The following is a 111,130-nucleotide window of genomic DNA, read 5'->3' on the forward strand; positions in this document are numbered from 1 at the left end:
CACTCAAAATGTTCAGCTCCATGAGATACACATGCATGCCAAATATCAAGTTGCTATCTTCAATAGTGAAAAAGTTATGTCCAATGTTAAAGTTTTGGGACGGACGGACAGACGCCATATATTGGACATTTGATCTTGAAGGATGACCTTGACCTTCACCTTTCACCACTCAAAATGTGCAGCTCCGTGAGATGCACATGCATGCCAAATATCAAGTTGCTATCTTCAATATTGAAAAAGTTATGGCCAATGATAAAGTTTTCGGATGGACAGACGCCATATATTTGACATTTGACCTTGAAGGATGACCTTGACCTTCACCTTTCACCACTCAAAATGTTCAGCTCCATGAGATACACATGCATGCCAAACATCAAGTTGCTATCTTCAATAGTGAAAATGTTATGGCCAATGTTAAAGTTTTTTTCGAACGGACGGACAGACTGACTGACATACTGGCATACTGACTGATGGACAGTTCAACTGCTATATGCCACCCTACGGGGGGCATAAAAAGCTGAACTCATTTACTAACTATATGCAACACATTTTTAACCATACAAGGTCCCTGTACTTGGAAGTGCATGTATTTTAATATTGCATACAATAAAAAGTGCAGACATCTGTACTCAATTACCAGTAATAAATTAAACCAATTTAAGCATACTTAAAGTAAATAAATTGAAACATAAATATTTACAGTGTCTTTTTTTTCAATTGTATGATAAACAAATGCTTTTTAAAGTAAAGCAAAAGAATTGTATCCGAAGAAAATACCAATGTCAAATTTTGTTCAGGTCTTGTGATACTGATACATTCCACATGTGACTTTCAAATGTCATACAGAGCATGATAAATAATGATATTTGTGGGTAACTGATATGTGTAACATAATTGTGAAATTAATGTAAAAGTTTTCTACATACCATGTGACAAGTTTACCAAACTAAACAAAGTGAAAGTTCACATCTACAGAAAATGTTCTAAGCATTCAGGCAAAAATTACTAAACAAGAGGGCCATGATGGCCCTGAATCGCTCACCTGACTAACCAAATACAATCCCAACCCAGATTTCATCAAGATAAACATTCTGACCAAATTTCATAAAGATTAGATGAAAACTGTGACCTCTATTGTCTACACAAGGTTTTTCTATTATTTGACCTAGTGACCTAGTTTTTGACCCCAGGTGACCCAAATACAATCCCAATCCAGATTTCATCAAGATAAAACATTCTGGTCAAATTTTATAAAGATTGGATGAAAACTGTGACCTCTATTGTCTACACAAGGTTGTTTTTTTTATTTGACCTAGTGACCTAGTTTTTGACCCCAGATGACCCAAATACAATCCCAACCCAGATTTCATCAAGATAAACATTCTGACCAAATTTCATAAAAATTGGATGAAAACTGTGACCTTTATTGTCTATACAAGGTTTTTCTATTACTTGACCTAGTGACCTAGTTTTTGACCTCGTGACCTAGTTTTTTACCTAGTGACCTAGTTTTTGACCCCAGATGACCCAAATACAATCCCAACCCAGATTTCCTAAAGATAAACATTCTGACCAAATTTCATAAAGATTGGATGAAAACTGTGACCTCTACTGTCTACACAAACAAATTGTTGACGTTTTTTCTATTATTTGACCTAGTGACCTAGTTTTTTACCTCAGATGACCCAAATACAATCCCAACCCAGATTTCATCAAGATAAACATTCTAACCAAATTTCATAAAGATTGGATGAAAACTGCGACTTCTAATGTCTACACAAGGTTTTTCTATTATTTGACCTAGTTTTTGACCTAGTGACCTAGTTTTTGACCCAAGATGACCCAAATACTTTCCCAACCCAGATTACATCGAGATAAACATTCTGACCAAATTTCATAAAGATTGGATGAAAACTGCGACCTCTATTGTCTACACAAGGTTTTTCTATTATTTGACCAATTATGTGACCTAGTTTTTGACCTAGTGACCTAGTTTTTTACCCTAGATGACCCAAATATAATCCCAACCCAGATTTCATCAAGATAAACATTCTGACCAAATTTCATAAAGATTGGATGAAAACTGTGACCTCTATTGTCTACACAAACAAATTGTTGACGTACGCACGCACACACATACGGATGCCGGACATCACAAGGTCACATAAGCTCACCATGTCACTTCGTGACAGGTGAGCTAAAAAAATAATATCCACAAAGATGTTAAATTAATGTAATCTTATGAGTCAGACTTTTTAAGGTAATTTTTTAAATGCGTAAGTCATAATATGAAGTTTGAAATAATACTAACTTAAGAATCACCGAAGAATCATCATCAGAAGACTAGTCCCAGGCAAAATAAATTCTAATTAAAATAGAAACACCAATGGGAAATTTTAAACAAGGAGACATTCATGGTTTTCACTGTAAAACTGTACAGATAAGATTTCTACTTAGTGTCTGTAGTATTTCAGGAAGGACTTCATTGCAAGAGGCAGAGGTAAGGTGTCAATATCTTCCCTCATGAAGTCCGTCAGAGAGGCGCGTATCGGCTCACTGACATCTTCTTCTTGACCGTCTTCCTCTAGATCTTCCTCGATATCCATGTTACCACGGCGACGTTGCCTCGAACTGTGAGGCTCTTCTACTGGGCTAAACAAGCAGGAGGTCTTTTCCCCAAAGGACCTACCCCCCATTTCCAAGTCAAAATGTTCTTCAACAAATGAACCAATCCCACTAGTAGTGGAAGTATCCACACTGGTTGTAGAGGAATACCTTTGCTTAGGAGCTGTAGATCTGGCTCCCTGTTTTATGAATTCCTCCACGTTGTATTGTCTGTCTTCTCCTTCATCACTGTTATCGGACCAATCAGCGTCAGGTGGGGTTACATCTTCACTTGGTCCTGGCATGCAATTATTGGAGGAAGATACCACATTTGATATGAAGTCATTTATCCTAAACATTTTGGCATCAGTGTGTCCATTTTGTTCATTGTTCTTGCTAGCAACTCTGTTTGCCTCTTTTACTTCCTGTATCACATCATTATCAACATTATCATGCTCCTCATCACTTGCATAATCACTGTGCTTTTCATCATCCTTCTCCGAACCATCATCTTTTGCATCTTTAGGTCCATTATCCAACATTTGTTTCCCATTTGTTTCATTCACCTCTCCAGATGCTATATCATCCACAGTCTTGTGTTCTTGTCCCCAATGTTTATCATCATTATCACAGGCAGCATTCTTATCCCGAACATCACCCTCATCATCTGTAGAAAATGTAGCATCTTGTGCTATATCCCTAGCCTCCTCTTCCTCAACATCACTTTCAATCTCTACAGGTTCACCTCCAGAGTCCCTGTCAAGATCCCTACTATGATCAGGACTTTCATCTCCCTCTTCTTCCAACAAGTAATGCTCCTGCATGCTGTTATCGCTGTCACTGTCCCTGTCCAGCTGATGCAAGATCATCATTCCCATGCTGAACGGCATGATGCTCATGTTGGACATGGCCCCATGTGACCTCTTCTCTGGCTTCTGCTTCTTCCTCCTCTTGTGAACTTTGGTCAGGTCTGGATGCCTCTTGTAGATGTTACTTCTGAGAACTCTGCGTACTGTGCAACGGCAGAGCTCCTGAAGGTTTGGCTGAAGTGCCTCAGCTAAATGCAGAACAAATTTTGGGGATGATTTTGATATTCAATACATAGCACATACTAACAAAAACGTGAAATTGCATGCTGTTTAAAGGCATGAGTTGTAAAACTAAAAAATAAGTGTTTTGGATTTAATCCCTAATTATCATCTTCAGTATTTTAATCATCAAGCTACTATATGCTAACTTAAACTCCAGGATTTTTTATAAAAGGAGGTGGAAGATGCCTTTTTTCCAATGTACCTTGTTTTTGGCACCATTTTGTTTTAAGGCACATTGAACAAACAATTAACTGAACATAAAATTCATGACAACATGTAAAATTGCCACAGTACATGGCAATAAAATGGTGAAAGTATTGTTCATTTTAAGCCAATTTCATCACTAGATTCAATTGAGGCATGCTATATTAAAGAAATTAGAGAATCAAAATTGACTGTGACATAACAGTTTTCCCTATAAATGTGATAAAAACAAATCTGTTGCTACGGAATGTGTATATATGACTGAAAACATGCAAGCTTAAAAAGCGTAGGGCATTATTCCTTCCAAGTAGGTTTATATCTGGACTACTTATGTGTGCTACATGTATGCTGGTCAAATCAGTTTTGCTTCACCTTTTCTAGTAGAAGTATTTACATCACAACAATTATTGAAGCTCCCAATCTACACCAATTTGACACTCAAACCCAGAACACTTCAATGAAAAGAGGTCCCTGGTTTAAGCATTTGAATAAACTTTGCAGAACTGCAAATAGTGGAAACATATATGAGGTTTATAAGTCGTAGACACCTACATAATTAAAATATTTGTTAAGAACATAATTTTGAAGTGGAAGAACAAAATACAGATCCTAGTGAAACAGTAATCAGTCGCCATACTATACCAAATGCATTTCAAAAAGAATCAAGTTTGTTGTATAGTGAAACCAAGAAACTTGCTACTCTTTCCCAAGGACAACAAAATGTTCATACGGAGGTCAATCAGATCAGGCAGGGGCTCCAACGGAGGGGAAGCAAGTGTGGCAAAGGACACAGGTAACTTGTTGGTTACACTCCACTCTGTTTCATTTTCTCTTTTAGCCTGGATCAACTGGAATAAAAAACACGTTCCTAAAAACTTAAAAAAAAATAAGTTTATTAAAATTGCTTTTAGTATTTTATTTATTTCAGATAGTAATATCAATCCATGATCTTAAATCACATCTTATTAGAAAAAAGCATTACCAGTGATATAAATACATTCACTGGTGTTCTGATTATTAAGGTTATTGAAGATTTTGAAGGGTTTTGTATGAACAGGTTTTACTCTATATCGCTACTGTATGTTCTTGTATAATATGCAGAGCAATTTTTTTTCAATTTTCCCACACTTACCCATTTATTTTTCTTTTAATGTTAGTCATTAGGTAGGCAAGCTGTAAACTTAAATACAATAATAAATTAGACTAGCTCTAGAAAAGGGAGGACACTTTCCAGTTTTATAGAATTTTTTTGTTTAAAGGATATCTCTTTGTTGAGAAAATCCAGTTTATGCGTAAAGTGTCATCCGTGATTAGCCTGTGCAGACAGCAAAGAATAATCTGTGACAACACTTTATGCAACATGCATTAAACCCAATTTTTCCAGAGCGAGGTGGTTCAAATACAAACGTACCCTGTCATTCAGTGGCATCACCAAGATGCCTCCAACTTTCAACAAATTCTTCATGTAGTTCTCATGCTCTGGAGGACAACCGGCCCCTACATACACACGGTCATACAGGTGCCCGGGGTTCAGATTGAGGCAGTTTCCAACGATGAACTTCGGCATACAGAACTCAAACTTATCAACTGCTGGACTCCTCTTCAAGAATTCTGAAAGCCGCTCCTCTGCGTACTGAACAACATCCTCAAACTGCTCAACTCCATGGTTTACTCCATATGGGCCTATAATGAGATATTTATTATATGGTAAATCAATCATGAGAACCAAAACTTCAAATTAAGTACTTTTAGCTGGTAAGACGGTTAATTTGTTTAATTTTAGAAGTAAAAGAAGTGATATATGTTTACTCTTTTCATAAAAAAGGTTTGATTTTCCCTCTTTCAGGGCTAAGAAAGAAAGAATTTGTATCTTAGATTTGAATGCAATTTCAAGGATGCTTGAAAATGCCAATTATAAAAATGAATACATCGAATCTACATCACAACATCAACATATTCACACCTAGAATCAGCCCAACCATGGTGCTCAGATAGCCAAGACCGCTACCCAAGTTTAGAAATGATAAACCAGGCTTCAACTGTAAGGCTTCCATGACTTCTGAGTATATACAAGGAGCGGACAAGTGCAAGTGGTCATGTCTCCAAGCCAGGTCTTTGTAAGCGGCCTCTTTATGTCCCGGGAGATAGTAGTCTGCCCGGTCTACTGCCCGGAATACATCCTCCACTAATTGTGATTTTATATATTCGGCATCTTTGAGGTTATCCACCAGTTCATCATTGTCCCTGCCAGTAGACACTGCACCTCCCATTTTGGTAAAGTGTTATTGCTGGTGCAAAGGAAGTGACTTGTGTAGCTTATTCAGCTACTGTTTTTATGTTGTCATTCTGAAATAAATGTTAAATTAATTTATAGCTTAGATATTATGTGTATAAATATATGTTCACTTCCTTGTGTAAATGTTTGTGACCACTTTCTTTAATATCTTCAAACCTTTAAAATATGAGATATTTAACAGAATTGTTAAAGAAGGAATGTATTTGCATATATTGAAATACTTAATTAATGATATCCATAGATGCTATGCAAAATAAACAGAATGTTCTAAAAAATTCAATTTTCACCCTCAAACAAAAGATTTTTTTATGGTTCACATGAACTATTGACCTTAAAAGAATGTTTAAGCCTGCTCCAAGTGACAGATATAACAAGACTATTGCCAGGCAATATATGTCCCCTACCGGCTCCATCATTGCCAGATATTTGTGTGTGTTTAAACTTTATATAAATTTGTTGCCATGGCAACCAGAATTTTTGACGTAGGAAGAAAATGGACTGACGAGCATAATGTCCATATTGCCATCTAACCATGTTTCAAGTTTCATGAAAAATTATGAAGAACTTTTAAAGTTATCGCAGGATGCAAAAAAAGTGTCCAGGATCCACCATTTTCAGCAGATTTCTAGTCTATATGTTGCCATAGCAATCATAATTCTTGACATAGGAACAAAATGAAATGATGTGCATAATCTCCATATAGCCATCTGTCCATGTTTCAAGTTTCATGAAAAAATATGAAGAACTTTTTAAGTTATCGCAGGATCCAGAAAAGTGTGACAGACTGACGTACTCAATGACACACAGAGCGCAAACCATAAGTACCCTCCTGTGAAACTGGTAGGGGACTACAATGTGTTGGTTATCTAGATAGGTCAGCTGATCAATATTTACATTTTGTTTCTTGATCATTGATGGGTTTAAACAGATGTTTAAATTAGTTTCTTGGCATATTTGGTACTTCTAAACTAAAAAGCAGAAACCGTCGTAAGGCCTTGCAATGCGCTTCCTTGGAGGCTTTAGTATATAAAATAAGTAATAGTCATAAATACCAAAGAGAGAATCTGCAATGAAAGTCGCATTTGGAAATGTCCAACAATAACAATATAAATTGAGGTCATGACGTCATTACATAAAATTTACAAACTGTTATACTTTTTAGCATTAAGTAGCACGCAATATCCAAGTTGTGCTACTTCTCAGAGCTGTTATGTGTGACACAGCTTTTATAAGAAATTTGCGTTTGTGTTTATTTTGACAGATCTCGCAAACCAAAACAAAGTTTTATGACGGAAATAACAAAACGATTCCGAATTATGACCTACCGGAAAACGTCAAACTATTTACTTCCGCTGTTCCAATAACCTCCCCAATAAATTGCAAATGGCGCACGTCACCTTACCGATGACAATATAGAATTATTGTCTTTTGCAAGTGTTCGATATCGTTTTTTAATCGAAATCACGCTTTAAAGGTAATGGCTATAATTGTTTTAAATATTTAAACCGTTTTAATTCGATTTTTTAGCATATAAATAAGAAAACTAAGAGTTATTTTCGTTTCGTTAACGGCAGGTTTGACCGATTAACCAAGGCGTCAATGAATTAACGGAATTTTAACTGCTAATTTCTGACATTTCTGTTAAGAATGCCTTAATCAACTAGCAATTGTTAGCTAATAAATAACATGTTTTGAACAAATGGAATACGTGATTTACGTGTCGCTTTAATTTTACGAAGGAAAATAAATAAAATTTGAAGTTGATCTCCAAGAAAAACAACAAATGTGCGATTCAAGACGAGGCTGTTTGAACGCACGTACATATGTAAATAAAAATACATCAAAATGTTACCAATATGAATGCATTGTTCTTTTTAATAAAATTTAAATTATTTATTGTGTCTAAACTGTTTTACTAACATGTATCATGAAGCATTGATGCTTTTACATGCTCGAGTAACAGTTGGACGCCATGTTTGAGGCCCTACACGGGGCATAACACATGCAGTTGGAAACACTTGTAAAAAGCTAACTTAGTACAAGCCAACCGTTATACAATATGCATATCCAATTGTAACTGATGTACATTTATTTGTAAATTATTCATTGCAGAATTAAATTTAATGAAAGTTAGATGGTTAATGATGGTTTAATGTTATTTTATTTTGATGGTATTTTAATATAAAAGTTTAAGACGAAAAAATTTCTCTGATTAAATGTGTTTGTCCCTAGAAGTCAAGATGAGTGACACAGGTAGCGTTGGTGATGAACCCCCAGCAAAGAGATTAAAAACTGACAGCGATGGCACAGCACCCCCCAGCCTGGCCTCAATCCCAGTTCCTGTGACTGGTCTAAATCTAGGACCCCAGTTTTCTGTAGAGACTGACTCTACTGGTGAGAAATTCTTTACCAATGATTCCCTTCTTGCAAAAGCAATAATTATTGTCATAGAAGAGCACTGTAATAAAATGAAAGTAATAAAAAATATAAATAACACTGTTACATGACAACTACATTTTGTGCAATTAACCTTAAAACTACTGTACCAATGCTGGTGGCAAAACATAATTGGCAGTGTAATACTAATTGATAACCAAACCTTCGAAAAAAACTATGCTAGTTATAAGATTTGATTCAACAAAGTTTATTTATGTATAAACACTTTTTTGTGGTATAAATATTGCTCGCATACTTTTTGAATGATCTCAAACTGAACTTTATTTGACACACATATTTTATTGCAACAGTAAGTCATTTGTTGTTTCAAATAAAAAATTAATTATTGGTAAAAACATTTATGTAGATTATATGTATTATTTATTATACAATAATGCATAGAGCTTATTTATGCCTTATGGCATAATTACTTTATTATCATATGTTCAAGTTTTTATAAAATGTCAATAAATGTATTTACATAAAACAACCTTGAATATTGGAATAACTGTAATAATAATTAAATCATCGGTTGGTGATACATGTATTGTTCATGTAACGGATGAAAATCATTTTTAATGCAATAAATGTAACAATCATTAAATTTGTCCATTTTGATTGATGGTGATCCAAACAGATGACTATTGTTGAGTTATGAAATGAAGTAAGCTTCTTACTCTTAAGTATAATTTTGCTTGTTTGAACATCAGATTAAATTTCCTTTATCTTTAAATCTTTGACACAAATTTTGACAATAGGTCTGTTTAATTAAAAACAAATGATTACATGACTTTTAAACCATGTTCTTGTACACATTTATATGTTAAAAACTTTACTTCCAACAAATACAAGGTGCTCAAGTAAAAGTTCAGTCTCACCAGAAACCAGTAGCCGTGGTAACTTCTGGCAATATACGACCCACCTTGCTGATTCCGAACTCACAGAGCGATACTACAAAGGTACTTGTAAATAATCAAATGACAAAATGGTTTAATTAACCTATCTTATGAGAATTTACAATGCTTTTTTAATTGTCCCATTTTAAATACCGGACGGTACTATCATGTACTTAATCTAAGTAAGTCATTCTTGATTAAATAACGGTATAACGTTGTTCGACATTAGTTATTTAGCCATTTATCATTTAATGGTATCTCAATCTCAATAAGTTTTAATGTGCACTGAAGTAAATAACTTCAAAAAGACAATATATTGACCTGCTAATTTTTGCTACAAATTACAATTTTTAACGTGTTTTAATGCTTAAAAATATATTTTAAAGTATTGGCATTAATCTTTGGGAAATTGGCCCCTTAATTTTTTTCAGCATCTATCTAGTGTTTGGACAACCACAGATGGGAAAGCAGTGACTTTACAGTTTGCAGCTCCTACTCTCATCCCATCCAAGTCCCCAGGTGGGCAGTCCCCAGCCTCCTCCCCAAGGTTTCCAGTTCCTCAGGTCATCACTTTACCTGCAAAGACCAGTCCTGCCCCAACAACAGCTAAACCAGTCTCTCTTGTTAACCCCAGTGCAGGCCAAAAGCCTTTTTCTATAGTGACGTCAGTGGGTGAGCCAATCAAAGGGGTACCTGTCACAACTCAAATCAGCTTTACTATGCCTGCATGGAACACGCCTGGGAAATCATTATTGGACACGTCCAAAGTGTCCCTTGTGAATGTGAATATCAGTTTACCTGAGACGACCACAAGGTCCTTACTTAATAGTACCAGTAATATAAATGATAATGGCGGGGCTGCACAGTTGTCAAGTACTTCTAAAATAGTTCCATCAGTTGGCAATGAAAGTGCTGTAAAGGTTTCAAACACTCATAAAGCTAGTCTGCCTGTTACATCAACCATTCCACCAAAAGTGATTTTTACTACAATGGGTTCTAACGTGGCAAGTGTTCAAAAAACGATATATTCTGGTCCTTCCACTGTTACATCAAAGACATATATTACTGGAAATAAAATGTTTGGGAACCTAGCAGGTGGACAGGTCATAACTACACCAACTGGGGTTGTGGTTACTAGACCGGCTGCAAAAATAAATAAAGGCAATGTTTTAATCAGCAACAAACAGTTTACTATAGTTCCAGGTGTGCCTGGCTCCAACCCAGTAATGACACAGCTGGTAAAAACAGACACCAAAATTAACAAGGGCCAGGTCACAATGGCCGAGGCTCAAATAATGTTGCCTTCTGGTCCTGCTAAAATCTCATGGCCAGTTCCATCGCAAATGAATACAACACAGGCCTCATCAGATACCAAACAGATCTTAATCAAAACGCATGCACAACCGTTACTGAAAGGTAAGACCTTGATAACAACAACTCGGCCAAATTCATCTGTTCAGTCAGTAACCATAGCAGCAACGTCTGGGTCACCTGCGGCAACAGCTAAGCTAATTGGTGCGAGTCCTTCCAAAGGCAATGGAAAAACAAGTGTGCTTCCAGCACAGAAAAGCTGGGAACTTGTTAAACAGTCACCACAATTAAATCCAAATTTTAAAAATACTCCTGTAGCTAATCCTAAAGATTCTAAGAATTCTAACGGTAAAACTGCAGAAAAGGTTGCTGCAGAATCAAAGAATGAAAGTGCTGAAATTAAAGCTAAATCATTGAATGGAAAAACACCACAAAAGAACAATGGTAATAGCCAAAGTAGTGATGCAAGTAGTAATGGAAAACAAGCACCTCAGCCAGTGCAGAAAGCTAATGTAACTGAGAAAGAGAAAAACGATGGAACAGAAAAGGTCAATGAGGTCGACGATATTGATGGGGGGCATGATAATATTAATGCCAATACAAGACCAGAGGCAGCTTCAAACAAAACAGATGCAGAAAATGAACATTCCAACGATAGTATTACAGATAAAGATGATGGTAAAAACCATCAACAAGAGGAGACTGATGCAGATCCTGAAAACTGCTTTGTAAATGTAAGCCAATTACACCCTTTTCATTGTATCATCAGGGCTATAGATAACTTTTGGGGTATATCGAGTTATTCACCCCCTGTTTTTGACAACAATAGGGTTTTTGTAAATTCAATAGAGTTTTGGCAAAAAATTTCACCCCCTACTTTTGAGCTTAATTGGGTTTTTCAACCCCGGTTTTTTTAACTCAATTGGGTAATTTAGGGAATGACATATATAATATAATAAAATTCTACTAAGGTTACTATATTATTTATACAAATGGAATTCAAAAAGGTACCTGTACATAACAACAAACAATTACTGAGTTCATGATCAAAGTTCATTCATTTTTGCGTTGAATAAGACCGAGTTCGTGAAAATTGCTGCACAATTAATGAAGTTATGGCTGTTCAAAGCGATGCACCCCGTTTTCGGGTCATTTTGAGTTGATTACCTTGAAAATGAAAGTAGAAATCGGACGGGTTAATTGCAATAATACCCCAAAGATTGATAACCGCTGAAAAGACTGCCTTTTTTCTTCATAGGACGGCATATAAACTATCCGGTACATTTTGTACGGAAAATAACCATTCTAAAAAATATGCCCGGTGTTTGTAAGAATTGTGTTTCGTGATTCAAGGTTTTTTAAGGGAATTACGTTATTAAATTTGTATTTGCGTGTTTGTACGCTTTATTTTGAATTTAATTATGTTTTTGGTTATTTTAATTGCGTAATAACGCAAATACGCTTGTTATCTATAGCCCTGCATCATAATTTTTAATGCTCAGGCAATTGTTTTTAAATGTTCAAGCCAAAGATAAAATCTTGGATCCTTGGTCCCATCCCTTACCTCTGAAAAAATTATAAACCTATAATAAACCTATTTTAAGTTTTTTCCTGTTTGGTAATTGTTAGTTATCATGTAAATTTTAGTTCTTTGCAATTTCATAAAGTGTTACTTCTTATGATAAATTGAAACTAAGAAAATGCTAGAAGCTGACCTGTATGAAACCTAGGTCTACAATTACTGGATATATAGGTTGAGGTTCACGATGAGGTGACAGACTCGCTGGAGTGTGATGAGACATTGGACACCAGTGAGGAACAGGAGTCCATGGAGACCTCAAACATGGAGATCTCTCGCACAGAGACTAAGGAGGAGCACATTGTGCCCAAGGGAAAACACACAGCTGGTAGCACACCAGGTAAGGCATTGTTGTAAATGGTCAACTATGGTCAAAATTCCCAATAAATGTTTTATGTGTGCAAAACACATATGCAATTGTAAATTGTCTGAAATGTACACTCTTTGAATGTTTCTTTTTGCAGATGATAATTTTAAATGTAAAAACATGGTCCAAAATTGACCAGTACTTGAGTCAATGTTTCTGTTTGCAACTTGAAATGTAAATTTTTATCCCCACGCTTTTTCGGAGAAAAAGTTTGGATAATGTGGTTATCTCCGCCGTCCGTCCATCCTTGCCACTATCTTCTACACTATTAGCACTAGAACCTTGAAACTTACACACATGGTAGCTATGAGCATATGTGCGAAGGTGCACTATTTGGAATTTTTATCTGACCCCTGAGTCTAAAGTTATTGGGGTTGGGCCAGGTCAGAGATTTTCCTGCGACTGCGATTCGAGAAAGGCTCATAACTACTGTGTCTCTTTTCGGATATTGCATGTGCATACACTTTTTTTACCCCTGTGACCTTGAACTTGAGGGCAGCATTCAGGTTTAAAAATCTGTGATGGCGATTTAGAAAAGGCTCATAACTACCATGCCCCTTCAAATATTGCTTTTATATTTGGTATGCATGTGTATCTGGACAACATCTTTCAATGCGCATACAATTTTTGACCGCTGTGACCTTAAACTTGAGGTCAGGGTTCAGGTTTTGAAATCTGCGATCGCGATTTGAAATAGGCTCATATACCTACTGAGTCCCTTGTATTGCTTAAATAATTGGTACGCATGTGTATCTGGACAACACCTATCAATGCGCATACAATTTTTGAACTTTGGGTCCGTGTTCAGGTTTTGAAATCTGCGACCGCGATTCAAAAAAAGCTCATAACGTCTGTGTCCCTTCAGATATTGCTTTCATATTTGGTACGCATGTGTATCTGGACAAGACCTTTCCATGAGCATACAATTTTTATGCCCCCTTTTGAAGATTAGGGGGTATATAGTTTTCGCACTGTCCGTCGGTCTGTCACGCTTTTCGTGTCCGCTTTCTAATTCAAATAGTTTTCATCCAATCTTTACCAAACTTGGTCAGAAGTTTTATCAAGACAATATCTAGGTCAGGTTCGAATATGGGTCATGCCGGGTCAAAAACTAGGTCACGGGCTCACTTAGTGCATTTCAATAACTTCTATCAAAGTGTTTATTGGGGGCATATGTCATCCTATGGAGACAGCTCTGGTTGACCCCTGTGACCTTGAACTTAGGGTCCGCATTTAGATTTTAAAATCTATTATGTGGTTATCTCCATCGTCTGTCCGTCTGTCCGTCTTGGCCACATTCTCTACACTATTAGCACGAGAACCTGGAAACTTACACACATGGTAGCTATGGGCATATGTGCAACAGTGCACTATTAGGAATTTTGATCTGACCCCAGGGTCAAAGGTTATATGGGGTGGGGCCGGGTCAGAGATTTTCACTTATTTTTATTGTCCCCTACCGGTTTCACCGGAGGGGACTTATGGTTTGCGCTCTGTGTGTCAGTCAGTCCGTCCGTCCGTGAGTCTCACACTTTTCTGGATCCTGCGATAATTTTTAAAGTTCTTAATATTTTTTCATGAAACTTGAAAAATGGATAGATGGCTATATGGACATTATGCATGTCATTTAATTTTGTTCCAGCGTCAAAAATTATGTCTGCTATGGACACAAATATAAAATCAAAGCGCTGAAGGCACTGAAGATGTTCGCTATTGCATAATTTAACACGCAATTCATTTTTCAAAATCAATCGCAAGTTTGAAATGAACACACGCCATTCAACTTTATAAAGTGTGTGTCATAGCGCACGGGTCGAGTTTTTTTTGCACTTTTTATCATCCTTATTATTTCATAGAAATAACTTAGATAAAATAAAAACAACATGCTTTTTGGACGTTCTGAAAGCATACGGCTTAAACACGGTATTGGTGCTCATAGTAGTCTCACTCACCTAAAAAATTGAAATTGTAGATACAGCATTTCCTTGGTGTTATTTTTAAAGCTCAAGGCATCCCCTACTCAAATCAAGTTGAATTTTATTTGATCATGCATGCATTATTTTTTTATCTAACATTTTCAGCCTATGGTATAATACAAGTTACAGACACTACACTAGTCATATAACATGCAAGAAAAACATAGCAGAACTTCAAAACTTCAGATATTTTCACTTTAACATCAACTACAGGTTATAAACTGTTGAAATAAAGCAAAAAACCAAAAGTGATTACTAAATCAAAGCATTTATTAATCAGGTATCAGACCAAAAGAGAACCAAGCAAGAAACTTTTCTATAACTTTTATTATAGACCCACAAGATAGCTAATTAGGCATTTGTCTGAAACCAGGAAGTATATTCAAACAAAATAAATCGAAACAATTGGTTTGAAAAAGCATAAGTTTTCATAAAAGGTAGAATTGCATGCTCATAAGTTTGATTACAGACACTACCAAAATATATGATTCCAAAAACAGTTGCAGAATGGCATAAAGCATTAAAAAATGCACTATAAAAGCAAGTTTACATAAAAACAGTGACTTGAACATTATATCGAATGATTTTTGATCTGTTAGAATTTTAGTTAAAACACATTTTTTGTGTACATGATCTGAGTTGGTTACAGACACTACACATGGGGTAACAATAGCTGTCCAGGAGACGTGTAGCTTGACAATTCTCAGTGCTGGGCACATACAAGTCAAAGAAGACTAATCTGACATTATGAGTTTGGCATCTCATATGAATTGGCACACCTGTATAGAGTTTCAAATTAATATAATCTAGAATTTCATTATGCAGTAATAAGCATTACCAAATAATGTGCAGAAAACTTTCCAAACATTTCAGTGTAAAAAAAAAGTAATTTCGCAAGCAGCAAATCAGTGATGTATTTATAACCCTTTGTTACTCTAGCTATCAAGATAATCACAGAGAAGTTTAAGCTTTAAGTAATGTTTGCACTGAATTTGAATTTGCGAAGTCCACTTTCAATAATATCTCCGGATCTTGTGCGCTATAAACAAGATGACATCTATTGATTCCTGTAAACAGTCATCTCTTCCAGGCCAAATTTGCTTAACTTTCAAAATAAATGTATTTCAATCTGATTTCTGTTCCAAAGCAAACACTAAAATGTCCTTTGATTCCATTCTTTTGCTCTAGCCTAGCAGCTACGAAGGCATCATAGTTGTATTTTAGCTTCTCATATTTTTGTTTGTTCTCCCAATGCTTAACCTTCAAGCAGCCAAACCTAGTGTTATTTTTTATTTTATGCTTTCCGGTGGTTTATAGAGAAATATCAGTGAATTAAAACTGATCATTCCACTGTTTCAAACAGTGAAAATTATCAGTGAAAATTATCGATAATTTTCACTGTTTCCTGTGAAATGACGTCATTGTTTTACGAAATGACGTCATAATCGCAGCATAATTCTTTAGTTAAACTCTTTAAAAATGTATATAAACTGTAAAAAAAAGCATAAAATAAAAAGAAAATTTGTTGGATTCGGTGGAATATCTATTTTAATTCACTCGTGATCATAGAAAAAATATATTTTCACTCGTGGCGAAAATATTATTTTATATGATCACTCGTGAATTAAAATCGATAATCCACCGAATCCAACAAATATCTTCTATATCTTTTCTTTTTTGCTTGATTTATCTTTGCTTCCTGAAACAAGAACGGAAACAAAATTCATTTTCCTTTCTTCAAAGTTTCTGCTACTAATTAAAGTATAAGAATGTAAATTTATATACATGTAGTGTACAGCATACAGTGCGCATGTCTTCATTGATCCATTCATAAGCAAAGGAAATGATTAAATGCAGCCATTTGGATCAAAGTAAAAAACAGAAGTTACTTCAAACATGGTTAAAACTCATCACCTTAGCTTTAAAAATGATTTCATATGCTCTTTGATAGCATGAACAATAATAAGTTAAATGTGTAGGCATTGTAGAGTCTCTAACCATATGACCATCAAAACAAACTGTTTGATATTGTGTCTGATCTCAGTAAATTCTCAAATGGTTTTGTTTGGATTAACTGTTCTCATGATATTTAATGCAAAAAACTATGTTTCCAATTGCATATTCTAGGAGATAATTGAAAAAATGCCAGTTTATAGAAAGCTACACTATGAAGACAATTTATTTACATTATAATGATAAATATTTCAAATTTCAGACAGAAAATGTCTAAATAATGCACCTTAGACATCAGCAATGTAATACAAAATATAATTTTGTTTCATTTTACTCACATATAACAAAAAAGGTTTAAGGCTTACAGAAGGAAGTTAGTGGTTACAGACACTACGAATTATAGCGTAGCATAATCAAAATGGTAGATACATACCTGAGTCATTACAAGAGGTTTGCTCTTGTCTTCTCTCCATATTAAAGGGTTGTATCATCGTAAAGAACACAGACATATTTAGATAAATCATTTTAGAAAAAGAAAATCAGGTTATATTGTTCCTAAATAAATTGTTCATAAAATAATTCCACAAGAATGCTTATAATATTTCATCCCAAGAGGTCTTGCTTTACCTTTTTTTGCACATTAATCTATTGCACAATGTATGATGTAACATTCCAACATAAAAGATAGAAGTTTCTCATGAGTAAAACAAAATATTTATGAGAAATAGAACAGGGATTGTTTTCCTTCATTTTTTACACATTTTTGTAGTGTCTGTAACTTTTTTTATTGAGTTGCTGTTTTTTAATGGTACAATACAGCACCACCAATTTTGGCCAACTTGGACATCACATGGAGACACATGAGCCAATGTAGGATTTATACTTTTCCATAATGAAACAACAAAATTATTGCCATATAAACTTGTAAAGGTTACAGACACTACAAAATTTAGAACTGGAAAGTTTGACAAAGAACAAGCTCTCATTCGAATATCTTTGCTAGAAATGTGATTTAAATGGTTTAACTACTTATTATAATATACAGTCGAGTTCTAGATGTCAATAAAAGTTATAATTAATGTCATTTTGTACACAATATTGGCATATAACAACAGATTAATGTTTGAATTTCAGTGTTGAAACAAACCTTCTACTGAGGGTATTTTGCTTATAAAATCCATAATATTTTACCGATTTCTTTAATTCAAGAAGCAACATTTGCAGGATAGAATTCTGAATAAAACCAGACCAATAAATGCACAATTTCAGTATGATATTTCGAGAATTCTCTATTTTATATTCAAGCTTTTTTCGAGTGAGACTGCATAACGCTCAAAAATGGCCATTTTTAGAGCTTGTTTCCATGCATATCTCAAGAATGGGCTACACAAATCTCTTGAAATTTTCAGGAAAGTAAGAGAGGTATATGCCAGGCTTACCAATCTTTAATATTTATTCTTATCGTGTTTACTTTTTCTTTTTCATGCATATAACATGAAAATTCCCTTATGAGCACCAATACCGTGTTTTAGCCGATAGAAAGTATGATGAAAATGGTAATGAGAACATAATATAAAGAAAATTTGCAGTCACCATCATATTAAAGGAATATTTTTTCTAATATCAAATAACTATCTCACCAAGAATATAAATTCATAATGAAAGTTCCGTGTACAAAACTTTTGATTTTTGACACCATATACAAATTCAAAATATACAATAATCTTCGTATCTTGTATATGGAGGAATTAAAGTATATAAACATTGCTGTTTATGCTTTACTTGTTACCCGAGCAGTTCACACAGTGTCAACAACGCTGACATAAACATAGGTATAGAGCACTAATGCGCTTTTACGCGTAGCTGTTTTACTCAGTTTTCATCTTAGTTACTTTTACATAACGCCAACAGACACGCATGAATATTTTCGAATATTTAATAAGCTGATTCGAGATACAACGTCTGAATTTTTGCTACATCACTGCGTATGTGCTCAATTCAAAGGATGTAGCACTGTTCAGTGTAAGGAATTCCGGACTCAGGGCTTCCGCTGCCGTTCGCCAGATTCGCCAATGGCGAAAATTTAGCAAATTCGGCGAATAAAATAATCGTTTGGCGAAAACGTACGGCGAACGATTTTTGTCAGGAAAAAAATTGTTCGCTGGACGTTTTTGCCAAACAATTATTTTCCTGACAAATGCCATTCCAGATAGTAAACTCTTTCAGCTTTAGACTGTGCTTCAATACATCGCCGTATTATTGACCCGCAAAATTGATTCGCAATCTGCATTAACACCTGTCAGAAACCGGATATCGAGACAAAGGAAACTGACTGGTGTAACCGTCGATCTTATCAGCTTAAATAAACAATAACATCTGATTAAAAATTGCTGCCGATTTCAATCAATTTGAGTAGAGCCGTTAGCGGATTATCAACTTAGTCACACAATGAACGTAAGTAAAGAAGTTAATAATTGATTTTAATTTCGAGAAGTTCGTAATGTTTGTAATGATTAAAGGCTTAATGCGTTACAATTGTGAATGACGATAGATGAAGGGGTATAAAACCCTTGACATTTACGGCGAAGGTGTCGGAAATTGTGACTGCCATAATGGCGACCATAGGCAATAAGCGTCCTTTGGACTCTGACGAATCTAATGACCCGGTCTCAAAAAAAACCAAATCTGATAATAGATCAATTAAAGATGTTTGGCTTTAGGAATTCATGTGGTTAGATTATAGTGCAAAATCAAAAACGATGTATTGCAAAATATGCATACAGTTTCAAAAATCAAATTCATTCACTTCTGGGTGTAGTATGTTGAAAAAAAGACAACATTTCAAAACACGAAAAATCTAAATGTAATAAAAAAGAATGACAATCATTAATATTAAAATGTATAAACATGAATATTTTTTATATTATTAATAATATATTAAAAATAACAATAATAATTCATGTTCATAATAAATATATATTGACACTTTTCAAAATGAGCTTTTTGTTTTGAAATTTAGCATATTTGATTTTGTTTATTTCAGATCACAAAGAGGCCTCACAAGCGTCTAGTCTGAAAACATCCATGACAAATGCGCAGGCTGCAGCAATATCCAAAAGTGAAGCGGCTGTAGTGTCGGCTATGACTAATGTGTACTTTGATGCACAACTGTGTTTCTTTTGTTATGCACACATGATGATTATAGTAATAAACATATTAAAGCTTCTTTGTTTAGTTTCTTCTTTTACACTACTGTAGCCTATACTTACAACAGGCGGTTCCGAATGCTTTGCTAATACTTTGGCTACAGTTTCTAAAATTTGGCTACACAAAAATCCATTTGGCTAAAATGTTGGCTACAGAAATTTTTGGGCCAGGGGGAGCCCTGCGGACTATTCTCTGTATGCTCAAATGACACAAATTGTGGCCCTGTTGCAATTACGCGTTACAATCCATCTCGCAGAATTTCACATTTCGCCTCCAAGATGAGAAAACTATCATTAGCGAAATAGTATAGTGTCACGATAAGAGAAAATCGTTTAATTATCATACCCCAATGTTTGCCATACTTGGTCAGCACGTCTGGAAATCATTCCTTAATGTGTGGATAGGCTGCCATTATTAACAAGTTTGCTATTTTGAATTCAATTTTGTATCAAAAAGCATTGTTCTTAAATGTGGCATTTTCAATTTGCAATGAGATTTGTAATGACCCTCGTCATGCGAAAATGGGCCCATCATATAAATAGCCCACTCAGCTATCTCTCCTTCTGGTAAGGAGAAACATAACATATTGAGTGATTTTATAGCGAACAGCATGGCCTATGGCCTGTCTGCGCAAAAGCACATGTTAGGTTTAACAAATGCTTGCCGAAACGCATAAGACCCATTTTCGCATGACGGCGCTATTGACGTGTGATATAAATGTGTCGAAAGAAAACTGTGTTTAAATCAAATATCAACATACGATATATTTCGATAGTGAAGAAAGATACTCATAACAAGGCATATGAGGACACATATGAAGTGCTCTCCCGTAGTATATTTTTTATCTACTCACACTAATGTGTGGTTTGACAATGCTAACACACATTTCATGCGGTGAATATGCAACTTACAAGTGAAAAACACAACACAATAGTTTAACTTTTGTTTAATAGTATTTATTTATTTAGAAAAGTAAATTGCAAACTTTATTTCAAAGTCAGCGTATACGCCGACTTCATTTTTAAATGATATTTATTGTTATAAATATATTTAATATAATATATTTAGTTGTTTTCGGTTTTAGCGATTATAAAGCATTTTCGAGGTTGCCTATAGTATGCCTGTAGTAATTGATGAACTCATATCCAACTGTCTATGTATTGAGAACTGTGAATAAAAACAAGCTAAACCTTCTACTAACCTTCTACTATTGCGTTGCTAGCACCCGTAAATACAAAAGATCGCCGCTATCTGTTGAGAACCAAAGAACGTTTTCCAGAAATACCGGCTGTAGTAGCATGAACAAGGTTACAAAACAGGTCATTCGTATTATTATTATAAATTGTTTGTTATATTCGGGTAAAGCGATTATGAAACATTTTTTTGTTTTTGTCTATCGTATCGCTGAAGTTATTGTTGAACTTATGTTCAATGTTTTATAAATTGAGAATATAAATAAGCGTTAACTTTTTCCCGAATCTATTAATAGCCTCAATTTACGAATACTACGTCATTGAGGTGTATGTGAGAGCGTAACCTATTGCATTGTTATCGCCCGTGGACTTTCCTTTGTTTATCGACAGGCACATCTATTAATAGCCTCATATTATGAATGGACTGAGCAAAAATACTACGTCATGAAGACGCTGCAGAAAGTGGACTATTTTATTCATTCATAAACAATCTCCTCCGCGACACGTACAATACGATCATTGTTTATTGATTCTTATCTATAAAAGCACCGTTCGAAACTATTGCATTTAACACGATATTAATATCATGTTTCCATTTGTGAATGAATATAATTGGAGAACTCAAACCTCTTGCATAAATTATACAACACTTTCTCGCCCTGATACGCGTAGGAAGCGGGTATTGGGCTCCTAGTAGCTAAGGCATATCGACCTGAATTTTAGACTATCCACCTTAGATGGTCGCTAAGCGACCATCTAAAAATAATATATTTCTGACAATGATGGAGCCTGTAGGGAACATAATTATATTGCTTGGCAATAGTCTTGTTTTTAGGTTATATTTAGCTTGACTATTTTGTATGAAATATATAAAGTGGAGCTATCCTACTCACCCCGGCGGGTGTAGCGTTACCGTTAGCGTCTGCGTTAGCGTGCAAATGTTAAAGTTTTCGTACTACCCCAAATATTTTCATTGTCCATTGACATATTGCTTTCATATTTTGCATACTTGTTTACCAACATGACCCCAACCTATAAACAAGAGCAGACAACTCTATCAAGCATTTTGTCATAATTATGGCCCCTTTTCCACTTAGAATATGCAGCAAATGTTAAAGTTTGCGTACTACCCCAACTATTTTCTTTGTCCCTTGACATATTGCTTTCATATTTGCATACTTGTTAACCAACATTACCCCAACCTATAAACAAGAGCAGACAACTCTATCAAGCATTTTGTCATAATTATTGCCCCTTTTATACTTAGAATATGCATATTATTGATAAATCTTTGTTAAAGTTTGCGTACTACCCCAAATATTTCCTATATCCTTTGACATATTGCTTTTATATGTTGCATACTTGTTTACCAACATGACCCCAACCTATAAACAAGAGCAGACCACTGTATCAAGCATTTTGACATAATTATGGCCCCTTAGATAATCGAACATTTTGCTTAAATTGCCATAACTTCTTTATTTATGATCACATTTTATTATTACTTTGACAAAACAACACTTACCTGAATACCACAATGGATTCCACCCAAACAATACCCCACGCCCCTTCCCAGAATCTCTCCCCCCCCACCACCTCCCCCCCCCCCCAATTTTTTTTTTAAACATCTAATAAATTACCACACCCCACATTATACCCCCCTCTCACCCCCTACCCCCCCCCCATTTATTTTAAACATCATCTAATAAATTACCCCACCCCACATTTTCCCCCCCTCTCATCCCCCCCCCCCCCAAAAAAAGAGTATTTTTTTTCCTTTTTTTTTTTTGAAAGATTGTCTAATAAATTATTGAATATGAACAATTTCCCCATGATGGCTTACGTTATACTGTCAAGCACTCGAATAGTCAAGCGCGCTTCTCTGACAGCTCTTGTTCATTAACTTCTTGATTTCTACACCGATTTACTTCAAATTGATACTGAACATCTCTTATGACAATATGGTCAATCTCAACTATGCATGGCCCCATAACCAACCCTGGGGCGCCCCTGGGTCAAACATGCGGCGTGGGGATACGCGTTGGCCTCTGCCGCACCATTTCTAGTTCTGGTTAATTTAAACATTTCATTTATTATAAATTTCTTGTATAGGGAAATTTGAAGTCCTTATATTATGTTTTATATAATGCAATAACGTATGAGTAAATATTGTAATTTTATTTGTGACTATTTATCTGTCCCTGGCCGCTTTTGACAAGTGTTAGTTCGAATGTGTCAATTTTTTATTGTTCATTGAAGCTTTTATGCAAGCTAATATATATTAGTATTTTACAAATTCTTACGTAGTTCACTAGTTTTATTTTTATGCCCCCCTTCGAAGAAAAGGGGGTATATTGTTTTGCACATGTCGGTCGGTCAGTCGGTTGGTCGGTCCGTCCACCAGATGGTTTCCAGATGATAACTCAAGAACGCTTAGGCCTAGGATCATGAAACTTCATAGGTACATTGATTATGACTGGCAGATGACCCCTAAAGATTTTCAGGTCAAAGGTCAAGGTCACAGTGACTCGAACTAGTAAAATGGTTTCCGGATGATAACTCAAGAATGCGTAGGTCTAGGATCATGAAACTTCATAGGTACATTGATCATGACTGGCAGATGACCCCTATTGATTTTCAGGTCACTAGGTCAAAGGTTAAGTTCACAGTGACTCGAAATAGTAAAATAGTTTCCGGATGATAACTCAAGAATGCTTCACCTAGGATCATGAAACTTCATAGGTTCATTGATCATGACTGGCAGATGACCCCTATTGATTTTCAGGTCACTAGGTCAAAGGTCAAGGTCACAGTGACTCGAAATAGTAAAATGGTTTTCGGATGATAACTCAAGAATGCTTACGCCTAGGATCATGAAACTTCATAGGTTCGTTGATCATGACTGGCAGATGACCCCTATTGATTTTCAGGTCACTAGGTCAAAGGTCAAGGTCACAGTGACAAAAAACGTTTTCACACAATGGCTGCCACTACAACTGACAGCCCATATAGGGGGCATGCATGTTTTACAAACAGCCCTTGGTTTAATAGTTCATTATTATTATTATATTAATAGAAATTACCATTTTGAAGACACGTTTTGATATGCATGTTTACATATTGCTTACTGAAGAAATAACATACCTTTATGTTTTAATTACTTCAGTGAAATCAGAAGTTAGCAACAAAGATGAGATTGTGCAGTGTGAGAATTGCGGAGATTATGGATTTATTACTGACTTTGTAAAGGGAGGAAAGTTCTGTAATCAGACATGCCTCGATGCATTTGATGGAAGGTAATCTCAAATATTTTTATGAATTGTGGAACAGAAGCTCAGTGCTTTTCACAGAAATTTTTACAGATGGCCCTACATGCTGCATAATTTTCGTGCCCTTTTGATTGAGACAAAGAATCAACATTTTATAAATAAGCACTGTTTATTTGAAGCTAGAATTTGTCAACGACATGTTAATATTTACATTCGTAAGTGTGTTTTTGATAACAATTGATTTAACCCTTTCCCACTCAGAAGCAAAGTGAAAATGGCTATATGCAAAAAGCATAAACCAGAACAGCCTGCAAGTAACTCGCAGTCCGTTCAGGTTTTATGCTGTTCGCCGCTCATCAGTATCTACAGGTTAAAAAAGAAGCTTTTAAAACTTGAATTTTTTAAGAAAGGTCTTAAATTAAATTTAACTTTCTAAGGGACAACAAATTTGTAAAAATTAGTAAAAGTGGTAAAGGGTTAACAGTAACACTCTGGAGTGGGTTTACAAGTTTATTAATGCTCATTGGAGATTTCAACAAACATTAAAAACTGCATAATGAATTCAACAATAATTTATTAAAATGCTTTAAGAGTCGAAACAATGTTTTCTCAGTATAATGCATGAAATACACAATTTCCACGAGGATTACAGCCTGTTGCCATTCATTCTTCTAAGTAACTGGCCAAATTTCTGTGGAAATTACATGTATGTCACGAGTCGTCTTCATGATTTAGCTACCGGTATTGCATGCCTACGAGTGCTGTCGCTCATAAAGCGTGTGCTCTGATTGGTCAATATTGATTGTCCAATACAATGACGCTCTGCCTTTAGGCAGGCTCAATATGGGTAAAGCAATACAGGTTATTGACAGAGGATCATAAATATTTTATTTTTTATAATTTCGGCGAAGTCATTATTGCTTAGATCTTTAGAATGGCTAGCTGCAGAAACTGCAAACTCTGATAAGTATTCCTAACAAAGTTCCATACATTTATTAAATGGGTAAAATGAAATTTTATTTTGGCAGGAAAAACAGATTAGAGCCCTTATCAGTCACATGTTCTTGCGAATGGTATTTTAATTTATGTTGTGTATTTAACAGACACATGCGCGATGTAAAGAAACCAGGAAATATGTCTAAGGTCATACTTGGTATTAAAAAGGGGCGCAAGAAACATTTGATAATGAAGGAGGATAAAGAAAAGGAAGAAAAGAAAGAAAATGATCAACAAGACAAACAGCAAGATCACAACAGCTATGGTAAAATTTGGTGTTCTAGTATAGACCTTCTTCACCACTTTTTAAAGTTTTGACACTTTAATTTCACATCAACTTTATAATACAATCTAGATGAACTTTTTATTAGCTCACCTGATTGCTCAGGTGAGCTTTTGTGACCGGTCTTTGTCTGTCCTCCGTCCGTCCACATTTGTTCGTAAACACTCTAGAGGCCACATTTATTGTCGGATCTTTATGAAACTTGGTCAGAAGATTTTTCCCAATGGTATCTGGATCGAGTTCGAAACTGGGATATGCTGGGTCAAAAACTAGGTCACTAGGTAAAAAAAAAAGAAAAACCTTGTAAGCACTGTAGAAGTCACATTTCATGCCCAATCTTCATGTAACTTTGTCAAAATGTTGGCCTTAATGAAATGTTGTTGAGTTCAAAAGTGGTTCTTGTCCGTTAAAAAACATGGCCACCAGTGGGCGGGTCAGTTTTCCTTATTTGGCTATAGAGAAACCTTGTAAACACTCTAGAAGTCACAATTTTTGCCCAATCATCATGAAAGTTGGTCAAAACATTAGTTTTATTGATATCTCGGACGAGTTCAAAAATGGTCCAGATCGGTGAAAAAACATGGCCGCCAGTGGTTGGGGCTTTTTTCTCTATATGTATATAGTGAAAACATTTGACCTTTCTAGAAGTCACATTTTTGGCCCAATTTTCATGAAATTTGGTCAAAATGTTTGCCTTAATGATATGTTGGTTGAGTTCAAAAGTGATTCCGGTCGGATGAAAAACATCGCCGCCAGCGGGCGGGTCAGTTTTCTTTATTTGGCTATAGAGAAACCTTGTAAACACTCTAAAAGTCACAATTTTTGCCCAATCATCATGAAAGTTGGTCAAAACATAGGTTTTATTGATATCTCGGACGAGTTCGAAAATGGTCTAGATCAGTGAAAAATCATGGCCGCCAGTGGGCGGGGCATTTTTCTCTATATGTACATAGTGAAAACATGTGAACACTCTAGAAGTCACATTTTTGGCCCAATTTTCATGAAATTTGGTCAGAACATTTGTTTCCTTGTTACGAGAGTTGAGTTCAAAAATGGTTCTGGTCAATTGAATAACATGGCTGCGGGGGGGCAGTTTTCTTATATTTATACAGTACAGCCAACGCGGAACAAACATATTTCGAGATCCGCAGCGGCAAGGCGCAATGAGTCGATGCCGAGTCGGCCATTGAAGCCGCGTCAGTATGCGGCAGTGAAGCTTCGCATCTGTCCGCCGAGGCAAGCCGCTATCCGCGACATGACGCCGAGTCGATGCGCATCTTCAAATCAAAATCTTTTTAAAATGATTAGTTAGTCAAAGAAATTTAATAGAACAATTATAATAATATTTCAAATCATAATTAATTTAATGTGCGTGGATTCAAAAAAGATAAACTAATTAATAAAAAAGTATGCTGTTCTTTTGTTTTTAGCTCATCTATTTTTTGAAAAAAAATTATGAGCTATTGTCATCACCTTGGCGTTGGCGTTGGAATCCAGTTAAGTTTTGTGTTTAGGTCCACTTTTCTCAGAAAGTATCAATGCTATTGCATTCAAACTTGGTACACTTACTTACTATCATGAGGGGACTGGGCAGGCAAAGTTAGATAACTCTGGCATGCATTTTGACAGAATTATGTGCCCTTTTTATACTTAGAAAATTGAAAATTTTGGTTAAGTTTTGTGTTTAGGTCCATTTTATTCCTTAAGCATCAAAGGTATTGCTTTCATACTTGCAACACTTACTAACTATCATAAGGGGACTGTGCAGGCAAAGTAATGTAACTCTGACTGGCATTTTGACAGAATTATGTGCCCTTTTTATACTTAGAAAATTGAAAATTTGATTAAGTTTTGTGTTTAGGTCCACTTTATTCCTACAGTATCAAAGCTATTGCTTTCATACTTGCAACACTTATTAACTATCATAAGGGGACCGTGCAGGCAAAGTTATGTAACTCTGACTGGCATTTGGATGGAATTATGGGCCCTTTATACTTAGAAAATTGAAAATTTGGTTAAGATTTATGTTTTGGTCCACTTTACCCCTAAAGTATCATAGATATTGCTTTCATACTTGGAACACTCAAAAACTATCATAAGGGTACAGTAAAAGGACAAGTTGCATAACTCTGGTTGTCATTGTTACGGAATTATGGCCCTTTTTTGACTTAGTAACTTTTAATATATGGTTAAATTTTGTGTTTCGATCCACTTTACTTCTTAAGTATCAAGGCTATTGCTTTCAAACTTCAAATACTTTCATGCTATCATGAGGTTACTATAACTGGCAAGTTGAATTTTACCTTGACCTTTGAATGACCTTGACTCTCAAGGTCAAATTATTAAATTTTGCTAAAATTGCCATAACTTCTTTATTTATGATTAGATTTGATTGATACTTTGACGAAACTACTCTTACCTGACATACCACAATAGACTCCACCCAAACCGTCCCCCGTGCCCTCCCCCCCCCCCTCCCCCCCCCTCCCCCCCCACCTCCCCCCTCCCCCCCCCCATTTTTTTTTTTTTTTTTAAGATCATCTCACAAATGACCACCACACCCTCACACTATACCCCCACCCCCCCACCCCACCCCTACCCCCAATTATTTTTTTTTAATTTTTTTTTTTTTTTTTTTTTGTAAGATCATCTCACAAATTACCACCACACCCTCACACTATACCGCCCCCCCCCCCCCCCCAATTTTTTTTTTAAACGGTTATGTTTGAAATATCGTCCAACCATCGCACCCAAAAAATCCCCCCCCCCCCACCCCCCATCGCCCTCCCCCCCACCAACCCCCCCCCACCCCCCCCCCCCCCCCCCCCGCCCCGATTTTTTTTTTTTTTTTTTTTTTCGCTTTTTTTGGAAGATAATGTAATAAATGTCCACAACCCCACACTATACACCCCTCTTCACTCCACCCCTCCCTCCTTTGTGATTGAAAATGAGAGTCCCTTCACCTTTAAAAAGAAAATAGATGAGCGGTCTGCACCCGCAAGGCGGTGCTCTTGTTAGTGATTGCATTCCCGTTTCTAAAGAAATTGCTGTCATCCGGATAGAAATAATTATTATTTTAAAAGAATGCAAATACAAAAAATCAAATTTATAAAAACAAAAATTACGATTATCACGGGCATGTATTAATAAAATTCCAATAATCATTTGCCATTGTCATTTTTAGAATCGGCTAAAGTACTTAAAGTTACTTTGTGTGCGTTTATTGCGCCGTATAATTATTGTCTTTATATTAAACGATCAACAAACATATTTGCTTTGGGTTTAATTTTTACGACAACATGTATTAGCATATAAACAATGTCACGTAATTATGTTTTGGCACATACGAGTGGTCAAGACTCCAGCAGGTGGTGGATTTATAATTGCTTGTTGTTTTTGCTATTATATTTTAGCTGAGACAATAAGCAGTTTGAAGCCACATCAATAACCAACACTTAATTGTTGTTTTGTTAATTATCAGCTTATTATAACTATTGTTTGACTATGCGTATATAAAGTAGTTTCATTTTGTTTATATTATACAGTTGATATCGCTAATCATTACCTGATAATCCCGTATATTCCAGTTTTAAAGCAAATTCCGGTAAATATTTACGATAAAAGTGCTCAAGACACACACACTTTCGCAATCATTCTTAAGTATTAAATACATTTTGGCATTTGTTACTATTTAAAGATGTAATGAAATAACGTCCAATCGGGGCAGTTTTTTTCCGCATAAATCGCCTGACATGATGTTCATGTTTTTTATACAACACAAAATACATCCAAACTTTCCATGCGACGTTGTACATGTCTGCATAATTTTCGCGCGCTTTTTATGGAGACAAAGGATATTTTTAGCACTGTTTATTTGACGCTAGAATTTGTTAATGTCGCATTTGCATTAAAATTCGGAAGCGTGTTTCGGTGTGTTTCGGATTACAAATTTAATAAAAATCATATCAGAATAGAACGAAACATTAACATTGTGCGTAATTTATTCAACAATAATTTGTTAAAGCGCATTACGTGCCATATCGCTTATTAAAATGTGAAAATAATAAGTATGAAAGTAGCGTAAATCTAGGTTTCTATGCTACACAAATGTACATGTAGGTGTATATCTTTTCACTCAATCCGCCGCGTACGTATGCGGCGGATTTACTCCGCAAAGTACGCGAGTTAAAACAGACTCGGCGTTGTTGCGCGTATCAATGCCGAGTGCCTAGGCGATACGCTGCGTGAACACTCGACACGGCCGCCGCATACTAAATTTCTGGTCGTGGCATAGCCGCGGATTATGTTTGTACCGCGTTGGCTGTACTGTATAGTAAAAAAAAGCTTGTGAACACTCTCTAGAAGTCACATTATTTGCCCAATCATCATGAAACTTGGTGAAAAGATTGTTTTTATATATATATCTCAGATGAGTTCATGAAGTAAGTGGTCCCGATCGGTAAAAAAACATGGCTGCCAGTGGGGTGGGGCAGTTTTCCTCATGTGACTAGAGAGAAACCTTGTGATCGAACACTATAGAAGTCACATTTTTTGCCTAATCATCGTGAAACCTAGTAAATACATTTGTTTTATTGATTTCTCGGACAAGTTGGCTCAGATCGGTGAAACACACTTTTTAGCTCACCTGATCGCTCAGGTGAGGTTTAGGATTGGTCTTTGCCCGCCGTCTATCCGTCCAGATTTGGTTTGGAAACACTCTAGCATTCACATTTCTCAAGCATTCTTTATCAAAGTTGCTAATAGATCTCAGTCAAGTTCGACAATGAGCAATATCACATAATTAATGCCATAATAATTGCTCTTAGATTGTCCAAATTTGCATTATATTATACAAAAGCCTTGTAAACACTCTAGAGGTCACAATTTTGTTTCAGATTTTATGAATCTTGGTCATAATATTTATTTTTGTAAGCAAAGTTTGATGTTTGGTAAGGGGGGTTAACTCAAAATATAGGTAACCAGGTCAAATCTTACAAAAAACAAAAACATTCCATACGCCAGAGTTTTGGTTCAATAATGATGAAACTTGACCAGGATGTTTGTCTGGACAATACATGTATCTAGGTCAAGTTTGACATTTGGTAAAGATTGAACGCACCGACTCCTCTCAGGTGAGCGAACTAGGGCCATCTTGGCCCTCTTGTTGGTTATCAAATGAGTCAACTAGAAACTGGTCCAAAAATATTTAAATATTTGGTGGCAATATATTTGACAATTATAATTTTTTTAGTAAGCTTAAAAAGGTTGTTCTGGATAGTGTGTCTCTGAGAATTGTCAACAATTTGTGAGCTAAACTTTAATTCTCTACGGATGGAGTTCTCCATTTCTGGAAATACTTACATCTAAGTACATCATGTTATATTGATGGTTTGACTGCCAGTATGAACTTTACACAATATCGCTGCTGTGTGCTGAAAATTGAAATGTACTATTGCAAAGTCCACCATCGTTAACTTATGTTAATTTAACAAATGTCATTTGTGTCTACATTTTGTGTGTCTTCATGACTCTAGGTAGTTTATTTATTGACAAAATGTTAAAGTGATATTATGTGCATCTAACAGTATATGCTATGTTTATAGGTGTCTATCGCAACCGTTGGTTATTTTTGGTGTTTTCACTTCATATACACGTATATTTGTTAATGCAGCATCAACATAATAAAACAAGATCACGGAAAGAGAAAAATAATGCATTTGAATATCAACGGTACTTTCGTTTGACAACTGATCGTGCATGTACGATGTGAATCTTAATTTAGTTTTAGTGCAGATTCGTTCATATGACACAAGAACACTAACTCTGATCCTAATAAAAAGACAGTTTCACTCGGCTTAGAGGACTGTACAGTCAAGTAAAATATCAAATATACATGTAATATATATTTTTTATAAACAATTGGTAGCAAGATGAGTTGCAGATAATTGGTTAGTTACCACATTTTAACTAAGTACATGTATTTTGACCTGTTAATTCTTTTAAGCTCAATTCAACAGTGAAAAATGCGCATAATATCACTTTAATATTTTACCATCAAGCTCATATGATGGAGACATTTCTATCACAGGCAAAAAGTCAAAGTCGTTTGTATGGACGCGATACCTTCTTCAAGAAAAGGCTGTCGAGGCCCCAGCGAGACTATTCAAGAACCCTTTCCCATCAGCCAAAAACCTCTTCCGAGTCGGACTAAAACTTGAAGGAGTCGATCCCAACCATCAGTCAAAATTCTGTGTTCTCAGCGTGGCAGAAGTGTGTGGCTACCGAGTGCGATTGCACTTTGACGGATATTCTGAATGCTATGATTTTTGGACTGATATCGACTCGCCATATATATTTCCTATTGGGTTTTCGGAAAAGAATGGGAAGGTATTGCAGCCTCCAAAAGGGATTTCAATGGAACAGTTCTCCTGGGTGCCATATTTGAAAATGACCAAGTCACAGCCAGCTCCTAAATCTTTATTTTCTAACCAACCAGTGACTGTAAGTAATGTTTATGAGACAATTTTCATTTTAATTTAAGAAATGATGTATGAAATATTGCATGTAAATTCAGACAAGTATATATATTATGGAATATCAAAGTTTAAAGGGAAATTAATTCTCTTATACAATATAATCTGTTCCATGCAAAATTGGTCTGACTCGAACGTAGTGCAAGACCAGCCTGCACATCCAAGCAGTCTGGGCTGGAGCTACCTGTACACTAATGAGACCTCGAAACATACTGTGACTTGACAATGGACAGCGTAGCTCCTGAATAGGAAGGCAGGCAAATATTGAAAGACTTACCAAATGTCTGATAAAATTCAAACACAATCTTGACAGATCTGTCCAATGTTTCATTAAGTCTGTGCTGTTATTCTGTTGTTTCACTGTTACACTGTTATTTTACTGTTACACTGATATTTCACTGTTACACTGATATTTTACTGTTACACTGTTATTTCTCTGTTGCAATGATATTTCACTTGTACACTGATATTTCACTGTTACACTGATATTTCACTGTTGCACTGGTATTTCACTGTTGCACTGGTATTTCACTGTTACACTGATATTTGGCCGTTACACTGATATTTCACTGTAACACTAATATTTCACTTTTATTTAACTGTTACACTGATAGTTCACTATTACACTGTTATTTCAATGTTATTTCACTGTTAAGTGATATTTAATTATTACACTGTTATTATCCCCACGTTTTTCGGAGAAAAAGTGGGGATATTGTGGTGATGTGCGTCTGTCCGTCCGTCCTGGCCACCTGCTCCTCCTTACACTATTAGCACTAGAACCTTGAAACTTACATATTGTGAAACCATTATTATTCGTCCGACATTAATTTTCGCCTTTTTCGTCCTTCGACCGATGGACGAATTCAAGATCCTAACGAACAATCATGTCCCATATTTGAAACAAATAAGACTGAATTACCGTAGGCATGAGGCATTAAAATCCAGCGTAATCCACACATATACACAGGGCTCGAAATTAACACTCGCACACTCGCAAAATGCAAGAAAAAAAGATTGCAAGGTAAGTTATAAGCCACTAGTATTTTTTTCAAATAAAGAAATAGTGAAAAAAAAAGAGTTATATTGCTTAATGCGTTTGACGGCGTAACCGCTAAACCGTAGGTAAATTTTTTTAACGTTCGAATACCCATATGCGGAAGCGCGCACCTTGTTTGTTGACTGGTTTACTTATAATACAGATACACAGATGATATTGATACAAAGAACATGAAACAGTCGACTATTCACACTCAAGTTAAATCCGGTTTTGACACAAAGGGGTGTTCATTATACAGTGTACTGACAACTGACATTTCCTGTAAAACGCGAATGCAATAAGGCTGTATCGAATGCGTCGACTTCGTTTAGGTATAATAGTGTTGATTAGCGCTAATTGTTAACAACTTTATTACCCATTGTGTGTATTGTTTTTTTCAGGGGTGTTGCAGATTATACAGCCTACACGCGGCGAATCCGGATTAAAGACAATACTATTTAACGCAATTAAAATATGACGATGTGTTATCAACACCTGACTGAAATATATTCTGCGCTTTGTTACAAATTAATAAAGAACATTTTGATTTGTGTTTGGTTGTTTGGTTTTAACTGCATCTACTATTTTACCGATAAAGGTAAGATTGTTATCAGTTTGACCGTGATAGTAAGGGAAAAAGACCAATCGGCAATTGGCTTCGTTGTTTAAAACACTCGTTAACGATTATTCAGTCCCACTTATACGCTAATCATAACAAAGAACGTGTCAATGACATGAAATAATAAGGGACAGTTACTATCACCTAAAATAACAGACTTGTTAATTGGCATATGCCAAACAAGGCCCACCTCCTGCAAGTGACTACCAAGTGTCACCTCTCTTTCCCCAGCACGATTTTTTCGCAACCGCGTATTACATGTATTACAAACAAATCGGACGTTTGTTTTTTTTTCAAAACAAGAAATGGACGAATTTAAGAGCGAACGAAATAGTCATTTTTATGAAAAGGGCGAAATTTTGGGCCGACGAAAATAAATGGTTTCACAGTACATGGTAGCTATGAGCATATGTGCGGCGGTGACAGTGACGGAATTTTGATCTGACCCCTGGGTCAAAAGTTATGGGGGGTTTGGGCGGGGCCTGGTCAGAGATTTTCACTTATTTTTATGCCACCGGTAAATGGCGGTATGGTGCATTGGCCATAACTTTTGCAATATTGATGATAGCAACTTGATATTTGGCATGCATGTGTATCTCATGGAGCTGCACATTTTGAGTGGTAAATGGTTAAGGTCAAGGTCATCCTTCAAGGTCAAAGGTAAAAAAAAACAAATCCAAGGGAAGTAATAAGCTTTAAAGGAAGGTAAGTAAATAACCTGCCAAATGATATAAAAAAATAAAATAAATTAAAGTGGCGCGAAGAGTTACACAGTAGTGGCGCAGAGATGTATTTAGTATTCAATTGTTTGTGTTAACTCATCTGTGAAATGGTTTAGCTCATCCATCTAATGTTTATACAAGGGATTATAAAATATTGGCGCAAAGGGACACCTGTATATGAGAGAAGAGATAGAATGCAGTCAAGCGTAAAAGCATGAGAAACTAAAAGAATCTATAAAAGGGCTGAAACTTTCAATTTGTGCAATTACAATTTTAGACTCATAACTGAAAATCTGTCAAAATGTTCAAATGGGAAAAATGTGAGAAACAATTTAAAGCAAGATGGACTTTGAACAGGCACATCAAAGAGAGACGTGAAATTCAACATATTCATTATTGTGTACAAGATTGCGATAGAAAATTTCTGAGACGCTACTATTTAGTCAACCATTTAACCTCAAAATATAACTTTTCCAAAACAGGAGCAAGAAGATTGGCTATAAGAGAGCATGTTCAGCCATCTCATAAGTCATTCCAATTAGGATGACATGTACATAATTGACTACAGTGAAGTTGATTCAAGATTAGATTTGTTAGGAGAGCAGGATGAGGAGGAGAAATTAGGGTATAGATTTTCACTCATTTTTTAGGTTATGTTACATGAACTTCTTCATTTCTATGTTGAATTGCTTCAAATATATACTGAACATCTCTTATGACAATACGGTCAATTTCAACTATGCATGGCCCCATTACCAACCCTGGGGCACCCCTGTGTCAAACATGTGGCGTGGGGATACGAGTCGGCCTCTGCCGCGCCATTTCTAGTTTCATTGTTACACTGATATTTCACTGTTACTTTGTTATTTCACTGTTACACTGTTATTTTACTGTTACAATGGCATTTCACTGTTGCACCGATATTTCACTGTTGCACTGATATTTCACTGTTGCACTGATATTTCACTGTTACACTGTTATTTCACTGTTACAGTGATATTTCATTGTTACAATGTTATTTAATTGTTACACTTATATTTCACTGTAACACTGATATTTCACTGTTACACTGTTATTTCACTGTTACACTGATATTTCCTGTAAACCACCAGAAACCTTTCAAGTATTCCGAGTGTAAGTGAGAGGCTCTTCATACCAAAAATCCAGTTTGGACAGAAAGTGTCGTCTTTACACTTAAGGCACATGCATTACGCCCATTGTCCACAAAATGTGGATTATATTCTAGTCTCATTGATACCTTGCTATTTCCCTGTAAACAATTAGAAAATACTAAGAGCCTTCCAAAAGAGTAGTATAAATTTGTAGGCTGTAACCCCAAACATATTCCGAGTGGGCAGCAAGCTTGAGGCTGTTGACAAAAAGAACTCTTCACTGATCTGTGTAGCAAGTGTGGCCGACATCATGGGAGACAAGGTGCTCATCCACTTTGACAGCTGGGCGGACAACTACGACTATTGGTGTGATATGTCCTCACCCATGATACACCCCATAGGTTACTGTGAAGAGAATGGACTGGTCCTCTCACCTCCCCAAGGTATAAACTGGTTTCGGTCATCATATTGTGCTGTTTTTTGGCTTAATACATTAATACACCTTACACTAGATTAATATATCTTATCATTTTTTATTATCTTCACCAATTTGAATTTAACTTGGATGTAAGAAAGTGCAAGACTTTCGCAAAAACTTTCATTAATTCAGTAGCACCTACTTGTATTTATCTACATGTACTTACGTTATCCTAAAAGATGTTTTTGTTTTGTTTAAAACTATGTACATGTACTTATCCTTAATGATGTTCTTGTTTTGTTTAAAACTCAATCAAGTGTATTTATAGGCTTTACGATTACTGACTGTTTGCAGACTGGACTGATGTCAGTGGGTGGACATGGGAGCAGTATCTCACCAAGACCAAGTCTCAGGCTGTACCACCCCGGGCATTCAAACCTGTAAGTTTAAAGGAACCAGGACTATTAGTCACAAATATGTGCGCCTCAGTCTGGGAAAACAGGGCTAAATGCATGTGTCTAAGCGTCATCCAAGATAGTTTGGACAGACAAATAAGAGACAACACTTTCTGCTTTGTTTTGTTATTTTTTAGTTTAAAGGAAGTCTCTTCTTAGGTTAAATTCAGTATAGGCAGAAAGTGTCCTCCCTTATCTGGCATGTTTTTTTAAGCACATGCATTAAGCCCAGTTTTCCCAGAATGGGGCATATTAATAATTTATTTCTTAGTCCTTTTTACCCCCCGCCTGACTTTTCCCTAGCGTACTGCATTGATGACATGTACAGGTGAAGAGACAAATATGACGGATGGGATTTCAAGATGTGTTGGGTGCAACAACCATGTCACTTGCATCATGGTTGAGTGCCATTTTTATGCTCCCCTTCAAAGAAGAGGGGGTATATTGCTTTGCTCATGTCGGTCTGTCGGTCGGTCGGTCTGTCCGTCCACCAGGTGGTTGTCATACGATAACTCAAGAATGCTTGGGCCTAGGATCATGAAACTTCATAGGTACATTGATCATGACTCGCAGATGACCCCTATTGATTTTGAGGTCACTAGGTCAAAGGTCAAGGTCACGGTTACTCGAAATAGTAAAGTGGTTTTTTGAATGATAATTCAAGAATGCATACGCTGCCAACATGGCACACTCTGAACAATATTACTGAGGCAACTGGTCTGTAATCCTAAATCTATAATTATCAGTCCAATGAAACATCATCCTTTTAGTAAAATACAGTGGATCAGTAAAAATATTATCAGAATATGAGATTTTTTTGTATATTTTGTATATTAAATATTGTGTTAATGTTTAATTTTGTTGATTAATATAAATATAAGCAGGACAGGGGAGGTAATACACTACAGGGGAAACAAATGCAATAAGTTTAAATTTATTGTTACAGATTTGCCTCCCTTGTAAAAATTTTTAATTTTACCAAATGTAAGGCTAACTGCATTTTTGTAATGCATACTACTACTTCTACTACTACTACTACTACTACTACTACTACTACTACTACTACTACTACTACTACTACTACTACTACTACTTCTACTTCTACTGCTACTTCTACTACTAATACTACTTCTACTACTACTACTCTACTACTACTACTACTACTACTACTACTACTACTACTACTACTACTACTACTACTACTACTACTACTTCTACTACTGCTCTACTACTACTACTACTACTACTACTACTACTACTACTAATACTACTACTATTTATTCTGCTACCACCACCACCACCTACTTCTACTACTACTCTACTACTACTACTACTACTACTACTACTACTACTACTACTACTACTACTACTACTACTACTACTACTACTACTTCTACTACTACTACTACTTCTACTACTACTTCTACTACTACTTCTACTACTACTACTACTTTTTTTCCACCACCACCACCACCACCACCACCAGGGACAAAAAACGTATTCACACAATGGCTGCTACTACAACTTATAGCCCATATAGGGGGGCATGCATGTTTTACAAACAGCCCTTGTTGATGCTTGAAATCACTACTTCAATTTGTTTTCTGCCATGCAATGTTGTTTTTATTTCACTGAATGAAAAAATGCCCTAGTTTTTAAGGAGGAAATTTTATTCTTGTCAGAATTCTTTGCAGTTAATATTTTATATTTAAAAGCAATTTGTTTTGTTTCTACAAATTATGTTATTTTTATGTTGAAAAATCAAATGGTGTTGTTAAAATACAAAGATTACTAACCTTTTTTACAAAATGACAAAATAGAACACTTTAAGATCTATCAACCAGGCATATGGATAGATAAACATGTAGCACAGCAAATATATACAATCGGTTGGAATGTATGCCTGCAACAGAGGCCCAAATAAAAGCTCTGCAAAAATAGTGATTACACAGTGTACTTAAATGAATGTTTGGTACACTCTTCTTCAAACAATAGTATTTAACAGGGATGGCAACGAATGCTGAAAAAGAAATTAGAATATTGCTTTTTTATTCATATAGTGATCGGACTGTCCGTCTGTCTGTCATGCTTTGCGTTTAGGTTTCGAAAAATGCTCATAATTTCTATGTCCCTTGAGATATAACCTTCATATATGGTATGCATGTGTATATGAATAAGGCCTTTCCATACACACAAAATTTTGTACCCCTGTGACCTTGACCTTGAACTTGGGGTCTGTGTAAAGGTTTCGAAATCTGCGTTTTGGTTTCGAAAAAATGCTCATAACTTCTATGTCCCTTGAGATATAACCTTCATATTTGGTATGCATGTGTATATAGACAAGGCCTTTCCATAAGCACACATTTTTATACCCCTGTGACCTTGACCTTGAACTTGGGGTCAGTGTAAAGGTTTCGAAATCTGCGTTTAGGTTTTGAAAAATGCTCATAACTGCTATGTCCCTTGAGATATAACCTTCATATTTGGTATGCATGTGTATATGGACAAGGCCTTTCCATACGCACAAAAATTTTGACCCCTGTGACCTTGACCTTGAAATTAGGGTCTGCGTTTAGGTTTAGAAATCTGCGTTTAGGTTTCGAAAAATGCTCATTACTTCTATCAAGCGTTTATAGGGGGCATTAGTCATCCTATGGTGACAGCTCTTGTTTTTTAGCTCACCTGAGCACAACGTGCTCATGATGAGCTATTGTGATCGCCTTTTGTCCGTCGTGCGTGCATCATGCGTGCGTCGTCAACATTTGCCTTGTGAACACTCTAGAGGCCACATTTATTGTCCGATCTTCATGAAACTTGGTCAGAACATTTGTCCCAATGATACCTCGACCGAGTTCGAAACTGGGTCATTCTGGGTCAAAAACTAGGTCACTAGGTCAAAAAAAGAAAAACACAGGTCGCAGTGGTGTAATGGATATGGTGTCCGCCTAGCGACCGGGAGGTCACGGGTTCGATCCCCACCGTGGGAGCGTTCTTTAGATTTCCCCCAAAGACACCAAGTACTGGTTCTAGGCCCAGGAAACGGACTCGAGAGCATTTATATAAGCCTAAGGCTTTCGATGCAATCGAGCTAAAATAAATAGGTTTAAACTAAACTAAAAAAAGAAAAACCTTGTGAACACTGTAGAAGTCACATTTGATGCCCAATCTTCATGTAACTTCATGTCAAAATGTTTGTCTTAATGATATGTTGGTTGAGTTCAAAAATGGTTTCTGTCCATTGAAAAACATGGCCACCAGGGGGCGGGGCAGTATTCCTTATATGGCTTTAAAGAAACCTTGTGAACACTCTAGAGGTCACAATTTTTGCCCAAACATCATGAAACTTTGTCAAAACATTGGTTTCATTGATATCTCGGACGAGTTCGAAAATGGTCCAGATCGGTGAAAAAACATGGCCACCAGGGGGCGGGGCAATTTTCTCTATTTTTATATAGTGAAAACATGTGAACGCTCTAGAAGTCACATTTATGGTCCAATCTTCATGAAATATGGTCAGAACATTTGTTTCCTGGATACGACAGTTGAGTTTGAAAATGGTTTGGATCGGTAAAAAAACATGGACGCCAGGGGGCAGGGCAGTTTTGCTTATATGGCTATAGTTAAACCTTATTAACACTCTAGGAGTCACATTTATAGTCCAATCTTCATGAAACTTGGTCTGAACATTTGTTTTTATGATAGCTAGGCTGAGTTTGAAATGGTTTCGGTCTGTTGAAAAATTTGGCCGCCAAGGGGCGGGGCAGCTTTGCTTATATGGCTATAGTGAAACCTTGTTAACACTATAGAAGTAACATTTATAGCCCAATCTTCATGGAACTTGGTCCGAAGATTTGTTGTATTGATAGCTTGGCTGAGTTCGAAAATGGTAACGGTTTGTTGAAAAACATGGCCGCCAGGGTAGCGGCCATTTTCATAATATGACTATATTAAAACCAAACTCTAGTTGTAATGTGGATGTTGGTGCACAATGATGATGATGATGATGATGATGATGATGATGATGATGATGATGATGATGATGATTATGATGATTATGATGATTATGATGATACTGGTAATGGATTCAGAAACATTAACCACAACCCAAATATCTAATTATAATTATTGCATTATACAAATTAATTATTGCCATTACTTATGATTGTTATCTATATCTTTGCAGAAATTTAACATAGTGGTAAAACCAATAAAACAACAATTAGTGTTGCATATGAATCTTATTTGACTTTTTATTCACTTCTCTTAGGCTACTTTCTATAAAACTGATTTAAACCTGTGCCTGCATTGTTGCCAGGTGGTAATTGTGTAACACTCCTGGAAATTGACCCCAATTAACTGGGCACTTTAATCAAAGACCTTTGTGTTGATGTTAGATGGAAACCATTCATAAGATGTTACAACTTGAAATGTTTTACCCCTACACTTTTCAGTTAGTCAGTAGTGTGTGTGTGATTATGAAAGATTTGTGATTTTAGCAGGTTTTATTGTTGTTTCAATTGGAAATATCAATGCAAGGTGAGTCCTAAAATTGTTCCAGTTGTTTAAAAACACTTTGTAAAAAATGTGAAAAATTTGGTAGTAAAAAACAACAACTTATCACATCTTTTAAGAAGCACAAACAACTGTTTGAAGAAAAGTTGATTTGCATTTGTTTTTGCAAGAATAATGTATTCATGCTTCAGATTTGTTGTGCATTTAAATTACAAATAGTTTGGTAGTTGTTTTGATATGATACATTTTCAAATGTCTTGTGTGTGTTAACTTCTATATTTGCACATATTTATAACTATAAGAAAGATCAAGTGATGTTTTGTACTATAAAAGAAGATCAATATTGAATTTCTAGTAGCTGTACATATTCTCGTACTCATTTACTTTTTTATAACTGACTTTGATATATGATAACAATTCAACATATTTTATTTAATTATGCAAAAACTTTTTTATAAAAGCACAATCTCTTGAACAAATACGGTTGTTTTCAGTATCTAAAAGTGTTTTTGCTTAACAGATTGTAAACAGTCATCCCCTTTAAGATGCTGAGATGCTTATCTAATGATCTCAAATTTGGACAACAATTTGTTGAAAAATGTACTTCCATTTTCTTTTGCTGATGCTCATTATTAAATTACTGTCCTCATATTACTTTTATCCAAAATAATAGCTTTGTCGCAACGGGTAACAAATGTCTATTTAATTTTTTTTAGACACACACACACAAAACTACTGATAACGCATAATATATATATCTGCCGAAACAGCAAACCTTTTCTTTTCACAAAACAACGTTAACAATCCTTGTTTCCTGGATATGATGGTTGAGTTAAAAAATGGTTTTGATCCATCTAGTAACATGACCGCTGGGGTGGGGGGGGGTCATTTTCCTGATATTTATGTACTGAAAAAGCCTGTGAACGCTCTAAAAGTCACATTTTTTGGCCAATCATCTTGAAACTTGGTAAAAACATTGGTTTTATTGATATGTCGGATGAATTTGAAAAATGGTCGTGATCGGTGGAAAAACATTGCCTCCAGGGGATGGGTCAGTTTTCTCAATATGTTTGTAAAAAGCATTTTCCTTATATATATATATATTTAAAAAATCTGGTATTAAAAACATGGCCACCAGGGTGGGTGGGGTAATTTTCTATATAGGCCTATTATGAATACTTTGGAACACCTTATCAGTCAGTCTTGTCATACCAATAATTTGAAATATTTGCTGAAGAGTTTTAATCTTTGTTTCTTTCCATCTAAGTCTCTCAGGTGAGCGACCCAGGGCCCTTTGGGGCCTCTTGTTTTTTTGTTGTTTTTTTTCCATTTATTTATTTATTCGCCAATATGCATTGTACATTTAAATGCAAACATCTCTGGAAAAGTAATAAATTGAATTACAGTACAGTCAGTCATGTTACAATAATGTATGCCAATTCTATAAAAATACAACACAAAAATACTAATAATTATGATGGTAAATTAGTATTACAAAGAGATTCGACCAATTCCCATGAACTTTTATAACTATTGGCTAAATGCGTGATTTGTATGACTGCAGAGGCTATTTTGCAGCTACTTCGGAGACCATGAATTGTAGGGGTTACCATTCTACGTCTACAGTTATAAATAAAGCGTTTTATTTCGAGACATAGAACGTTATACTTTTCAGATTGGTTACCAACTGATCCCAGTATAAAAGTTTTGCAATCAAAACTAAAATTGTTATCAATGTTTTTAATAGCAGATGTAATGTGATGTAAAAACATTTGTATGACATTACAACTCCTTTTTTATTCAATATAATCGAATATTTTATTTTTAAACCTTAGATTTATATGTCCAAACATATGACAGTCCAAAACAAATAACTTTTTCGAAGTGCCACAAATATCACTGTAAATCGTATCCATTGTGTGTCACATGATGCAGACAAATGATCACTCTATCCTGATTGTCAAAGCTGCATATAAGATAAGATAGAACTGAAATTCCGTTTTTGTGTTATGTTGCTATAGAAACAACTATTTAAAAAAGATAACGCTGAAATTCCAATTCTGTATTTCCTCTAGAGACAGCCTGTAGCGTTTGAGGCAGGCATGAAGGTGGAGGTGGTGGACAAGCGCAACCCGTTGCTGGTGAGGGTTGCCACGGTGACAGAGACGGACGAGTTCCAGGTGAAGATCCACTTTGACGGCTGGGCGGACCAGTATGACTATTGGCTGGAGGACGACTCCCCAGATATACACCCACCAGGCTGGTGTGCCAAAACTGGACATCCTCTTGTGCCTCCCATCAGTATGTATTCTGTGAAGTCAGACTTTTGACCCTACATTTTCTGTGTAGAACAAGTAGTTGTCCTACGCCAAAGGTTGAGATATTTGGTGTTGGCATTGTCTTTCCGTCAGTCCCAGAATTTTCAGAGCTGTAACTATTATAGTATATAATATTTTAACATGAGCCTTAACCCTATACTTTCTTGAATAATATTGCGATTTGTTGTTTTTTGTATGCTTTAACTTTAGAGTTCTATGTCTCAGATACTATCAAAGATTCCAACATGAAACTTAATGGGAGTAAAGCTAGCAATAAGGATACTAGCTTCACCCTTCAAATAATCTTTTATTTCTGCTCCCATCAATAAACACTATTTATCAGTTTTTATACAGTTTTGGTTCCTGATTATATCTAGAGGGCACTTGTATCATGTGAATTAGTCTTCAGAAAAGGAAGATGCCTATAATATGACTGTTTAGATCATGAAATACAAATTCAAGGTCTCAGGAGGCATACCTTTCTTAAAAAAATATGTTAACAAATGCACATAGTGATGACTTGGCTGCAGATAGGTAGGCATGATACATGTTTACAAAAAAACACTTTTGTGTCAAAATATTACCAGTAGGTGCACTATGACAGCAGTCTTCAAGTCACGTACTGTAGTAAATAATTTGTTCTGACTTCAATAGCTCCCAGTGACCTAGTTGTGAACTCCGGCCCTGGCATCTGCCCTACCTCTGGCTGTAAAGGCATCGGTCATATCAAGGGACCAAAGTACTCCGGGCACCATAGGTAAGAAATAAGCACCATAATCTTAGGATTATAAGAACACTTTTGTACCCAAAATATTTTATAATAGGTAGATGCATGTTATACTTGATAGTAAAGTTATCATGAAAATTTTAATCAAAATATTAAACAAACTCTTGCTGCTGAAGATATGTATTGCATATGAGTGTGTTTTATGTAACTTTGACTTCAGTAAATATTTGTTGAAAATGTAATAGTTTTCTGAAATTTGTAGACTGGATTGAAAAGATCCTGTTTTGATAAATCAAGCATTGTTTCTGTTAGCTTCCAAAATTGATATGGGATAGTTATTCCAATTATTGTCTTAAATGGTTGGAAGTCACACAAACAGATGCTAAATGATATCACAATAAACAGCAAAGTGAAGTTATGCTTTCTTCTTCCATAAAAAACAACAACATATGAGCGGTGCCGTCCCTGATTGGCCTGTCTGGACTGCAAGGCTCATCTTGGACTACACTTAATGCACATTAATTAAGTCCCTATGCCTATTTATCATGTAGCACATTTGGCTGCCCGTATTCTGAGCTGAACATGCACAAGGAGGTTGCAGTCAGCGACAGACTGGGAACCCCAGGGAAAGAGGACATGACCTCCGTTTCCAGGCCACATGACCTCACAGGCTCACCAGAGACAGGGTGAGGCTCAAATGCTCTAGATTCTTAACCCTTTCAGTGCTGGAACCAAATTTTGAAGGCCTTTGCAAACATTTTGGATCCAGATGAGACGCCACAGAACGTGGCGTCTCATCAGGATCCAAACTGTTTGCTATTTTGATAGTATTCTTTGAAAAAAAATCGAAGAAAATGCTAATTTTAGAAATTCAGCAGAAGACATTTTAGCAGACGACAAATTTCCCAGCATGCAAAGGGTTAAGAGGGTTGAGTGTGAAACAGGTACATCTGCTTTACAGTTTTATATCAGCTACACTGGTTTCATGCTCAACCATTGATTTGGATTATAAAAATATACTTTTTATGTCCCCCAATCCATACTTGGGGACATATTGTTTTTACCCTGTCTGTTTGTTTGTTGGTTTGTTTGCGTCAAACTTTAACATTGGCCATAACTTTTGTTATATTGAAGATAGAAACTTGATATTTGGCATGCATGTGCATCTCTCATGGAGCTGCACATTTTGAGTGATGAAAGGTAAAGGTCATTCTTCAAGGTCAAAAGTCAAATATATGGGGGGACATTGTGTTTCACAAACACATATTTTTGTAGCTATTTTTATGCCCGCTTCTTCAAAGAAGAGGGGGTATATTGTTTTTGGTCTGTCTGTCATTCTGTCCCAAAACTTTAACCTTGGTTAAAGTTTGATAACTTTTGCAATATTGATGATCGCAACTTCATATTTGGCATTCATGTGTATCCCATGGAGCTGCACATTTAAAATGGTGAAAAGTCAAGGTCAAGGTCATCCTTCAAGGTCAAAGGTCAAATAACATTGTATTTTTTTCCTAAAACTTTACTCTTCATTAAAGTTTGGCCATAGCTTTTTGAATATTGAAGATAGCAACTTGGTATTTGTCATGCATGAGTATCTCATGAAGCTGCACATTTTGAGTGGTGAAAGGTCAAGGTCATCCTTTAAGGATCCAAAAGTAAAAAAAATACAATCTAAGGGAAGTAATAAGCTTTAAAAGGGAGATTATTTCTAAACCTGCCAAATGATACATTGAAATTTAATTTAAAGCGACGCAATAGGGGGCATTGTGTTTCTGACAAACACATCTCTTGATATATATTCAAATGAAGGTTTTATACAGGATTTAAATTGTCTATAACATATACTGCGGTGGCTGTAGTGTGAACCACTTAGCAGTTAACTTACATTATTTGTTTGAACATTAAGACAACACTTCAATTATGTGTACATGTAGGATGCCTTTAAGTTGAAAAAACTAAGTGATTTGTTTCCACACAATCTAGAAAAATAAGGTAGGTAGGTCAGATTAATTTGTATGTGCCCCACATTCTATTTAATATCCGCATAATTGTTCTGTTTGTGTGTGTGTGTGTTTTTAGTGCAAAACTTAAGTTATTGCAAATGTTTAGCTCACCTGAACATGAAGTGTTATGGTTGAGCTATGTTTGGTAGTACCTGAACATGAAGTGTTATGGGTGAGCTATGTTTGGTAGTCTATTTCCGATGTAATGTTTAGTATTTCGTGTTGTCAACTTTAAGCTTGTTATCGCACTTGATGCATTTTTTCATGCAGCAAGAGACTGGGAGGCATTTAGTTTTGCATTTGTCCATACCTATGTATGTATGTCTTGAACTCCTGTTTAAAAACTTGGTGGATCATGCTCAAACTTTCACAGCTTTAGCATTTAGATGGGCCCTTTTCTACCCATTCTTCGATCTCTCCCATAATTGTGTTTCATTTGTAATTAAAAATGTATTGCTGTAAGTAGACTGAAACTTAACAAACAGATACTTAGCAGAAATTTTAACAATAAATGTATTCTAACCTGTGATTAATATTTATTTTGCAGTGGCTACAAAGTAACTGTTAAATCTCCACATATGAAAACTGAAAAGAGGGGCAGGAAGCCAAAGTATGTTTATCAGTTTGTTAAATTATGTAGATAATTATACAGCGTAATGATTGTAATGATTTTTCTTAAGTAATTTCCTGATACAAAGTAAAGCGGTGTACACTTGAATCACCATGGGATTCTGTCAGTACTTGCCTCACCCAGGGGTCAAATTATTTATGTAGACACATATAGCAATATAATATTTATAATCTCAAAGGTTTAATATGTGGTTCTGGTTTGTTAATTTGCACTGTGATTTTTGCAAACTTTGTAAAAAAAATGCCAAAAATGGGTTCGGTCAAAGATGCCTGCACCCCAAGGGCCAAATTTTTAGCTCGGCTGTTTTCGGAGGAAACCCGAGCTATTGTCATAGCCAGCTCGTCGTCCGCCGTAGGCGTCGTGCTAAAACCTTAACATTGGCCATAACTTTTTAAATATTGAAGATAGCAACTTGATATTTAGCATGCATGTGTATCTCATGGAGCTGTACATTTTGAGTGGTAAAAGTTCAAGGTGAACATCATCCTTCAAGGTCTAGGGTCGAAAAAACAAAGTCAAGGGAAGTAATAAGCTTTAAATGGACATAGTTATCTGACCTGCCCACGTATATATTTTTGTTAAATAAATCAAAGCGGCGCAGTAGGCGGCATTGTGTTTCTGACAAACACATTGTGGTAAAATGTCAACGTCAAGGTCATCCTTCAAGGTCTACGGTAAAAAATACACATTTAAGGGAAGTAATAAGCTTTAAAGGGAGATAATTATTCAATATTGAACATAGCCACATAATATATTTGGCATGCATGTGTATCTCATGGAGCTGCACATTTTGAGTGGTGAATCTACAGTCACGGTAGTGGCTTTTAATTATTTGATACTAAAAATAGAGATTTGTTAGAGACAATTATTTTAAAGGGAAGTAATTTATATAATTATAAATCTCATATTATATATTTCCTTACCAAGAATTGAAGTTCTTTTCAAAGTTACTGTACATATTTATTATTTTGATTATTTATAACTCAAATGATTGATTTGTCAAAGTTTTTTTAAAATGATATAATTATCATTTCTTTCATGTACTTAGTTCGTATTGTTCATTACATACCTGTGGACTTATGTCGATAGATACATGATGAACTCTGGCTATGATCTCTTTGATAAACCACAGTCCTTGGTTGTCAGTGATGTATGACTTGGTCATTTTTGACTTTCTACAGACCCCCCCCCCTCCCCGATTGGGTTAGACAATATCCAAGGGAAGTAATAAGCTTTTAAGGGAGATGATTTCTATACCTGCCAAATGATAAATAGAAATTTTATTTCAAAATGGCGCAGTAGGGGGCATTGTGTTTCTGACGAACACATCTCTTGTTGGGTCCCTAGGTTAAAGGTCAAGGTTACTGTGGCCTCTTAAAAAAAAAAAATCTGACAAGCTTTCGCAGCCGAGCGTGGCACCCGTTATGCGGTGCTCTTGTTCATTTTCACAACATTCTGAAGATAACAACATTGTGAGTGGGGTTTTTGTCACTACTGTGACAAGTTCTAGTTTGATACTTGTATAATTACATACAAAACAGTTTTCACACCTACTATTTCACATAATAGTTTGAAATGATTAAGTATTGCCAATGTCTCTAATTTGAATTTTCATTATAATTCCTATGAACTGATGCATTTATTAAAAATATTACATGTTCTGTCATGAAAAGGTGCAAGCATTCTTTGTGTATCCTCTCAGGAGTTATTACCAGGCCTTGGAGGATCAGAAACAGGCCTCAGAGCGTCAACAAATGGAATGTGGTGTGTAGACAAACATTTACTCAACTTGTTTTCAACATTTTTCCTTACCAGGCCCAGTATTCACAAATATTTTTTATTCCTTAACAAAAACATCATATACAGTCAATCTTGTGGATGGGACCTCTTGAATAAAGCGACCTTTGACATATGCAACCACTTTGAATTCCCCCTGAGTGTTTTCACTCTATTTTTATATTGTATTAAGTGACTTTTGTCTTAGTTTTGTCTTAGGAGACCAGCGACTACTGATTTTCTTGTAAATCTTGTATTAAGCGACCACTTGGGGTTAAACTTGGAAAATCTGTTGTCCATGAATGGACTAACTTGATTGACAATTTATTGTCAGTTTGAGGTCATCAAAGGAAAGCCGCTTCCTGTCAAGAAGCCATAAAACATCACTTGATGAATTCCTGACTCTTTTCAATTTTTTGTGACCTAAGGAAATCTTTACATCATGTGTACTTGAGTTTATTTTTTAGATCAATTTTCTTTGTGAAATGTATTTTTTCTGCTTACAAAAGGTGTCCTTTTAGCAATATTTACTTATTTCAAAGATTTAAGTATACACATATGTATACTCAAACCAGAAAGAGACTTAAAGAATTGTATTATTATTTGAGGAATTTCTATTAGTTGTCCCTAAGGAGTATTGTGAGTTGAGATGTCGTAGTGTATTTGGATATGCCTAGTTATCCCGTCGCCCATGGATTGAACCCAACATACTTAAGTGGTTGGTTAAATAAGCTAATTTTAATTAAATTAATAGGTTTCTACTAAAACTCAACTGAATATATATGTGTATGTATTCTTTAGTCTGTGACATGTACAAGTAGTTATACCCTCAAGAAGTAGAGCCATTTAAAATTTGTAAACACTTTCCATTCAAATTCAACAATGAGCAGACAACTGTAAAGCAGTCGACAGTTTTAAGATCAATCTGACAAATATATCTTAATCATGATATAAATGTCATTTTTTTACACATTTGAACCTTTTCTTCTCAAAATTTACTGATATGCGTACAAAGATCCATAGGTATTTCTGTCTGTCAAAGTTAAGTGTGTTCCAAAGATATGAAGTTTATTGAGTTGCTTATGAATATCCCTGTGATAGATTATTTTCCACTAAAATACAAACCAATAATTGGTCAATTCATACTTGATTGACAAGTATCTACTAGGGAGCCTTGCTGTGGGGCAGCCTTAGGTGAATTTCCCCCCCCCCCAAAAAAAAAAAATCCTTAAAAAATAGACATAAAAGTGGAAAGTGTCGTCCCAGATTAGACTGTATAGACCCTGTTTTTCCAGAGCAAAGCTCATATATTTTCTTCCCTCCTCCACAGAAAACAATCTGCGGCAAGGTATCCACAACTCTGTGTTCTCATCCTCCATGATTTCTGCTCCGAAACCAGACGTGCCATTGTGCTGGGAACAACACTGCAAGCTGTTGCCGGGGGTGACCAACATCAGTGGAAACGATGTCAACAAGTGGACTATAGAGCAAGTGGCTGCCTTCATTAACACACTACCTGGCTGCGAAGAGCAAGCTAAACTCTTCAAAGAGGAGGTAATTTTAATCCTAAATCTTCAATGAAGAGAGTAATTTTAAGTATACTTTGTAAAGAAGAGGTTGTTTTAAATCAGTTCAATGAAGTGGTAATTTTAATCTTTTGTTTTCAAAGAAGTTGTAACTTTTATCTTGACTGTTCATATAGAAGAAAATTTAAATACCGTACTAATTCTTCAAAGAGTTAAAGTTAAATGAAAAATCTGTATTATCAAAACAATTTTGTATGCCCCCGGTAGGGTGGCATATAGCAGTCACACTGTTCGTCAGATATTCTGTTTTCTAGAGGGTTTTTTACGCAAGGCTTTTAGATATTGAGCAAATTTTTGGTATGCGAGTCTACCAACATGACCTACAGATGAAGTGTGAACTTTGTTCCAGTCTTTTGATTTGTGAGAAGAAATGGATCTTAGATTTAAGACATTTTTTCTATAACAACTGTATTGAGCTGATTTTTAGTATATGGGTCTACCTTCATGACCTTTAGATAAAGTGAAAATCTTGTTCCCATCCTCTAATTTTTGGCGAAGTTATGGTACTTGGCCTTGGAAGTTTTTAACGCAACGCTTTCAGATATTGAGCTGATTTTTGTTATGTGCTTCTACTGACATGACTTACAGAGTGTGTGTTTTGTTTTAGTCCATTGGTTTTTGAAAAAGTCATGTGCCTTGGACTTATAAAAATTCTCTTCAATAGCTGCTGTGTGGGTTCAAAGCGCAGTAGGGGGCATTGTGCTTCACAAACGCACCTTGTTTGCAATTTATGAAGTTAACCCAAGATAAGCGGGATTTAAAGTTGGTACATTTTGTGCATAGAACAAAATAGTCAGTCTGTTAATTGTTCAAATTGTTTTAAGCATTTTGATTACTCTTGTATAGAACATTATCAATATTAAAACATGTTAGAATATTACTATAGTTAGCCTTAATTGCAGATTGGTGTTCTATTTCTGTTACATTATTTTCCACAAAAAAACAACAACTAGATAGCGCTAAATATACCAAAAAAGATTAAGTAGATTAGTTGCTTTGTTCAAGTTTGTGACTTACGTTAATCAATGTAACAGTGTGACTTTAAGTAAACTGTTGCTCAATTACCTAAATTGTATTTCTTTCTCTTTACAGCAAATTGACGGTGAAGCATTTCTGTTACTCACCCAAACGGACATTGTTAAAATCATGAACATCAAGTTGGGCCCGGCATTGAAGATATTCAACAGCATCATCATGTTCAAGAACTCCATTCAAGTGTAAATTTCCAGAAATCCTCTATAACTGTGGTGATATGTTGCAAAATGTGTGCTTTATTCTCATGCCATGTGATTTTAGTATGTGATTGTGTTACCAGAAATTTCTGGCATTGATGTACAATTTTAATCATTAATTGTTAAAGTGACTGTCGCATCGTTAAGATGACTAAATGTGCTGAACTTTGTTTTCTGATAGATTTTTTACTTAAATTGTATTTAGCATTTCCGAAATGTTGGGCCTATCTGGAATGTTAAAATAATTCCTAACTAATACCAGGCTGTCAACTGATAACAATATATCTATAAGTCTGTATATTTGATAAAAATCCTTCTCCTCAAACTCCTCCTATCTTTCCGACATGTTCCTATATTTCTGAAAAAAGATATGTATTTTTGCCATAATTGGTGCTTAACCTATCAACAATTCTATGAGAATGCGAAGAATCTGTATGCTAAAAATATTCTTCCTTGCTTCTCTGGCATCAACCTAAGATTCAGTGTTTGGTTAGGCAACACAATTTACAGGAATCCAAATTTATTTAACAGAATCCACTTAATATATTTTACGGAATCCACTTATATTTACAGGAATCAACTTCATTTTGACAGAGTATTTATGAGTTCATGTTCAGCAACACTTTTGTTTATTGAAATATAAGCTGTATAAGGTTTATTAAATAGGATAGTATATCAAACTTGAAATAGTATATTTACTGTAACATTTTTATAGGTTGCCTTTACTGCTGACTTGAAATGACCTACTGGTACAAATACAAATATTTCAAAACTGTATCTGTATTTTCTATGGAACTGGAAAAACTAAAGTACTGTTCAGCATATTTATTCACTATACTTACATTTAATTAAAAATAATACAAATCTAACTTTTATGGTTGAGGTAAATAATTGACAAGTTTTATTAGAAATGTACTGTCTTAAGAAAATAAAACCTCTATTTCAACAGCTTTATCTGTTTTAATGGGGTAAAAGTTCAGCATTCATCATTTATTATCCAGGTGGTCTATGTTCAACATTTTTGCCTAATTTTTTAGATTTTTTTTTATTTAAAACAAATGTTTTGGCATCTTTATTCTTGCTGAATTGTAAATGCTTTTAGGTGTTTGAAGTAAAAAAAAAAAGTTCTACTTTATGAGGAGTGATGTTTCCTGCAAAAGTTCTTATGGGAATGTATAGGTACATTTTAATGTCAAACTTCCAAAATCAGATTCACAGGCATGTTAATTCCACTTCAGTGTTCAAGTGTTTATGAAAGCTCCAACTTTGCTGGAGGCTGAGTATAAGCTACATATTGTCAATAATGTTACAAATTAAATCGCATGAATTGCAAATATTTCCTCGATAAACATTCTACAAACATTTCCAGTTAGAGAAAAAATGATGTCCCTAAAATCATGAAGTCTAATGTGGTTTTTTATTGATCATTAATATGTGTTATTAAAAAAAGAAATGTTTGTTAAGTTTATTAATCTTCTATTAATTATTTATGGTTAGCACATTTGGACTGCAGGTATTCTGTTTACAGGAACAGTTTGTGCATGACAATTGGGACTGGTTTGTAACATTCAAGCATGCAGTCCGATTTAAATTTATGCCATACCACAGCTGCATGCTTCTCTGCTCATATATCTTGCATATCATGGAGATGTGTAAATGTAAGAGGTTCACTGATTCTAAACCAGAAGTTTATAATGTGTGTCAAACAAAAGCAGTCAGTTGCTTGGTTCTTGTTAGTACCCTACCAGTGTACAAGTAACCAGAGGGTTACTATAGCCTTACCCCTCGTCTGTCCTGTTTCCTTTTTGAGCCAGAATCTGGATGCTGTGATTACTTAAAGAGTAGGTAAGCTAGGTTGATGTAACTTAGTGCAATGTATGGGGATATATTGCAAACTGGTAAATATGCACGTTACCAGTTTTCCCTTGTGTTTTTTTCATCAGAAAAAAAAAATAGGTTGCTATGATGACAGAAATAATTGAAAGATAAAATGTGCATCCTGCACAAATAATCAGTACTTTAGTAAAGTTACTGAAACTGATGAAGATTCTGTTCTTACTCATAACATGAATCCAGTGGGACTGATGTTTTGTCTATTAAATCTAGCTGTAAAAGGTCGACTGGCTTTTGTTACTGTTTTTGTTAGATGTTTTGATTTGATTCATAGTGCAATGACTATAAATAAACGGTAAAAAGATGTGTTTTATTTTTCTTACTCAATTCTCACAATGGTATAGACGCGTCAGTCTTTCTCACAATAATTACTGTGGACTGTTGCCGTTTTTTGCATGCTTTCGTTCAGATCAAGCAAAAGAACTAGAGCACAAAAAAGGTGCGGCCAATATCAGAAATTTTCTTCTGAGCATTCATTAATACATAGAGTAAAGTAGTACTCTACTAGCGAAATTCTAGCGCGAAATAAACTTTCTTTACTTAATAGAGTGAAATAAAATTGATATTTAAAATATTTTAAAAATTCATGTGGTGATATATACTAAACCACAATTAATAAATCTTTTATATTGATAGTCACTGCATACGAAAAGGTAAAAAAGAGAAGTCTGTTGTAAAGCAAAGGGAGAATCATGACTTTCCTGTCACTATAATATATTATGTCTCTTGCTCCTGGCTGACTCCGGCGCCGTATGAAAAAATGGTATGTGCTTTCTATTATTCCTTTGGACATTTTACAGGTTAATTATAACTTCAATGAAAGAACAACATGGGACGAAATGAAAAATTGTCCGAACGCTACGGGTGACCGTAGACCTATATGTGCGATCCCTTGCACGGCGGTTACATTTCATTTTTATTATTTTAGAGCATGGAACAACTCTGCGTGGAGATTGCTTTATGTGGACTTGAACGTTAACATTCGCGTTGACACTTTTAACGCCTTAAGCGTGATAAGAACTGAGTCGACGTTTTCGGATGCAGTATTTCCGACTGTCCTGAGCAGCCCATCAATAATTTATATGCAGTTCCAATGAAACATCACTTCGTCACATCGGTGCTCTTGTCGCTAACGACTGCATCAGTTGATCTAATGGTGTTATACTGTAAATCGCGGAAAAGGTTATCAAAGGCTGTTCAAACGAATTCCCGTAAGTCAGCACACAGTGACGTTCTTGCTGTTTAATCTGGCGTCTTTTGCGTTCTCACTTAAACCCCACGACGTGCATAAAAATGCTCCGCGTCACTAGAAATCATATCCACACATGCATTGAAATGAAAATATACGGTTATTGTCTACTAAGAATAGATAAGTTTTATTTAAAGTCGGTTCAAAAGCTCACATGCGCTTATGTTTGTATTGTGTTGCTGTCTTGCCGACTTAAAATAAAACTTATCTTTTTAACGTGCCTCTAGCTACGTCACTGTGTATCGAGTACTGCATTTCTCAAGTGTGTAGACATCTTCACGGGTGGTTAGCGTGTGAATTATCATTTTGAATGATAAAGATATTTGATAGTGAAATTATTTTTTTCAGAAAAGTTGATTGTTCGTAATAGATCTAATATGATAATCTATCATTCAACATGATGTTTTCATTAATTAATATCATAGCCACACGCTAACCACCTGTGGGCATCTCATTGAGCGCCATCATGTTTCCCGTGCATTGGCATTCCACAAGTCGTACTTCAAAGAGATCTTCGATGAACAGCAGATTAATTAAAAGTTTAAGGTTACTGGAACTGACGCTTTTTTATTGCACATAATACGGATACGAAAGAAATTCAGTATTCATGAAAATTGAAATAGATATTAAGTCGGCTTATAGATCTAGAATCTTAAGTTTTGTCACGTACTCTTGGGTATTTCTTCACGCAACAACATGTGTTTTTGTTTTTGCAATTATCATTTAATCCTGTCAATAAATTATTAAAAAAATCATCAGCATCATCTTATCTTTCAATGACGTAAGCGGCTCGTTTATTTACGATGGTTGCTACACTTCGTCACGTGACTCGTTTACGGAGCAAATAGCAACAACTGTCATGGCGGAGGTATGAGTTTTCTTGAAAAAAATGTGGCATAATGTATTTTTCTTAATGGTTTTTACAATGAAGTAAGTGACCATTTAACAAGCATATTTATCGGAAGGAACTGGTGTTGTAACAGTCGTTGAACTAGTCCGTTTCAATTATTAGATATGCAAAATTATACTTTAAAAATGAAAGAAACTTCACGGATTGTGGTTTAAATTAAAATTCGATACTTAGCAGTCATCTATAAGTAATTGTCACTCACTCACTAACAGTTCTTTGAAAGGAAAGTACCACAGTTGGGTTCTTTTGTTTTTATACCACAAATTCAACCAATACGAAAATCGAAGTTAATTCACGTACTAAATTGAAAAATAATACTTTTAATGAAATGTGTATTTTAAATGATTAAGAAATAGTCACCCTGGTTTTCATAAATCATAAAGTGCTCATTTAGCAGTCTGGCAGTTGTGGGTTCTACGACAACACTAGTCGATATAAACGGACTGCCAGAGCCTTTGATAATTTTTGCTATGGCGGCTCTGGCAGTCCATATGCACGCTTTCATAAACATGGGTGCAGTTCAGCGCACAGAATCTGTGCGCTTCACTAAACAGACGTCGTTCAAAACAAATTGAGGAAAATAATGAATAAACTTGGCACCCTACGGATGTTATCCTTTGCATGCACCCTAAAAAAACACGACGATGTTTCAACACACTTTTCTCGCTGACAATCACATGTTTATGTTTAAATTTGAAACAGTGTGTTCCATATCAAATACCACATCATTATCGACTTTATAGGCTCGAGCACATAACCCCACATGCAAAATATTGGTGTACAGCGACCTAACCAATATTGGGTCAATTTTCCGATATGGCGGAAACAGCGTACAAAACAAAACCAAAGTCAATAAAAATCAATTATTTCTTGCTTTAATGGTACCATTTGGATGAGTTTGTGGTTTAAATAGGTAAACTTTAATAAGTAGTTGCAGTTTCAGTGTTTCTTAACCCTTGCATTGTTGATAACATTTTGCACCCATGGACAAGAGAGAGCGCATTGCAACTCTAAGCAGCCCATTGGGCTATAAAGCTTAGAGTTGAATTATTGCAACTACGACAACACTGGCATGTTTACGATCATTGGTTTTGGAAGTGTATGATCTTGTTTATCAAGCAGTCAAGGACAAAAGTAAAATAATGTCTTTATTTAATATTGCCTGACTTGATGTACCCGCACTGCACTGACTTATGCTAGAATCTGCTATGATTTCATGCAATATTTTCTGCAAATTGAGAGAAAGTGAAAGTAATTGTTTTGAAGTGTTGTGTTACTACTACAGAAGTGTAGTTGTCAGCTTTATTTATGTGGACATTTACCGGTAATGCAAAGGACAAATAAAATGTTTGGAGTATGGATACATTTGGATTATTTTATTGAAGTCAGATTATGAAGTGCAATTTTACCTTATTTCCTTGTTTAACAATATTGTGACATCAATGATAATGTTATTTAATACATGTATATTTTATTTCAGATGTAAACCCAAGTCGTCAATGTCCATGGGATAAAAGAAGATGTTGCCTTTTAATTTGAACATTTTAAAGTTGACTTTATGAAATTTTTATTGTGAGCGTTCTGTACCCAGTGAGACAGATCTTCAGGTGCAACTGGAAGAAATATTATAAAATTGTTTGTTAGAAAAAAAGTGAAAAAGACATAAATTATGAATCGATATGCAGTTACAAAACAGCTTGGAGATGGGACATATGGCAGCGTCCTCTTGGCTACGTGCATTGAGACAAATGAGAAAGTGGCCATTAAAAAGTAAGTTTGTTTAAAAAAGATCTATAATACAGTCAAAACTGAGAACTGCAGAAATCTACAACTTAAGCAACGATATTATTGTTGTTTATATGTTGATACCACATCCGAACAAGTATAAATAGCGGATTCACTTTCCAAAACCAATTATACAATATATAACAGACAAACTGAATTATTCTCAGTTTTGACTGTATTTGTCAGGGATTTTTCAGCACTGTCTGCGCCTCAGGGAAACGGAGGCATTCCCAAAGCAAACGGACCCATTCCCAATCGAATTTTGATTGCATTTTTCCCAATTCCAAAAAATAAAATCTTCCAAAATTGTAAAAAGTAAACATAATTTATATCAAAAGAGTGACTTCCCTTCATTCGCGACGTAATAAAGCCTTTAGTGACACAGATTTTTTGGTGTATTTGCCGGATGCATTACTCTCAGCGATGACGTTCGAACTGTTCCGCATTATACAAGAGTATATAGAGCCGCACAATACACATTCTATACCATATCTGTAGACGCTTATTTTCAATCATGACTTCGCACAATAGTAAATATTACATTAAAAAAACACAAAAAATAGACGCTAAAGGATGTGTAACGATATCATCGATGTTTTCGAAACGCTCAGAATCTTCGGAAATTACTGCCGCGAGTAACCCTGAACAGACAGGCTCGGACGATACGCAGCAAAATGTAACAGCAACAGAAGTAATGCCAGGGCCGTCAATCACGAAATCGGCAACTGAATGCTCAGAGCCTTGTAAGAAAGTTGTAGTTCAATCGTCATTTAATACATTTAAGTATGAAATGAAACACCCATGGCTCTATTTTAGCTCGGCCAAAAATGTTGCTGTAACTTGTGTTTGGGCAGTGTTTGTTTTGCATGTGTTTATATAAAGAAAATTGTTAAACCACAGACTTATTTAAGCATGATTAATTCATTTTTTTTCCCCAAAATGAGCCTTTTCACGAAACAAAAATTCCCAAAATGGGCAATTTTGTCGATAAAAAATTCCCGATTTGGTCAGACTCCTTTTCCCAAAGTAGGCAGAAAAAACCCTGATTTTTTTTCCTTTTTATGCTCTCCCCCAAAAAAATTTGGGGGGGAGCATATAGTCGCCGCTTCGTCTGTCCTTCCGTCCATCCGTCCGTGCACAATTTCTCAGCAACTAATGACCGGAATTCAATGAAACTTTATGGGAAGCTTCACTACCAAGAGGAGATGTGCATTATTATCAGCGGGTTCTGGTCGGATGATTTTTCACAGAGTTATGGCCCTTTGAAAATTTCCATTTACTGTACATATACAGTCAAACCTGAATTCAGCGGTCAGTCAAGGGAAATGATCAAAGTGACCGTTGTCCACAGGTGACCGTTGAATTCGGATCACAATTTTAAGAAGGTTGGTCAGTTGGTAGTATTACTACGTCGTTACCCCACACGTTTGCACACAGTGTAAAACAAATGCTCATTGCATTAACAAATCATAATAACAGCATTAACTAACGCGTGTACATTGAATAATAGAGAATAATATCTTTTAGATTGATTTAATTTCATATTGTTAAATTAAACAATTACTTTATCAACGCTGGTATAATTGTTTTCTCATGCATCTCATTCATTCAGTAAATAAAGCTTGTCACGTTCCGTTGACGTCACGTCCGTAAAAGTCTTAAAAGCGGATTCGGTGTCATAAACCGATAGTACGGTGTATTTGTACCGTTCTAATTCAAAGAAATAGCGGTCATTTACTTTCAACAAGTCATAAACTCCTGCAGCCAATTGTATAAATCTGGATAACTCTTATCCATTGGATAAAGTTTGGTTATCTTCATTTTTTTTATAAGAAAACCAAAAGATATCCGCTGGATAAGAGTTATCCAGATTTATACAAATGGCTGCAGGGTTTTTTTTTAGAGAAAGGGGAAGACGCTGGACGCTGGGTGAAAGGGGAAAAAGAGTGTGGAAGAGACATATTAGGGGAAAAAATAAAAACTGTTCATTTCAATGTCTATAACTCATCAAAAGAGGCTTGTCTCTGTCCTTTTTGTTCTCAAACACATTTAACACGTATTAAAGTCAAAGTCCTTAATAAAGTTGCAGGTGTAGATCTAGATAATGGGAAATGTTTTCAACTATATTTCTGTACTGGGGCCGGGGGACGATGTCAATTTTGTGATTTCAATTTCATGATGAATGGGTTGACGATCTTGATCTGCTACAGTATTGGAAGGGAAAGGAGCGGCAGCTGCCGATTGTCTACTTTCACTTTCACAATGTTCGATGTTGATTACCACAGAATACTGCTGGGTTATAACGTTTTTCGATTATTCTTTCTTAAAAAATGCCTCGATGCGTTCAGTATCTTCCGAGTCCGAATGTTTTATTTTGTTTGTGTAAGAACGCCAATTGTGAGACATTTTTCTTTTTTCACGTTTATATCTTATATCCCCGGAAAAGAAACCTTCTCAACACCTTATAATTTGTTTACTCGCAGCGGGCCGCTTTTTTAAATATCATAGACAATTACCGCTTTCAGACGCTTTAATTGCAAAATAGACGGACAAATAATGTGCTGTGTTTTTAATTTTCGCGACTCGAGACGACTGACGCGTGACCGTTGATTTCAGGTCAAACATGAATTTCGGAGTGGAATATAGTGGCCGTTGGCCGTTATGGTCAGGTGGCCGTTAAATTCAAGTGAAATATAGAGTGTTATTCGTCGGGGGGATTCCAGACTGACCGTTGTCTGCAGGTGACCGGTAAATTCAGGTGGCCGTTAGGTCAGTTTCGACTGTAGTGCAATTCTTGTCCGGGCTATTTCTCAGCAACTAACCTGAACTTCCCACATATATATTTTTGTTAAATTAATCAAAGTGGCGCAGTAGGCGGCATTGTGTTTCTGACAAACACATTGTGGTAAAAGGTCAACGTCAAGGTCATCCTTTACGGTCTATGGTAATAAATCCAGATTTAAGGGAAGTAATAAGTTTTAAAAAGGGAGAAAATTATTCAATATTGAACATAGCCACTTTATATATTTGGCATGCATGTGTATTTCATGGAGCTGCACATTTTGAGTGGTGAATCTACAGTCACGGTAGTGGCTTTTAATAATTGACTGTGAGACCCTCCCCCACCCCCACCCCCCCCCCCCCCCCCCCCCCCCCACCCCCCTGGTTGGATTGGACAAAATTCAAGGGAAGTAATAACCTTTAAAGGAAGATGATTTCTATACCTGCCAAATGATTTATAGAAATGTTATTTCAATGCGGTGCAGTAGGGGGCATTGTGTTTCTGACAAACTCTGACACACACATCTCTTGTTGGATCACTAGGTCAAAGGTCAAGGTCACTGTGACCTCTAAAAAAAATAAAATCTGACAAGCTTTTGCAACCGAGCGTGGCACCCGTTATGCGGTTCTCTTGTTTGAACATTTTCCCCTTGTTGAAGTTAAAATTTAACCAAATCAGAACAAAAGTATCCATATAAAAGGACCTTTAATGATCAGCAGCATGCTTTATAAAATATAGTTATTTATCAAAGTGTCTGCTGCAATTCAGTAACTGTTAACAGCTAGGGTCATACACATGTAGCATGTTTTTAATGGTGCTGTTAAAAAATTCCATTACAATTCGTTTATTTCTTAAAACATTGAACTACACATGAAAATTGGAACAAACGGAGTTGCATAGTGTTTTTGTGAAGCAGACATGGCAAATGATTGCCACAATTTACAATTAACTGTGCAGTCTGCACAGGCTTATCAGGGACAACACTTTCCGCTTGTATAATATTTTGCGTTTCAATAAAGTCTCTTCTTATCAAAAATCAAGTTCAGGCGGAAAGTGAAGTCTCTGATTAGCCTGTGCAGACTGCACAGGCTTATCAGGGACGACATTTTACGCACATAAACGCTCTTTTCACAGAGCGCGGCTCAATAATATTGATAAAAGATGCACTTGAAAGCCTGTACCTATCTCTGCGTAAGTCATATTAAGCATCCACATTGAGCATTTGGCTACAGATAAAAAAAGGGTTTAAACTTCAATGTCCCCAGACCTTTAATTATACCAAGCTGAACAATCACTTATGCTTGAAGATTTTGAAAAGGTTATATCTTTATAATGAAGAATGCACTGTGTGGACTGCACAGGCTAATCTGGGATGACACTTTATACACAGGCATTAACCCTTTGCATGCTGGGAAATTTGTCGTCTGCTAAAATGTTGTCTGCTGAATTTCTATAATTAGCATTTTCTTCGATTTTTTTCAAAGAATATTATCAGAATTGCAAACAGTTTGGATCCTGATGAGATGCCCCGTTCTGTGGCGTCTCATCTGGATCCAAACTGTTTGCAAAGGCCTTCAAAATTTGGTTCCCGCACTGAAAGGGTTAACCCCAAGTATTCCAACATCAAGGCTCATAATAATTGGATTGTGTTTTTTGTTCAGGATGAAGAAGAAGTACTACTCATGGGATGAGTGCTTAAATCTCAGGGAAGTCAAGGTAAGGAACAGATTGGTTTTCGTGTTGTAAAATTAGGTTCATAAGATAATGTCCAATTATATTATACACGTAGTGGTATATTGAGCCATTTTCAATTTTTTTCTTGTAGTGCATATAACATGTGTCTAAATGTTGAAATGAATGTGTTATAATAAAAATATTTCATGCAGTTAAGAGCTGTAATGCTTAGTTGTAATCAGGATACCCATTGCGTTATACAAGTTTGTAAGGGCTGTAAAACTGTTGACAACAAAGTATTCTTGCATAATTGTAGTCTTTCAAGAAACGACACTATGTTAAAATCTTCTTAAACCACATCTTTGCATTCCATTTTTGGTATCCCCGCCAAAGGCGGAGGGATATGATATGGAATTGTCTGTCAGTCCGTATGTCCGTCTGTCACAAATTTGCATCCTTCAATAAACAAAATTTATTTGGCAGAGGATATTAATACAACAAATTTGCTTGTTTCCATTACAGTCTTTGCGAAAACTAAACCATGCAAACATTGTGAAGCTGAAGGAAGTGATACGGGAGAATGACCAGCTCTTCTTTGTGTTTGAGTTCATGAAGGAAAACCTCTACCAGATGATGAAAGACAGGTTAGACCTTTTGTGTTGTTTTGAGGTTTGCTCCTCCAAATTTATGACGATGAGGAAGGTGTTGTTCAATTGTTCAAAGACTCCTGGCGCAAGTTTTCCATGTTTTCCAGAAAGACCTATTGAACAGTCTTCACTGTATAAATGTTATAATAATTGTTTAGATTTAATTCGAGTCATTCACAAATTGTGCGCATTCCGAGCAACTGAATTCAAAATTTAAAAAAAAGATGTGCCTGTGATGTCATTAAAATGATCAAAATATGGTTTCTTTGCTTACCGTATTTTGTTCATTTGGCAACTGTTTAAAATTTTCTATTGGTGTTGCCGAAATTTTCTAATTAGAATAATATTTCTCTACTGTAAACAAAAAACTTGCACAGCGGGTTTTACTCATTTTACTGATGCAGCATTCTACTCAACTCAAATTCCAGTAGACGAGTGGATTTTTCAATACCTGCTTTCATGTGCTTCACTTGCAGACATTGAGGTTTCGTGTTATTATGCTACTATCTATTAATAGCAATAATCACCCTTTTGTTTATGATCCAGTAGTAAGAAGCATTATATACATGTAACTACAGTAATAGGGGAAATGTTCATTACCGGTACCCTGTCGATCTATGACACTCATTTAAACTTAAATTGATGACAAGAAATAGATCCTACTGAAAACAATATCAAACAATGAAAATCATTGCTTTTATTCTATATCAACAGGTTTATTTTTTGTTATGTATATGACATATGTATAGTTGTTGTATAATTGAAACATTGATTACTCTTCATACATGCACTTGAGTGCCCTTGCCCAAACACATTTATTCTCTCAAATTAGAATGATACAGTAAGTAAATATTCGTTCACATCTAACTAGGCCAAGTAGCTGAGAGATTGTCGCTATATATATATGGTTCTCTAGTGACATAGTCCATTAATTTTGTCAGAGTTATTTTGCCCTTATGGTTCTTGCACTGGTTTTGTGCCAATCTAGCATAGAAGTAGACAGGCTTTTAGTAAACTGCTATATGTATTAATTTTATTAACTGTATAAACTTAAAGTTTAAATGAGTGAATAGTTGCATCTGGATGCCCTTTGCCAATTGAGCCCGTTTTTTCCGTCCAGCACTTTTTGGTAACATCCCAAAAAAACATGTAAAATATAAATTTCATGAATGTATTTGAAAATGTTGTGGCCATATTTGATAAGAATAATATACAGCTTGTTGATAAATATCATAAAACTACCAAGTTCTACCCTGTCAGTACAAAAATGTGTAACAAATACATGCGGATTTTGGGCAAAAAAGGTATACCTTTTATAGTGCCCATGAGTTCCTGTTTCCATCACTCTACCAAAAAAACTTGGGCAACTTACCTTTATTTCAATATTATCAATAAAGGTTATTTCTTGAATATAAAATTTAAAAAAGGCACAAACCTATACAATTTTCAGTCAGACAATCATTATTTTTTATGAATGGTGATGTAACAGTTCGTCTTGAAGTCAGATCTTAAACTGTTTTTACATAACTTGTGTAGCGTCTACAAATGTTTTGATAGGAACAAGGATGAGGTCAAAAAGCCGTGATGAGGAATTAATGCCGTTTATTTCAACGAGAATATTTTAAGATTTTGTATACAAATCATGTTTGCTAAGTGGTGTCCAATCTGTTACATCATCTGTTTTTGCAAAATGGCTTAACATATTTTTTTTCAATTTATTAAATCGTAGGACTTTTCACAAACTCAGCACTAAAATAAAATTTTGTGGTTAACACACAAGCTTAAAATTCACAAAATGTTGGACGTTAAGCTATTTATGATGTAACCAAAAAGTGCTGGATGGAAAAACCGGGCTCAAATAAGTTAATGGCTTAGCAGGTTCACATTTCTTGCTAAACTAATGTCTACAGCTTTGTCTTTATGAAACTTGAAAAAAAACGATTGTTTTTTATTAAATAGCATGATAAGAATAGAACACACTTCATTTGAATATTTCTTTGTTATGATGCATAAGTAGAGCTTGTATAATTGTTTTGTGTTCAAGTAAATTTGTGATGGGCGATGCATTTCAAAATAACAATAAGGAATGCATAAGCCTTTATGATATATTTGATTAATGTAGAATGTTTTCATATGCAAATTCACCAAATTGCCTTAATAAGCGTCAGGCAATGATCAAAGTTCTTTAATATTGCAATAGTTTGGCTTAATTCCCCACTGCTTGCTGGTGATCAGTACCTATTATTTTTAGGGACAGGTATTGGTCATGAAATCCAAAAAATGACGACACCATCTGCATGCAAATTGGCTACCTGTCTACATAATCATCCTGTTTCATGTAGTGTTACCCTTATCCATGTGATTTAGTGAGTCTTATTGTTGAAGATATCATATCTTATTTCTCATAAAAAGTGCAGGGGAAAATTGGAAACTCACGTTTTTGTTTGTCGATTCTCTCAAACAAATCATTAATAATCTAACGTTCTTTCATCAATGTTTATCTGTTAAGTGTTTTTGAAGAGGTAATAGTTCTTTAAAAGTGTAGAGTGTGTCCTTTTGCTAAAGGATTTCAAATCCTACACTCAATATTTTTTGAAGTTCCTCTTAGAGGACTTTATTTGATTTCTTAGTACTGAAATATGTACATTACTTTAACTCAATAACTGTTCTTAGGGCTGTAAGCAGAAGTTTTTATTTGCAGGAATCTTGGTTTAACAGTGCATTATTAACAATAGCTGGTTTAGCTATGCACTGAACAATTATTGAATACTTCTGATCAATTAAGTGTAAATATCAAGTGGCTGTAAATATATTTTTAATTCTTTCTTTGTCAATTGATCTCTGCTTACATTAATGGTATCAGATGGATGCATGGAAAAAACAGTACATGTCTTATCTATAAATTGCTTGTAAATTACTCAGGACTAGCTGGCTGATATTATTTAGGGTGTTGACTTGTTTTTCGTAAGTAGACTAGTTATAAGTAAGTATATGATGCATGAATGACAGTCATTCTACATTGACAATGTCCGCTGCCTTCCTTCACTCATGGGCGATTATATTAAATGATCTTCAATAGTTGACACCTCCCTGATCAGATTATTCTAATTTTAAGTTTATCTAGATTTGTGGTAATTACATTTTGTATTGTATCGAAAATATATAATAATGGATATTCGTTGAATTGTGAGTCATTCAGTCTGTACCCACTGATAATTATTGTGTGATTTAAAGGAAGCATTGAGGGAGCGCTGAATTGCAAACATTTACTCTGTTCTTATTTTCCATTGATTATACATTTTTTGTCTGCATTTTAAGTATTCAGTATGACATTTATGACAAACTTCACCAATGTTCAATTTAAAATCTTACAGTATTTCAAAATCAGGATGTTTCATGAGATAATGCAGGTGTATGTTCATGTATGAACTGATTGCATACAGACATTTTGATAAAGCATGCATTCAGTAATTTACCGTGCAAGAACATGTTCAGTTTGGTCCAATTTTGAACTAATGTTTAGCACTGAGTGCCTTCATTTTTCTGCTGTTTTAAGTTGAATGTTTGGCAATCATTTAACATCTTATTTCCATTAATAAATGCATTAGTTTTGTCCCAAAGAAAGAATGTAAATTTAAATATTTTTCTCTGGTAATTTATACTTTGTTTTATTGTTTACAAATAAAAAGTAATGAGTTGTGTTCACATAAAATAATCTAGACATTGTGCCTCCTGCTTATACCCATAGGAATGTTTTTGATGCCCCCCTTCGAAGAAGAGGGGGTATATTGTTTTGCACATGTCGGTCTATCGGTCTGTCGGTCCGTCCATCCACCAGATGATAACTCAAGAACGCTTAGGCCTAGGATCATGAAACTTCATAGGTACATTGATCATGACTGTCAGATGACCCCTATTGATTTTCATGTCACTAGGTCAAAGGTCAAGGTCACAGTGACGCGAAATAGTAAAATGGTTTCCAGATGATAACTCAAGAATGCTTAGGCCTAGGATCATGAAACTTCATATGTACATTGGTCATGACTGGCAGATGGCCCCTATTGATTTTCAGGTCACTAGGTCAAAGGTCAAGGACACAGTGACTCAAAATAGTAAAATGGTTTCCGGATGATAACTTAAGAATGCTTAGGCCTAGTTTTTAGGAATTTTCTAAAATAATCATTTAAAACAGCTCACTCCCCGCCTTAGTATTTATCAAATGTTTTATATAGTATAGCTATGGCATGTACATTTATATTCTACTAGTACTTGCATACCGGTATGCTTACTGATCACTCTTGTGCCAAATACCAGTGTTCTCCGGAAGCACAGGCAGCCTGTGATTTCACCGGTTACATTCAATCTAGATGCCGGCTACTTTCCCCAACAATATCAATTGAAATGGTGCAAATACACCAGTTTTATTGCTTAGTCGCCTGTTCAACTACTTTAAAATTATAACTGGCTTCTGATATTTTTCTGGAGAACACTGCAAATACCCTTGTTATATTGCCGGTATAATTACGCTATAAATCATATACAATGTAACAATTGTGTGTGTTTCAGAGACAAGTTGTTTCCAGAGTCAGTGATCAGGAACGTTATCTACCAGGTGCTACAGGGGCTAGCCTTCATGCACAAACATGGTCAGTGGGCATGCTTTTTATCCACTTTAACCCTTTGCTTGCTGGGAAATTTGTCGTCTGCTAAAATGTTGTCTGCTGAATTTATAAAATTAGCATTTTCTTCGATTTTTTTTCAAAGAATACTATCAGAATAGCAAACAGTTTGGATCCTGATGAGACGCCACGTTATGTGGCGTGTGGCGTCTCATCTGGATCCAAACTGTTTGCAAAGGCCTTCAAAATTCTGTTCCAGCACTGAAAGTCTTGTTAAAGAAACTTAAATGATATTATATCATGACACTTACAAATATGTGTTAAGCTGTGTTAATTTGTCAAATTTACTAATCTGAAAAATTACCTCCAAAACTAAAATGTTGTTTTCCCTTGTTCTTTTACAAGTTAAGATAGATAAAAAAAAAAGAGCTTTTATGGTTGTTTTTCTTCATGCCTTGTCTGAAGATCAAGTCAGACTTTCCAAGTTATCAAATATTGAACTTGTTGACTTTTAAAACACACCTAGTCATCCAGTTCTTTGTGTTGCAGGTTACATGGTTCTGTATAACATCAATTGTGATTGTATTGAGCACAATATTCAGAAGTAAATTTCATTAGGCTACCAGTTTAAAATTATGTGAACTTATTGTTAACTTGATATATCTGTTAGTGTGGGAAAGATAATTTTAATTTAGTCTAGCTCTGAATTGTGTCAATCTGCCGTTCTATTCATTTTTGTAATAAATAATGCTATTATTGGATCACCTACAAAGAATAGAGGAATTATTCCAGTTGAATTAATAAAGATTAAAAGTAACAATGGAAAATAAATGCTTTACAAGTGTTATATTGACAGTTAAGTTCATAAAATGTATATGCTTATAAAAAGGATAAGAGAAATAAAAGTCTAAATACAAGCCTAATACCTGATGACCTGATGACCTCCTATTGACTGTCCATGATGTGTTTTTTTTTAACTCTTCCAGTGCTGGAACCGAATTTTGAAGGCCTTTGCAAACGGTCTGGATCCAGATGAGATGCCACAAAATGTGGCGTCTCCTCAGGATCCAAACTTTTTGCTATTCTGATAGTATTCTTTGAAAAGATATCGAAGAAAATGTTAATTTAGAAATTCAGCAGACGACATTTTAGCAGACCACAAATTTCCCAGCAAGCAAAGGGTTAAATGAGTGGTGTTGCCAGACACTGTAGTAATGAGTGTTTTTGGGTGCTGCTTTGTGTCTCTGTTCTTCAAAAGCTTAATTTTTAATCAATACTTTGGGTCCAATGAGTCGGTCACATATACAGTCATGTATTCCATTGTTGATCATTGAAACTTGGAAGAAGTATTTTTTATCACACAAATGTTTGTAGTTTAAGCTCATGTCAATTAAAATTCAATGAACTTATGAAAACGTTGTAATTCAACACATCTTAAAGTAAAAGATAAAAAAACATGTTAATAAGATATTGCAGTTGTTGGTTTTAACATGTACCCGCATTTGAACAATAACCTAGTTATTATTGTGTCCACATGACTTTTGTTTCATAACCTCATCAAGGTTGTGGTTTTATGGAACTAAATGAGCCATGCTCTGGCAAAACCAGGCTTAATGCATGCATGTCAATTGTTGTCTCAGATAAGCCTGTGCAGTCTGCATAGGCTAACCTTGGAGACACTTAACAAACATGCTACATGTATAAACCCAGTTTTCTCAGAGCGCAGCTGATATGTTAACAGTTATTAAAACCAGATAATGGTATATTCTTTAAGTTATTATTGTCAAATTTGTTATTTTGCTTCAAATGTTTATGTTCAGTAATTATTAGGTAGAATGTTTGAACTTTGACTTTCACCTGGTTACGTATGAATATTTGATACAATTTTAAATTAAAGAAAACAGGTTACGTAAGGTTACTGTTTATTAAAAAAGTATGAGCATATTTGCTAACCAATGGTGTATTTTCATCATATATACGCCTTTAAAAAAACTCACTGAGATTGTCTCATAGTGTTGACATTAAAAATGCTTCAAGTAGAAAGTATGTGAAACACGCCAAATACATTGTATGGTCTTTTTCTCATATCATTTGAAATTGTTTGTTTTTACCCACTATCAAAGGTATTTCAAAATCTTTATATGCAGTCTCCATAAAGAACTTTTTAACCAGGTTTTCCGAAGGAAAAAACTGGTTATTAGATTGGCGAATGCTGGCGGGCTGGCTGGCTGGCGGGCGGGCGGAACAAGCTTGTCCGGGCCATAACTATGTCGTTCATTGTCAGATTTTAAAATCATTTGGCACATTTGTTCACCATCATTGGACGGTGTGTCGCGCGAAATAATTACGTCGATATCTCCAAGGTCAAGGTCACACTTTGAGTTCAAAGGTCAAAAATGGCCATAAATGAGCTTGTCCTGGCCATAACTATGTCATTCATTGTGAGATTTTAAAATCATTTGGCACATTTGTTCACCATCATGGGACGGTGTGTCGCACGAAAGAATCACATCAATATCTCCAATGTCAAGGTCGCCACGACTAAAAATAGATTTTAAAAAAAAAATTTACAAAGGGGGTTAATTTTGTTTGTTCATTTAAAAAGTTCAGTTTGAGTTTTTTCCCTTTATCAGATTTTTTTTCACAATGAAAACCTGGTTTTGTGACAATTTTGTCCCTTGTTAGTTGCTGCACCTGTACCATCTCTTAATTGTAGTCCATATAAATAGACTCCCAAAGCCTTTGATAATTTTTGTTATGGCGGCTCTGGGAGTCCATATTCACTCGTTCATAAAGACAAGAGCAAATCTGCGCACAGATTTTGTGCGCATAACTAAACAGACATCGTTCGAGACAAATTGAGGAAAATAATGAATAAACTTTATAAACATGTTAAATTTACCTGAATGGCAACCTACGGATGTTATCCTTTGCATGCACCCTATAAAAACAAGACGATGTTTCAACACACTTTTCGCGCTGACATGTTTATGTTTAAATTTAAATCAGTGTATTCTGTATGGAATACCACATCGTTATCGACTTTAATAGGCTCCAACACACCTGACGTGCAAAATATTGGTGTACTGCAACCTAACCAATATTGGGTCAATTTTCCAATATGGCGGATACAGCGTACGAAAGAAAAACTAAGTCAATAAAAAACAATTATTTCTTGCTTTAATGGTACCGTGTTCCTTAACCCTTGCATTGTTGATACATTTTGCACCCATGGACAAGAGGGAGCGGATTGCAACTCTCAGCAGCCCATTGGGCTATAAAGCTGAGAGTTGAACTATTGCAACTACTCTTAATTGATAATTAAACTCAAGAAACTGTGCAATACCTTAAACTCCTGTGTGATTGTTGTATCAGTATTATTGAGCTGGCTGTTCTTTCTTCAAAGCCCAGGGATCATTGAGGAATGTATTGATCATGCCCATTGAGTGAAAAGGCATTTTGCCAAAAAGTTGACATTATCTTTACTTTGGAATCAATTATCGTATAAATCATGTACAATTATGGTATAAGTTGTAATATGATTATGTTGATTTATTGTAAACAAATAGAGCATTCAGTTAAGTTGGGTGTAGTCATTATTAAAAGGAAGTAAATCACTACTTTGTTATTATACCTTACAAATGCAAATAACAATTCAGCACTCTGCTTATCTTACATAAAGTTTGTATTGGCTTTACATGTGTCCATATTTATTATACAATTCTATTCTTTCCTGCTATAAAACTTTTTGAACAAATACATGACGATGGGTCTTATATGCCATATGCAGCCATGGTAGCCCCAGACCAGCCTGCACAATTACCACTTATATACCATATGCAGCCATGGTACAGTGTAGCCCCAAACCAGCCTGCACAATTACCAAGTCTGTTCAAAAGCTTCACTTTCTGCTAATAAGACCACGAAACCTTGCATGAGTTTATAGCGGACAGGGAGGTCCTGACAAGCCTGCGCATATGGCATAAGACCTATTTTGGCATGGTGCTGTTCATTTAATGGTGTTTTTTACCCACACTCATTAACAGTATTGTTTTATTATTAAACTATTTCAAATGAACACGGAAATCCCAAATCAGTTTGTATAGTAAAACAACAGTAATGTAAAATGCTAATAAAAGAACACTTTGTTCTTTTGAGTTTTTGCAAACATCACTTTAAAATAACGCAGATTGTGAAATATATATAATTACAAAAAATCTGGTATACATGTGACTTTAATTTACCATTCATAAACATATTTACACCTTCATTTCTCTACTTTTCTGCTGCATTTTCCATCATAATCTAGTTAGTTATTAGAAAATTATCTTCATCTTAATTTTTTCTTGAAGGTTTCTTTCATCGTGACCTGAAACCTGAAAACTTGTTGTGTTCAGGGCCAGACTGTGTCAAGATTGCAGATTTCGGTCTGGCACGAGAAATACGATCTCGGCCACCTTACACAGACTATGTCTCTACAAGATGGTAATGCTGCTCTTCTCTCAACAATTTCAGCCTTGTTCTCGGAAAAATAAATATACTTGTTTCAGAATGTGCTTGTTTTGTAAAATCCCATTAACCTTTTCTCTCTCAGAAGCAAAGTGAAAATCCCTATGTGCAAACTGCATAAAACCAGAACAGCCGAGAGTAACTCGCAGTCTGTTCAGGTTTTAAGCTGTCTGCTGCTCTTCAGTATTTAATGGTTGGAATCGAAGCCATTAAAACTTTAATCTAATAAGAAAGATCAATAATTAAATATAACTGTCTATGGGACTACAAACGCGTAAAAATACGTATCTAAGTGGAAAAGAGTTTATCTTGGGGTACAGACCAAGCTGACGAGTATGTCATATTTTCAGTTGTGAGATAATGATTTCAACTTCTTATCAACCTCAATGACCATTACCTTAATGAAATGTAAAGTTAACTGCTTCTTCCAAATGAACTATTACGAAGCTACATGTATTCAAATTGTGTCTTTGAATGACAAAAAAATGAAGTTTTTATGTTCTACTGTTGTTGTATCTTTGCCTTTTTTTCCTGAAAAAATTCAGAAGGAAGAAAGTCTTTTTGAGTATTTTTATAATCATGATATTGTTGACAGTTGTGGGAGGGATTGAACAAAAAAAAAAAACGAGTTAAACATCTAAATGTATTTTTTTAGAGTGTGACTGACATCTGTGTTTAATATTTCAGGTATAGGGCTCCAGAAGTTTTATTACGGTCAACAAATTACAACAGTCCAATAGACATATGGGCAGTGGGGTGTATAATGGCAGAAATGTACACATTACGTCCGCTGTTCCCAGGCAGTTCAGAGATAGATGAAATATTTAAAGTGTGCACAGTCCTTGGTACCCCCCAAGCAGGTATGTAACTGTCACATGACTTGCGCTAGATTGCTGGTCTACCCCTTGGGAAGAACATTTTCCATCCTCAAATCATTAATTGAGGTTCATCGGTCATGCCATCTTTTTGTCTAGAAAAACATAAATATGGTCATGGCAGCACAAGCACGGCTTGATGTTTATCCATGACCGAGGTTTGGTACAAATGGTTGGTAAAGGTAGCCTACAAGTTATCTAATTTTGGATCTCATAAGGCTTTTAGATAAAATTGTAGTGATTAATGTCTAAAGATAAATGTAAATTATAGTGTATTGTCACTAATTGCTATAAAATTATTTATTTGCGTTGGCATATACTTTGGTTGTAAAAAAAAGACAATTTTATGGACACATAAACTTATGGATTTCTGGTTTTGGGAAAAAACAACAACAGAACATGCCTTGGTAATTAGCCTATGTTTTATAATTTATATGTCTTATCACATGACAATGAACTCCTAAATTGTCATAAAGTGATAGTAAACAGGTAAGCAGTCATTAATGATGGTTGCTGAGTGTTTGAAGCGAAACCGATTTCAGATGAGTGTTATTGAATAACAATCATGGCAAAATTGACAAAATCTTACATCAATCAGCGCCAATTAGAAAAGGTGTGATTATTGTTTTCATTCAAAGAACATTTATTACTCGTTATTGAAGAATTTGTTTCCATAAGACCCATTTTTGCATGACTTTGCTCATATTTACTTGCATGGCTATTTACAAAGCACAATGCTTGCTTGTTCTCTACCTTTCAACCCCTAACATCAGTCATGCCCTTGATATGCACAGGAGGACTGGGACGAGGGCTATCGCCTAGCAACCGCAATGAACTTCCGTTGGCCCCAATGTGTTCCCCAGAACCTGAAGTCACTGATCCCCAATGCCAGTAACGAGGCCATACAGCTCATGAAGGACATGATGCACTGGAACCCACAGAAGAGACCCACATCCAGTCAGGTACCTCCAACTGCTGGTTCTGTAGGTCGTGGGAAAAGGCCTAGTTTAATACTTAATCTTGAAGCTTGCTAATTTGATGAAAGGCCTATTTATATAATCATATTCAATGGTGTTGTACAAAACATATAAATATACATACAATTGATAAAAATAAGAGTGATTGATACTTTTATGCAGCATTAATTAAAGGATTAATAATCTATAAATGTGTGATATAAATAAAAATGCTGTAAGAAACTTAAGCAATAAAACAATACAGGATACGATATTAAAACACAGGAAAAATAAAATATTATGTAATAAATTGATATAACTAGGGTTAAGACAATAATTATAATGATATTATGAGCAAAGTTTTGGCAACATAAACTAAAGATACTGTTTTTCATTTACTTTTCATTTTCCTTTACTTAAGTTTTTGGTAGGGATATCAACAGATAGCATATTTAGTAGTATCCTGATATATATTTTTGATATCCAAATACTATCCAGATAATGTATATATCAGCAATATCAAAGGTATTTTTATCGAGGCTGTTTGCTTGGAAAAACCGAAATATTGTCATAGCCAGCTCGTCGTCCGGCATCCGCCGTAGGCGTTGTGCTAAAACCTTAACATTGGCCATAACTTTTTAAATATTGAAGATAGCACCTTGATATTTGGCATGCATGTTTATCTCATGGAGCTGCACATTTTGAGTGGTAAAATTTCAAGGTGAACATCATCCTTCAAGGTCTAGGGTGCAAAAAACAAAGTAAAGGGAAGTAATAAGCTTTAAATTGACATAGTTATCTGACCTGCCCACGTATATATTTTTAACCAGGTTTTCAGAAGGAAAAAACTGGTTATTAGATTGGCGAATGCGGGCTGGCTGGCTGGCTGGCGGGCGGGCGGAACAAGCTTGTCCGGGCCATAACTATGTCGTTCATTGTCATATTTTAAAATCATTTGGCACATTTGTTCACCATCATTGGACGGTGTGTAGCGCGAAATAATTACGTCGATATCTCCAAGGTCAAGGTCACACTTTGAGTTCAAAGGTCAAAATTGGCAATAAATGAGCTTGTCTGGGCCATAACTATGTCATTCATTGTGAGATTTTACAATTATTTGCCACATTTGTTCACCATCATGGGACGGTGTGTCGCACGAAAGAATCACGTCAATATCTCCAATGTCAAGGTCACCACAACTTAAAGTAGATTTATTTTGAAACAAACTTACAAAGGGGGTTAATTTTGTTTGTTCATTTCAAAAGTTCAGTTTGAGTTGTCTCCCTTAATCAGATTTTTTTTCACAATGAAAACCTGGTTTTGTGACAATTTTGTCCCTTGTTGTTAAATAAATCAAAGCGGCGCAGTAGGCGGCATTGTGTTTCTGACAAACACATTGTGGTAAAAGGTCAAGGTCAAGGTCATCCTTTACGGTCTACGGTAAAAAATACAGATTTAAGGGAAGTAAGAAGCTTTAAAAAGGGAGAAAATTATTCAATATTGAACATAACCACTTTATATATTTGGCATGCATGTGTATCTCTTGGAGCTTGACCTCTAAAAAAAAAAAAAAAAAAAAAAAAAAGGTTGTCAATATCCCACAGGTACTATTCATTTCTGAATTTTTAGCTCGATCGTTTTCGTCCGCTGTCCGCCATGATGAAACCTTAACATTGGCTCTAAAATCAAAGTGCTTCCACCTACAACTTTGAAACTTCAAATGTAGATGCACTTTGATGAGTTCTACATGCCACACTCATTTTTGGATCACAAGGTCAAAGGTCAAGGTCACCTCTAAAAAAAAATAATAAAAAATAATAATCTGACAAGCTTTCATTTATTCAAAACTGCATCCGCAGCCGAGTGTTGGCACCTGTAATGCAGTGCTCTTGTTTAATAATAAGTAGAGTTTTAAAAAAATAAAACCTGTTATCTTTTATATATACTTAATACAGTTGGAAATTAATTTTAAGTTGATATCTTCACAAAATGGATTAACGCATGGCCTAGAAAGAAACATTAATGACCTGCACTTCAAATGTTCTTCGTATTGAGAATATGATAAATTAACATTCCAGTGTTTGCGGTATCCATACTTCCAAGTTGGTCAGAATCTCGGGACAACCCAGCCGGCCCCATCACGACCTCCAGTCCAGAACACCACACTGGCCCAGCCGGCCTATCGACAATCGCCCGAGAAACCAAGTGTAGCGTCACCGCAGCAACCCAGTGTGGGGCGAATGTTCCACGAGAAACCCACCGTACCCAACGTGCAACAGCCTGTTGTGCCTAACTACAGTCAGAAGCCAGCCAATCAAGACTTGGATGTGAGTGCAAGCTCTAAAGAAGAATGACGCCTTTTTGAAGGCAAAAGCATAGTTTGAAGATCTCCCTTTCAAATAGCTCAATCAGAAGTTTTTGAAACAAATGACACATGACTGCTATACACAGGTGAAAAATGGCTTTGAGAGTCAAATACACAAGCTATTGGCCGTTATATTCGGTATCCGGAGAAGAGCCCCCCCGGAGAACTGCCCCCCGGAGAACTGCCCCCTTATTTTAAAGGTGGCGGAGAAGTGCCCCCCCATCAAATTGGTAGGGGCGGAGAACTGCCCCCCTGTCAGAATTTAGTAGGCGGATATCTGCCCCCCATCAAATCTGTAGGGGCGGAGAACTGTGATTACTCATATGAGTTATTAGTCACGTAGTGAAAACAATACTTACGGGTAATTTTACGTTATCGCCGTACACATTTTATCCGGTAACAATTTAATTTCAGTACAAGTATATTATCATTTATCGAACTGAATAACACAAATTGTCTAGAGGCATGTGATAATACTGTTTAAGGCCCTTGGTACGCATCTGCACCACTCACTATACATGAATGCTATGTAAAAGTCGTGTTTTAATAAGAGCGCGAAACATAGTCGAGATCCACACAGGAAACGCATGCGTGTTAATAACTGGCCATGTGTCGCAACTAAATATAGTCCTGCAACTCAGTACTTATGGAGGAAAAGTTACATCGGAATTAAGTTACATTATAAAGATAGTATTGACCCATGGAAAAAAAAACACGTAAATTTACGTATAAAAAAGTAAATTAATAGGCAAAGCAAAGGCAATAATTTAGCTGACTTGAAGAAAAAAGTGAAGTGAAGTCGAATTTATAATCAATTTATTTATGTTGTTTAGTTAATTCATGTGACATACAAAATAACATACATAAATACACACATTACGGCAACAGTTTGCATTTTGAGCAGATCATGTCGACATACCAAACAAACAAAATCGGTAACAGTTGCTTTAATTAGCAGCTAATTAGGCAGGCAGAGAACTTGTTACCGTTAACGATAAGCACCGCGATCTTTTAATCTTTTAATTGGTAGACCGGACTGACCTTAATTGTTAAGAACTTGTTAGCTTTGAATAAAGCCGCATACGGGTTTATTATATTGAACCGTCCAAATCCGTAATTGGCGAAAACAAACAAATAAATTATTGTTTTCAGCTTGCTTAAGGATGGATTAAATTGCATGCTAATTGTTTGTTTTAATTACGGGGAAAATATCAAATAATTCAGCCGCGAAAACTTTTTATTAGCAAAAAGTGATTTGTTTTTCTTTGTTCACATAGACGAAAATCACGTGATAATCAAGATGGCGACGTCCATGCCGAGGCAGGTATTTTTTTTGCAGTTTTATAACTTTTATTACTTGTACAACTTTATATTACTTTTGAAATTTCACTCAATTTCCAGACATAATATAAAGAAAGTTACTGGCGTTATTGTCATTTTAATACTCGCTTTATATATCGCCGCGAAATTTCTTTAATTAGGGGGCACTTCTCCGGGTCATCAATTCTGACAGGGGGGCAGTTCTCCGCCCCTTATTAATCAGCAGGGGGGCAGTTCTCCGCCCTATAAAAACCAGTGAGGGGGCAGTTCTCCGCCCAGTGAAAAATCTTTGGGGGGGCAGTTCTCCGGGGGGGCACTTCTCCTAGAGCCGTTATATTCAGCTGACTGTGATTCTAAGGTGTTGGGAGGTGGTGGCTAAGTCAGATTGGACTGTAAACAACCATCATAGAAACATTGACAAGTTACTGTGTTTTCATAGGTCTATATATGATATATTTTAAAACCATAGAATAATAAATATGTATTTGCAAATAGCATTCTGTTAAAGATGATAAACAAAAAGTTAAACTCAAACAACACAGCAATGTCATAGTACATTTTTTTTGTAGACTTTCAAATTTACATGACAGAAAGCTGTCATTGTCAGCTCAAATTAAAAATAACATAGTAAAATGCTGAGAAGAAAGTGTGTTCATGTTCAACCATTACTCCTACTTTAGATAAGAGTAATGTTTTGACATTATTGCATTTTAAATCCAGCTGAAGTATTAATTAACATTTTAAATGTCAATTAACCAGGAACAATAAGAAAAAGTCTGTCTTTGTCCTTTTAGGATGGCTTCCAGTTATCTGTCACAAAGAAGCAGAGTGCGAGGAAACGCTGGGGAGGGGGAGTGTCAGATACATGGGACGATTTTGATGATCAGGATTTCGGTGTTCCTAGGAAACAGAAAGCCTCGCCCGCCAAGCCTTTGCCAAGTATAGGCGGCCAGAATGAAAAGAAAGAAAACATGTTCAATGACGATGAGGATGATTTCTTGTCGTAAGTAAAGATATTTTTGGTATGTTGAAATGTTGTTTGATGATTTTTCTGTTTTATCTAATTCCCAATTATTTGGAGAAGAACATTAAATGTCGTTAGTCTTGATCTTATACCACATAAATTTATTGATTGCAAGTGTAAATTCAGGCATTGTAAAGACGCTAGATGGCTTTCATTTAGAATTGTGCAATTAAACAAGGGATGTATTGATGTTTATATGAAGTGCTAAGTTTGTGTCAAAAACTGTTGGTTTTGCAGAGTAACAGGTGCTCAGATTTTATACACAAATATGTTAGTTTTTTTTAAGATATCTGAAGCACAAGTATTAAAGTGTATGTAAGTGAAATTTGTTTTGTTTTAATTATAATAAAACTGTCATATCCAATTCAAACATTTGTATGTTAACTTGTTCCAAGCCAAAATTTTGAATATCATGTTGGGATTCTAAATTATCATTCAGTAATCATAATTTACCTATTTCTTATGTAATCTAGGAGTATATTAGGTAAGAAGTCTTCAAAGGGGAATCAGAGGGTACCGTCTGGTCGATCTCGCGAGTCTTCGGCTAAACAGCACTATATGTCTAAGGCCAGATACCTTCCTGGTAAGATTCTCACCATGTCTCCTGCGTGTGGTTCTAGAGAAACACTTTCTGTGTGCATTATTGCTACAAATGTATTTAAGGAAACATTATATAAATCTGAATCATTGTATTTATGTATATGACTTTCAACACCCCTACATAGTATTTTTACCAAAATGATCAACTTGAAAATGTCTGCAGTTACTTCAGGATTTGGGAAATTTTATAGATTACACATCACTAGAATACAATTAGTAAATCATATGAACCCATGTTAAGCAAAATGGGTCTTTTGCCATATGCGGCCAGCACAGCTTGGAAACAACCTGCGCCTTTACCTAGTCTGGTCAGGAGCTACCCTGTCTGCTTTAAGGCCATGCAAGGTTTCATGTCTGGAGCTTCCCTGGCGGTATATGGCATAAGACCCATTTTTGCATGACACAGCTCATATGATCCCTTGACGACACGAGCATAGTTCCTAGGTTTTTTTCTTAGGTATTACAAATGAAAGTGATGAAAAAAAAAGTTGATTAGTAGCCAGTTAGTGTAAAAGAAAAACACACTGACATTCAAGTGTAGTTCTTGAAGAGGTTTAGCACTAACAGTCCCTCATACATGAAAAAAGTCATAAAAAAATAGACACCAATATCCCATTAAAGCCTATCAAGTTAAAATTCCATCTTCCATTTTTCTCCTGTGCATCTCAGGTATCGCTGGTGGTGTCCATGATAATAACAAGCAATCGCGAGCATTCATAACTCTGAATAGGCGACAGAGACCCAATGAGTTTGATATCTGGACTCATGGTAAATCAAGCACTTGTTCAATGGTTGGGCAAGGTTGCATGACTTGGAAATATAACACGGAGCACATCAATTTTTTTATGGTTTGTTGGTAAATGCATGCTTAATAATTCACCAAAAGTGACCCTTCAATTTTAAAGCTAAAAGAACATAAATTTCAAATTTTTTGGATGTCACATTTTACTTACAAACATTGATGTTGTCATTAAAAACCCTTTGAAACCCTTTGAAATTACATTCAAAACTGTATGGTTCTGAGACAGAGAATTGAGTTAGAAAAGTCTGCCTTTGGTAATGGAAGATGTTAGTGATTGACTGATTGTAGAATTGGCATTGGTCAGTCAAATAGTTTAGCTATTCTTGTTGCAGAGTTGTTGTTTTTTTACAGAATTTCACAAAATTTCAGTGTTATGTATGAACAATGTCTTTTAAAGCTGTGTCTTTTATTTTTCTTCTTAATTGTCATAAATTATAATTTTCTTAAAAGTTAGTCTTTCCTCTGCTCTGCTCATTCTGAATCTCCCTTATGTTGTATTTAATTCTAAAAAATTATCAGAATATTAGTTGAATGAAATGCTACTATATAAATTCAGGCAAAACTTTAATATATTTATTACATGTTCAAGTATAATTTGAATTAACCTGACAATGACTTGGATACAAAAATGATCATTTACATGTTCCAAATTGGCTGCTTATGGATAAAAGTTGTATCAATAGAAGAGATGTTGAACATGTCATTTGTGCTGCAACAAGCGAAAAATGGGTCTTGTCAATGCAAACATTGTAGCTCCATACCGGCCAACCAACAGTCTGGTTTGGAGCTACGCTTAGCTTTAAATCACTAAAGGTTACCGGGTGTCATTAGTGGACAGGGTAGCTTTTGACCAGACTGCATGGATTAAACTTTTTATATTGGGAAATTTGGAGAATGCTTTTTCCATTCTGACTATCATTAGAAGAATCAAGATCGCTCGAAAGCATTGCTCTATGGTGGGCAGGCCAAAGGAATTTAACACCCCTGGGAATATAATTAAGAAGCAGTTGGTATACATTGTTTGTGTAACTTTTTTTTAATCTCATGCATGTTTAAACCGAAGATCAATCAAAGTGAATCTATTGCAGGTATAAACCCAAAAAGCAGTTCTCAGAAGGAATCAGGTGTCCCTGGGCCCCTGGGTGGGGCAAACTGGGGAAGCCCCTCCCTCAACAAGGGCAGTGGTATGAATATAGGGCGTGGCAACCCAAGCATGGCCGGGAGCACAGGGTCACCATCATATGTCCCATCATTCTTATCGAGTAATAAACCAAACAGTAAGTGAACTTCATTGAAGAATTAGTAACAGTTTACAATAGGTCTTTAAAAATATATTGAGGAAGAAGTACTCAAAAATGAAGTTAAAAATAATCGTTAATTGTAAAAAGATGTGGAATAAACACAAATTAATTTGAAGTGTTACATTTATAGTATAGGCTTTGATAATTGTCATTAACACAAGTCTGTAAAATCTTCCAAAAATAATGAGCTAAAATTCAGCAGAGCTTCCAGTTTTACTAGTAAAAGCAATTTAAAAAATAATTTTATCTGAAAGTGAATTTAAAATGTGGTTACTAATTTCTCTTAATATTTGTGTTATTTTACTATCCATGTTGTATAATCTTGTAGACATACTTTGTAAAAATGATTGAAAGTGGTTTACAAACAAGAGAACATACAAATTAAAACTATGATTTGTCTTTTAAAAATGCATTATTTTTTCAAACAATACAATTAATTGCGTCAGATGTTAACTGCAATAGCTAATTGGATTAGGAAAGAAGTTGTGACTTCATTAAAAAAAATCAAGTAAGTTCTTACAAGTCGTGTGTTATTACTCTTCCAACATCTCTTCACAGCAGACTACTCTAACGTGAGCTGGAAGCGCGCCCAACCGGCCCCCATCTCTCTCAACAAGAACTCTGCGGGGTATCGACAACCAGTAGGGGGTGCCCCTGCAGGAAGGACTGACTGGGCCGCCAAGTAAGGACTTAGGACATTGTGTTGTTCTATTGTTAACTCTTCCAGTTCTGGAACCGAATTTTGAAGGCCACTGCAAACAGTTTGGATCCAGATGAGAAGCCACAGAACGCAGTGTCTCATCAGGATCCAAACTGTTTGCTATTCTGATAGTATTCTTGGAAAAAAAATTGCTAATTTTAAAAATTCAGCAGACGACATATTTGCAGACGACAAATGTCCCAGCATGCAAAGGGTTAATTAGATTTGAATATCCTGGTTATAAGATTGAGTATGGCAGGCGGGGATACAGAGTAAAACAAGTGGTTTCTGGTTGATAACTTCAATTCACATTGACCGATCTTAATGAAACTTTGGTTATATTTGGAGCTTGCATGGGGACCTAGCTTGGGAGTGTATTTGGGGTTTGTCAGGCCAAGATGGATAAAGTAGAAAAATAACTTCAGCTAAAATCTTTAGTTTGGATTGAGACATGGCACCGACGTTTTGTGTGCTGATAGCTTCCACGAAGAGCTAGCTTGGGATCCCATTTAAGCCAGTCAGGTCAAGTTCATGGTTACTGTAACTAAATATAGAAAATCAGAAAACAGGTGCTTTCCAGTCAATAACTTAAGTTTGCATTGAGCAATCTTGTTGAAACTATGGAGAAATCTAGCTGAATTAGATTTAGCTTGGGACTGTCTTGGGGGCTTGTCAGGTAAAGGTCACTGTTTTCTATAAAAGATGAAACATTTTCTGCTCATTAGTTTGGATGGAGATATTTTACTGATATTTTGTGTGTAGGTAGCTAACATGTACATAGCGTTCAGTATCGTGCAGTCTGCACAGGCTAATCTGGGGTGACTTTCTGCCTATATTTAATTTTTTTTGAAAGAGTTCTGCTTTTAACAAAAAGAAATATTCTTAATGTACACCTCATTACATATCTAGAGACATTATAGTCTAGACAATATGTTGATATATCAGAGAATATATTAATTTTATCATAAAAGTATGTATTAGAGCACTTCTTTTATGAAAAGCAGGCTTATACATACTGAAATAATATATTTAAATAAAATGCAACTTTAATCTTTTGGAATTTTATTCGTATAACTTCCATAGTGTTTGTTTTAATTTTCAGGTATTTGAAGTCATGATAGCTGTTTTCTCATCACCTGAAGTATTTCATCAAGCACAATCATTCTTCACCTTGTGTTTACACATCCAATTATAAGAAAACTCTGTTGAATAGAAATTTAACATGCACCATGTCATGAATAGCTATTTCCCTATAACATTCAATGTTGACCTTACCAAATTTTGGTGCAAGTATGTCACATATATTTATTTGAGTAAATCACATTAAATCAGTACTGTTTGTATTAAATCTGTTCCCTAAATGCATTTGTGTTTTTGTGAAATGTTGTCCATGACTTTTGATGAAAAATATATGACAATTGTAAATACTTGTTCTTCAACATTCATAGATAATTTTACTCATATTTTTGTATGTACCAATCATAAAGATATTAATGCAGAAGCCTGTGATTTTATGTGCTTTAATCATGGTGAAAAATATTTTACCTTTATTCAAACTGTGTCTGAAATAGGCACAGTTGATTTATCTGGTAAAAGGAAATACATTGCAAGTAGTCGGAAAACCAAATGATGGTTTTGGAATAAATAATCATTTACAATATACATATGTTTAGATTCAACATGTATTATTTATATTTTAAGATGAAATAGAATGTTTTAGTTTTGTTCAATTTATTGTCACTGAAGTTATTATCAAACTGTATATGTAAATATTTTTACAAAAAAGAGAGATCTAAAACGCATTATTTAGCATATAACTGGTGTTAAATGTTTGTGACATTTGATAGAGAAGACAATAGTTCACAAGATGACTAGATGAATTCAATATTTCCACACATTTAACATGTGTTTTTACTCCTACTTAATTCAATATTTTATAACTGAAGTATGCGTGCAGATTAACTATCTCATCTTAAAGACATTAACCTTTGTAAGCCAAACTATACAAGAACAAAAAGTATCATATACATGTATATCCTTAGTTATCTCATTTTGGAGATAGCATAATTTATGGTGTTTGGTGTATGATGGCACCAAAAATAAAGGACTTAAATGTTTACAGTAATGTATATTTCATTTCATTTCCTTTGGTGTGTGCCAGAATGTGTCAAATAGTAATTACTTCTTAAAGTAAGCTTATAACCGTCCATTTGCTAACTGTAAAATGTTTACACTAAAAGCATTAATTGTAAGCTCAATCATTATATTTTGTCTCCGTGTTAAACCTGTTGTTTATCTTATCCGTTCTCTGAGGTCAATTTCACACATGCAAAAAGTAGAAAGGGTGGTGTAAGGGCCCTTTTCACGTTCTCGAGATGTGTACTCTAGTACTCTATGAGTTGCGGCCCTTGATAAAACAAATAGATAATGAGGCTGACAATGTGAAAGCTGTAATTTCCTATTGAGGCATTTTAATCTATTTGAATTGGATTCTTATAATTTCCATTATTATTTCAAAGCTTTTTTCAGCCGGGCCTTATAATTGTTGTAGGTCATGAAACCCTTTCTACAGCCATTTTCCCCCTATCTCTGATTCAAGTAGGGCTGTTTTCAGCTACTGGCATAAGTATGTACACTTTGTTCTGGTAAACCAGCTAAGACAGAAAAAGTGTATCTGAAATACTGTTTAAAATGCTGAACAATCCAACTGCACTAGCAAACAAATCAAAACTTGCTCCAAAAAATATGTAAATTATCGTTATTCTTTAATATTATCTTCATGGCTTTCGACTGTTGGCCAGGTGTAGTGAAACAAGAAAATAGGAAAAGGAGAGATTGTACATTTTTTATTATGTAAAGACAACATTTTTGTTGCAATTACATGTTAAAATATTGTCCATTCAATAGATTTAAGTAGATGAACAAAATGGCCTCTTTCAATTTTGAATTATCTGTCCATTGACCATTTTACACATTTTTTTTCTGTGCGTATTTTATGTTATATATTTGTTTTTGACCTTTGAAATAGATTATAATGTTATGTTTTGCTTTGTATATTTTAATACAGAGTTCTAAATCATTTGTCATAACTAAAAATATATACGAAATAAAGATTTATTTAAAGTTCGACGTTATATGAGTGCTTTGTGATATACTTGATTTATGTTGTGTCAAAACAAGAAAACACTGAATTACTTGACTGAAATATTGTCCACTTGTCCAGTTCTAACGTTTTTTGCAGACAAACTGCCATAATCTTACGTATAATGATGATCTGTATGAAACAAAACAGTCTCAGCATTACATCAACATATGTTAGAATTAATTATGTAAGAACAATATAATATCTATAAGAATGTATTTACAATAATTATGGTGCTTTGTTCAGGTTTGTCAGTGTTTAATTATTTTGACATTGTTGAAAATCTGTGATAATATTCCAACACTTGGAATGCTTTATTTTTTGTTAATATTAAAAAATGTACATTTAATTATATATTTAATTTAATCATATGGCAATTTATGAAAGCAAATGGCTTTACTTGTATCAATTTACAGCACTATCATTTCCATTACTTGAATTTACAGCACTACCATTTCCATTACTTGAATTTACAGCACTATCATTTCCATTACTTGAATAAAGTAGTATTCACATGCTAAATGTGTCTCTAGAATTCTGTGTCTTTTCAGATTAACAATTCTTAAGTATTCTGCGTCGTTTTCAAGGGTCATTCTAAATGTTTATCAGTTTGATATAAGATAGGGAATTCATGTCACCCATTTATGAAATATCTTTTACATGTATCTTCAAAAGATGTTTATGGGAATTAATACATGTTCATATTATCAATATCCAATCATTAAGCATTTTCTTATTCATGCATACATGTAGTTTCATTATTTTAGTGATTTTTTCTTAACATAATTAGCAGATTCTACCAGTTACAGGAAAATATTATTAAAATAGGTTATTCATTTTAGGCTTTTGTGTTGATATATTCTTTCAATATAAAGGCCTCAGAATTTGTTCTATCGAAAAATAATGTACCAAGTTTAATACGAAATGTATTATACACGTTAAGTCTCCAAATTTACATCAAAGCAGAGGGTAGAGAGCTAAATGGTTAAATATTAAACCAAGTCAAAACAAGAAATCGTTCAATCAAGATGCATGTATTTGAATGGCTAATGTATGCAAGTATGCATGTTCATTGGAGGTCCTATTTCCATTCCTATTTTTGGGGTTAATTATCACAATTGTTATTATGTGCTACTTAAGGAGGATTTAAAACCTTCTAAATGAAGTTTTTATACACATTTGTACAAAGTTAGGTATCACGTTTTTACACGTTTAAACATGTAGCTCCATAATATGTATAGGCACTGATTTCCATGTTATTGGACTTTAATGTTTCTCGCATTTGTCTACACTATTTTGTCTACAAAAGCACATTAATTTGTTTTATCTCAAATTGGATGTATTGGAGAACATATGTTAAGTTGTGATTATTGTTCAAAACTGATTAAAATGTACAGGTAACTTCTGTAGTTATTTTCCATTTTCGTAAAAGATGTGACTTTTTAGTGAGCTAAATTATTGGATCAAATAGGTTTATGTTCTTGCCCGTGTTCCAATATTGATTTTACTTTTATATAATAGCATTAATATGCACTATATAGTTTTACTATTGTTTTTGGGTCATTGGGCTTTTATAATTTGGGAATTATGAATTTATGTATGTTTTTGTGGATTGAATAATTGTTTTCATTTAATACACACACTTGTGTCATGCGAGTTATGTTTAAGTGACATGTACATACTAGTATGCCATGCTATGGCTAATTCCCTGTACAATAGTAAATAAAATTACATTAAAAGTAATTCTTTCTGTGTGTTTTTATGCCCCCTGATCATTCGATGATCAGGGGGTATATTGTTTTTGGCCTGTCTGTCTGTCCCAAAACTCTAACCTTGCTCATAAAATGAAAACTCTTAGGTCTATGTTCTTCAAACTTCACATGTGCATGCATCTCTTCGAGATCTACAATCAAACATGGTTTGAGGTCACTAGGTCAAAGGTCAAGGTCACTGTGACCTTTGCATTCAAAATATAACCTTGTTTCTTAAATAGCTGCCGTGTGGCTTCAAAGCGCAGGAGGGAGCATTGTGTTTCACAAACACGGCTCTTGTTTCAGTAGATGTTTCCTTGTTTGGTAGAAAACTCAGAATATTGGTATTCCAACTAAAGCTCGCCAATATTACTTTTATATGCACTTATACTTTATTGTAATTTATATATTATATTTACATACATTGTATTTATATAATTTATTAGAATGACAATTCTTAGCATGTGGGTTTCGTTTAATTTTATTTGTACTAAATGTAAATGTTTGGAAAAAGGTATACACTGAGTTCCAAATTACAGCTGTAAGTGTGATATTGATCAGTTATTAATCACAATTCCAGTACCAAAACTTTTGTTCTTCGATACGTTCATACATCAAGGTCTATTTCAGGCTATCGTTGGCGTGTTTTGTCTGTACAGTAGGTAGACAATAACAGGTTACTGTCAACGTTGTGTGTTGTGTAATATATTGGGTGATGCTCAATATTAACCCTTTGCATGCTGGGAAATTTGCGTCTGCTAAAAAGTCGTCTGCTGAATGTCTAAACATAGCATTTTCTTCAATTTTTTTTCAAAGAATACTATCAGAATGGCAAACAGTTTGGATCCTGATGAGACGCCACGTTATGTGGCGTCTCATCTGGATCCAAACTGTTTGCAAAGGCCTTTAAAATTCGGTTCCAGCGCTGAAAGGGTTAAAAAAAAAAAAATTGTTTTGGGCCTGTCTGTCATTGTTTGTGTGCGTGTGTATGATAGGGAAGATATAGAGTGCGTGAGGGGGACCTGTGTTAATATATATAATGAAATGAATTGGCATATAAACATCATGTCTACATAACTCAGTGATGAGATTTAAAAAAGTACTAAATGTTCATAAAAGACAATATCAAGCGGATGTTAAAGAAAACATTATTATCTTCTAAGCTCACCTGAGCACAATGTGCTCATGGTGAGCTTTTTTGATCGCCTTCTGTCCGCCGTGCGTTGTGCGGCTTCAACATTTGCCTTGTTAACACTCTAGAGGCCACATTTATTGTCCAATCTTCATGAGATTTGGTCAGAAGATTTGTCGCAATGATATCTTGGATGAGTTTGAAAATGGTCATGTTTGCTTGAAAAATATGTCTGTCAAGGGGCGGGGCAGTTTTCCTTGTATGGCTATATATGGCTATAATAAAATCTTGTTAACACTCTAGAGGCCACATTTATTGTCCGATCTTCATGAAACCTGGTCAGAAGATTCAACCCAAAATGATGCAGGTTGGTTGGAAAACATGGCCACCAGGGGGCGAGGAATTTTTCCTTATATGGCTATAGTAAAACCTTGTTAACACTCTAGAGGCCACATTTATTTTCCAATCTTTATGAAACTTGGTCAGAAGATTTGTCCCAATTGATATCTTGGATGAGTTTGAAAATGGAAACCTTTGCTTGAAAAGCATGGCTTCCAAGGGGCGGGGCACTTTTCCTTATATGGCTATATTTGGTGATACATAGTAAAATCTTGTTAACACTCCAGAGGCCACATTTATTGTCCAATCTTCATGAAACTTGGTCAGAAGATTCATCCCAAAAATATCTTGGACGAGTTCATAAATGATGCCCTTTGGTTGAAAAACATGGTCTAGGGGGGCGGGGCATTTTTCCTTATATCTATAGTAAAACCTTGTTAACACTCTAGAGGCCACATTTATTTTCCGATCTTCATGAAACTTGGTCAGAAGATTTGTCCCAATGATATCTTGGATGAGTTTGAAAATGGTTTTAGTTTCTTTTAAAACATGGCCACCAGAGGGCGGGGCATTTTTCCTTATAAGGCTATATATGGCTTTTGTAAAACCTTGTTAACACTCTAGAGGCCACATTTATTGTCCAATATCGATAGGAAACATGTGTCATCCAGTATTCAGAACATAGGGAAGATAAAGAGTGCTTGAAGGGGACCTGTGTTAATATATATAATGAAATGATTTGGCATATAAACATCGTGTCTACATAACTCAGTGATGAGATTTAAACAAGTACTAAATGTTCATAAAAGACAATATTAAGCGGTATGTTAGAGAAAACATTATTATCTTTTTAGCTCACCTGAGCACAATGTGCTCATGGTGAGCTTTTTTGATCGCCTTTTGTCCGTTGTGCGTTGTGCGACGTCAACATTTGCCTTGTTAATACTCTAGAGGCCACATTTATTGTCTAATCTTCATGAGATTTGGTCAGAAGATTGGTCGCAATGATATCTTGGATGAGTTCAAAAATGGTCACGTGTGCTTGAAAAACATGGCTGCCAAGGGGCGGGGCATTTTCCCTTATATGGCTATATATGGCTATATTGAAATCTTGTTAACACTCTAGAGACCACATTTATTGTCCGATCTTCAGGAAACCTGTTCAAAAGATTCATCCCAATAATATGTTGGACGAGTTAAAAAAATGATGCCGTTTGGTTGAAAAACATGGCCGACAGGGGGTGGGACATTTTTCCTTATATGGCTTTAGTAAAATCTTGTTAACACTCTAGAGGCCACATTTATTTTTTGTCCAATCTTAACGAAATTTGGTCAGAAGATTCATCCCAATAATATGTTGGACGAGTGCGAAAATGGATGTCTTTGCTTGAAAAACATGGTTGCCAAGGGGCGGGGCATTTTTCCTTATATGGCTTTAGTAAAATCTTGTTAACACTATAGGGGCCACATTTATTATCTGGTCTTCATTAAACTTGGTCAAAAGATTCATCCCAACAATATCTTGGACGAGTTAAAAAATGATGCCGGATGGTTGAAACATGGCTGCCAGGGGGCAGGGCATTTTTCCTTATATGGCTATAGACTATATAGTAAAACCCTGTTAACACTCTAGAGGCCACATTTATTTTCCAACCTTCATGAAACTTGGTCAGAAGATTTGTCCCAATGATATCTTGGATGAGTTCCAAAATGGTTTTGGTTGCTTAAATGATTTGTCCCAATGATATCTTGGATGAGTTCCAAAATGGTTTATGTTGCTTAAAAAACATGGCCACCAGGGGGCGAGGCGTTTTTCCTTATATGGCTATATATGGCTTATGTAAAACATTGTTAACACACTAGAGGCCACATTTATTGTTCAATCTTCATGAAATTTGGTCAGAAGATTGGTCTCAATGATATCTTGGATGAGTTCGAAAATGGTTACGTTTGCTTGAAAAACATGGCTGTTAAGGGGCGGGGCATTTTTCCTTATATCGCTATATATGGCTATAGTAAAATCTTGTTAACACTCTAGAGGCTGCATTTATTGTCCGATCTTCATGAAACTTGGTCAGAAGATTCATCCCAATATCTTGGACGAGTTTAAAAATGATGCCGGTTGGTTGAAAAGCATGGCCACCACGGGGGAGAGGCATTTTTCTTTATATGGCTATAGTAAAACCTTGTTAACACTCTAGAGGTCACATATATTTTCCGATCATCATGCAACTTGGTCAGAAGATTTGTCGCAATGATATCTTGGATGAGTTCGAAAAAAATGTGTTGCTTTAAAAACATGGCCACCAGGGGCGGGGTATTAACCTTATATGGCTATATTAAAACCTTGTTAACACTCTAGAGGCAACATATATTGTTCAATCTCTTTGAAATTTGGTCAGAAGATTGGTCTCAATCGTATCTTGGATCAGTTAAAAAATAATTATGTTTACTTGAAAAACATTGCTTCCAAGGGGCGGGGCATTTTTCCTTCTATGGTTATAGTAAAATCTTGTTAACACTCTAGAGGCCACATTTACTGTGTGGTCTTCATGAAAGTTGGTCAGAAGATTCATCCCGATAATATTTTGGATGATTTAAAAAATGATGCAGGTTGGTTGAAAACATGGCTGCAAGGGGGCGGGGCATGTTTCCTTATAAGACCGAAGTAAAACGTGTTAACACTCTAGAGGCCAAATTTAATTTCCAATCTTCATGAAACTTGGTCAGGAGAGTTGTCCCAATAATATCTTGTTATCTCAGGTGTGCGACTTTGGGCCTTTCATGCCCTCTTGTTTTTTAAATATTCCGTAAATGAGAACGCATGTGAATCTTGTGCCTTATGGAGAAAATGTTAATACTTGTTATTAAAAATAAGACTCTGTTGTTTTGAATCAGAGGTTATATATATATATATATATATATATATATATATATATATATATATATATATATATATATATATATATATATATATATATATTTGAATATATACTTAAAAGCAAATTTTAAATATCTGTTGATAAATAACATAATACCCGAATGGAACTTGAACTGGTCCATATTGAACTGGTTCAGATTGAACTGGTCCAGATTGAACTGGTTCAGATTTTGGCATTAACGAATATTGTACAAGCATCAATGCCATATTATGGGTCCTCGATAGGAAACATGTGTCACCAAGTATTCAGAACATTGAGTTGACATATACAAACAAACAGGAACTGATTCTTTCAACTAGAAAACTCTTCAATGATATTAAGTTTGCGAATTTTTATTTAAGATTGATTTTGCTTGTTTCGTGATAATTAATGTAATTGTATAACCATTAAAATTGAGATATTTATATACAATGCACGTTCAATTTCTAGATATAATAGTTAAATGTCCAAATTTTGTCAAAATCAATTGAAACAAAATCTATCAATTATAAAATAATCAGAATTGTGTCAAAATTTCGACTGAGTTTCTCTATTTAACATTAAATCGATGCGAATCATCAGAATGAGTAAAATTTTAACTTGCTTGTATTCTCACACCATCTAGTTTTTGTATATTCAGTTACAGATAGTCAAAGTTGTATTTGCTATATCTTTTTAAATATCGAAAGTCAATATAGTCAAACTCAATCATTCTAAGCGATAAATATGCCGAAGGGCTAAACAAATATTACATTTGAAATTTCACTTCGTTTTAAGGTATAAACACACTATATGGTAATCGATTGCAAGAAGTAAAAACTTAAAATTTATCTTCTACATTGCACGTTTAAAATATGAATGTTGGATAAAAACCCTTGATAGTGTATATGGACAGCGTTTGTGTCTATGTGATACCATAAGAATTACTTCCATTTATTCTCTTTACTTTGCTAACGAATATATGTTCGATGATTCAAAAGAGTAAACAAATGCAAACTTACAAATAAACTTGATTGCCATAGACAATTCAACTTTTTTTGTGAATACTGATTTGAATACTGATTACTTATGTAACAATTTGCGTAAAATTTAAACCAAGTTTTAAATTATTTGATTGCTGGATATTTAATGTTTATTATCTGGGATTGCGTAATAATATTTGAGTACCAATTTTATCACACAAATCCAATACCGATTCTGAACAGATATTATATTTTATTTCAGTCTCATCCATGTACATTTACAACATAGTATATACAAGATATAAAAACACACATATAACAACATCTGTAAATGGCCATTCAAATTTGAATTATAAGAGACTACTGTTGGTGTTTGTTGGTGTGTACGATGTTGCATTTTACGATGTGTTGTGATTACGGACATATATCGTCAATGAGAATAGGTCTTGTTTATGGTAACGAATGGAGCTTTGTCGATTATAATATTTTTCATATTCACGTCTACTGAAAAATGTCTCCCATTTTCCTTGATGCTTTCCACCATTTTAATAAATAATGAATTTCGCTGAAACAATGTCAATAACTTCATTTCTCTATTTCTGTTAATCGACCTATGTTCACTCACCGGTTCAATTACTATGAATACAAGAGCCAGCGACGAAAGTTACTTTGAAACAATTAACATAATAGATAATAATGGAAAATCACTCTTATTTTCACTGTCCATTAAACATTTAATTGAATGACATCTTTCTCTTATACACAATCAAACATAAAATGAAACAAATGCATGACACCACGTTTCGGTATAATGCTTTATTGATACATTCTGTACAAACAGTTTATATCATCAGCTAAATTGGTGAATGGCCTTTCACTCCAAAACTTGAGTCTGAAATAATTATAAAAGAAATGGGCCGTGCTCTGTGAAAAGGGGGTTTAAAGCATGTGCGTACAGTGTCATCCCAGATTAGCCTGTGCATTCCGCACAGGCTAATCAGGGACGACACTTTCCGCTTTTATGATATTTTTGTTTCAAGAAAGTCCCTACTTAGCAGAAATCAAGTTTTGTCGGAAAGTGTTGTCCCTGATTAGCCTTTTGCGAACTGCACAGGCTAATCTGGGACGACACTTAACGCACATGTATTAAACCCCCTTTTCACAGAGCACGGCTCAAATGTAATGTCACAAATAATAAATTATTGCTTTGACCTTGACAGTTTATATAAATCACTTGAATTATTTTGTTATAATGTTAATTCGGAATAAATCTCAACGTTCACAGCATCAATCTGTAATTATTCGTTGGTAAGTGATAACAATATTATGATAATCGATTTAAAATAAATTGATATTTTACAACTTACAAACAACAACTTATTAGTAATATTATAATGATAAACTTTATTATATATTTACAATAACCTCTTATACATTTTGCGATTTTCTCCCCATTCGCCCTTGTCTACCATATGTTTTATATATACATTAATAATGTTTTATATAGAAATGCGAACATAAGTTTAAAAAAAAACGTTACGTAACATCTACATGGTGGTAATCCGACAATAAATCTTTAGCCCGCTTAATTTGTTGAATGTCAATATTTGTGTTCCAAGTTTTTTTTGGTAAAAGATTGTTGACTTGAAATTTAATGCATTTTGCATAAATTGTGTGAATAACTGAATCTTAAGTACAAATTAATATATTAATTAATATAAATCAATTTAAAAAGAAATACATACGTTTACCGATATGAATTGACGCCTTTCTTGCCATTATCAGGGAACAAAACTCGAATGACGATAATAAACACGAACACTGAAATGTATATCCATACGAAGTATGCGATTGAACTGTTCGAATTAATGCCAACTAACGAACTACAAAGGAATATTAATTATAGAAGCATTTTGCACAATGTATTACTCGTAGATTGTTGTTGAAAATGTTTTAATGTAAAATTTAAAGACTAATACAATAATTTGGATAAACATTTTCACATGAATGTTGCAAACATTAAATTAACTTTTTGTGCTTCCATTGGGAACGTTTTCTCCAAATTTAATAGTACGCCCACTTATAGTACCAGACGATTGTCACGATAACCATCAAAAACTGTTTAAAAAAGTGTTAATTGTCCAAATATATACGTTTCTGTCAATGTGACAAACAAATATACGGGCAAAATAATTAAATGTATGTATTTCATAACTTACGGAAAATCAGGATCGAAAAAATATCAGGACCCTTCGGTGGTTTCCAGTAGTATGCGGAGGCGGTCGTTAAGATGCTCGCAACAAGCAAACTGACAGCGCCTAGGTGAAACAGCTTCATTGTTAAGCCTGGATTAAATCAAGTATAAGCTATATGATACAAATGTCGCCTTTATATTGAAACATATATTATTATATTATATAAGATAAGACAGTAATGTTTAACAAATGAACTGCATATGTACTTCATGTTTGTTTTAATTGAATTTGTAATTTAATTGTAATGTCAGAAGAAGTGTTATACAATTAAAGCAAACCTTACACAACTTGATCCAATATTTTCAAAACTGTGTTTCTCTATCGTTACTGCTTGTAATTTATAGTCTGCTCTCGTCTGACAATGTAATCGTTGTGTGCAAAACGTATATACAGTCAACATGCGACGTGTCAAGACGCCCCGACATCTCGGAAAAGGTAAAATTATGAACTTACATTTGTGTGTGTGTGTGTGTGTTTTTTGTGGCTATATGATGAATTTGAACGTTCATCTTCAAACGCAGTTCTGAGAACTTAGTAACTTCAAGGACAAATGTTTATTATTAAAATATTAACATTGGCGGGACATTCGGTCTGATTTGTTGTTAAGGTCTGAATCACTATCGCCCACAGCGGATTTGCGCATGCAATGGTAATACTTCTATTTTAAAGATCAATTATATCTTATACATAAGGTTTCATATTATCGTTATTCTTCGACGAAGTTGAGAATATACTTTGGTCGTAATTTAAACAATGAATCTGGACGTAGTTACTTGACATAATGGGATATACATGAACTCTTTATATTTTTATTTTATTTTGATTAGCCGGTGCGGACTGTACAGGCTAATCTGGGACGACACTTTTCGCACATGCATTAAGTCCAGTTTTCTTAGAACGCGACTCATTTATTCGTTTATACATAAATATCAATCGAAATCGGTAAAGTAATAAAGCGTTTGATACGCTTTTCACCAATAAATTTTCGAATACTTGTATAACTAAGATAGTGTTTAAATACACTCAAATATCAAAAGCCCGGGGGATGCGATTAAATAATTTAAATATTATAGTTTTGTTTGTAACTGTATTTTATTTCATTTTAAAATAATATGATCCCGGTGAACAATGCCTTGTAAAAAAATCTGGAAATAACCTGCAATTTTTTGTCTAAGGTGATATTTTTCTCCGAAATCTCTGTAATTGTATAAAAAATACTATTTTTATCTTAGTTGACTGATAACTTGTTGTCAATTATATGTTTGCAGCAGTGTTTTCATCACGTGTATGTCCAACATACGGCATACCGATCATACCTTCATACATAATAAAACAATGTTACTACACATTCAAATGTATATTTATATTGTATATTATAAAATTAACTAACATTTACCTTTATTGAGGCTTTATTTTGTCGTAAACGAGCTTGATACAACTGTTCATAAATGAAAAAAAAAGCTTCGTTCGAGTCTATTGGGTCAAGGAAAACGAATAACAACTAAATCTTCGGATTCTCATTTAATACTGTTAACACCTATTTTTATAACAAAGACAATTTTGGTTCCAATGAGTTGCGTATTCCAAAATTTATTCCCGTTCCGAACCTCTCCATCTTGCACGTCTTCACTCTTTATCTACAACAGAGTTAGGAAATACATTACAATGCACAACAAGATATACACAACTGAAAGCAAACACTCATGTGTTAAAAGATATTAAACTATTACAAATCAGTAAGACTAGATGTATAATCATTTTCATCGAAGGCATTTATAAAGCTAAGAAATCAATCTACAAAATTTTAATAATATATTATTACATAAACATGCAAACACTTATGTCTCAAGAAAAAAAATCCATTCGGATTTTGTTCGCTCTGGACGGCAAGAATGTGACTTTTAAAACATCACACATGTTAAACCAACCTCGCTTTATTTTTTGTAGTGATTCAAACCATCGCCATAGTTGCTGCCTCCACTGTATTTGCTACCACTCTTACCGCTGCTTCCTGATCCACCGAGTCCGCCAAAACCACCGGCTCCACCGACCAAGACGTTGATGATGATGATGAAAACGAACACTGCAAAAAGAAGAGGTTTACAGCCATTTATTTAAGAATATAATAGTTCATTTCTTGAAGGCTAAATTTAGCTTTTAATCAGCAATATAATATATTATTATTATTGTTTTCATTTATTACATCGCAATATGCAAATAAAAAGCAATAACTTTATGTTACATTATGAATATTGAATGTGCTCAGAAAACAATTAATCCCAATGTATTGTGGTCGCATGGTTGCATCATAAGAGAATGAAATCGAAATGAAACTTTATCACAATGTACTTACCAACACTACGTTTACAATTATCGGTGTAAATAATAAAATGTTTGAGACGAGGCAAGTATATTTAAAAAAAATGCCATCTTGAGCGCATCCTATATATATATATATATATAATGAAAGTATGTTGTGCATATTATCACCGATTTCTGTAGACATTTCATATAAAACGCAGTTTGAAGAACAGGTCTCGCTTCTTTGCGTGTGATCAGCCCATCTAAGCAAATGGTATAAAATATTATTTATTGGAATCTTGATACAATTGGTGTGTTTTACCATTCCAACATTCTACCATTCATAAATCGAGCAAATTAAATGGAAATATTTGACTTTTTTTTCAAAACAATTGTTTGTCTGCTACTATGGATAGTACCAGAGGCCTAGACTTGCTCGAAACGTGGTAATAGTGTATTGTACAACAAATACTGATTAACAAAACTGGGTCTTCTCTAATCTGCATCAATACTAACAAAGATCAAAATGGTATAACAGTTACTTTAATTTGTTTAAAACTACTTTAAACAAATTAGTTATCTTTTTCTAAACAAATTTCAGAAACGTATAACGCTTAAGGCTTCATATTAAGACCCTATAACCACAAACTACTGGTCCTATGATCTCAAAGTCCTGAACAATCTATACAAGGACGTTGAAGAAAAAAGATGTACTTATTTGCTCATTTTATGCTCAAGATCGGTCACAGTTGATGAACATTAAACGTTAACGTCCACCTGATCATATGTTACAACGTATTAAATTCATTATAACAACTGTTTATGAGTAGGGCATTCCTAGTGTCAATTTTGAAATAATTAAAACATTGTGGAAAGTTATGCGTTTGCAGCAGAACAGATGCCATTAACCATTGGTTAACTAAAAAAAGCTACATTGCTTTGTAGAAATGATTTGTTTTCTTGTCATTCAACAAAAAAATTATCCTGTCTTGAGCAAAGCTGATATTTTTGTTGCTGGAAAACCCTTTAGGGGATCCGAAAATGGTTGTACGGGGATATAACAAAAAGACAACACAGTCTGTCGCAAATGCTGTGCACATTGTGTAATTGTTATAAATCATGTTGTAATGCTAAGTTATTAACCAGTGACTCATTAGTCTTCGGCAATAGTCGATAGGTGTCCTTTGATTTCAGTCATTTTCGGAAGCTGACATAACATTCCGTTAATAATCATCTAAAATGTATTTTCTTTTTTATAAGATTATTTATTCAAGTTAATCAAATTGCTTTTCAAGCCATTGATATAATTGTCGGAAAGGGTTATTGGACTGGGATTTCAACCCACAATAAGTATGGTTCATCATTTTGTTATGATATGTATTAAAGTTATAGCTTTAACAGACATTAATAACGATGCCAAAAGTTACAAAACAATCATTTAGTTTCAAAATATCTATAAATAAGTATCGATTTTATACGGATGAGAGTGTCAGGTTAATAATTTTGCATTATACAGAAAACAAGTATCCATTTATAACAAAGATTCCAATTCCATTTTTCGGCGACCGGCTTCTAAGATCTCCTCAAATTTTGCTGTCAAAACTTCTGTTGATTTCAACAATTCTACGGTTACACAGTGTAAATAAAAATCACGCGCTATCTTGGAAATGACTTAATCGAGAAATTAATTATATGGTGACCTGTCGGTTGCATATTTAATACAACATTATTTGAACGCTTAAATACGAAGACTTACTGGGTTCCTGGAAAAAGTAAATAACCGTTTTTGCGTCAAATAAAGTTGGGTGCAACTTATTGTACATTTTTTTACTCGTCACAAAAGGTTGGGTGCGAACCCAACGCACCCCCCCCCCCCCCCCTGGCTACGGGTATGAAAATATACAATGAATTATAGCATGCGAATGCATTCTTCAATGAACTCTTCACTTAAAGAAACAACAAACCGTGATGAAGGCATATACTTTTATCATATCACCGCATTGATATCTGCCTGATATAACGTTGCCTGATTTTTTTTTTATATCATGGTCAACAGGAAGTTCTTATATCAGTCATTTTTACGTTACGTGGAATTTGCAATAAAGTCAACAATTTTTATCAACATGAATCAGTTTCAACAAAACAAACAATTTGATACCAAGAACGTACATATTAAATTATAGTTTAAAGTCAAAATTCACGAAAACGTTTATTTTTTTTAAATCACAACAGCCCGCACTGCAGAAGTTAAATGACGTCATCAATCGGGCAATAAATCTTAAATATCGATAAAGTCATTGCACTCGCAAGCGTTGCACAGAAAGTCAAGACAAATGATAACTGTATGCTAATCCTCAACTATTTAAACAAACGATTTCAAACGCTTATGTCATTAATATTGACCCCATCATCAAAATGTCAATTCCGAGATCAATTCCAATACACATCTCCAAAATGGCGATTAAATAATGTAAAAAAGATGTAAAAAAGAACCCTCGTATATGTATTATATATTATGTATGTATAATACATATACGAGGGTTATTTTTTCATACTGTGTATTTTTGTCAATATTCGTTGTTGAAAAGTCAAACCATACACAATAGGTGTACGGCAAGCCTCGCCGTTATATTATTCTAAGCCTCGCTTGATATATTGCAAAACGATGGGACAGTAACCTGTTATTCTCTACAGTATATATCAGTACTATGAGGACATACGCAAATCAAATATTTAATTGATTGTAGCATATTCCAGCCCATCGTGTTAATACAATATCAGTCAGAAACACCTTAAATTAATTAATAACTAATTTTTTAATAGTCAGATAGAAGGTAAATTACAGCATTTTGCTTGATATCATTCACAGAATAATACTTTATTACATAACTAATTAATATCTGCTTGCATTGAAAAATGTGTATTCGTTCGTTTGTGTTTGTGTGGCAAAGGTTGTATGCGTGCGTGAATGTGTGTGTGAGTGTGTGGCAGAGGCTGTATGCGTGTGTGAATGTGTGTGTGCGACATTTTGACACGGCGTTTGTGTGTGTATATATATATATATATATATATATATATATATATATATATATATATATAAACATCGCCATTAACTAATCCCATTACATAACTGTGTACAAGATAGATTGCCAAAAAGGGTAGGTACATTTATTATATACCTGTTTAATGCTTTAAACAAAATACAGGTTGTATCAATCGTTGAAATAAAAAATCCCGTATTGCGTTACTCGCTGTTTCCAAATCCGTATTACCGTACTAGCCGGACTACTTAGACCCATTTAATGACGTCACATTACGCGCACCGAAAATAGAAAAAAAAAAATTGTATATTACGAAATATATTACGTAGTACATCGTGTGACGTGATTTCTACGACGAAACACAATAGTTTTATCTAAACTCTATGGAATTTAAGGACCTCTCGGACGTGGTGTATTTTAACAGTAAACTGTTTGTTAAAAACATCGAACAAATTCAAAACGTATTTTGGAGTTTGTGTTTATCATGCATAGCTAAATGTATATTTCGATAGGAATACAATAAAATAGTGTGGTTTAAACTAAGTTTCGATAAAGACATGGAAGAAGTGGAAGTGCATATTGTTTCAACGTTTTTGTTATAAACATCGGATTTAAGTTGTCAACTTAATTCTTATAAACATTGGATTAACGATGGCCTTAACGTACCTGTGTTTTCACGCTTCAAATGTTTAGACGTTAATTTACATAAACTGTATTCCTGCGCGTCTTAAATTACCTATGGCGTACCGTTTTAGTCATTGTTTTGTCAGTTTTGTTAAAGTAAACAATACAATTATTAACTGTTTTCGTTAGTTGTTGTATATAATAAAAGGTATACTACGCTAGTCAATTGTTCCAAGAGTTTGTATCACTCTCGTGGCTTGTGCTATTTCGCATCACACTTGAGGCCTCTCGTGTGATACGTCATCACACAAGCCACTCGAGTGATACAAACTCTTGGAACAATTGACTAGCGTAATATTCCGCATTTATTACTTTCACGAATCTTATTTACGTAATACCACTTTTTGGTAGTCTTTTTGCACACACAAACATTCAGAAAGCCCTAATTGCTTACCGGTATATGCTGTCAAAATATCTATGTATATTGCAAGATTGAAGTTTTTCGGCATAGCTGTATACGCCAGCTTTTCACCTTACCTGACCTTTGTAACTGTCCAATAAAATTCAAATAAAATTTCCCGCGACTAGGGCAGAATGAATACACTTCATTTATCCCATAGGCTGATTTGAGCATACGACCAGAACATTGGAAACATGTCCGCGTCTTTGTAACACTGTTTTACTGCATGTTCAACATGAAACAATGTTATCTCTTATAAAAAGGCTTACCGGTAATAGATAGAACAATTTTACACTCAATCTCGACATTAATACAGTTTGTGCGTGCATCTTTTATTTTCAGAGGATTGCCAGCGCGAAAACGTTTGTACTTAAAGGCTATGTTCTAATATTTAGTACTAACTTCCATATTCCTGTCAACATGTTAACATGTAAAAGTATAAAGAGCAGTGGAAGCGAAGCCTCACTTAAATGCATTGCATTTCAAGCCGCGAGGTATCAGGGTCAGTTCGCGGCCAGTGTGCGTGAATGTCAGAGTTTATATACCAGGTCATCGCTGCGTCTTCACGAGTTTCTTATGTGCTGACCGGAGTTCACGGCCAGTAAAATAATCCTTATATAATAAAGACGCTATAGCGTGAACTAGGTGAACTGGAATTTCCTTTAGACAAGATAGATGTTAAATGAAGATATCCAGCGATATAATTATGATATGTCAATAATAGATTCTTAATGTGTTTTCAACAATACCACGATAAATATTATTTTTAATTAATTAAACAATAATTATTCTACTATATTGACTAATGTATTAAGCATGAGCGCGATGATTCTCGATACTGTTAATAATCGAATCAAATAGCAATGCCCGATAAACCACTAAAACAGGTTTATTCGAAGAACGCGCGTATACATATTTAAAATATGTACGGATACTTCGCGTGTTGCCGGTTGACTCATATGTTTTAATTTCACCTCCATTCTCCTTTTGGTTTTCTGTTTTGTATCTATAGGTTTATGACCAGCAATATGTAATAATGTAAACTAAGCCGCGAAAACTCCGCGTAACATCCCGTACTGCGTGTGATGCAGCTAAGAACTGCACAGAAAAAGACATTCGATATCCTTGATCTCATTCATTGAACTCTTCACCTTTCATAAACTCCAACTACAATCAACGCCGTATATCTTTTTAGCTCACCTGATTGCTCAGGTTAGCTTTTGTGACCGGTCTTTGTCCGTCGTCCGTCCGTCGTCCGTCCGTCCGTTAACATGTATTTGTAAACACTCTAGAGGGCACATTTCTTTTCCGATGTTCATGAAACTTGGTCAGAAGCTTTGTCCCAATGATATCTCGGTCGAGTTTGAAACTGGGTCATGTAAGGTCAAAAACTAGGTTACTAGGTCAAAAAAAAGAAAAACCTTGTAAACACTGTAGAAGTCACATTTGATGCCCAATCTTCATGAAACTTTGTTAAAATGTTTGTCTTAATGATATGCTGGTGGAGTTCAAAAGTGATTCTGGTCCGTTGAAAAACATGGCCGCCAGTGGGCGGGGCAGTTTTCCTTATTTGGCTATAGTGATACATTGTAAACACTCTAGAGGCCACATTTTTTTGTCCGATCTTCATGAAAATTGGTCAAAACATGAGTTTTATTTATATCTCGGACGAGGTCGAAAATGGTCCAAATCGGTGAAAAAAACATGGCCGCCAGTGGGCGGGGCATTTTGTCTCTATATGTATATAGTGAAAACATGTGAACACTCTGGAAGACACATTTTTGTCCCAATTGTCATGAAATTTGGTCAGAACATTTGTTCCTTTGATACAAGAGTTGAGTTCAAAAATGGTTCCGGTCAGTTGAATAACATGGCTGCCGGGGGTGGGGGGCCATTTTCTTATATTTGTATAGTAAAAAAAGCTTGTGAACACTATAGAAGTCACATTTTTTGCCCAATCATCATGAAACTTGGTGAAAATATTGGTTTCATATATATCTCAGATGAGTTCGCAAATGGTCCCGATTGGTAAAAAAAACATGGCCACCAGGGGAGGGGGCAGTTTTCCTTATGTGACAAGAGAGAAACATTGTGATCGAACACTATAGAAGTCACATTTTTGCCTAATCATCGTGAAACTTAGTCAATACATTGTTTTTATTGATTTCTCGGACAAGTTGGAAAATAACTCAGATCGGTGAAACACACTTTTTAGCTCACCTGATTGCTCAGGTGAGGTTTTAGGATTGGTCGTTGTCAACCGTCCGTCCGTTCACATTTGGTTTGTAAACAATCTGACATTCACACTTCTCAAGCATTCTTTATGAAAGTTGCTGAAAGATCTCAGTCAAGTTGAAAAATGAGCAAAATCACATTATTAATGCCATAATTATTGCCCTTATATTGTCCAAATTTTCATTATATTATACAAAATCCTTGTGAAAACTCTTAGAAGTCACAATTTTGTTAAAGATTGTAGGAATCTTGGTTAAAATATTTATTTTTGGAAGCAAAGTTTGATGTTTGGTAAGGGGGGGGGGTCAACTCAAAATATAGGTCACCAGGTCAAATCTTACAAAAACAAAAGCATTTTATACGCCAGAGTTTTGGTTCAATAATGATGAAACTTGACGAGGATGTTTGTCTGGACAATATCTAGGTCAAGTTTGACGTTGTCGTTAGGTAAAGATTGAATGAACCGACTCCTCTCAGGTGAGCGACTTAGGACCATCTTGGCCCTCTTGTTTACAGATATTGATTGTTTGTGTTTCTGTTGGCGTGCGTGTACGTATGATAGGGAAAATATAGAGTGCTTGAGAGGGACCTGTGTTAATATATATAATGAAATGATTTTGCATATAAACAGCATGTCTACATAACTCAGTGATAAGATTTAAAAAAGTATTAAATGTTCATAAAAGAAAATATAAAGCGGTATGTTAGAGAAAACATAATTATATTTTTTTTTATTAAAGCCTGTTATTTAGATAAAGCTTACTCCCTGAGCATTCCGGTATTTTTTGGCATAGCTGTATCAAGCCAGCTTTCCACCTTACCTGACCTTTGTAAGTGTCCAATAAAATTCAAATAAAATTTCCCGCGGCTAGGTCAGAATCAATACACTTCATTTATTCCATAGGCTGATTTGAGTAGACCACTGACACATTGAAAACATATCCGCGTCTTTGTAACACTGTTTTACTGCATGAAACAATTTTATCTTTAATGAAAAGGCTTAATAGATAGAACAGTTTTACACTCAATTCTCGACATCAATACAGTTTGTGCATGCACATTTTATTGTCTGAGGATTGTCAGGACAAAAGCGTTCATACTTAAAGGCTATGTTCTCATATTTAGTAATAACTTCCACATGTCTGTCAACATGTAAACATGTAAAAGTATAAAGAGCAGTGGAAGCGAGGCCTCACTTAATGGATTGCGTTTCAACCCGCGAGGTATCGAGTTTATATACAGGTCATCACCGGAGTTCGCGGCCAGTAAAATAATCGTTGTATAATGAAGAAGCTTTCCGTGAACTAGGTGACCTGGAATTTTCTTTAGACCAGAAATATGTTAAATGAAGATATTCAACAATATAATTATGGTATGTCAATAATAGATTCTTAACGTGGTTTCAACAATACAATGATAAATATTATTTTTGATTAATTTAACAATAATTATTCCACCATATTGACTAATGTATTCATCATGCGTGCGATGATTCTCGATACTGTTAATAATCGAATCAAATAGCAATGCCCGACAAACCACTAAAACAGGTTTGTTCGAAGAACGCGCCTATAAATACTTCGCGTGTGGCCGGTTGACTCGTATGTTTTAATTTCACTTCCATTCTTCTTTTGGTTTTCTGTTTTGTATCTATAGATTTATGACCAGCAATATGTAATAATGTAAAATAAGCCGCGAAAACTCCGCGTAACATCCCGCACTGCGTGTGATGCAGCTAAGAACTGCACAGAAAAAGACATTCGCTATCCTTGATCTCATTCATTGGACTATCAACGCCGTATATCTGTTTTAAAGATATTTCTTGTTACTATTTCAAAACTTAAAATTAGTATGCATGCTTTGTTTTGTTGAGAATTTAAGTGATATGAGTTTGGATCTTTCTGCTAAACAAAACAATAATTTTAAGTATGAAGTGATATTTTTTATTGATATTAAAAAAAATAAAATTTCGGATACATTTAAATACACAGACTATACAAACCTCTCAGATACATGTTAATTTTTGTAGACTAGTAATGAAGTTGATGAATCAAAATTAACTCTCCACTCTGATATACACTGATCTCTGAGTCTTTTATTTAACAAAGGAATAAAGGTATCAATAAAACTGACTCAAGATATAGCCATGCATGATACATCTGTAAATCCTGCTTGATTTACAATGTGGCAAACTTGTGAGGACCAATTAATAATGTTATTTTGTTTATCAATTCTTAATCCTTGTATATGAATGATAGTATTAAGGATACAATTTCCTTATTTATTTTGATGTGGTTTAATAAAAGATTCAATAATTGTAAGGTTTCTACCAATGTGTAAAGAAACACAAACACCATGAACAAAACATTTATTGGGACTTTTATTTATTTCGTGATGCAAAAACGGAGTTTATCGCTCTTGCAGCTTTTGCCATATAGTGTACTCTTGTCAATATTTAATGCCCCCCCCCCCCCCCCCCCCTATGGACATAACAATACCAAATGTGTTAAAATTGCTTACTATTTAATGCACTTTTTTACTGTATGACCGTTTTAAAAGCAAAGAAGAAATTAAAATGCATCTTGTTTACTATATGATCAACTGTATATCATTTTCTAACGTGTTATAAGTTTCTCGTGTATATTTTATAAATGGAATACATATTAAAAGGAAAATAAGGCGTCGTCAACGATAATATTGAATGTGTAAAGCTATTGATGTATACGTTAAATTATAGACCGTTGAATGTTAAATATAGCATTTGATTGGCTAGCGAGATCGTCGTGGGTTGGACTTAATTTTCCAGTCACACGTCAATCAGTTGGATGTGAAGTCTTTGATCAACGTGTGCAGTCTGTTCAGGTTTTATGATGTTTGCTGCTCATCAGCATCTAAGGGTTGAAAACAGCGCCTTTAACATTTTAATCTAGGAAGAAAGGTCTTTAATTAAATTTAACTTTTTAAGGGACTACAAATGCGTAAATATCTAAGTGGTAAAGAGTTAATACAGTCTTTTAATTTGACAAGCTCAGATGGTAGAGCTTTGGACTATAAACGGTAAGGCTCGATTCCATTTCCGATCACATAATACGGGATTGTTGGTCATACAATCATTGTTACGGTCATTCTCCTTCTTCATCTGTATTGAAGTAGGGCAGTAGCCAGTTTCTCGAAAAAGTATTAACACTATGTACTGGTAAAATAGCTTGACCAGGAAGAATGCAAGTAGGTTAACTGACCTTCCGTCATACAACTTAAATACTGAGAGTATGGCGTGTTCTCGGATATACAATATACGCCATCAAAGAAATGTTCTCCAGCAGTATGCTATTTGACTGGTTTTATTTCACAAGAATTAAATAAATCGAGATTCGGGGACTTAAAGCCATACCAAGGGTGCTCCGATTATTCACGTAATTGTGGAAAATAAAAATGTTTTTAAATTAATCTTTACTTGGATAAAACAATATTTTAGGAAAACATCGGTATTTATGATTAAAATGATATTTTCTGGTCCGGAAATTATGAAGTGATTTTTAGTTTGTCATTTGTTGAAAAAAATGATAGACTTCTAATTTAAACAGTGAACATAATGCTTCATGCATTCCCTCAAAATTACTTGACACACATAAGTCAATACCTCAAAACATAATACAACAATTTTAGTAGACATTCAAATGTCTATTTCTATTGTTTATGGTAACCACCCTTATGGAGGCTTTAATCTGTCATTAACAAGTATTGACTGCCGTCAATCAGATCAAAATTAATTTCCATGCTCGAGACAATTGAACCAACACATGAATAACAATTCAATCTACGGATGCATATTTAATATTATTGTAATAAAATATCATTTACAAAATAACAAATACAGTGTTGTTTTAAATGAGTTGCGTTGTCCAAAATCATAGGCGTTCCATTTCTCTCCGTCCCGCTTTCCTTTGAGTTCATCTTCAAAATAGTTAAGATATATTAGGAAATGAAAACGAGTTATACTAATGAAAAAGTACACAATCATTGCTTGAAGGATGACGATTGCATTTGTGTTGAACTACAATATTTATCAATTTCATTTAATGTTTTAAAAATTAAAAAAAATCAGCATAGTCAACGGATTTTTTTATTTACATTATTCTGATTCCGCATTTTACGGATGGAAAAAACTTGAGTATAGATGCATTGAAAAAACATCAAATGTATCTTAAAACATACCACTTTCACTTTATTTATAAGAGTTGTGTCCCCCATCGTAGTGGTAGTCACCACCGTAGTCGCTGCCACGCCCTCTGCCACCACCACCACCACCGTAGCTGCTACCACCACCACCACCACCGTAGCTGCTGCCACCCTTGCTCTTGCCGCCCCCGCCGCCCCCGCCGAGTCCGCCAAACCCACCGGATCCACCGAACAAGACATTTATGATGATGATGAAAACAAACACTGAAACGGGAAAGGGTCGGAGACTCAATTTTATCATATATTAATTAATTTCGAGACGGCTTAAATTTAATTTACGAGTATAACAAACTTGATTGAATATTCAAGCTTTCAATACGCACTATATTAATTATTCGTTTATCATATAAAAACATGCAAATACAATTTAATTATTTTTATAATATATTATAAACATTGATGGTGTTCAGTAAACCATTTATTGCTGCAATCGCATCCATGGTGATTCTGTCGTCAAACACTAATATATGCATGTTCGCATCATTAGACACTGACCTGCGAACAAAATAAGACACATTGCACAAACCCAATGCTTGTCAGAATAATTAACATGGGTCAAACTGGTACAACCAAAAATATGTTGACGATTCGCTGAGTGAAAAAAATAACAAAAATACATATTGAGCGTATTAACGAGATGGGTATCATCGTCCAATACATTGGAACATTAATGAAAAAAGATTGCATTTTGAAACACAGGGCCCACGATGCTTTAATGCCTTTTAATCCCTCTTTACAAATAATCTAATAAATGATGTAGGAATTTAAGTAGAAATTGCATTTAAAAAGTCTCATAACACATGCGTACACGAAGGGTTCTGAAATACGCTTAACTGCTCAAGGCATCCAAATTATTTTCAGGTATCAACTGACAAAGGTGTATTTTAAAATCGGACCATATAAAATAAACATATACATGTGTATAATAATCACATGTTCACTCCTGTACTTACGGAAGATGAGAATTCCAAATATTCCACCCATTCCTCCCCCGCCGCCGCCAGCACCGCCTATAGCACCGCCCCCGTACCCGTATCCCATGGCACCTGGGTAGCCAATGGAGCCCATCCCAGCGCCTCCCCCGTAAATGCTAGACATATCGTAGTAGGCGTCAATGGCGGTTGCCATGAGCACTGTACTGATCACACACAGACATCCGATCAAAAATACCCTCATGGCTGTATCTTCTCTGTATATCCAAGTGTCCTGAAAGAAATGTTTGCAATTTGAATGTTTTGATAAATATGACTTTTCCCTTGTGATAAAATATACTAACTTTAAAGTCAATAAGAGAACGGTTTAATCACCATACATTTGTTTTCAATTTTCATCTCAATTATGTAATTTGTGATAACTTAATGTTAAAACTTTGTTTGTGGTGTTTAAATTACAATAACATAATGTTTCTATCATTAAAACATGGTACGTTAAAAGTATGTAATACTCACGATCTGGATATCTTTCCTGCTGTGTCCTTTCCAAATTGCCAGCACAGAATGCCCGTTAAATAGAGTCAGTCGTATGTTTCAATCCCAACCAGATATCCGACGCCTAGAGCGCTATTCGGTTTCAAATAACATTCCGTCTCCATCCTGTACCTGATAGACCTTATACGCGTGTGGCTGATACACAAGGAAGCGTACAACTACGTCATCAAATATATGTTTTTTACCATATCCGTCCGTCCTCTTGTATATGCGTCATACGCGTAAATAATAAACAGAATATACCAAAAGTCGACTAGTACTTTGTTGTAGAGTCGAAATTGTTTTTATTTATATGCGAAATGTAACGTTAGACAAATGCATGACTGTAATAAGTAATATTTCTGTATTTTTTTTAAATTGTGACAGGCAAAATATGTTTATGCTTCAGAATAAAGTTTTTGAGAAATACATACATTATGTTTGTAATTGGACTACATAACCTTACATTAAAGTTGACAAACGTCTAAACAAGACATTTTACTTTCATCTCCCTTGTATGAAGAAACAAAGAGGTTGTTTGGTGCAACATAATACGGGTTGTCTCCAATTCGTGCGTCACTAAAAAATAAAACGCATTTACATCGTCCGGGAGCCATGTGATACTCGGCAGAGGTTTGGGAGCGAATATTCAGTAAAAAAAATCTAGATTGCTATAATGTATTATGTTCAATATATTTAACAAGATAGTTTTTTTTAAATTATTTATTGTTACGAGTGTTATCTACATCAAGCTATTCTTTTTATGAAAAAACTACCTCCTATGTGCAAATCTTATGTAAAACAAGTTTTGCAAAAATATGTGTTAGCCAAACTGTGACAGACAATATTAATGGAAACAATATTATCAATTTAGTTGTGAAGGAACATTACCACTTTACTTATGTTTAATGCAATTTGTTAAAGTTAATTTCTGTAATAAACCAGTTAAACAGTTGTATCTTCGAATACTTAAATACAGTAATCATACTAAAGTCAGACAAAAGTAACTTCATACACTTTTTGTTTCTATTTAAATTATTTATTTCAATACAAAGTGCTAGAATATAATTAGTTAGATGGCTATGTGTAACATCAATAGATTGATATATATGAAACATTATTTAGGGCATATAGTTTTCAGTCATTATACGGTCGGGAACGTATGTGATCAAAACGTTTGGCTAAATAGAGTTCAAGACACAATAAGCCAACGTATGAATCCCTACTATGTTATCCTGTTTCTCCTAAAGAGTGTTGTAGTGCTAAATAAACTTACATTAAATATCTACCAGTCACACAAAAATAAATTGCGTTTGCAACAAAGAGATGCTTAAAAATATGGCGTGTTATTAAATAGAATTAAGAGAATTGTATCATATTTGCTAACGATTATGCGCTCTTCATTACCTGTATCTATTTTGCCGTGTAAGAATTTAAAATATCATTTTGATCGATTTGAAAAGCATGATGCAGTAGATTTTTATCCCATATACACTCAAATAAAATATCAAACTGTAATGAAGTCCTTCCATAACAATTGATTCGTCGGAATGCGATTTTTAAACGGCTTTTGAATTATTTAAAGCAAACATGTGTATCAAGAAATAAAGATTAGGCATATTCAGTTTATGTATACTCATAAAAGTTAATGATTGTATATACATGTAATCAAATAAATTGATACAAGTAATTACTGTGTTCATATTAATTGCGGCGTTTCTAACATTTTATTTAAGAGCCCTATACACCAAACACGTTCTTAGACAGTTCGACCACGTTTTGAAGAAAATGCAGAACGGGATGTGAACTTGCTTGAACGTGTAGTTTTGGTCAGAAAAAAAATCTGCAATATGACTAAATGACGTTCATACACAGTTCGCGCTACGTGCAGCTCGTTCCTATCCCGTCCTATCCCGTTGCCAGTCCGTCTGTATCCAGTTCAAAACGGGTCAATTTCCCCATTGTCCCCGTTGGTATACCGTTTCCATTCAGACCGAGCCCGTCCTCAGCCAGTTCGATTACGTTCGTACGCAGTTCATCTTTATTCGTTGAGCAGTGGTAACTCGTTCAAAGGCACTTCTCACTCCGTCCTACTACGTTCTTAGTACGTTTAGGACGTAGTTGCAGCCATTTTCTGCACGGCGATTATAAAACCGACTACGTTCCTGCCAGTTCTCACCCAACAAGTTCTGTGTCGTCTCCGCCTTCTTTCTCGGCCCAACAAAACAGTATATTGCTGCTCTGCTTCTAGCATAAATTGCACGAGCGAACATTTACAAAATTAAGAGCTCCAAGATTGTCCATGTTTCAACTTAATATCACAAATGATGAATTTTGAGACAACGACCTCTATTTATATGCACATTGTTTGAACGTATTGTCTTTACGGTTTAAACGTTGTAACAACTGCATTTAATGAGTACAACGTTCTTGGAACTTACTGCGAACTCCTTAAAACGAGTAAAACGTACTAAGAACGTACTGAGAACACGTAGAACGTATTGCAAATGTTGTAAGAACTTATCTTTTAGTTTCTATTTATTTTCACGAAACAAGATCGTACTTGAGACGTAGTGCGAACGGGGTCAGTCTGTCTGAGAACGGATTGGACGGACCAGAAACGGACTCGATCTGTGTGGCATCGTACAGGTAATTTCGGTCCGATCGCACTACGTTCTGGCACGTTCCAAACTCGACCTTAATACGACCTATCCGTTCTTAGTACGTCCATTCCGTTTCCAATACGTTGTTACTGCGTTTATTTGTAGAACGGGATGATCGGAAGAACATTTTGAGTAGGCTCAAAGTTCTGAAAGACCTTTCCCGTTCCACCCCGTTCCAGGCCGTCAACAAAGTTCGAAGACAGTTCGTAACACGTTGCTACTACGATCACTCCGTTCTCACACA

The 111,130-nt window shown here is 35.0% G+C and overlaps 4 protein-coding genes and 1 long non-coding RNA gene across 8 annotated transcripts; 2 read left to right on the forward strand and 3 right to left on the reverse strand.

The window, feature by feature from the left end:
* Window positions 1-693: 693 nt before the first annotated feature.
* LOC127843744 (protein-L-isoaspartate O-methyltransferase domain-containing protein 2-like) lies at window positions 694-8,178 on the reverse strand. 3 transcript variants are annotated; one of them, XM_052373485.1, is made up of 5 exons: window positions 8,116-8,178; window positions 5,863-6,245; window positions 5,311-5,582; window positions 4,630-4,747; window positions 694-3,661 (listed from the first exon to the last, which is right to left on the reverse strand). In XM_052373485.1, the coding sequence occupies exons 2-5, from the start codon at window positions 6,167-6,169 to the stop codon at window positions 2,454-2,456; spliced, it is 1,905 nt and encodes a 634-aa protein (XP_052229445.1). In that variant the 5' UTR covers window positions 6,170-6,245; window positions 8,116-8,178; the 3' UTR covers window positions 694-2,453. The 3 variants fall into 3 exon arrangements, with proteins under 3 accessions (XP_052229445.1, XP_052229443.1, XP_052229444.1); XM_052373483.1 differs by lacking the exon at window positions 8,116-8,178 and adding an exon at window positions 7,351-7,515; XM_052373484.1 differs by lacking the exon at window positions 8,116-8,178 and adding an exon at window positions 7,248-7,319.
* On the forward strand, window positions 7,532-53,543 carry LOC127843743 (uncharacterized). 2 transcript variants are annotated; one of them, XM_052373480.1, is made up of 17 exons: window positions 7,532-7,669; window positions 8,428-8,589; window positions 9,484-9,590; window positions 9,959-11,572; window positions 12,592-12,757; window positions 24,280-24,409; window positions 25,486-25,643; window positions 31,750-32,162; window positions 35,901-36,129; window positions 36,459-36,544; window positions 43,147-43,372; window positions 44,044-44,146; window positions 44,668-44,802; window positions 46,667-46,729; window positions 48,453-48,514; window positions 49,857-50,080; window positions 51,205-53,543. In XM_052373480.1, the coding sequence occupies exons 2-17, from the start codon at window positions 8,436-8,438 to the stop codon at window positions 51,331-51,333; spliced, it is 3,999 nt and encodes a 1,332-aa protein (XP_052229440.1). In that variant the 5' UTR covers window positions 7,532-7,669; window positions 8,428-8,435; the 3' UTR covers window positions 51,334-53,543. The 2 variants fall into 2 exon arrangements, with proteins under 2 accessions (XP_052229440.1, XP_052229442.1); XM_052373482.1 differs by lacking the exon at window positions 7,532-7,669 and adding an exon at window positions 7,771-8,020.
* A 1,729-nt stretch (window positions 53,544-55,272) lies between these two features.
* LOC127845086 (serine/threonine-protein kinase ICK-like) lies at window positions 55,273-84,481 on the forward strand. Its single transcript, XM_052375774.1, has 14 exons — window positions 55,273-55,354; window positions 56,877-57,166; window positions 61,625-61,679; window positions 62,160-62,281; window positions 66,851-66,930; window positions 71,256-71,388; window positions 72,100-72,268; window positions 73,082-73,249; window positions 75,322-75,570; window positions 77,723-77,931; window positions 78,426-78,535; window positions 80,443-80,631; window positions 81,214-81,337; window positions 82,458-84,481. The coding sequence occupies exons 2-14, from the start codon at window positions 57,066-57,068 to the stop codon at window positions 82,471-82,473; spliced, it is 1,725 nt and encodes a 574-aa protein (XP_052231734.1). The 5' UTR covers window positions 55,273-55,354; window positions 56,877-57,065; the 3' UTR covers window positions 82,474-84,481.
* Window positions 84,482-92,305: 7,824 nt separating this feature from the next.
* LOC127844266 (uncharacterized) lies at window positions 92,306-93,949 on the reverse strand. The gene is made up of 3 exons (XR_008032651.1): window positions 93,822-93,949; window positions 93,348-93,423; window positions 92,306-92,494 (listed from the first exon to the last, which is right to left on the reverse strand). It is a non-coding gene; the product is annotated as an uncharacterized LOC127844266 (long non-coding RNA).
* A 1,534-nt stretch (window positions 93,950-95,483) lies between these two features.
* Window positions 95,484-107,957, reverse strand: LOC127846162 (acanthoscurrin-1-like). The gene is made up of 4 exons (XM_052377338.1): window positions 107,711-107,957; window positions 106,839-106,961; window positions 95,815-95,940; window positions 95,484-95,494 (listed from the first exon to the last, which is right to left on the reverse strand). Exons 1-4 carry the CDS (start codon window positions 107,931-107,933, stop codon window positions 95,484-95,486), a joined length of 483 nt encoding a protein of 160 aa, XP_052233298.1. The 5' UTR covers window positions 107,934-107,957.
* Window positions 107,958-111,130: the final 3,173 nt, after the last annotated feature.

This window comes from Dreissena polymorpha, chromosome 9, assembly GCF_020536995.1.
Source record: "Dreissena polymorpha isolate Duluth1 chromosome 9, UMN_Dpol_1.0, whole genome shotgun sequence".
Taxonomy (NCBI): Eukaryota; Metazoa; Mollusca; class Bivalvia; order Myida; family Dreissenidae; genus Dreissena; species Dreissena polymorpha.

Bases quoted from the DNA above. Each gene is read 5' to 3' on its own strand.
- LOC127846162 (XM_052377338.1), bottom strand. From the start codon at position 107,933: ATGAGGGTATTTTTGATCGGATGTCTGTGTGTGATCAGTACAGTGCTC. The intron at 106,962-107,710 runs GTAAGTACAGGA...TTCCCGTTTCAG, and splicing joins ATTTGGAATTCTCATCTTCC to TGTTTGTTTTCATCATCATC. The intron at 95,941-106,838 runs GTAGCAGCTACG...TTCTTTTTGCAG, and splicing joins CTACGGTGGTGGTGGTGGTG to TGTTCGTTTTCATCATCATC.
- LOC127845086 (XM_052375774.1), top strand. From the start codon at position 57,066: ATGAATCGATATGCAGTTACAAAACAGCTTGGAGATGGGACATATGGC. The intron at 71,389-72,099 runs GTAATGCTGCTC...TTAATATTTCAG, and splicing joins GACTATGTCTCTACAAGATG to GTATAGGGCTCCAGAAGTTT. The intron at 73,250-75,321 runs GTACCTCCAACT...TTAACATTCCAG, and splicing joins AGAGACCCACATCCAGTCAG to TGTTTGCGGTATCCATACTT.
- LOC127843743 (XM_052373480.1), top strand. From the start codon at position 8,436: ATGAGTGACACAGGTAGCGTTGGTGATGAACCCCCAGCAAAGAGATTA. The intron at 8,590-9,483 runs GTGAGAAATTCT...AACAAATACAAG, and splicing joins TGTAGAGACTGACTCTACTG to GTGCTCAAGTAAAAGTTCAG. The intron at 36,130-36,458 runs GTATAAACTGGT...GACTGTTTGCAG, and splicing joins GGTCCTCTCACCTCCCCAAG to ACTGGACTGATGTCAGTGGG.
- LOC127843744 (XM_052373485.1), bottom strand. From the start codon at position 6,169: ATGGGAGGTGCAGTGTCTACTGGCAGGGACAATGATGAACTGGTGGAT. The intron at 5,583-5,862 runs GTGTGAATATGT...ATCTCATTATAG, and splicing joins CATGGTTGGGCTGATTCTAG to GCCCATATGGAGTAAACCAT. The intron at 4,748-5,310 runs GTACGTTTGTAT...TTTTTATTCCAG, and splicing joins TGATGCCACTGAATGACAGG to TTGATCCAGGCTAAAAGAGA.